Raw genomic sequence first — 144,179 nt, 5'->3', positions numbered from 1 at the left:
GGGTGAGAGTGTACCAGAAGTGAGCACTATACTGTGTACCGCTGTGCTCAGATTAGAAAATGCCTGCCAGCACACACATACACCGTTATCATCGAGTGCTTATAGAAAGGAAATTAATGATTTAGAGACTGGTTGTTTTTCTCTTTTACCTGCACTAATGTCACAGAAAATGAAAACAAAACAGGCTGACAGGGTCAGGAACTCACCACAGCAGGATTAAGGCACCAAAAGCTGAGTGTGTGCACAAGAGTCTTGGTGCGAGCCGTCTGGCGGCGGTTGCGACGTGGCCGGGCAAAAAAGCCCTGGGCATCAGGCACATCCTCCTGGGTAATCCAAACATAAGTCTGCTGCAGAGCTACTCGATAGTCATCTGCAAACCTGTACATATAAATATACACAGATTTAGAATTCACCTTCACAAACAATATTTGGCACAGCTGCCAGCTATTCTAGTTCATGTTCAAGTTCTATAAACTTGTGAAACAGTTGAAAAGATCACAGTGAAAACCGTAAGAACAAAAAAAAAACCCAACAATTACAGCACACAACAAAACCTTTTTAAACATGATAGAAATGCTAGGATCAACAATGCCTCTTTGATTAGCTATTTATACAACTAAAATAAATAAACAATGTAATTAGAAATTGCTCAGTGCTAATGGCAGGTAAATTAATTAAAGTGAACAAGATTTGACTTTCGAAAATAAAAATTATTTGCATTAAATAAACTGTAGATAATATTACAAATTAAATTAAATAGTTAATGAGCTTAAAATGTCAAAATAGTGTTATAACAAAAATTCAGGTGTACTGGTTATGTAAATTTAAATAATGTGGACAAGTTGAGAAAAATATCTGCCCTCCTGATTTTCTCAGTGACAAGCACCTTAATGAAATGTTTCCTTTGAATTATTAACCTTTAAAATCTTTTTGCTGTGTCACGTTAGCATGTAAAACCACCTGTAAAAACCTTAAACAGCTGGAAAAAGACACGTTTGTTAATGACCTGCAGTTTTGGTGGAACAGGAATCCCAACACCATAAAAAGGCTCTTGAGCACAATCTGGGTCTTAGAGCTGATGGTAGGAACCTGTACCATGCTCTCTCTTCCATTCACCAACCCAACCCGCTCCTCTTTCTCCAACACTGCCTCAAAGTGCTTCTGCTCAGCAAGCAAACACACACAATTATAAATATTCTTCTCTGCTCAGGGAAAAATAAGGGAACAAAAAACATTAGAATTGAGAATGTTGAAGGTGGACTGTAAGCAACACTTTTGGAACAAGATACCTGAAGCACTGGAAATGTGGCAGCTGTTATGCCAAGACCATGGAAGATGTCCAGGACTTCTTTCCCAGTCCACACCTTATAAGCAGTCTCATAATCTCTGTCTTGCAAAATACCGGAACTTTCTTGTATCCAGCTGCACACACACACAACCCCATTTATCAGATAAATTTGATACCAGCTGTGGTTTCACAGTCTTGTCCATTATGTCTTTGATTATTAGGCATTAATTTGACATGTCCAGATCTTAACTGGCTATCCTAATTTGTCCTGCAATTAACATCCTGTCTCATGAGATGATACACAAGAACTTGTCAATAGAAAGCAAGTTGTCTCTGCTTAGTAATCGATAAAAGATTGATAAATTAATTTCTACATGATGCAATCTCCCCATTATGCACAATCATTTCTTTCCGATATCATTAAGCTCTATTTACCTCTTCTTATCAAGTTACATTCTGTACAAACCAATAGCCACATGGGAGTTAGCAAAGAGATCATATTTAGATCGTTCTACAGCCTGTAAAAAAAAAAAAAAAGAAGGAAAGTGTACTTGAGCAGGCTGCAGCAAATGGCCAGAAGAGCCTCATGGTGATTCCGACGGATGTTGTGTGTCACCATGTTCTCAAGATCATCACGTGCCTCCTGCAGCTGATTCTGGTTTAGAGTGAAGCTGGCAGACTCACGGGCACAATCCTCAATGTTATGAGCCTCATCCAACACCACAATTTGCCCCTTTAGATTAATGTCCATCTGTGGAAAAGATAGGCGCAATCAAAGACTTCATTAAGTGATGTAAAATGGTACATGATTGATAAGTTAAACATCAGATTTTCAAATAAAATGGTACCAACATTTATCAAGACTAACGACATGATTTATAATTTCATGAAAACTATTATATCTTAATGCAAATATTATCAGATAACTTTGTAATACTAAGATATGTATATACAGTAGCTAAATGCACATTATGGTTATTTTATGCATTCCTATTAATTTGTCAATTTATTTTTTTTAATAAACGGTCTAACTGGGAAAGAAACTCACACTGTCCCGGATAAGAGGGTCCAGCAAGTAGTTGTACGGGCAAAAAACAATGCAAGCATCCTGCATAAGCTCCCGAGCTGCATAGTAGGCACAAGAACGCAGCTTGCTGCCCAGACTGACAAGTTCTTCTATGTCCCAGGCCTGGTGCAGCCCATGCACCCACTGCAAAGTATTCTGTTCTCGCATCTTATGAACATTGTGGTAGAATCGGCATAGTTGCCCCTGTAAAAAAACAAAACCCAAACTGAATAATTAAAAAAATATCTAACTTCGAATTAATAAATACTTAGACTCACTTTTCACTGAAAACCTTAATAAAATAGACCTTACTCAAATAAAATGAAAGGTCAATATTCATCTCGAACATTAGACAGTGTCTTCAGTATGCCATTAAATCAGCTGTAGAGCAATTCATCGTTTTCATTTATAACAATAGCAGCACTGTTACTGCTAAAAGACACATATCTGTTTCATAATTAGAGCAGGTGTCTTTCTGCAGGACTATTAAATGGGGCTTCTGTTCCATGTGCTGGGACTCACTGGAGCCTGCAATGGACTGATGAGAGGCAGAGGCTGACATCAATTTCAACTGTATTATGGTCAGGGTGATTATCTATTAGAGAGAGCATGGGATTAACACTGCCAGGACAGGGCCATTTCACTGCAACTGTCATTTGCTTTATGATGGTGATGAAAGTAAGATGTGTGACCTTATGGCAAATGCCTCAGATGAGGATAAAAGAAAGGTATGGGGGTTTCAACCCTGACTGGAAATAAGATTGGAGTCAGTGCTAGTGGCTTATACACTTCTATGCATAGTTATTATCCATGTCATGGACCTTGCACGTGTGGAACAAGGTCGGGAGCTAAGCAATAGGTGCATATAACCCAAGATACATGGTGTCGAGGAGGATGATATAGTCTCTTGTTAAAACAGACCGCATATGAAGCAGCTGACAAGTGTGCATTAACAAAAAGCTTTGTATGAGTGATTAGGGGCATTATCACCCACAACTGGTCCCCACAGCTCCTGTGACAAGGATTTCACTCAAAGAGCATTCAAGAGTAGGTTTATGTTACAGTGGCTATAATCTGAAGACAACTAATCATCTTCCCATTACAACAACGTCAAAGTGAAAAGGAGCCTCACCAAACTAGTGAACACTGACTATCCAGCCTGAAGGCCATGACAAAAAGCAGGGAGCAATTGTTTCCTTTGCAAGGTAGAACTGAGGTCAGAATGAGTTCAGAAGGTTCTATTTGGGTGTCCTTTGGTATAATAACTCATTTAATGGTGACCGCAATCAGAGAGCCTGATCTTTAGATATTATACCTCCACAATCAGCCAGAATAGCTTCAAGGGGCCTTGGCATAGAGTTTACAAACCTCTCTTACTATAATAGGATGATTAATGCCATTTAAAAAAAAATATTCCCTGATTAGGTGTTTTGATTATGCTGGTGGAGAACACAATCCAAAATATCCTTTAAATTAGGACATCACAATTTCATCATAGGATAGTATGACAGAAATGAACTTTTCCAATTTCCACCATCTTTATTATGTATGTGTATATCATAGGAATGCAAAACTACTTTTTCTACTACTCACTTTAGCTGGAATACCTATTTTACTATACCATAAATTATAGTTCGGACTTAACAAGAGCGTGTGAACCTGAAGAGCTGAAGAAACTCTGTCAATGAAGCCTTTCATCTCTTTGAGGGCTCATGTGGTGACACGTGAATAAAGATGGTTTGTTGAAAACTGTGGTGATGTCAGACACTATGACCTGGGCATTGGGTAACTCACATTCTTGCCATCAAGCAGCTCCTTGCACCGTTCGTTCCGATTGGCGTGAGGTACTACTTCAGGGTGGACACAGGTATGGTCTCGGCTGGATAGTATGGTCATGGGCACAGTAGAGTACAGTGTCCGCTTCAGCTCTCGTGCAATTTGGGTGATCTGTTTGTGTGTGCGTGTGCCAAAGAAGATTTTGGGCACAGCTTTTTTCCCATTGTTATCCTTGTCTTTGTCTTTTTTGCCTGCCTTCTGCCCTTCTGTGATGCTTGCACAAGCACACAGGGAACATGGTACAGGAGACTATAGAGAAAAAGGAAAACAAATCAACCTCAAGTACAGTAATTACAAAAAATTCTAGCACAATCCTCATCATGTCAGCCAACTAGATAAATATTAAAACGGCAAACAGGACTAATGCTCCTGTTTGCATGCTTCCTATTATGCCCACAATTTACTCATCTTATAAAGGCCAATTTCAGCACGATAATGTTGGAACATCTAAAACTGGTGCCTGTGACACTAGACTGAGCTTAGTGAGCGGTATCTGAAACATTCAATTTAAACAAAATGCACATTTTGAAACCTAAAATTTCAGCTGTTTTATGCTGAAAAGACAGGATACTAGGGAAACAAGACTTTGGAGTTTTATTACCATAGTTCAATATCACACAATCATATTCACCAGTTCAAGCTTACATTTTTTGTATATACAACCAGATTAAGGTTAAGGCAATTTTGAATCAGTGGCTCATGAGTTTATTCTCCAGCAACACCAAGCTGTCACTGTGGGGCCCTTGAGCAAGACCCTTAACTCTCAACTGCTCAGTTGTATAAATGAAGTAATTGTAAGTCACTCTGGATAAGGGTGTCTACCAAATGCTGTAAATGTGGTTCTAGTCTAAATATACAACTGCAGATCACTTCTGATATTCACCATGTGATATTTTTGAGAGGTTGAAAAAAGTATTTAAAAGTATTAATATACAAATTACTATTTACTGTACACACTATACAATAAATTCTTATATCATATAATATCTGTGTATTTTATTTTATTAGGTTGCAAATGAATAATTAAAACATGAACCCGTTGCCATTGTTCTAAGCTCTAAAAGTAATAGAATAAAATAAAAGTGCAGGTTATAACTTAATACTGAGCAAGGTTTCTTTGAATCCCTGCTCCAGTGGAGGATTCAAGCTTTGGTTATTCACAGGGCCTCTAAAACCGTGTTTGCTATTAAATATTACAATACACAGCATGAAGAGGATATAGTGGGATAAAGCCTAGCTCCACTACAAGAACCGAATAAAAAAAAGCCTGGATGCAGATAAGGTTACAGAGGAGTTGGAGGAGTTTCACACCAGCGCTCCACTTGTCTTAGTTCCTTGGATCAGCTTACTTGCCGCTGCCACATTCAATAGCCCAGTCCAAGTACCCTGCCTCCTGTGCTGTATAATTACTTATTCTTCGAATGATAGAGGGAGGGCTGCTTGTGAATGGTAGGCCTTGTGAGCGGCAGCGCAGGAAACAGCTGACACAAGAGTATCCGTTTCACGAACCCTGCCCCAGTTTCGGCCCCTCTCGCCACCGGGCAGCAAAGAAACACCCCTGGTATGCAGATAACAGGCTCCGTTGGCTGGACCTGCCGCCGTGGACACATTCAAGCTGCATTCTTTCACCATGAGGGCCCTGATATCATCTCCAAGTTCTCCCTCGGCTCAATCCAGTCCTCGCTAACAAACATAGCCCGGCCTTGTGCGGGAGCGTCAACCTTAGCATGTTGTCTCAGCTGGGGTCACCTGGGGCAAGGTGAACAGAACAGCTCACTGCTCAACAGCAAAAAGCAGATAAGCAGAGAATTTGAAGAGGGTTTCTTTTCAGACACAGTGAGAGAATGTACATTCCAGCCCCAGAAATTCAAGAAAGTCTGTAATAAAGACATTTTTGCTCAAGAAATTGCATCCGTTAATAAAGTGATAATAAAGTGAATGCATTACAACACAAATAAATAACATTATCTAAACACATATTTGTTCAGACTAATCCAGAATGTAAACTACAGGCTTCACAGAGTCCCAATATAACTCCAAAAGCTTGTTTTTCCTTAAGAAAAGCCTTCAAGGATTATAAAGGATTCTAATGAAACAGACTTAAAGAAAGGTGTTTGGGCAGAGAAATAAAAATGACAATGGGCTTGTTCAGCCAAACAGTACATTCACTGTGTTTTTCTAGAGAGGTGCAAGGCGAGCCCTGTGTCCTGTTTGAGCTCTATGTTTGAGATCCTGAGGCAGATTGTCCTCACCCCACAATGACTCTGTGATGGAATGTACAGGCCAGCATTTCAACAGGTGAGCTTTGAGAGCTTGACACTCATGCCCCCCCTTCTTCAAAATCTCCCTCAGTAAGGCACATTGAAAAGAAAAGACAGAGTGAGAAAAACAGCCTTCATAAAAAAGTCTTCACGGGTCTTCACTCCACCATCACGGCTGCCCCTAGAGCCCTAAGCACCCGCCCCCAGCCAGCCAATCTCTAGAGACACAAAGCACCTGTTTATCCCTTGAGCGCAGTAACCAGCAGGTGAACCCCATTCAATATTTATCCCAGGCTTTCACAGTTCACTGCCAAGCAAGGCAAACCTCTTAATTAAACTGGAGCTTGCTTCAAAGGGCCTATTGAAGATGTCACTCAGCACTGGCAGGGGCTACGCACGGTGTCAGATGAGGAATGGAAACCCAAAGCAAACCCCACCCCCTTTAACCTATCCACCCACCCACCACGGCAAGGTCTCCGCCTTCTGTAACAGTCCACCAATCTCTTAAAAAGTCTAACAAAAGTTACTTAGTTCCTTACACAAAAAACTGTACAACACACACACACACACACACACACACACACACACACACACACACAGGTTCTCCTATGTCATGGACAAACACCAACACAGATTCTTATAATGGTATGGCATCACATTTTCTAAGGTGCTATTTAAGGTGCTATTTACAGTTTTCATTTTATATTAGCCAGACACTTAGTGAACACTATTCATTTATTTAACTAATCAGGCACTTCGGTTGCAGCAGCGCATTGCATAAAATCTGATTCAAGGCAGACACGGATATAAATACATGGCAGCAGGTTCAGCTAATGCTCACATCAACCATCTCAATGGTTTAATTGTTGGTGCTGGGCAGGTTGGTTTGGGTTTTTCTATAAATGCTGATATCTGGATATATTTACACAAAACACTCTCTAGACTTTACTCAAAACTATGCAGTTCTACAGAAATTGCCTGCTTCAGTTAAGTCAAAATGAACTAGAATCACAATAGAATGTTTCTGACATGTAAAACCCATGGCATGAAGAACTGAGACTGTTTTAAGCACCAAGGGAAGTCCTTAGTAGTCAGTATTAGTATGTAATAGAGTGATTTCAATGTGTTTCAACATGTCAAGCAACTTCTTTCAGCTTCTCCCATCAGAGGTCACCACAGCAGATCATCCGTCTCCATACACCACTGTCGACTACGTCTGCCTCTTTCAAACCAACTACCTGCATGGCTTCCTTCCCCACATCCATAAACCTCCTCCTTAGCCTTCCTCTTTCCTCCTTCCTGGTGGTTCCATCCTCAGCGCATTCTCCTACCAATATACTACATGTCCTCATCTGCACATGTCCAAACCATCTCAATAGCATGTCAAGCATACCCACACTAAAAAAGAAATGCTTCTGAAAATAAGAAAGGTTGAGACACCTAACTATTATATCTCATTACTCACTACAGTTATAACTTGATGACCACTCAGCTAGGTGAGCTATTTCTGACTAGTATTGACCAATGATGCATAGCATGCTCATATAGTATACATACAAAAAGTTAATTCACCTGTCCCAGGTATTAAAAATTAGAAGAATTAAATATACTCCAGTTTTATGGTTAACACACCACTTCCAACTCACACAAATAATGTGTGATTAGCCACACTTTGGAACTGAATCAGTTAGCAAGATGAGCCACTGAGTATTTACTTTGTTTAACCAATTATAAATGTATCTGGTCAAAACTAAACACATAAAAATGGCACAAGTTAAAATGGCAGAAAATATGAAGTTGCAAAACCAGTAGACAAAAACTAGGTGTGTGTTACACTGGGTTACTCATATGCATAACAAAATATTTTCAGGTTTTGACATATAATGTTGATGTACATCAATGTAGATACCAAACTGTTATTTAATTAATTAAGCCTACTTAAATGTTCTGTAGAGTATTATTGACTTAAGAAATATTGTAATACATAATCTATTTATTGTATTTAATATAATTAATTTAATTAACTTTTTTTTTACTTACAAAACCAATTAGTCCTACAATTTTTTGATGTAAAAAAATATTTTAAATAATTCTTCTTTAGAAATCTGTGGAAATGTGGGACCAAAGACCAAAACATAAATAACGAATTTGGCCTGAATTGTTACTTATAAGAAATCTGTCTCCAAAAGACCCACATATATTTAAAAATACAAAAAATGCTGAATATATTGTCATCAGGTTCTGTATAACGAGCAATCATATGTTTGCATGTGATGAGATTTTAAGCTTTTTAGCTTTCAATGAACTCAATGAATTCTGCCGTCATGTAAAATTCTCTGCTGCCACCCAGTGGTCAAATATCAATCTCCAAGAACAAAATCCATGGTGGAGCGTTGTGCAATGTCCAGTTCCTTCCTGCATGACTCCATGAGTAAAGACTTAAATGAATATTGGTTCGATCATAATGTAAATCATAACATAAAATTTGTTCTAAACTATAGTAAATAAATAAAATAAAAAAGTGCTGAATCATGAAAATGTGCTAAGTGAAATAAAAATGAATATATTATGTTAATAAATATTAAGGAAAATAAGACATGCATTCTAACTGAAAAGAAAAAAAAAAAACACGCTCTCGTACAATACTATCGGTATGGATCTTGACGATCCAGCATTTCACTATCGGTGCCGATTAATAATTGATTAACTAGTTGACCTCTTATTATCATCAAGACTTAATGCGCACCTCAGTTCTGTGAACATTGTGTAAAAGATAAAAATCATACGGAAAGGAGATAAATATGATGGAAAGGCATGCACTGATCAGTTCTTGTTCATTGACAATAATCAAGCCTGCATTCTGCAAGATCCTGTTTTTAAGTGAAAATAAACGTCCCAAAAATGATAGGGAAATGATTAGTTATATGCCAAAACCTGTTGATAGCTTGGGGCTGAGAATTATTTTAACACCAATACTTTGCAATGAATGAGCTCAGTTCTTATTATACAGTATCTCACAAAAATGAGTTCACCCCTCACATTTCAGCAAACATTTTATTGTTTCTTCTAGAGGGACAATACTATAGAAATGAAAGTTGGATATATTTTAGTGTAATCAATGTGCAGCCTGTATAGCAGTACAGATTTACTGTCCTCTGAAAATAACTCAACATACAGCCATTATTTTTACAATAAACTGCAACAAAAGTGAGTACACCCTAAGTGAACATGTCAAAACTGTGTCCAAAGTGTCAATATTCTGTGTGAGCACCACTGTTATGTAACACTGCCTTCATCCTACTGGACAAGGAATTCACCAGAGCTGCAAAGGTTGTTGCTGAGATCCTCTTCCACTCCTCAGTAATGACATCATGGAGCTGCTAGATGTTAGACACATGGTGTTTATCCACCTTCCACTTGTGGATGCCCCACAGGTGCTTAACAGGGTCCAGATCTTAGGAGACATACTTGGCCACTCCTTCACCTTCACCTTTAACTTCAGCAAGGCAGTTGTCATCTTGGTGGTGTGTTTGGGGTCGTTATGTTGTAAATCTGCCGCTTGTCTCAGTTACTGAAGGGGAGGGCGTCATGTTCTGCTTTAGAATGTCACAGTTCATGTTGGAATACATGTTTCTCTCAATGAACCACAGCTTCTCAGTACCAGCAGCACTCATGCAGCCCCAGATCATGATGCTACCACCACCATGCTTAACTGTAGGCAAGACACAATTTTCTTGTTGCTCCTCCTTTACACATGCTGGACACCATCTGAGCCAAACAAGTTTATCTTAGTATCATCAGACCAGAGGACATGGTTCCAGTAATTCATGTTTTTGAAAAGGTTGTCTACAGCAATCTGTTTATGGGCTTTCTTGTGAGCCAGCTTCAGAAGAGGCTTCCTTCTGGAACAACATCAATGCAAACTAACTTGTTGCAGTGTGGTGTATGGTCTGAGCACTGAAGAGCTGACCATCCCTTCTGCACCTCTAAAGCAATGCTGGCAGCACTCATGTCTTTTTTGAAGCAGCTTTTGCACCTGACGAAAAGCACGAGGACTCAACTTCTTGGATGGACCCTTGCGAGGCCTGTTCTGAGTGGAACCCGTCTTGGAAAACCTCTGTATGACCCTGTTCACTGTAAAGTACCTCAGTTTAAGGCTGTTACTGATCCTCTTATAGCATAGGCCATGTTTGTGGAAAGCAACAATCTAATTTTCAAATCCTCAGAGTTTCTTTGCCATGAGGTGCCATGTTGAACATCCAGTGGTCAGAATGAGAGAATTGTACTCAAAGCACCAAATATTAGCTGCTCTAATACAAGATACACACATTTGTATGGTCCTGTCAAGCCAGTTATTTTGACAATAATGGCTGTATGTTGAGTTATTTTCAGAGGACTTCTGTACATGATGCACATTGCCTAAAATATATCCAAATTCTATTTCTATAGTGTTGTCCCTTGGGAACATATTCTAAAATTGTTGCTGAAATGTGAGGGGTGTACTCAATTTTGTGAGATACTGTACAAATAGTGTTTTATGATCAGTGTATCCAGTCTGAACTTAGATGTTTAAAGCAACAAAAAACAACGTGTTGCACTGACAGGCAACAGCTAATGCTTCAGACACTATTAAAGTAAGTATTGTACTTGGAATTAAAGTTGAAATATCCTTTGTCTATACTCACACAGCATTCAGCAGGTGACTGACTGGCTTCTGGTTTGGCTTGACTGCCTAATTCCACAGTGAGGTTCTGAGGCCCATGATCAGCCCTTTCCATTTCCTCATCATCATCATCATCATCATCTTCAAACACCACACCTTTTTCAAAACATCTTCGCTTCCTGCTCTGCTAAACACCAAATGATCAACAAATTGCAGGTCCGTTTATGTAATCATTTAATGCTCAGAATGAACAGTCTTTACAAGCTGGTCCTCAGTGTTCAGAACTGATATTTAGTTTATGGATTACAGATTAAGGTGTAATCTACAACAGTTCAAGATGAAAAGGCCTGAGTTTATCACCAACATGAAAAAAAATGTATTCTAACAGTGAGTGTGTTTGCAGAAAAAAAAAAAATCTAAATATTTACAGTCCTACCTTCTGATCAGTAGCAGGTGCCCGAAGGCGCTTCTTATCAGGCTTAAAATCTTCATCAACTGGTTCTGCTGTTGTAACGATGGAAGCCTGAAACTTCTCAGAAAGCTTAGATGACAGAGTGGGTCTCTTGGCTTGGCTTCCCTCTGCTGTTAGTGAGAAGAAAACTCATGAAATCAATCATCTCTACACCACAGACTGGGGGTTTCAAATCACGCTAACCTCTCGGAGGTGTGATGGCTTGGACATCAGTATCTTCTCCAGTAAGGTCAATCACAGGTTTGGACATTGTTGTGTTGAAAGAAGTGGATGAGTAGTGAGCTCTACTGTGACATGCACACTGACATGGGGTGGTAACATGTGGCTTTTTTACATCACATGAAGGGCTTTCTTCCTCCTGGTCAGACTTAGCTTAGAGGAATAGAACAGATAGGAGAATATAAACTTCTGGAATAATCTTCACAATATCAGTGAAGATAGGAGTATGTTGTCTATCACAGATTTACAATATTTCACCATATCACTGCCATCGTGTTTTTTGTAATAACACATCATACAGTTGCAGACACGACATGCAGTAATAATTACAAATATTGACTTCATAGTGCAAAACTGCATATTTTGGTGATTTTTGCAATAAATGACTGTTTAGTGGACATTTAAGTAAGGTTTTGCATATTCATTGAAATCTAAAAATCAGACTGAAATGTAATGTGCTTTAATTATTAAATATAATCCAGTCTGTTATTGCACTAATATTATAAACAACTGTTACAGTAAGAACATTTCAGCAACTATTAACTGTTGATTGCAGTGAACTGAACATTCATTTATTCATTTTTCTTAACAAGAATATTCATTCTAGTCAGGGTCAGAGCTTATCCTGTAGAAATGAACATAAATATTCCCACCTACTAGAAATTTAGTGTTGTGAATCTGCCTACCCACATGCTTCTCAGGTGCCGAATGCAAATTGCAAAAGCAGAACCAAACTGGGTACCAAGGGGCTACAAAATTGCAATGCTAACAGTTTAGATTGCCCACATTTTTTTGGGAACAAATAGCACATATTGTGCAGCAATAATTCATACCATACTGCGCCTGCTGCCATGCCAATGCTGAGCAGAGCAGTGCCAGGCTCTTCCCACTGCCTGTAGGGCTTTCCAATAAGCAGTGCTGCCCATGGTTCAAGCCACGAACAATCTGAGGAAGACAGTTTTAGAGTTCTTTGACCAAAAGATGGAACACCACCCAGATAAACACACAGTACATTCAGCTGTTTAATACGTCAGGAAACTTACAGAGTTCATCATGGCAAGTTGAGAGGGATATGCTTTGCAGGGGAAGTGTATCTTCACTCCTCCTATGGTGTACTCTACTGTATCTGCAGCCATGCTGAGTGTGTACATGCGTAGCTGTTGAAGGACACTAAAAATTAAATAGTATGGTGGTACGCACTCACCTCCAACCCCCCTTCTTCCCCCATGAGATCCCTGCATATATACAAAAAAATGTGTGGCTACAATTTAGTTTATACAATTGAATTTAGTAATACAATGGAACGAGAAACTCTGCTGCTTCCACACATACATAAGACGTGATTTTATTCTGTGTGCTTAAATGTACAAAATCTCACAAAAACCACAGGTATGTGTGTGTGAGATAAAATAAATAAATAAACAAAAACAGTAACCATCTCCAATCTATAAGGAGTAATAACTAGATCAAAAACACAATTCAGTGTAAATCGTAGTTACTCAGGAGGATGTTGTGTCTGTGCACATACCAGTGACATGCAGCAACTGAATATGTTTAAAATGACTCAGTTTGCATGCTGCTACTCACAGAGAGAGGCTTTATAATTAAAATAAATTATTAGTGTATATATATATATATATATATATATATATATATATATATATATATATATGTGTGTGTGTGTGTGTGTGTGTGTGTGTGTGTGTACAAAATTCTATAGAATGTCTTTGGATGCGCTATATAAAAAATTTGCATTCACTTGAACTTGTAAACTCAAATCTGTTCCAGCATGGCAATGCCCCAATGCATAAAGCAAACTCCTTAAAGATGTGGTTTACATGGTTTGGAGAGGAAGATCTTGAGTGGCCTGCTAAAGAGCTCTGATCTTATTTCAACACTGAACACATTTGAGATGAATTGGAACGCTGACTGCACCCCAAGCCTCCTCACTTACATCACCTGCCTTTACTTAATACCCCTGTGGCTGATGAACACAAATATCCATAAGCACACTAAAAAATTTATCAGAACATCTTCCCAAAAAAGTGGAGGGAATTATAAGAGCAAAATGGGACTAAATGTGGAATGCGCTGCACAAAAAGCACATATACTTATGACCAGGTGTCCAAATCCCTGTATAATATAAATAGCAGCATCCCAAAAAACCGACTGTTCCCTCTGTAGGTGCACTACACCAGGAAATAATTGATTACAGCTTTGCCCTATAGGGGGCACTTCATGTATAATTAGCGAGTCATTCCGGACTGAACCACTGGAAGAGGTAAAAGTTATCAGTTGATCCGAGCACGAGCAGATTCAATAACGCTTTCAGTTTTTCAAACCGATATGCTAACAGAATTATCTAAATTAGCAACCCAAATATCTCAAATTCAGCGTTTCAGAGGACAAACACTGTCATCTTTTAACTTCGTACCTACTGTAAAACACAGCGCATCACAGATTAGAGTGCGAGCTGACTGCAGACTGTAAACACATCCAAACAGAAAATAAAATTCCCGCCACGCGAAATTCCGGTTCCGGTTTACGACCAATGTCTGTTCTACAAATCATATCATCTACTGCTTTTGGTGCGGGATGCAGTAACAGTTAGTGAAACGGAGTGAATTCAGCAACGTCAGTGTTTCCGGATGTGGGCAAACTAAGTCCCTTCAATAAGAGCTCCACTTTTCAAAATAAAACTCTAGTTTTAGGTTTGTGATAATTGCTTAATAATGACAAGTTTCCTTAACGTTTTGGGGGGTTGAGTTCATTCTTTCAAAATATAATTTGGATACTATTTAAAAAAAGAACTGGTAAACATGAATGTGCATTGGGATAGTATTTACTTTTAGAAAAAAAAAAAAAAGCTTCAAAGATTTCATGGTGTGGCTCATGGAGCACAGGCCTGACCACTCACACAGATCCTATGTATTGGTTCTGTGTTCTGTTCTACCTCAAAACCCAGACTTGTGTAGAATAAAGTAGTTCCTTTAGTCTTGCTTTTGAACTCTTAGTAACCTCCCTGATAAGTTTTTTCTTCATCCACTCAATAACTTTGGAGGATCATCCTGACCATTACAATGTCGCTTTGCCTTATTTTTTGCACTTATTGTTTTGACAGTGCTCCATGGTACATTCATTACTTTCTTTAATATTCCTCTCCTGATTGCTAAATGTAAACAATTAAGCCTTACAGTTTATTCGGCAACGCTTTGTGGACCATGGCTCTTAATAGAATGCAACCCCAAACAGTTAAGCAACTACTACAGCAACAGCTGATTTTATCTGGATTTAAACACAATCACTTTAATTGATGACAGATGTATACCATTTAAATACAGGGCTAATTTTAAATGTGACAGGTTAACTCTGAGGACAGTTAGAGCACCCATTATGAAAGGGTGTTGTATGTTTTTATTTTAAAATGTTCCCAATTATTAAAGACTTCTAGTTTTTTTGTGTGTTGGAAGATTACATTTAGGGGAAGTGGGGGAAATGGTGGCTCAGTTGCATCATTTGAAGAACAAATACAGAAAATGTTAAAAACTGTATAAAAAAAATAAGAAAGAGAAGATATTTGAAAGAAAGATAAGGGGAAAAAGAATAAAGAACACAACAGCAGTATGTGCTGGCCACAATAAAAAAAATAAATCAAAGAAAAAATAAACCTGGCTTATACCACTATGGCAAAATAGCTCAAATTTTAATAAGTATAAACTACATTAAAGCACAAGGGTTAATGTAACAGATGCAACAGAGAGAGCAATACACAATATCGTTGCAAATTAGACACATCACACACAAATACATCAATCAAATCATTCAATTAGAGTTTATCTGCTTAATTTAAGTTAAGAAAATGATCCAATCTTACTTACTTTAATTAAAGTGAGCTCTGTGCTTCATGGAGTTTTATTAAACCTCAAACGCACCTTTTATTTTCATGGACTAAACAAACTTAAGGCAGTCAAAAGAAGAGAAAACAATAATAAGAAAAAAAAAACAATTAAGTATATCATGTCATTTCTATTAGAAGTGTTAACTGATTAATCCTTTATTGTATTTTTTATTTTTTTTGTTTGTTGATTATTTTAATACTCCACAATTAGAATGATAAAACCTCACAAAGCTTGTATGGGAGCTACACTGTCCCAATTTCCTCTTAAGATTACGTTACATGATAAAAGTATGACTATTGTTAAGAAGATGACGCTAGCTAAAAGCCAGTGGCTATTGTTAGTTGTGTAGCCAACACTAGAGCTACTAGAGTATGATAATAGTTCCCTACCTGGTAAAAACTATGTTAGCTAGCAAATAATGACAGTTAGCTTGCTAATAAGACTAATGCTAGAGATTTAGTTATATCTTGAACATATCATCTGTGCTAAGGATCTTATTCTGTTAAATAAGATTATTGGTGGTCACTTTGGAAACCTTGTACTACTTGTATATACCTCAAGACTTTGGGTGGCAAGTCAACACATTTTAATTTAGTTTATCAAGTTTTTTTTTTACCTGGTTAAACATAGCAGCACCTTAAGGTGCACATGAAAGTCTCACAGACAGGTGAAAAAACTTCCAAATAAACCCAACAAAACAAACATTAAACAGGAAATGAGATGCTGGGTGATGCTATTTAAAAGCTTCAACTTTCATGTGTATATATTTCTTGCTTCTTGAAAGTGTGCCTTTCTTTTTTCTGTAAACCAAAGTGTACAAAAGTACATAGACTATTGAAGTGCTTAAAGTAAATTGTTCTGTGGAATATTTACAGGTCATTGGTGAGGAGAAATATCTTCCTGGTTCTTCTGTTGAATTGTTCACACGATCCTTCCACTGCGACTAATGGAAGACGGCAGGAATTCTTCAAAATAACGTGTCATAACGAGCCCCAAAGAACATACAAGGCAAAAAAATGTGTTGAGCATAAACACTAGAGAGAAGGTGACAAGCGACAAAGAAATTTGGGGCATTTTTTTAACAGATCCTCCATTATTTTACACAACCCTTAAAAAAAAATTGGAACATGACAGGTTTGTCACAATATGTCCAATAAAAATCAGTACACTATATTGCATTGTCATGCCTGCTTTAGTCGTAAAATCAATTTGTTATATTTTTACCCTCTAACTTTTGAGTCTGAATCCTCAGTAGCTCATAAGTAGTGAATTCAAGTTTGTGACAGTCCAACACAAGTATGTAAAAAAAAAAACACGTACAAGATGAATGTTAGCAAACACAAATAGTAGCATTTCCATGCTCCTGTAATAGACCTTGTACTTTGTTGCTTTTGATTTTTGCTCTCATGTCTTAGAGATAGACGCTCGCTGTACCTCTGACAAGAATGCACTAGGAAGCGTGGCTATGGGAAAGACTACGGCATGCCCTCTTTCCTGCTGGGATGGAAAGATCCTCCAAGATCCGTTTGCCAGTGGGCACTATGTCACTATTCTTGCCACTCATCAAGCTTCTATCAAAGTCACTATTTACACATTCAAAATGTAATGGTTAACAAAGATGATGTAGCCACACCCTCATAACAAAAACTTGCTTACTTCTTCTGTTTAATGTAATTCATATGAAGACATAGGGCATATGATATAAACCTCAGCAACTGAATTTTACAAGACCTACATTTTTAAAATTTTAAAGATTTAAAAAGAGAAATAAAAATTCTACCTGGGGAATGCCAGGGTCTGAACCCACACCCTTGTGTGGTTCTGCTGATTGGTAAATCAACACCTTACCCACAGAGCTATCTCGTTTGCCTTGTGCAGTCAGTCAATGTGCCTAATAAACCAACATGGCTTCTTTTCCTATATTTCAACATCATGTAACTCATATTAAAAGTAGGCCAAACAAGTCTTTTAAAAAAGACGAAGAATTAAAACAGTATTTGAAACAGGTCTATTTAATAAACAAATAGATGTCACAATGTAGACAATATATTAGATTTTAAAATAGAAGTAAAAATTCTACCATGGCAATGCCAGGGTTTTAACCCACAACCTTGCGGGGATCTGCTAATTGGTAAAATAACACCTAACCCACTGAGCTATCTCTTGCTCCTTGTGCAAGCAATCAATAAGCCTAATAAACCAACATAGCTTATTTGCCTATATTTCAACATCATGTAACTCATTAAAAGTAGGCCAAACAAGTCTTTTAAAAAAGACTAAGAAATAAAACAATATTTTAAACAAGTATCTTTAAATAACAAATAGATTTACAGTTTAATGTCCCAAAGTAGACAAAATATTAGATTTTAAAAGAGAAATAAAAATTCTACCATGGCAATTGCAGGGTTTGAACCCACAACCTTGTGGGGATCTGCTAATGAGTAAACCAACACCTTACCCACTGAGCTATCTCTTGGCCCTTGTGCAAGCAGTCAATAGGCCTAATAAACCAACATGGCTTCTTTTCCTATATTTCAACATCATGTAACTCATATTAAAAGTAGGCCAAACAAGTCTTTTAAAGAAGACAACGAAATAAAACAATATTTTAAACAGGTCTCTTTAATTAACAAATAGATTCACAGTTTAATGTCACAAAGTAGACAATATATTAGATTTAAAAAAAGAAATAAAAATTCTACCATGGCAATGCGAGGGATTGAACCCACAACCTTGTGGGGATCTGCTAATTGGTAAACCAACACCTGACCCACTGAGCTATCTCTTGCCTCTTCTGCAAGCTGTCAATAGGCCTAATAAACCAACATGGCTTCTTTTCCTACATTTTAACATCATGTAACTCATATTAAAAGTAGGCCAAACAAGTCTTTTAAAGAAGACAGCGAAATAAAACAATATTTTAAACAGGTCTCTTTAATTAACAAATAGATTTACAGTTTAATGTCACAAAGTAGACAATATATTAGATTTTAAAAGAGAAATAAAAATTCTACCATGGCAATGCCAGGGTTTAAACCCACAACCTTGTGGGGATCTCTTTAATTAGTAAATCAACAACTTACCCACTGAGCTATCTCTTGCCCCTTGTGCAAGCTGTCAATAGGCCTAATAAACCAACATGGCTTCTTTTCCAATCTTTCAACATCATGTAACTCATATTAAAAGTAGGCCAAACAAGTCTTTTAAAGAAGACAACGAAATAAAACAGGTCTCTTTAATTAACAAATAGATTTACAGTTTAATGTCACAAAGTAGACAATATATTAGATTTTAAAAGAGAAATAAAAACTGTACCATGGCAATTGCAGGGTTTGAACCCACAACCTTGTGGGGTTCTGCTAATTTGTAAACCAACACCTTACCCACTGAGCTATCTCTTGCCCCTTGTGCAAGCAGTCAATAGGCCTAATAAACCAACATGGCTTCTTTTCCTATATTTCAACATCATGTAACTCATATTAAAAGTAGGCCAAACAAGTCTTTTGAAGAAGATAGCGACATAAAACAATATTTTAACAGGTCTCTTTAATTAACAAATAGATTTACAGGTTAATGTCACAAAGGAGACAATATATTAGATTTTAAAAGTGAAATAAAATTTCAACCATGGCAATGCCAGGGCTTGAACCCACAAGCTTGTGGGGATCTGCTAATTGGTAAACAAACACCTTACCCACTGAGCTATCTCTTGCACCTTGTGCAAGCAGTCAATAGGCCTAATAAACCAACATGGCTTCTTTTCCTATATTTCAACATCATGTAACTCATATTAAAAGTAGGCCAAACAAGTCTTTTAAAGAAGACAACGAAATAAAACAGGTCTTTTTAATTAACAAATAGATTTACAGTTTAATGTCACAAAGTAGACAATATATTAGATTTTAAAAGTGAAATAAAAATTCAACCATGGGAATTGCAGGGTTTGAACCAACAACCTTGTGGGGCTCTGCTAATTGGTAAACCAACACCTTACCCACTGAGCTATCTCTTGCCCCTTGTGCAAGCAGTCAATAGGCCTAATAAACCAACATGGCTTCTTTTCCTATATTTCAACATCATGTAACTCATATTAAAAGTAGGCCAAACAAGTCTTTTAAAGAAGACAACGAAATAAAACAATATTTTAAACAGGTCTCGTTAATTAACAAATAGATTTACAGTTTAATGTCACAAAGTAGACAATATATTAGATTTTAAAAGTGAAATAAAAATTCAACCATGGTAATGCCAGGGTTTGAACCCACAACCTTGTGGGGATCTGCTAATTAGTAAACCAACACCTTACCCACTGAGCTATCTCTTGCCCTTGTGCAAGCAGTCAATAGGCCTAATAAACCAACATGGCTTCTTTTCCCATATTTCAACATCATGTAACACATTAAAAGTAGGCCAAACAAGTCTTTTAAAGAAGACAATGAAATAAAACAATATTTTAAACAGGTCTCTTTAATTAACAAATAGATTTACAGTTTAATGTCACAAAGTAGACAATAAGATTTTAAAAGTGAAATATAAATTCAACCATGGCAATGCCAGGGCTTGAACCCACAACCTTGCGGGGATCTGCTAATTGGTAAACCAACACCTTACCCACTGAGCTATCTCCTGCCCCTTGTGCAAGCAGTCAATACGCCTAATAAACCAACAAGGCTTCTATTCCTATATTTCAACATCATGTAACTCATATTAAAAGTAGGCCAAACAAGTATTTTAAAGAAGACAGCGAAATAAAACAATATTTTAAACAGGTCTTTTTAATTAACAAATAGATTTACAGTTTAATGTCACAAAGTAGACAATATATTAGATTTTAAAAGAGAAATAAAAATTCAACCATGGCAATGCCAGGGTTTGAACCACAACCTTGTGGGGATCTGCTAATTGGTAAACCAACACCTTACCCACTGAGCTATCTCTTGCCCCTTCTGCAAGCAGTCAATAGGCCTAATAAACCAACATGGGTTCTTTTCCAATATTTCAACATCATGTAACTCATATTAAAAGTAGGCCAAACAAGTCTTTTAAAGAAGACAACGAAATAAAACAATATTTTAAGCAGGTCTCTTTAATTAACAAATAGATTTACAGTTTAATGTCACAAAGTAGACAATATATTAGATTTTAAAAGAGAAATAAAAATTTTACCATGGCAATTGCAGGGTTTGAACCCACAACCTTGTGGGGATCTGCTAATTGGTAAACCAACACCTTACCCACTGAGCTATCTCTTGCCCCTTGTGCAAGCAGTCAATAGGCCTAATAAACCAACATGGCTTCTTTTCCTATATTTCAACATCATGTAACTCATATTAAAAGTAGGCCAAACAAGTCTTTTAAAGAAGAAAACAAAATAAAACAATATTTTAAACAGGTCTCTTTAATTAACAAATAGATTTACAGTTTAATGTCACAAAGTAGACAATATATTAGATTTTAAAAGAGAAATAAAAATTCTACCATGGCAATTGCAGGGTTTGAACCAACAACCTTGTGGGGCTCTGCTAATTGGTAAACCAACATCTTACCCACTGAGCTATCTCTTGCCCTTGTGCAAGCAGTCAATAGGCCTAATAAACCAACATGGCTTCTTTTCCCATATTTCAACATCATGTAACTCATATTAAAAGTAGGCCAAACAAGTCTTTTAAAGAAGACAACGAAATAAAACAATATTTTAAACAGGTCTCTTTAATTAACAAATAGATTTACAGTTTAATGTCACAAAGTAAACAATATATTAGATTTTAAAAGTGAAATAAAAATTCAACCATGGCAATGCAAGGGGTTGAACCCACAACCTTGTGGGGATCTGCTTATTGGTAAACCAACACCTTAACCACTGAGCTATCTTTCGCCCCTTGTGCAAGCAGTCAATAGGCCTAATAAACCAACATGGCTTCTTTTCCTATATTTCAACATCATGTAACTCATATTAAAAGTAGGCCAAACAAGTTTTTCAAAGAAGACAACAAAATAAAATAGGTCTCCTCAATTAACAGATAGATTTACAGTTTAATGTCACAAACTAGACAATATATTAGATTTTAAAAGAAAAATAATAATTCTACCATGGCAATTGCATGGTTTGAACCCACAACCTTGCAGGGCTTTGCTAATTGGTAAACCAACACCTTACCAACAGAGCTATCTCTTGCCCCTAGTGCAAGCAGTCAATAGGCCTAATAAAACAACATGGCTTCTTTTCCTATATTTCAACATCATGTAACTCATATTAAAAGTAGGCCAAACAAGTCTTTTAAAGAAGACAACGAAATAAAACAATATTTTAAACAGGTCTTCTTAATAAACAAATAGATTTACAGTTTAATGTCACAAAGTAGACAATATATTAGATTTTAAAAGAGAAATAAAAATTCTACCATGGCAATGCCAGGGTTTGAACCCACAACCTTGTGGGGATCTGCTAATTGGTAAACCAACACCTTACCCACTGAGCTATCTCTTGCCCCTTGTGCAAGCAGTCAATAGCCTAATAAACCAACATGGCTTCTATTCCTATATTTCAACATCATGTAACTCATATTAAAAGTAGGCCAAACAAGTCTTTTAAAGAAGACAACGAAATAAAACAATATTTTAAACAGGTCTCTTTAATTAACAAATAGATTTACAGTTTAATGTCACAAAGTAGACAATATATTAGATTTTAAAAGAGAAATAAAAATTCAACCATGGCAATGCCAGGGCTTGAACCCACAACCTTGTGGGGATCTGCTAATTGGTAAACCAACACCTTACCCACTGAGCTATCTCTTGCCTTGTGCAAGCAGTCAATAGGCCTAATAAACCAACATGGCTTCTTTTCCTATATTTCAACATCATGTAACTCATATTAAAAGTAGGCCAAACAAGTCTTTTAAAGAAGACAACGAAATAAAACAATATTTTAAACAGGTCTCTTTAATTAACAAATAGATTTACAGTTTAATGTCACAAAGTAGACAATATATTAGATTTTAAAAGAGAAATAAAAATTCTACCATGGCAATTGCAGGGTTTGAACCCACAACCTTGTGGGGATCTGCTAATTGGTAAACCAACACCTTACCCACTGAGCTATCTCTTGCCTTTGTGCAAGCAGTCAATAGGCCTAATAAACCAACATGGCTTCTTTTCCTATATTTCAACATCATGTAACTCATATTAAAAGTAGGCCAAACAAGTCTTTTAAAGAAGACAGCGAAATAAAACAATATTTTAAACAGGTCTCTTTAATTAACAAATAGATTTACAGTTTAATGTCACAAAGTAGACAATATATTAGATTTTAAAAGTGAAATAAAAATTCAACCATGGCAATGCCAGGGCTTGAACCCACAACCTTGTGGGGATCTGCTAATTGGTAAACCAACACCTTACCCACTGAGCTATCTCTTGCACCTTGTGCAAGCAGTCAATAGGCCTAATAAACCAACATGGCTTCTTTTCCTATATTTCAACATCATGTAACTCATATTAAAAGTAGGCCAAACAAGTCTTTTAAAGAAGACAGCGAAGTAAAACAATATTTTAAACAGGTCTTTTTAATTAACAAATAGATTTACAGTTCAATGTCACAAAGTAGACAATATATTAGATTTTAAAAGTGAAATAAAAATTAAACCATGGCAATTGCAGGGTTTGAACCCACAGCCTTGTCGGGCTCTGCTAATTGGTAAACCAACAACTTACCCACTGAGCTATCTCTTGCCCCTTGTGCAAGCAGTCAATAGGCCTAATAAACCAACATGGCTTCTTTTCCTATATTTCAACATCATGTAACTCATTAAAAGTAGGCCAAACAAGTCTTTTAAAGAAGACAACAAAATAAAACAGGTCTTTTTAATTAACAAATAGATTTACAGTTTAATGTCACAAAGTAGACAATATATTAGATTTTAAAAGTGAAATAAAAATTCAACCATGGTAATGCCAGGGTTTGAACCCACAACCTTGTGGGGATCTGCTAATTGGGAAACCAACACCTTACCCACTGAGCTATCTCTTGCCCCTTGTGCAAGCAGTCAATAGGCCTAATAAACCAACATGGCTTCTTTTCCTATATTTCAACATCATGTAACTCAAAATAAAAGTAGGCCAAACAAGTCTTTTAAAGAAGACAGCGAAATAAAACAATATTTTAAACAGGTCTCTTTAATTAACAAATAGATTTACAGTTTAATGTCACAAAGTAGACAATATATTAGATTTTAAAAGTGAAATAAAAATTCAACCATGGCAATGCCAGGGCTTGAACCCACAACCTTGTGGGGATCTGCTAATTGGTAAACCAACACCTTACCCACTGAGCTATCTCTTGCCCTTGTGCAAGCAGTCAATAGGCCTAATAAACCAACATGGCTTCTTTTCCTATATTTCAACATCATGTAACTCATATTAAAAGTAGGCCAAACAAGTCTTTTAAAGAAGACAACGAAATAAAACAATATTTTAAACAGGTCTCTTTAATTAACAAATAGATTTACAGTTTAATGTCACAAAGTAGACAATATATTAGATTTTAAAAGTGAAATAAAAATTCTACCATGGCAATGCAGGGTTTGAACCCACAACCTTGTGGGGCTCTGCTAATTGGTAAACCAACACCTTACCCACTGAGCTATCTCTTGCCCCTTGTGCAAGCAGTCAATAGGCCTAATAAACCAACATGGCTTCTTTTCCTATATTTCAACATCATGTAACTCATATTAAAAGTAGGCCAAACAAGTCTTTTAAAGAAGACAAGAAATAAAACAATATTTTAAACAGGTCTCTTTAATTAACAAATAGATTTACAGTTTAATGTCACAAAGTAGACAATATATTAGATTTTAAAAGAGAAATAAAAATTTTACCATGGCAATGCCAGGGTTCGAACCCACAACCTTGTGGGGGTCTGCTAATTGCTAAACCAATACCTTACCCACTGAGCTATCTCTTGCCCTTGTGCAAGCAGTCAATAGGCCTAATAAACCAACATGGCTTCTTTTCCTATATTTCAACATCATGTAACTCAAATTAAAAGTAGGCCAAACAAGTCTTTTAAAGAAGACAAGAAATAAAACAATATTTTAAACAGGTCTCTTTAATTAACAAATAGATTTACAGTTTAATGTCACAAAGTAGACAATATATTAGATTTTAAAAGAGAAATAAAAATTTTACCATAGCAAATGCAGGGTTTGAACCCACAACCTTGTGGGGATCTGCTAATTGGTAAACCAACAGCTTACCCATTGAGCTATCTCTTGCCCTGTGTGCAAGCAGTCAATAGGCCTAATAAACCAACATGGCTTCTTTTCCCATATTTCAACATCATGTAACTCATATTAAAAGTAGGCCAAACAAGTCTTTTAAAGAAGACAAGAAATAAAACAATATTTTAAACAGGTCTCTTTAATTAACAAATAGATTTACAGTTTAATGTCACAAAGTAGACAATATATTAGATTTTAAAAGAGAAATAATAATTCTACCATGGCAATTTCAGGGTTTGAACCCACAACCTTGTGGGGATCTGCCAATTGGTAAACCAACACCTTACCCACTGAGCTATCTCTTGCCCCTTGTGCAAGCAGTCAATAGGCCTAATAAACCAACATGGCTTCTTTTCCTATATTTCAACATCATGTAACTCATATTAAAAGTAGGCCAAACAAGTCTTTTAAAGAAGACAAAATAAAACAATAAAACAGGTCTCTTTAATTAACAAATAGATTTACAGTTTAATGTCACAAAGTAGACAATATATTAGATTTTAAAAGAAAATAAAAATTCTACCATGGCAATGCAGGGTTTGAACCCACAACCTTGTGGGGATCTGCTAATTGGTAAACCAACACCTTACCCACTGAGCTATCTCTTGCCCCTTGTGCAAGCAGTCAATAGGCCTAATAAACCAACATGGCTTCTTTTCCTATATTTCAACATCATGTAACTCATATTAAAAGTAGGCCAAACAAGTCTTTTAAAGAAGACAGAAATAAAACAATATTTTAAACAGGTCTCTTTAATTAACAAATAGATTTACAGTTTAATGTCACAAAGTAGACAATATATTAGATTTTAAAAGAAAATAAAAATTCTACCATGGCAATGCAGGGTTTGAACCCACAACCTTGTGGGGATCTGCTAATTGGTAAACCAACACCTTACCCACTGAGCTATCTCTTGCCCCTTGTGCAAGCAGTCAATAGGCCTAATAAACCAACATGGCTTCTTTTCCTATATTTCAACATCATGTAACTCATATTAAAAGTAGGCCAAACAAGTCTTTTAAAGAAGACAACGAAATAAAACAATATTTTAAACAGGTCTCTTTAATTAACAAATAGATTTACAGTTTAATGTCACAAAGTAGACAATATATTAGATTTTAAAAGTGAAATAAAAATTCAACCATGGCAATGCAGGGTTTGAACCCACAACCTTGTGGGGATCTGCTAATTGGTAAACCAACACCTTACCCACTGAGCTATCTCTTGCCCCTTGTGCAAGCAGTCAATAGGCCTAATAAACCAACATGGCTTCTTTTCCTATATTTCAACATCATGTAACTCATATTAAAAGTAAGCCAAACAAGTCTTTTAAAGAAGACAGCGAAATAAAACAATATTTTAAACAGGTCTCTTTAATTAACAAATAGATTTACAGTTTAATGTCACAAAGTAGACAATATATTAGATTTTAAAAGAGAAATAAAAATTTTACCATGGCAATTGCAGGGTTTGAACCCACAACCTTGTGGGGATCTGCTAATTGGTAAACCAACACCTTACCCACTGAGCTATCTTTTCTCCCTTTGCAAGCAGTCAATAGGCCTAATAAACCAACATGGCTTCTTTTCCTATATTTCAACATCATGTAACTCATATTAAAAGTAGGCCAAACAAGTCTTTTAAAGAAGACAGCGAAATAAAACAATATTTTAAACAGGTCTCTTTAATTAACAAATAGATTTAAATTTTAATGTCACAAAGTAGACAATATATTAGATTTTAAAGAGAAATAAAAATTTTACCATGGCAATTGCAGGGTTTGAACCCAAAACCTTGTGGGGATCTGCTAATTGGCAAACCAACACCTTACCCACTGAGCTATCTCTTGCCCCTTCTGCAAGCAGTCAATAGGCCTAATAAACCAACATGGCTTCTTTTCCTATATTTCAACATCATGTAACTCATATTAAAAGTGAGCCAAACAAGTCTTTTAAAGAAGACAGCGAAATAAAACAGGTCTCTTTAATTAACAAATAGATTTAAATTTTAATGTCACAAAGTAGACAATATATTAGATTTTAAAAGAGAAATAAATATTCTACCATGGCAATTGCAGGGTTTGAACCCACAACCTTGTGGGGATCTGCTAATTGGTAAACCAACACCTTACCCACTGAGCTATCTCTTGCCCCTTCTGCAAGCAGTCAATAGGCCTAATAAACCAACATGGCTTCTTTTCCTATATTTCAACATCATGTAACTCATATTAAAAGTAGGCCAAACAAGTCTTTTAAAGAAGACAATGAAATAAAACAATATTTTAAACAGGTCTCTTTAATTAACAAATAGATTTACAGTTTAATGTCACAAAGTAGACAATATATTAGATTTTAAAAGTGAAATAAAAATTCAACCATGGCAATGCAGGGTTTGAACCCACAACCTTGTGGGGATCTGCTAATTGGCAAACCAACACCTTACCCACTGAGCTATCTCTTGCCCCTTCTGCAAGCAGTCAATAGGCCTAATAAACCAACATGGCTTCTTTTCCTATATTTCAACATCATGTAACTCATATTAAAAGTAGGCCAAACAAGTCTTTTAAAGAAGACAGAAATAAAACAATATTTTAAACAGGTCTCTTTAATTAACAAATAGATTTAAATTTTAATGTCACAAAGTAGACAATATATTAGATTTTAAAAGAGAAATAAATATTCTACCATGGCAATTGCAGGGTTTGAACCCACAACCTTGTGGGGATCTGCTAATTGGTAAACCAACACCTTACCCACTGAGCTATCTCTTGCCCCTTGTGCAAGCAGTCAATAGGCCTAATAAACCAACATGGCTTCTTTTCCTATATTTCAACATCATGTAACTCATATTAAAAGTAGGCCAAACAAGTCTTTTAAAGAAGACAATGAAATAAAACAATATTTTAAACAGGTCTCTTTAATTAACAAATAGATTTACAGTTTAATGTCACAAAGTAGACAATATATTAGATTTTAAAAGTGAAATAAAAATTCAACCATGGCAATGCCAGGGCTTGATTCCACAACCTTGTGGGGATCTGCTAATTGGTAAACCAACACCTTACCCACTGAGCTATCTCTTGCCACTTGTGAAAGCAGTCAATAGGCCTAATAAACCAACATGGCTTCTTTTCCTATATTTCAACATCATGTAACTCATATTAAAAGTAGGCCAAACAAGTCTTTTAAAGAAGACAACGAAATAAAACAGGTCTTTTTAATTAACACATAGATTTACAGTTTAATGTCACAAAGTAGACAATATATTAGATTTTAAAAGTGAAATAAAAATTCAACCATGACAATGCCAGGGCTTGAACCCACAACCTTGTGGGGATCTGCTAATTGGTAAACCAACACCTTACCCACTGAGCTACCTCTTGCCCCTTCTGCAAGCAGTCAATAGGCCTAATAAACCAACATGGCTTCTTTTCCTATATTTCAACACCATGTAACTCATATTAAAAGTAGGCCAAACAAGTCTTTTAAAGAAGACAGCGAAATAAAACAATATTTTAAACAGGTCTCTTTAATTAACAAATAGATTTAAAGTTTAATGTCACAAAGTAGACAATATATTAGATTTTAAAAGAGAAATAAATATTCTACCATGGCAATTGCAGGGTCTGAACCCACAACCTTGTGGGGCTCTGCTAATTGGTAAACTAACATATTACCCACTGAGCTATCTCTTGCCCTGTGTGCAAGCAGTCAATAGGCCTAATAAACCAACATGGCTTCTATTCCTATATTTCAACAAAATGTAACTTATATTAAAAGTAGGCCAAACAAGTCTTTTAAAGAAGACAGCGAAATAAAACAATATTTTAAACAGGTCTCTTTAATTAACAAATAGATTTACAGTTTAATGTCACAAAGTAGACAATATATTAGATTTTAAAAGAGAAATAAAAATTCTACCATGGCAATTGAAGGGTTTGAACCCACAACCTTGTGGGGATCTGCTAATCAGCAAACCAACACCTTACCCACTGAGCTATCTCTTGCCCCTGCTGCAAGCAGTCAATAGGCCTAATAAACCAACATGGCTTCTTTTCCTATATTTCAACATCATGTAACTCATATTAAAAGTAGGCCAAACAAGTCTTTTAAAGAAGACAATGAAATAAAACAATATTTTAAACAGGTCTCTTTAATTAACAAATAGATTTACAGTTTAATGTCACAAAGTAGACAATATATTAGATTTTAAAAGTGAAATAAAAATTCAACCATGGCAATGCCAGGGCTTGATTCCACAACCTTGTGGGGATCTGCTAATTGGTAAACCAACACCTTACCCACTGAGCTATCTCTTGCCCCTTGTGCAAGCAGTCAATAGGCCTAATAAACCAACATGGCTTCTTTTCCTATATTTCAACATCATGTAACTCATATTAAAAGTAGGCCAAACAAGTCTTTTAAAGAAGACAACGAAATAAAACAGGCCTTTTAATTAACAAATAGATTTACAGTTTAATGTCACAAAGTAGACAATATATTAGATTTTAAAAGTGAAATAAAAATTCAACCATGGCAATGCCAGGGCTTGAACCCACAACCTTGTGGGGATCTGCCAATTGGTAAACCAACACCTTACCCACTGAGCTATCTCTTGCCCCTTGTGCAAGCAGTCAATAGGCCTAATAAACCAACATGGCTTCTTTTCCTATATTTCAACATCATGTAACTCATATTAAAAGTAGGCCAAACAAGTCTTTTAAAGAAGACAACGAAATAAAACAGGTCTTTTTAATTAACACATAGATTTACAGTTTAATGTCACAAAGTAGACAATATATTAGATTTTAAAAGTGAAATAAAAATTCAACCATGGCAATGCCAGGGCTTGAACCCACAACCTTGTGGGGATCTGCCAATTGGTAAAACAACACCTTACCCACTGAGCTATCTCTTGCCCCTTGTCCAAGCAGTCAATAGGCCTAATAAACTAACATGGCTTCTTTTCCAATATTTCAACATCATGTAACTCATATTAAAAGTAGGCCAAACAAGTCTTTTAAAGAAGACAATGAAATAAAACAATATTTTAAACAGGTCTCTTTAATTAACAAATAGATTCACAGTTTAATGTCACAAAGTAGACAATATATTAGATTTTAAAAGAGAAATAAATATTCTACCATGGCAACGCCAGGGTTTGAAACCACTACCTTGTGGGGATCTGCCAATTGGTAAACCAACACCTTACCCACTGAGCTATCTCTTGCCCCTTGTGCAAGCAGTCAATAGGCCTAATAAACCAACATGGCTTCTTTTCCAATATTTCAACATCATGTAACTCATATTAAAAGTAGGCCAAACAAGTCTTTTAAAGAAGACAATGAAATAAAACAATATTTTAAACAGGTCTCTTTAATTAACAAATAGATTTACAGTTTAATGTCACAAAGTAGACAATATATTAGATTTTAAAAGAGAAATAAATATTCTACCATGGCAACGCCAGGGTTTGAAACCACTACCTTGTGGGGATCTGCTAATTGGTAAACCAACGCCTTAACCACTGAGCTATCTCTTGCCCCTTGTGCAAGCAGTCAATAGGCCTAATAAACCAACATGGCTTCTTTTCCTATATTTCAACATCATGTAACTCATATTAAAAGTAGGCCAAACAAGTCTTTTAAAGAAGACAACGAAATAAAACAGGTCTCTTTAATTAACAAATAGATTTACAGTTTAATGTCACAAAGTCGACAATATATATAAAACAATATTTGAAACAGGTCTCTTTAATTAACAAATAGATTTACAGTTTAATGTCACAAAGTAGACAATATATTAGATTTTAAAAGAGAAATAAAAATTTTACCATGGCAATGCCAGGGTTTGAACCTACAACCTTGTGGGGCTCTGCTAATTGGTAAACTAACATCTTACCCACTGAGCTATCTCTTGCCCCTTGTGCAAGCAGTCAATAGGCCTAATAAACCAACATGGCTTCTATTCCTATATTTCAACAAAATGTAACTCATATTAAAAGTAGGCCAAACAAGTCTTTTAAAGAAGACAGCGAAATAAAACAATATTTTAAACAGGTCTCTTTAATTATTAAATAGATTTACAGTTTAATGTCACAAAGTAGACAATATATTAGATTTTAAAAGAGAAATAAAAATTCAACCATGGCAATGCCAGGGCTTGAACCCACAACCTTGTGGGGATCTGCTAATTGGTAAACCAACACCTTACTCACTGAGCTATCTCTTGCCCCTAGTGCAAGCAGTCAATAGGCCTAATAAACCAACATGGCTTCTTTTCCTATATTTCAACATCATGTAACTCATATTAAAAGTAGGCCAAACAAGTCTTTTAAAGAAGACAACGAAATAAAACAGGTCTCTTTAATTAACAAATAGATTTACAGTTTAATGTCACAAAGTCGACAATATATATAAAACAATATTTGAAACAGGTCTCTTTAATTAACAAATAGATTTACAGTTTAATGTCACAAAGTAGACAATATATTAGATTTTAAAAGAGAAATAAAAATTACACCATGGCAATGCCAGGGCTTGAACCCACAACCTTGTGGGGATCTGCTAATTGGTAAACCAACACCTTACCCACTGAGCTATCTCTTGCCCCTTGTGCAAGCAGTCAATAGCCTAATAAACCAACATGGCTTCTTTTCCTATATTTCAACATCATGTAACTCATATTAAAAGTAGGCCAAACAAGTCTTTTAAAGAAGACAGCGAAATAAAACAATATTTTAAACAGGTCTCTTTAATTAACAAATAGATTTACAGTTTAATGTCACAAAGTAGACAATATATTAGATTTTAAAAGAGAAATAAAAATTCTACCATGGCAATGCCAGGGTTTGAACCCACAACCTTGTGGGGATCTGCTAATTGGTAAACCAACACCTTACCCACTGAGCTATCTCTTGCCCCTTGTGCAAGCAGTCAATAGGCCTAATAAACCAACATGGCTTCTTTTCCTATATTTCAACATCATGTAACTCATATTAAAAGTAGGCCAAACAAGTCTTTTAAAGAAGAAAATGAAATAAAACAATATTTTAAACAGGTCTCTTTAATTAACAAATAGATTTACAGTTTAATGTCACAAAGTAGACAATATATTAGATTTTAAAAGAAATAAAAATTCAACCATGGCAATGCCAGGGCTTGAACCACAACCTTGTGGGGATCTGCTAATTGTAAACCAACACCTTACCCACTGAGCTATCTCTTGCCCCTTGTGCAAGCAGTCAATAGGCCTAATAAACCAACATGGCTTCTTTTCCTATACTTCAACATCATGTAACTCATAAGTAGGCCAAACAAGTCTTTCAAAAAAGACAAATAAATAAAACAATCTTTTAAACAGGTCTCTTTAATTAACAAATAGATTTACAGATTAATGTTACAAAGTAGACAATATATTAGATTTTAAAAGTGAAATAAAAATTCTACCATGGCAATTGCAGGGTTTGAACCCACAACCTTGTGGGGCTCTGCTAATTGGTAAACCAACACCTTACCCACTGAGCTATCTCTTGCCCCTTGTGCAAGCAGTCAATAGGCCTAATAAACCAACATGGCTTCTTTTCCTATATTTCAACATCATGTAACTCATATTAAAAGTAGGCCAAACAAGTCTTTTAAAGAAGACAGCGAAATAAAACAATATTTTAAACAGGTCTCTTTAATTAACAAATAGATTTACAGTTTAATGTCACAAAGTAGACAATATATTAGATTTTAAAAGAGAAATAAAAATTTTACCATGGCAATTGCAGGGTTTGAACCCACAACCTTGTGGGGATCTGCTAATTGGTAAACCAACACCTTACCCACTGAGCTATCTCTTGCCCCTTGTGCAAGCAGTCAATAGGCCTAATAAACCAACATGGCTTCTTTTCCTATATTTCAACATCATGTAACTCATATTAAAAGTAGGCCAAACAAGTCTTTTAAAGAAGACAGAAATAAAACAATATTTTAAACAGGTCTCTTTAATTAACAAATAGATTTACAGTTTAATGTCACAAAGTAGACAATATATTAGATTTTAAAAGAGAAATAAAAATTCAACCATGGCAATGCCAGGGCTTGAACCCACAACCTTGTGGGGATCTGCTAATTGGTAAACCAACACCTTACTCACTGAGCTATCTCTTGCCCCTTCTGCAAGCAGTCAATAGGCCTAATAAACCAACATGGCTTCTTTTCCTATATTTCAACATCATGTAACTCATATTAAAAGTAGGCCAAACAAGTCTTTTAAAGAAGACAATGAAATCAAACAATATTTTAAACAGGTCTCTTTAATTAACAAATAGATTTACAGTTTAATGTCACAAAGTAGACAATATATTAGATTTTAAAAGTGAAATAAAAATTCAACCATGGCAATGCCAGGGCTTGAACCCACAACCTTGTGGGGATCTGCTAATTGGTAAACCAACACCTTACCCACTGAGCTATCTCTTGCCCCTTGTGCAAGCAGTCAATAGGCCTAATAAACCAACATGGCTTCTTTTCCTATATTTCAACATCATGTAACTCAAATTAAAAGTAGGCCAAACAAGTCTTTTAAAGAAGACAGAAATAAAACAATATTTTAAACAGGTCTCTTTAATTAACAAATAGATTTATAGTTTAATTTTACAAAGTAGACAATATATTAGATTTTAAAAGTGAAATAAAATTCTACCTTGGCAATTGCAGGGTTTGAACCCACAACCTTGTGGGGATCTGCTAATTGGTAAACCAACACCTTACCCACTGAGCTATCTCTTGCCCCTTGTGCAAGCAGTCAATAGGCCTAATAAACCAACATGGCTTCTTTTCCTATATTTCAACATCATGTAACTCATATTAAAAGTAGGCCAAACAAGTCTTTTAAAGAAGACAGCGAAATAAAACAATATTTTAAACAGGTCTCTTTAATTAACAAATAGATTTACAGTTTAATGTCACAAAGTAGACAATATATTAGATTTTAAAAGAGAAATAAAAATTCAACCATGGCAATGCCAGGGCTTGAACCCACAACCTTGTGGGGATCTGCTAATTGGTAAACCAACACCTTACCCACTGAGCTATCTCTTGCCCCTTGTGCAAGCAGTCAATAGGCCTAATAAACCAACATGGCTTCTTTTCCTATATTTCAACATCATGTAACTCATATTAAAAGTAGGCCAAACAAGTCTTTTAAAGAAGACAGCGAAATAAAACAATATTTTAAACAGGTCTCTTTAATTAACAAATAGATTTACAGTTTAATGTCACAAAGTAGACAATATATTAGATTTTAAAAGAGAAATAAAAATTTTACCATGGCAATGCCAGGGTTTGAACCCACAACCTTGTGGGGCTCTGCTAACTGGTAAACCAACACCTTACCCACTGAGCTATCTCTTGCCCCTTGTACAAGCAGTCAATAGGCCTGATAAACCAACATGGCTTCTTTTCCCATATTTCAACATCATGTAACTCATTTTAAAAGTAGGCCAAACAAGTCTTTAAAAAGACAAAGAAATAAAACAATATTTTAAACAGGTCTCTTTAATTACCAAATCAATTTACAGTTTAATGTCACAAAGTAGACAATATATCAGATTTTAAAAGAGAAATAAGAATTCTACCTTGGCAATTGCAGGGTTTGAAGCCACAACCTTGTTGGGATCTGCTAATTGGCAAGCCAACAGCTTACCCACTGAGCTATCTCTTGCCCCTTGTGCAAGCAGTCAATAGGCCTAATAAACCATCATGGCTTCTTTTCCTATATTTCAACATCATGTAACTCATTAAAAGTAGGCCAAACACGTCTTTTAAAAAGACAAAGAAATAAAACAATATTTTAAACAGGTCTCTTTAATTAAGAAATAGATTTACAGTTTAATGTCACAACGCACCACCCTCACATACTTCTCTGACACACCTGACTTCCTCATACAATACCACAACTCCTCTCTTGGCACTCTGTCGTACGCTTTCTCTAAATCCACAAATACACAATGCAACTCCTTTTGACCTTCTCTATACTTCTCCATCAACATCCTCAAAGCAAATAAGGCATCTGTGGTGCTCTTCCTCAGCATGAAACCATACTGTTGCCCACAGATGGTCACCTCTTCTCTCAGCCTGGCTTCCACTACTCTTTCCCATAACTTCATGGTGTGACTGATCAACCTAATTCCCCTGTAGTTATTGCAGTTCTGCAGATCTCCCTTATGATTAAAGATCGGTACCAGTACACTCCTTCTCCATTCTTCAGGCATCCTCCCACCTTCCAGAATCTTGTTAAACAATCTGGTTAAAAACTCCACTGCCATCCCTCCTAAACATCTCCACGCTTCTACAGGTATGTCATCTGGTCCAACCGACTTTCCACTCTTCATTCTCTTAATCGCTGCTCTCACTTCCTCCTTACTAATCCTATCTACATCCTGCTTCACCAACTCCACATCATCCAACCTTCTCTCTCTCTCTGATTTTCTTCATTCATCAGCTGCTCAAAATACTCCCTCCACCTTCTCAACACACTTTCCTCACTAGTCAACACATTTCCTCTCCATCCTTTATTGCTCTAACTTGCAGTACATCCTTCCCAGCTCGGTCCTCTGCCTGGCCAATCGGTATAAATCCTTTTCTCCTTCCTTAGTGTCCAACCTCTCATACAGCTCCTCATATGCCTTTTCCTTGGCTTTCGCCACATCCTCTTTACCTGCTGCCACATCTTCTTGTACTCCTGCCTTTTTTCATCACTCTGTCTATCCCACTTCTGTTTTGCCAACCTCTTTCTCCTTATGCTCTCCTGCACTTCCTCATTCCACCACCACATCTCCTTGTCTTCCTTTCTATTTCCAGATGTCACACCAAGTACTTTTCTAGCTGCCTCCCTCATCACTCCTGCAGTAGTTTCCCAATCACCCAACACCTCTTCACCACCACCGAGCCCCTGTCTGACCTCTTCCCTGAACCTCAAACTACACTCTTCCTCCTTCAGTTTCCACCATCTTATTCTTCTTTCAGTTCTCACTCTCCTCCTCTTCTTCTTCGCCTCCAAAACCATCCTACAGACCACCATCCGATGCTGTCTAGCTACACTGTCCCCTGCCAACACCTTACAGTCTCCAATCTCCTTCAGGTTGCATCTCCTCCATAGAACATAGTCCACCTGTGTGCACCTTCCTCCACTCTTATACATCACCCTATGATTCTCCTTCTTCTTAAAATAAGTGTTCACCACTGCCATTTCCATCCTTTTAGCAAAATCTACCACCATCTGCCCTTCCACATTCCTCTCCTTAAAACCATACCTACCCATCACCTCCTCATCACCTCTGTTCCTTCACCTACTTGCCCATTAAAGTCTGCCCCAATCACCAATCGTTCTTTCCTAGGTACACCATCTACCACGTCATCTAATTCACTCCAGAATCTTTTCTTCTCCTCCATCTCACAGCCAACTTGTGGAGCATAGGCACTGATGACATTTATCATCATCCCTTCAACTTCCAGCTTCACATTCATCACCCTATCAGAAACTCTCTTCACCTCCACTACACTCTTACTGTACTCTTCCTTCAGAATCACCCCTACACCATTTTTCTTTCCATCCACACCATGATAGAACAGTTTGAACCCACCTCCAATGTTCCTGGCCTTACTCCCTTTCCCTTTGGTCTCCTGAACACACAACATATCTACCTTTCTCCTCTCCATCATATCAGATATCTCTCATCCTTTACCCGTCATAGTACCAACATTTAAAGTACCAACCCGAACCTCCACTCTCCTACACTGCTCCTTTCCCTGCCATCTCTGTAGACATCTTCCTCCTCTCCTTCTCCTCCTTCGGCCAACAGTAGCCCAATTTCCACCGGTACCCTGACGGCTAACGATACAGTGAGGAAAATAAGTATTTGAACACCCTGCTATTTTGCAAGTTCTCCCACTTAGAAATCATAAAGGGGTCTGAAATTGTTATTGTATGTGCACTTTCTCAGGTGTTCAAATACTTATTTGTAGCTGTATCATACAAATAAATAGTTTAAAAATCCTATATTGTGATTTCTGGATTTTTTTTTTTTTTAGATTATGTCTCTCAAAGTGGACATGCACCTACGATGACAATTTCAGACCCCTTCATGATTTCTAAGTGGGAGAACTTGCAAAATAGCAGGGTGTTCAAATAGAAAGAGAGAGAGAGAGAGAGGCACACAATTGTATAGAATGTCTTTGGATGCACTATAATAAAATTTTGCATTCACTTGAACTTGTAAACTCAAACCTGTTCCAGCATGGCAATGCCCCAATGCATAAAGCAAACTCCTTGAAGATATAGTTTACATGGTTTGGAGAGGAAGATCTTGAGTGGCCTGCTAAAGAGCTCTGATTTTATTTCTACTGAACACATTTGAGATTAATTGGAATGCTAACTGCACCTCAAGCCTCCTCACCCTACATCAGTATCTGCCTTTACTTAATACCCCTGTGGCTGATGAACACAAATATCCATAAGCACACTCAAAAATTTAGCAGAACATCTTCCAAAAGACTGGAGGGAATTATAAGAGCGAAATGGGACTAAATGTGAAATGCGCTGCACAAAAAGCACATATACTTATGACCAGGTGTCCAAATCCCTGTATAATATAAATAGCAGCATCCCAAAAGGCTGACTGTTCCCTCTGTAGGTGCACTACACCAGGAATTAACTGATTACAGCTTTGCCCTATAGGGGGCACTTCATGTATAATTAGCGAGTCATTCCGGACTGAACCACTGGAAGAGGTAACAGTTATCAGTTGATACGAGCATGAGCGGATTCAATAATGCTTTCATTTTGTTCAAACCGATATGCTAACAGAATTAGCTAAATTAGTCAAGTCAAGTCAAGTTTATTTCTATAGCGCTTTTCACAACAGACATTGTCTCAAAGCAGCTTTACAGAAATCAACAGTCAAGGTGAATGGTGTGCATTTATCCCTGATGAGCAGCCATGAAAACTGTAGCAAGGAAAAACTCCCTTAAATGTTATGAGGAAGAAACCTTGAGAGGAACCAGACTCAAAAGGGGAACCCATCCTCATTTGGGTGACATCAAGAGTGTGATTATAAATTTTTTAACAATACAGAACACTGGAGAGTGAGAACAAACATGAGCACTGGAGTGTGTGATTATAAGTAATGTTTTTTCTACAGTCTTATACAGTCATTATGGTTATAAAACTAGGAGTTACTGAGCAACTCATAAAATAGCTCAACATTTGTGATCATCACAAATCCAACACCAGCTTCTCCATGACAGAGCCTTTAACACTCCAGGGGGTCCAATGTCAAAACTCCACACATGAAGTGGGATCCAATTGGCACTGGTACATCTCTAGATGGTTCAGGATGTTTGCTACTTCTTTAAAGGTCCATAATCTTCATGTGGTGGGACGTGACTGGAGCTGGCCAAACCTCAGGATGCCTCGGGATAGGGAGAGAAAGAGAACCAGTAGAGGGAATTAGCGTAGCTGCTGTTCATTATATTAAAAGCACAAGTTGATAATGTGCATGTGATCAGATGTTCTGGAGCACAGGTTTATGATATGTGACATATGTTATGTGTAGGCTTTGCTAAAAATATAAGTTTTTAATTGGCACTTAAACTGGGAGAGTGTGTCTGAGCCCCGAACACTGTCAGGAATACTATTCCACAGTTTAGGAGCTAAATGTGAGAATGATCTACCGCCTTTAGTGGACTTTGCTATTCTAAGAACTACCAGAAGTCCAGAGTTAAAAGACTGGATTAGCAACCCAAATATCTAAAATTCAGAGTTCCAGAGGACAACATATAACACTGACAGCAGCCATCTTTTACCTTCATACCTACTGTAAAACACAACACATCACGGATTAGCGTGCGAGCTGACTGCAGACCGTAAACACATCCAAACAGAAAATGTAATTCCCGCCACGCATCATTCAGGTTCCGGTTTACGACCAATGTCTGTTTTACAAATCATATTCTCTACTGCTTTTGGTGCGAGATGCAGTAACAGTTAGTGAAACGGTGTGAATTCAGCAACGTCAGTGTTTCCGGATCTGGGTGAAACAAAGTCCCTTTAATAAGAGCTCCACTTTCCAAAAGAAAACTTTATTCTTAGGTTTAGGATAATTGCTTAATGGTGAGGGGTTTCTTTAATGTCTTGGGGTTAATTTCATTTTTTTAAAAAAATGATTTGGATACTATTTAGTAAAAGAACTGGTAAATGTGAATGTGCATTTGGGATAGTATTTACTTTTAGAGATAATATTTAAGATAAGAAAAAGCTCTGAGGAAAACTCTGTGGAAATTCATATGGGTGGTGGTGGTTGGAGGTTCTATAACAGTTTTTTTGTTTGTTTGTTTGTTTTTTACAGAAATGTAAAATTTCAGTGTTGTTTTATGCTCAGAGAACATCATATTTTCCAGAACATTTACAAAGTTTTATGTTACACTTTTTTTTCTAATCTTCAATCTATCAAATATCTTATATAAATATTTAATTTAGTTTAATTTAGACATCAAGCTTTTGTGAATATCTATTAACTTCACACATATCGACTTTGGAATTTTATCTTCTTTGCGAAAACACTTGAAGTTCCTTCAAATTATAAGAGGATCTCCTGAGTACAGGCCTTTAAGGAATTCTGTAGTTTTTAGATGGGATTTAGGTCTGGGCTCTGGCTGGGGGATTCCTGCATCTTTGTTGATTTGATGTGTGATTATGTTTTCCTCTACATTTTAAATTTTTGACAGAACACTGAAGGTCTTGTTATGGTGTTCCTTGGATGAGGCTCTGGCTTTGCACCAAACACATTGTTTAAAATTATGGCCAAAAAGTTCAACCTTTGTCTCGTCAGACCATAAGACATTTTCCCACTTGGTATGGGGTGACTAAATAAATCTTGTGTCATAATTCAGAAGGGCTTGCATATGCATATTGCATACTTCATTCTGAAAGGGTTTGCAGACTTATGCAATCAGGGTGTTGTATGTTTTTATTTTAAAATGTTCCCAATGATTAAATACTTCTATTTTTCTCTGGATTTTTGTGTGTTGGACGATTACATTAAGGGGAAGTGGGGGAAATGGTTGCTGAGGCTCTGAGTTACTGATCCAAAGGTGCCGTAGCATCCTAAGCTGCCTCTCTTGGGCTCTTGAGCAAGGCCCTTAACTTTATGTGCTCCAGGGGCACTGTATCATTCCTGACCCTGCACTCTGACTCTGGATTCTAATGTCATTGGGATATGCGAAGAAAGAATTTGAATGTGTTGTAATGTGACAAAAAAAACTATTAATGCCTTTTACCCTTTACATTAAAGATGTAACAAGTCTGACATTTATGTTGTTATTCCTGTCTTTATATTCTAAAATCCTGCAATCTCAAGGGTGTGTAAACTTTTTATATCCACTTTAGATAGACAGACAGGTATAGATAGACATATATATATAATATATATATATTATAATATAATATAAAGATTAGATTTGTCTACCTACCTACCTATTTACCTAAGTAGGTTCTCACCCAAGATTCTACAGTGCAAGACCCTGATCATGTGGTGAAGTCTTCCTGTACCCTTAGCAGAGAAACAGCCCCAAAAGGGAAAATTCCTCTTCCATGTTTGACAGTGAGGATGGTGTTCTTGGGGTTATATTCAGCGTTTCTCTCCCTCTAAACACAGTAAGTTGAGTTGATGCCAAAGAGCTCAATTTCGGTCTCATCTGATTACATTACATTCTCCCAAGCCTTCTCTGAATCATTCAGGTATTCGTTGGGAAACTTTAGACGGGCCTGTTTATGTGCATGATGGAGCAGGGAGACTTTAGTGTGTTACCAATGGTTTTCTTGGTGACTGTGGTCCCAGCTTCCTTGAGATCATTAACATGCTCCTTCCATGTAATTCTGGGCTAATCCGTCATCTTTCTCAGAATCATCCTTACACTATGAGGTGAGCATGGAGCTCCAGAGCAAGGGCTATTTACTTATCTTGTATTTCTTCCATTTTCAAATGATCATGCCAACAGTGGTCTTTCTTGCCAAGCTTCTTATTGATGGTCTTTATAGCCGATTACAGCCTTGTGCAGATATACAATCTTGTCCCTGACGTCTTTTAACAGCTCTTTGGTCTTTCCTATAGTGGTGGAGAAGTTTGAATGGAAGAGGTTGATTCTGTGATGGATATCTTTCATACACGTCACAAGTTGATATTAGCAGTTCTTTCTTAAAAGATCAAGACTAATTTGGGTCTGTGGAAAAACTTATTTCACTCAAACAATACAAATTAATTTGAATCTCTTTGTTAAAATAAACCTACCATAAAAATTCTGTACTGTTTATGTCTTTGTAAGGGGGAAACTCACAAAATCAGCAGGGGATCAAATAATTATTTCCCCACTGTATCTACCTATTGATAGATCGATAGATAAACAGGCAGATAGACACAGTTTTGTTATGTAGCACATTACTGCATTACACATAACTCTATCCAGTGCATACTTCAAGCTGATTAGGCAAAAGCAGCGATGTTTTTGTAGTAACCCGGTTAGCAGTGAAAAGCCTCTCACAGATTAGCATCATGATACAGTACTCCAATGCCAATATGATCAGACTCACAGGGCCAGTTATATTAACCTAACCAAATCCCCTGCAGATGTCCACACTAACCTTTACAGGTGACCTCAGTAATTATTCCTGAATCAGACTTGCAAATCACTCTAAAATGAGATGTATTGTAGCTGTTTGAGTGAATTAAGCAATATTTGAGTAGTGGCCATGCTTCCTGGAAACTTTAAGATTTTTTGATGTTCACTGATGTTCAGACCAATTTTGAATTAAATAATTCACATGAGTAGGTTTTGCATATATTAAATATATGATCAAATTGTTATAAATTGTAGTCAGCGCTGTCACATTTGTTAAATGGTCAGTAGATTCACAGTAGATAGTAGATGCTTCTTTTCACACACATAAATAGACTCATTATGACAAGCTTGATGGCGATAGCTCTCTTAATAGTGGTAGCATATTTTGATAATTGGTGAACTTCATACTTTACTAAAGCAACACCAAATTTTTTAAGATACTACAAAAATCACAGACTCACACAGACTCACGACTGTGTAGCAATGCACAGCTCGAACCACATCATCAAGTTCGCTGATGACACGACCGTGGTGGGTCTAATCAGCAAGAACGACGAGTCAGCATATAGAGAAGAGGTGCAACGGCTAACTGCCTGGTGTGGAGCAAACAACCTGTCTCTGAACGTGGACAAAACGAAAGAGATGGTTGTGGACTTCAGGAGAGCACAGAGCGACCAATCTCCACTGATTATTGATGGATCCTCAGTGGAGATTGTCAAGAGCACCAAATTCCTTGGTGTTCATCTGGCAGACAACCTCACCTGGTCACTTAACACCAGCTCCATCACCAAGAAAGCCCAGCAGCGTCTCTACTTTCTGAGAAGGCTGAGGAAAACCCACCTCCCTCCCCCCATCCTGTCCATGTTCTACAGAGGGACCATTGAGAGCATCCTGAGCAGCTGCATCACTGCCTGGTTTGGGAACTGCACCGTCTCGGACCGCAAGTCCCTACAGAGGATAGTGAGGACAGCTGAGAAGATCATCGGAATCTCTCTCCACTCTATCATGGACATTTACACTACACGATGCATCCGCAAAGCACACAGCATTGTGGACGATCACACACACCCCTCACACACACTTTTTACACTCCTACCATCAGGAAAACGGTTCCGAAGCATTCGGGCCGCCACAACAAGACTAGTTTTTTTATTTTGTATAGGTTTTTTTTTACAGTTTTCTTGTACAGTACTGTATAATCAAGTATACAGTAGGTTTACTGGTCGGCGCTATATAGGGTTTTATGTCTTGTCCTGTGTCATCTGTCTGCACTGTCTGTCTGCACTGTTTGCACCAGGTTGCACTCGATGCACTTTATGTAGCCTGTGTTGTAGCTCTATGTTGTTTTGTTTGTTGTTGTTTAGTGTAGCACCAGGGTTCTGGAGAAACGTTGTCTCATTTTTACTGTGTACTGTGTACCACTGTGTATAGTAGAAATGACAATAAAAGCCTCTTGACTTGACTTGTGAAATCTTAGGATTACTTAATCATTAAAAATATCCACTTACAGAGTAGTATTGAGAGTCAAAATTGCTGCTTGATTGGACTTGCTCGTGAATAACAATTATATGAACAAAACCTTGGCCCAGTGTTTAAAGACAATCTTCAGAATATTTTCCTGCATAATAGGCTTTTCAATGTTCATGTGAATCCATGCAATCAATCATGAATTGTATCTCTTCAAGTCAGTTAGGCTTTCCATGGCTAGAATTTATTTAAGTGGCCATATTGTTTTTTTTTTTTTTATCATTTTAAAAAAGTATTTGTTATGCACATTTGCATACTGCCAAAATGTACAAGGCCTGCATATTGTGCCACCATTGGGTCATCAGAAAAAAGGGGAGGGGTTGTATGGAAGTTGAAGAACAAATACAGAAAATGTTGAAAGAGCTTTGATGCTTGGTGCTATAAGAAAGAGAGGATACTTTAAAGAAATATAAGGGAAAAAAAGAATTAAAAAACAACAGCAGTATGTGCTGGCCACAATAAAAAAAGAATTCTGGGAAAATGTTATATGAAAAGCATAAACCTGGCTTATAACACTATGGCAAAATAGCTCAATTTTTAATAAGTATAAACTACATTAAAGCACAAGGGTTAATGTAACAGATGCAATAGAGAGAGCAATACACAATATAATTGCAAATTAGAGACATCACACACATATACATCAATCAAATCATTCAATCAGAGTTTATCTGAATAAATTTCTGTTCCAAATGATCCAATCTTACTTACTTAATTTAAAGTGACCTCTGTGCTTCATGGAGTTTTATTAAACCCCAAATGCACCTTTTATTTTCATGGCATAAACAAACTTAAGGCAGTCAAAGAAGAGAAAACAATAATAATATTAATAAAACATTTTAAAAACAATGAAGTATGTCATCATTTTTATTAGAAGTGTTTATGAATCTTTCATTGTAATAAATGAGACTAAGAGCTAGACTACGACTAAGAGCTATTTTTTTTTTTACCCAAGTTTCTAGAATATTTTAATACTTTACAATTAGAATGATAAAACCTCACATAGCTTGAATGGGAACTACGCTGTCCCAATTTCCTCTTAAGATTACGTTACATGATAAAAGTATGACTATTGTTAAGAAGATGACGCTAGCTAAAAGCCAGTGGCTATTGTTAGTTGTGTAGCCAACACTAGAGCTACTAGAGTATGATAATAGTTCCCTACCTGGTACAAACTATGTTAGCTAGCAGATAATGACAGTTAGCTTGCTAATGAGACTAATGCTAGAGATTTAGTTATATCTTGAACATATCATCTGTGCTAAGGATCTTATTCTGTTAATTAAGATTATTGCTGGTCACTTTGGAAACCTTGTACTACTTGTATATACCTCAAGACTTTGGGTGGCAAGTCAACACATTTTAATTTAGTTTATCAAGTTTTTTATTTACCTGGTTAAACATAGCAGCACCTTAAGTTGCACATGAAAGTCTCACAGATAGGGGAAAAAACAACTTTAAAAATAAACCCAACAAAACAAACATTAAACAGGAAATGAGATGCTGGGTAATGCTATGTGTTTAAAAGCTTCAACTTTGATGTGTATATATTTCTTGCTTCTTGAAAGTGTGCCTTCCTTTGTTCTGTAAACCAAAGTGTATAAAAATACATAGACTATTGAATAGCTCAAAGTAAATTGTCACTCATTAAAATTGTTCTTTGGAATATGTACAGGTCATCGGCGAGGAGAAATATCTTCCCGGAAGATATGTGTTCTTCTGTTGAATTGTTCACACGATCCTTCCACTGCGACGAATGGAAGACGGCAGGAATTCTTCAACATAAAGTGTCTGAGCCCCAAGGAACATACAAGGCAAAAAAATGTGTAAGATTGAGCATAAACACTAGAGAGAAGGTGACAAGCAACACAGAAATTTGGGGCATTTTTTTAACAGATCCTCCATTATTTTACACAACCCTTAAAAAAAATTGGAACATGACAGGTTTGTCACAATATGTCCAATGAAAATCAGTACACTATATTTCATAGTCATGCCTGCTTTAGTCGTAAAATCAATTTGTTACATTTTTACCCTCTAACTTTTGAGTCTGGATCCTCAGTAGCTTATAAGTAGTGAACCCGAGTTTGTGACCGTCCAACACAAGTATGTCAAAAAAACCCACGTACAAGACGAATGTTAGCAAACACATACAGTAGCATTTCCATGCTCCTGTAATAGACCTTGTACTTTGTTGGACTGCTTTTGATTTTTGCTCCCACGTCTTAGAGACGGACGCTCGCTGTACCTCCGACGAGTAGTGCACGAGGAAGCGTGGCTGTGGGGAAGACTACGGCGTGCCCTCTTTCCTGCCGGGATGGAAAGATCCTCCAACATCCGTTTGCCAGTGTGCACTATGTCACTATTCTTGCCACTCATCAACCTTCTATCGCTGAGGTCTTTGCTTGGAAAGTCAGACTTTGTTATTTCAGAGCCGCTCGTCCCACCATCAGTATTTTGATGTTGGTCCAAGGATTTCAGTTCACAGCCAGAAAAAGACACATCTGCCCCCTTCAAAAAACAAATGCATTTCAAAGATGTAATTTAGACTTTAAATACATGGTGTGCCTAATATCAAGTGACTCGACCACAAGGACTACTGAAAGTGTTCCAGAAGTGATACAAACCTGGATGTGTGGTGTGCTGGATGGAGACTCTGTAGTAGAGCATGACTTTGCTCCTTGTAGATTGTACACAACTTCATATGGAGGCAAAGGTTCAGAAAATGCCCCCTTTGGCTCCAGACAAATGACTATAGCGCTCGTGTTGTCAGCACGAAGCAGGCGCTGACTCCATCTTTGAAGGGCCTGGTTTACCAGCTCCTGAGCACTGCAAACATTTTGCCTTGTCCTGTGGCATTTAGTCTGTGGAGTACAAAGACTTGAAAACAATCCTTTTTTAAAAAAAAAACAACAGATTTAACACAAATAAATCATATTCTGCTAATAAATAATCTCACCTTGGCCCTATCAGTCTCCTCACACATGGATACTGCTTCTTGTGGTGAAACCATGTTCCAAAGGCCATCGCTGCCCAGGATGATGTAGCGGTGCCGTTTTAGGTCAAGTTTAATAACAGCAGTGTCGGGCTCGGGCGAAACTACAAACTCTCCACTGTAGAAGTCATAACTCCATAGATCACCTGGAAAAACATACATGGCCTGGTTCAGTGTTTCGAAATGTTTACAAAAGCTTTTCATCTTTTTTTTCCAGCTTCAAGCTTTTTTTTTTTTAATCATGATAGAAGGAGAACCAGGGGATCCAGTTATTTAGTAATATTTAACTCACCTAAAGCTCGAGCTACTGCAAGGAAAGGAATCTGATCAATGACCGTGCTCCTTCTGACTGGTCCATTGTGAGTGAGCCTGGGTCTTTTCCATACCACTCGATTCACCCCAGATTTTTTAATCACGCTGAAACAGTTAAGAAAAAAGGTCAACAAAAAATGTTTTTACAGCAACATTTATAGCCTTCTTATTTCCCCCCACATATTTCTTACAATAAACTATTTATATCAGCAAAGCAAAAGAGTGCAGGTGTGTGTGTGTGTGTGTGTGTGTGTGTGTGTGTGTGTGTGTGTGTGTGAGAGACTCACCTCCCTCCCAGTCCCTCAATTCTTTTCCTCTCTTTGGGTAGCTCAGGTTTGTGATCTTGTGTGATTTCTTCTGCTCGAAGAACCTCATCATTGGGACTGTCCTGCACTCCCAAAACCACAGCCGAGTCTCCAACATGAGCCACATACACACGATCACGGCGAATTACAACGACACTTGCGGTTGTTCCAGATGTGCTAGGAAGGCCAGTTGCGGTCCTCGGCCACTCTGCTGCAGGAAGCATACGGCACAACCAATTCAGCATTATTCAATAAAAAAAATGTAAATGACTAAATCCGTACATTGATCTGTGCATCCTTTCCTACATTGTTAATTTCTCTGGGTGATATCTGTAATTAAAATCTCTTTTCTATAATAATCTTCTAACATCCTGGTAGCTATAAATGAAAATTTGCCATTAGTTGGTTTATTTTCTCATGATTGTTCAAGTAAAAAAGGAAGTCATTATTTATACATTCAAAATGTAATGGTTTACAATGATGATGTAGCCACACCCTTATACCAAAAACTTGCTTACTTCTTCTGTTTAATGGACTTCCAATGAAGACATAAGGCACATGATGATATAAACCTCAGCAACTGAATTTTACAAGACATTACATTGTGACATTCAAATCTTAATTTTTTGTAAGTAATTTATTGTCGATTTGACAAATAGATCCTCTGTGATATGCTCCTAATATTGACATAGAAATAAGAAACGGTGCACTTTGTTCAGATTTTAAATTGATCAGGTTTGCACCTTTTTTCGTTTGACTTTGCTCAGTCATCATTCTTGCCCTCTCTACAAAGCAATCGCACATCACATTGAGTAATAAATGATTAAATGCTTCTAAATGTGTCATTAGGCGATATGTTTAAAACACTTGAGATCCAGTGTGTTGTGATTTATGTAGGAACTAGATCTTCATAGGTAGCATTAAATCAAACCAGATTCGTTCGATAAGTTCAATGTAGTAAGCTGTTATATCCTGAAATAACCCAAAATCATACATTATATCCTTATAGATTTTACTTTTAAGATTTGTTTATTAAATATGCCTAAATGTTTTTTTTAATAATAGTTCATACCTAGTATTTAATTCATTGGTTCTCGCATCTTTCCAGCTTTGTGTACAGAAGGTCTGCGAGTTTATCATAAAATGTTAAGTGTACCTGATAAATGTACAGTTGAACGATGTTGCATCATAGCTAATTGTAATATCATCCATAGTTAGTTTATTATTTAAAAAAATGGACTGACAGCCTTATTTCCTAAAAACATACCCTGAAATGTTGTTATTATACTATAATAAAGCACATAGTTAAAATCGTGATGTCTGTACTAAACTGATTTCTGTTTAACATTATGAATGCTGTTGCCTGGGCTACTGTTTTCAACAGAACTAAAATGTATTTGAATTTCTGCTGTGTGCATGCTGAAAGTTTAAAGTTTTGTATGTATATCATGCATTATATCAGTGTCGTTCATCAGTACAAGCTCTAAAGAAAAGGTTGATTTTTTTTATGCACACTGTAAATGAATAATCTATTCATATATGGATCATATAGGTTCAGCTGTGAAATTTACAAATTTTATACTTAATGATTCCATGTTAATTCTACACTGTTGGGTGTTTTAAGACACTTTAACTGTATTCTTATTTCAAGATGTTATGTTAAAAGTCTCTGGATCTTTTTTTTCTTGTATTCATGTGTCATATGTAAAAATCATTAATGCTGATAGCCATTGCTACTAAACTACAAAGATCAGGATGAGTGCTGTCGAATTAGTGACTTAATACCATTTACTTTCTACATTTAAAAAGAAAGAGGGCAAGACAGAGAAAGAAAAAGAGAGACGCTGACTCATCACTAGTGTGTGAAGCCTGACCAAATTGTGCATGTGCAAGCTAAAGTAATCTGATGTCGTTTGTCCCACCTGTGCTTTCCTTTCTTCTTCATTTTACATTCTCTCCTTAGTTATATTTACAGGTAATAAAAGCGAGTTGTTCCGCCTCTCCCTGTTTCCCTTGTGACTTTTCCACTCTAATTATAATCATTGTTTCAGTTGGTATGACTCTATTTTGTAAACACATAAACGGTCTGATTGTGGTACCATGAACAAAGAGGACACATTTCTCCAAGAAGTTATAATCTATTATAAAACCCTTCTATTTCAAGCATCATGTTACCTGTTTTCATATGCAAACAACCAAGACTTTTAAATAAATATGCAAAGTAGCCCATTTCTGAGCTTGAAGTGTCGACTGATTGATCACATGGGATCTGATACACTAGCATAAAAATAAAATAAAAAAACACACTTCTTTATCCTCTTTTTAATTGAACTCACTAACAGTATCATGTTCCTACATTCCTCACTGACTGTCTAATGAAAAATGATTAGAGTTGACTAAGTTACTCACTGACTTAAGTCTGAAATTATAAAACAAACAACTTTCTGCTTTTCATTTTGGTTCAAGGTTCCTAACATTATCCACAAAACCATTGGATTACATACTGACAGTAATGGAAATTGACTAGAGGTCCTTACTATTCTGTGCAGGAAAAGCCAAAGGAAATGCCTTAAACTTAAGAATTCCTACTTGGGAACCAAGGAGACTTCCATACTCAAGAGTTCAACAAATGACATGAAATGAACATGGCTGCCTACAGCATGAACAGTAAACAAAGTGGCAATTCTTACCATTAAATGAGTTGCACAATTATATGCTATAGATCAATAGACTTAGATATATTTTCACCTGTTAAATCAATTTTATTGATTACACAAATCAATGTTTTGAAGAGGTAAACATACATCAGTCAGATGTCTAGCTATCTGAACAAAAGGCAAACATGGAGACTGTGTTTTTTCTTCTCACTTTAAAAACTTCTAAATAAAAGGACTGATGCGGCAGCACTTTAGTCCTGTAATCTGGCAAGACTTCTAACCTCCTCATCTGTACATTCTGATCAAACAGCCCATGTTCCAAAGCTTCAATCGTCCTGTTAATCCCATCCTCTACAGCACTGCACGCATCATTTCAGAGATCCCTGACTGGTCAAGCCAAATTTCTGCCATGACTCTGAACAACTGCATAACACAGCTGTACTGTATTCTTGGAGTCCAGCATTGTCTCTACATCGGATTTCTCATTAGGACCACATGGGAAGTTGGTGGGAAAATGATGAGTGAGCAAAAAACACTCTCTTGTTTTCGGCAGCTGTTATTATATTTGACTATGCAAAAGATTTCACGGAAATAAGGATCAATGAATAAATGAAGAGGACTAAACATCTCCCTTGCAGTTTATCATTGAGACAATTAAGGAGTTTCAGGGTGGAGGTTTTTTCATGAAGCTGAATCAGAAAGAGATTAATTGCCAGCTATGCACATACAAGAAATTGGCTTTGGTGACAGATGCTTGCAGTACACAGAGAAATCAACTAATAAAAAATATACATATATGTGAAAATAATGTGCAAATGTATATACAAATAAACAAAATAAGACAATTTGTAATTGGGGATTGTACAGGTGTGCTAAAAAAAAGGAATAGAATAGAATATGATGTATGGATGCACTCAGATTTTATTTGTATTGAATACTATAGTATACAAATACAATTTCTTTATTGAATTTCTTGAATGGAAAGAGTGCAAAACTGTTCATAGCAAATCTGAATTGAAGGCGTTGTGTGTAAAATATTAAAGGGAATCACATTGTGATTCTATCGTAAAGCTGTGGTCGTGCTGATGGATGCTCACAACAAAAAAGAACACGGGCTCACTTACGCAGTTTCTTCCACATGGCATGGTGGCAGGCGATGAATCCCTTCCGTATGGCTGCGCAAACCTCTTCGTCGTCTGTGGACCAGAAACCTCTTTGTTTTTTAATCAGATCCCAGAGATGTGTCTGGGCGTAGCGCGCCGCGTCGGGGCCGCCGTGCCCGTCGAACACAGCGTAGAAAGCCACGGCCCGCGAGGGACGGTCGCCGTCAGCCTCCGCGCTCTGGGCCGACGAAGAGGCAGCGGCGCCGCAACTCGCCGGCGAGATCCGCGAGCCCTCGGGCCGTTCCGCGGGCGCGGTTCCGAGCGGGACGCGCGCGCTCTCCACTTCCGTCTCGGCGGCGGCGTTCAGCTCGTCCTCGCTCGGCTCATCATCCTGCTTAATCTGGACGAAATCCTCCATGTACTTTCTGCCTCCTTGATCCAAATAAACGCTCGATCGACACGAAAACACGTTCTCCATGATAGACCGCACAGCACACAAACACACACGCGTACACCACAGACGATTTTACAGTGAAAACGGCGCAAAGCTCGACTCGGCTCTTTGTTTATTTTCGACCTTTGTAGGCATGCTCGGAAAACTGTGACATCATGGACGGGGGTCGTTTTTTTTTTTTTTTATCCGGAAGTGCGAGAAAATAAAAGTCCCAACCGACAATGTCGCAGTTTGTACACTAAAATGAGCAGGGTGGTCACGCACATAACTAAACACAATAATGTGCATATCATATTATATCACTATTTTACATTTTATAGAATTCGTTTACTAATTATGTATAAAATGAAAATGTAAGTCCAGCTCACCATCATGCAGAATCAGTCTGAGCTTCATTTATGGACTCGGGGGTGGGGGGGACACTGAAACCATCGCTGAAATTTGGCACAGTGGAATTGATCATTTAAAATATGCATAAGTCAATAATATTAAAATCACAAATAAAAATATTTTTATTCTTTCTGTGCGCCCCAGTACCGAATGATCCATGAAATATGAATAATTAAATATTTAATTTAAGACATATTCGTCTTGTTTTACAACCACAATAGATCCCAAGTATTTTGTATTAATTGACTTTTATTTTGATATGTCCAGTTGCTCTATGGGACGTTTGGTTCGTTGTCAGGAAGTAGATGCTGTGTTCACCGGAAGTAATTGGTGGAGACTCTTTTGACAGTTTCTTTAGCTGTAAAAGCCAGACTCTCTCCTATTCACGTTTGGCGGCTTATTGTAATCGCTCAGGTAAAATAATATAACATGTTATTATTTCGGGTTTTAAGCTGAGGTTCAGTTGGTTGTTCGCTGCTCAGCTGACTGCTACTCATAGCATTGCTAATTAGCCGTTATGCTAGCAGTGGGTTAGGGCTCGTGTTGAAGTAGTGTGAGTGATTAGGAAAGGGTTTCAGCGCCACAGCGGTCCATTGTTTTCAAAAGCGTGAACCTTTAAACATAAATATATATAGAATATCATAATATTCACGATATCGGAGTAGCTCTAGAAGGTTTTTCTGAAGAGAGAAGACACAAACGCACGTTGCTCCAGTACAGGCCTTAATCTCCTCTTTACTCGTCACTGGAGTCTCAGTACAGGTTCATTTTTTAACTGAATTGAAAAGATGTTGGTCTGTGCAGTAGTGTGTAGTATATGTTTTCAAATGCCATGCATTTTCTTATATATGTGTGTGTGTGTGTGTGTGTGTGTGTGTGTGTGTGTTTGTGTTTGGTTTGGTGGATTCTTTAGATCCCTGCTCTGAAAGCTTGAAACTCCTGCAGTGTTTTTGTGTAAGGACAGGCTTCCAGCCATGGTAAGCTTTTGCTTGGTAAATTATTTAACATGAAGCACATTTAGTAAATGCAGGTGCAGATATACAGTATCTCAGAAAAGTGAGTACACCCCTAACATACTTTTCAGAAATGTCCCCACTGTGGGATGAATAAAGGTTTATCTTATCTTGTATCAGCAACCATTTTATTATTCAATGGACAATACTATAAATGAAACTTGGGTATATTGAGTAGTCAATCTGCAGCTTGTATAGCAGTACAGAGCTGCACAGGTTGTTGCTGAGATCCTCTTCCACTCCTCAATAATGACATCACAGTGCTGCTGGATGTTACACATGGTGCTTCGGAATGTCACAGTTCATGTTGGAATCCATGTTTCCCTCAATGAACCACAGTTCCCCAGTATCAGCAGCACTCATGCAGCCCCAGATCATGATGCTACCACCACCATGCTTGACTGTAGACAAGACACAGTTTTCACACCGGGGCGTCGCCACACATGCTGGACTCCATCTGAGCCAAACAAGTTTATCTTAGTTTCATCAGGCCACAGGACATGGTTCCAGTAATTCATGCTCTTGAGCTGTCTTCTTGTGAGCCAGCTTCAGAAAAGTCAAGTCAAGTTTATTTGTATAGCGCTTTTCACAACAGACATTGTCTCAAAGCAGCTTTACACAAATCAACAGTGAAGGTGAATGGTGTGAATTTGTCCCTGATGAGCAAGCCGTGGCGACTGTGGCAAGGAAAAACTCCCTTAGATGTTATGAGGAAGAAACCTTGAGAGGAACCAGACTCAAAAGGGGAACCCATCCTCATCTGGGTGACATCAAGAGTTTGATCATAAATCTTTCAACAGTACAGAACACTGGAGAGTGAGAACTAACATGATTACTGGAGTATAAGATTATAAGTGATGTTCTTTCTGCAGTCTTAAACAGTCTATATGGTTAGTAGCTCTGAGTTTTATGAGCTCAGCATTTGTGATCACCACAGATCCAGCATCAGCTTCTCCATGCCAGAGCCTTTAAACACTCCAGGAGGTCCAATGTCAAAACTCCACACATGATGTGGGATCCAAATGGCACTGGTACGTCTCTAGATGGTTCGGGATGTTTGTGAGTTCGGCATCTACTTCTTCAAGGTCCGTAATCATCACGAGGTGGGATGTGACTGGAGCTGGCCAAACCTCAGGGTGTCTCGGGATGGGGAGAGAAAGAGAAGCAGTGGAGAGGAATTAGCGTAGCTGCTGTTCATGATATTAACAGCACAAGTTGATAATGTGCATGTGATCAGATGTTCTGATTTTGGAACCTGTTTTGGAAAACCTCTGTATGACTTTGACCACTGTACAGTTACTTGGTTGCAGAGTTTTACTAATCTTCTTATAGCCTAGGCAACAATTCTAATTCTCAAATCCTCAAAGAGTCTTTGCCATGAGGAACATCCAGTGGTCAGTATGAAAAATTAGTTTGGTCTTGTCAAGGCAGCTATTTCAACAATAATGGCTGAATGTTGAGTTATTTTCAGAGGACAGTAAATCTGTACTGCTGTACAGGCTGCACATTGACTACAATAAAATATATCCAACTTTTATTTCTATAGTATTGTCCCTTTAGAAGAAATACTAATCTGGTTGCTGAAATGTGAGGGGTGTACAAATCTTTGTGAGATACTGTATGTACAAAAACAGGCTGAAAAGTTTTCCGGTTTGTTTCATTACCACCATATCTAGAATGTGTCAATGTAAAAGACAATCAGAGCATGCTTAGAATAAATACAGGTGGAATACACAAAGTAAAAAGTAAGCATTTCATGCAAACTTAAATTAAATTAAAAGCAGATTTTAGGCTCCCGGTGTCCATGGAAGATTGTCTTTAAATAGGACTTGCCACACCATGTTTTTAAGCAGTCACATTTCTGATATGTCTGCTTCTACAAGACATTTCCATGCAGACTTAAACTCTATATATCTTACAGATATTTTGACTCGGTCTCTGTAGAAGCAGGGATTATAGCTAAGAAGCTAGCACTAGAAAAATCGTATTAGATAAAATAAATAAATAAAAAGATTCTGTGAAATGAACTACTGAAGATGTTTGTAAATAAAAATGGCTCAATAATTTTTTGTTTTAGTCTACCACAGCAGATCTGAAGACAAAGGAGGAGAAAGATGCAGAGCTGGACAGACGTATTGAAGCTCTGCGGAAGAAAAATGAGGCTTTAATGAAAAGACATCAGGTATTAGACATTACACAGGCATTCCCTATACTTGCTATTTGTTTTACTGCTTGTGCTTGCCAGGTATGTGGTTTGATGAGTTGTAACTTTTTATGAAAATAACATGGCCTGTTGTTTGGAATTTTTGTCTGCTCCAGAGTGATTGGTCTTCTTGTCAAAGATGGAAGAAAAAGGCTTATTAGAATAGAGAGAAAGGAATCTGCGTCCACTTCTCAATACACCTCGTTTTCATTTGTGGACTCTCCTGTACAGTTCACCGCACAGATGAATGTCCATGTCCATGAGTCCTTTTAACATGACAGATTTTTTTAAGCACAATTAAAAATAGTGATTTGCCTGATTTTGGCTTCTTTTTAAGCCAAAAAACAACTTAATTGTTTGACCCCAAAAATGTTTATTTGTTTTTGTTTTATCATCATATCTGATTATAGAACTCGGCTCCTGTCAAAGTTTCAATAATTTAATTTGAGGTTTGTGATTGCGTGCCATCCAAACAGCCTCATTTAAACTGGAGTTTCCTGTTAGTAGATCTTGTATGAGCATGTTTAAAGATAAAGACTTTCTACTGTCCTTTATGATGAAAGATTTTTAGAATATGAGTAATGGTAAACTTTTGTCTTGTTTATTCCTCCTGCCATCAGGAAATACAAGAGGACAAAAAGAAGGCTGAACAGGAGGGCATCGCGGTGACAACCCACCGCAAACCTCGCGCTCATGAGCCTGATTCAGAGAGGCGGAAGATTGAAAAGGAGAACCTGACTGTGACAGTCGACTTGTCTAAACCCAGCGGGGTAAGACCGTCTATGCATCTGGGCACAACAAGTGCTGACTGTCTATAGAGAAGCTTGGTCTTGCCAAGAAAGTAATGCACATTTTAGTAATCCAACAGATGAGTTAGGAGTTTGATGTTGTATTCCTGGCCATGAGTTTTGAGATTCTGGCTGTTTTCAGGGCAGGCTAATACTTTTGCAATGTATACTGTATATCTATTGTATATTTCTGTATATAAAGTATACCTCAGTGAATGATTCAGGTCAATGTTACATCATATTCATCTGTGTTTAATTGCTATATTTCACTCAGTGTCCTACAGAAGAGTGTAACATTAATTCTGACCAGAATCACTGTACCTTTTTTCACAGCTCTTGAGATTTTAATTTCCCACCTGGGGTCTGCCAAGGAAGATTGTAGTGCATTTTAATCAATGCCTGTAGAGATACTCTGGTACACAGATGGCCTGTGCAGTGGTGATTAGACCTCCTGCTGTGGCCTGTGAAGGTCAGACGTCTCTGAATGGACTGTGACATATGATGGAACTTAATGAATGTAGATGTGGAATTGCACAGAAAGGAGCATGTCTTAAATGTAAAGTCTGTCCTCATGTGCAAGTTCACGTAAAGTAGCTAATTGTTATTTAATAAAAAAAATTTATGTGAGTAACATTCAGCTTTAAATTAAAATGGAGTGTATTTTTTTGCTAGTACCGTAATTTTTAAGCGCACCCATATATAAGCCGCACCCACTGAATTTGACAAAGATTTTTATTTTGAACTACATTAAAACTAATGAACTTTACACAGGCTTTAACATAAGACAGTGTCTGTTACATGGCTTTTATCTAAACAGTAGCCTACCAAGAAAGTCATTGTTCACTGTCTTCCTCCTTCCTTTCACAACTATTTCTCTCGGGAGTTTATCTTTTGGCATCGTTGTGCGTTTAAAAATCACCATCGGTGAAGCTTTTTTCCCGATGCCGTGCAGCTCAGAACACAGGTGAAGTGCTTTTTTTCATGCTCTTTTGTTTTCAGCGTGACGAATGATTTGCATTTCCTGTAGACAGTCCGAGTGAGCGGCAGGTCAAACATCAGAGGAACCTCATCCATATTCATGATGTGGTGCGGCCCGATTCAGTGGGAGCGCATCTGATTTAATATAAAGAGTTTCATTGGTTCACCTGAACCCTTTCGCCAATTTCATTGATCTAATGTTATGGGGCTCAGTTTTTTGGCTGGAAGTTAGTAAAACCTGGAAAAACCCAGGAAAAATCCATGAATTAGCCGCTTCATTGTTTAAGCCGCGGGGTTCTAAGAGTGGGGAAAAAGTAGCGGCTTATAGTCCGGAAAATATGGTAGTTGAAAAAAACACTTGTTAATGAAAATACATTTGTTTTACTCAAGTTTTGTAAAAATAAATTATAGGCAGCAGCTATCGATTATTCTACTGATTATTTTATCGATTAATTGGATAAGAAGTACATTTTCTTCATTAAAGTACAATGCTAAATATCTTTAAAAAATAAGACCGGTCTCTTAAAATAAACAAGTAATTTATTTCCTTTTTAGTAAAAATTCACATTTTATTGCTGAAATTGCATACATCAATATCTGTAAAAACTAAACCCATTTAGTGCATTTCATTGCCACGTTACATCAAAATGCTATTATAAATATATAAATACAATATATAAATAAATTTCAAATTACTTAAAAAAAATAAATAAGGTAACTACTACGATCTAAAATGAAGAAAATGTGAAAAATAAATATATAATACAAATATAACTATTTTAGTTTAAGTACACTTTTATACATAAATACCTCGAATTAGTTTTTATACTTGTAATTAGAAAAAAAATTAAATGTGTAAAATCTAATTAATCAAAGAAAAAAAAATCATCCTATTAATCGATTATCAAAATAATCGTTAGTTGCAGCTCTATTCTGCATATAATTATGTTTGTGACAAATAAAAATCTTGAATCTTGAGACAGGAAGGTTACTTGGAACAAGAGTCCATACACACAAAATAATAATAAAACCTAAACACTACATTCAAAAACGCACTGTACAGTGTTTTAGTTTAAAATGATCCCAAGCTTTGGAAACTTTTGTTGTTTTCTTTGGCCTGAATCTTCTTTCAGTACTATCCAATACATTGAGAGTTGATTTTATGAGAGCGTTTACATTTTTCGCGGCGTAAACGGAGGCTTTCTACTTTTTTATTATTGTTAATTCCCATTTATGATCTTTTTATTAAAATGGTTGTACCTGTCTTTTTTTTTTCCCAAACTAAAAGCAGCTACATTTGCATTTTGTTTTTCATGGAACAAATAATCTTTATAATGATATGTTAGTTTCAAGGGTGTCCAGATGTTCAGTCAGGACTACTAGCATTTCCAGTAAGGACAGATTATTGGTATGAGGCGAGGGTAGATTTGCACATAAGAGCACATAAACTTACAAGAGGGATGTAGTTCTACAAGAGTGAATTATAATCCCCAGGTCTGATTTCTGATTTCTTCTCACATTTATAGGAAAGTCGAGTGGTGAATGATAGGCAGCCAGCACCACATCATGGTGAGTGTGAAACAGAAGAGGGGTTTGCTGGCCGGCCCTCGCACAGGACAGGATCTGGGCGGCTGAGCAGAGGTGGTCAGCGTGGAGGTGTTTACCGTTCTGAGAGGAGAGAACCTCGGGAAGAGGAAGGAATGGGAGGAGGAGGAGGAGGAGGAAGAGAGAACCTTTTCCACAGTGAACGCTCCCGAGGGCGACGAGGTGGAAGAGGGGGAAGAGGAAGCATGCAGCAGCAGCAGCAACAGCAGCAGGTTGGCCCTGGTTCAGACAGAAAGTCTAAGGTGAATGTTTTTTTTGTTTGTTTGTTTTTTTTTGTTCTGACACTGGATGGCCTGTTTTAAATACATCTTTTATATAACACATGACTTGTGATCTATTAAAACAAAACAAAATTGCCTTATTCTAAAAAATGTAAGCTATATAAGTTTGCTTTTGCTCAGGAATGGGAAGAGAAGAGACGGCAGAACATTGAGAAGATGAACGAGGAGATGGAGAAGATCGCTGAGTATGAGCGAGGTCAAAGGGTGTGTAGTTTAAAGTGCTTGCTCCTACATTATGATAAAATATGGGTGAAAGTATACATGGTTGAAAATTTGCATCTGTTTGTTCAGGCTGATGGTGAAAAGAACCCTATTCGGAATTTTCTGGATGATCCACGGCGCAGCGGACCAATTCATGAGGCGGATCGTAAAGATGGGAGCCGCAGACACGTCCGCAACTGGGGTGGACTAGATTTTGAAAATGTTAAAACTGGAGCTGAGGCTGAGAAAGAGTGGACGGTTAGGAATTCAGTCCATTTACAGCACAAATTGATAGATTTTGTTATCTGGTGCTTTTCAGAACAAATTTCAATAAATCACTATAACACACTTTATAAAGTAGTGTGACACACTCATTTGCATTGTATCATAGAATCGGAGGCCTGGCGGGAAATGTTCAGTGGATATGACTTTGTCGATGACCGGCAGAGAACGGTCTGAATATCTGCGCTGGAAAAAAGAGCGTGCACAGATAGATGAAGAGAGGTTGGCTCGTCATCGTAACGCCACTGGTCAATGGAGACGAGAGTGGGATGCCCAGAAAACAGACACAATGTAAGAAAATACAGCTGCATACTAACAGTTTTAATTCTAGGGTTATATTGCATTTTTTTATACAAATAATGATACATGCAAGTAATCTTTAATAATCTAATGCAATTGAGAGAATTTTGTTTATACTAAGACCGTGTTTAGCGGACATGAAGCTATTGACAGGGAGATGATGGCAAAATGAGTGATCGTGCAATGCCTTCACAGGTTCACCGAGGACCCAGCTGTGGCTGAAGAGGGCATGCCAGAAACAAGCAGCAGGAGAGGCAAGTCTCTCACTTTTTCATACACCCCCAAACATATGCTGCTAACATTTCAAGTACAAAACAAATTGTCAAAACAGGAAGCTGCTTAAAGATTTTCTGTATACTTGGACAGTCCTCTTTCCCTCATTCTTGTAGCTGTTTGGTGACATACTATGATGTGTTCTTTCAGCAGATAGGGGGCGTAATGCCCGTACACAACAGCGCAGTGGGGCTTCAGGTCAGCTTGTGGCATGGGACATGTCTGTGTATGGCGTGTGTCTCTTTTACCCCGATCACAATAGTTTCCCCTGTTTATCATAATATAGGATTTTTGGTAATGGCTCTTTTGTTTTTGTTTTTTTCTCCTCCAGCATATGCACCGTTTTGCTAATACTCTGCTTTATTATATCACTTAACCTCATGTGAAGTCAAGGCCACATTTGCATGTTTTTATTTTTCTTCATTGTTTTACCCTCACCCACTCTGAACTCTGTGTGGAATGTGGAAACAATGATCATGATGACTGCAGGGTCCATCTGTTACTATCAGCTAGTCTGTGCTTTTCTCTGCTTGTTTGCAGTGTAATTGCTTTCAGGATCTTCTTCTACGTCATCTCTTCCTTAAGATATTAATTTAACTTTCTTTTCTTGCAGATGATAACAGAAAACCCCCCAAGGCACCAATGTTGGGCGATTTCTTGGGGCAGGGTAAACTCAGAGAGCCTGGCCGTGAAGGTAGAGGAAAAGGGAAAGGTCGGGGTCAAGGCAAGAGTTACAGGTAGATGCTGCCTTCTTTCCAATTATGAGAGCAATCACTTACTTTTAATTGGACCACCTGCATTGCAAGCTTTAATTGCTTCTGTAATTGGGGAAATGTGAATGTCTGTAAATCATAGGACATGCAATACACACGTACAAGTAGTAAAGTTAATAACTGGTTTCCAGCAGGTACCGTATTTTCCGGACTATAAGCCGCTACTTTTTTCCCACGTTTTGAACCCCGCGGCTTAAACAACGAAGCGGCTAAATTATGGATTTTTCCTGGGTTTTTCCCGGTTTCACAAACTTCAAGCCAAAAAACTGAACCCCATAACATTAGACCAATGAAATTTCCAAACGGAAACGAAAAAACACACCTCACCTGTGTTCTGAGCTGCACGGCATCGGGAGAAAAACTTCCACCAGTGTTGATTTTTAAACGCACGACGATGCCAAATGATAAACTTCCGAGAGAAATACAGTAGTTGTAAAAGGAAGGAGGAAGACAGTGAACAATGACTTTCTTGGTCGGCTACTGTTTAGATACAAGCCGTTGTAACGCGTTGAGTCTGGGTGAAGGGAGAGCTCACTAACTCCAGTTGCAAATGAAATCATATAAGCACAGACAGGTTTCCAAAACTCGTGCTTTTTTTTTTTCTTGGCAACAGCGTTATGGGTTAGTCAAAAAAACTTAGAAATGAGCATCAGAAAATAATGAGCACATAATCCTCAGTCTCACACGCACACATACGCAGTAATTCCGGAAGAATGCAGTGATGTGCTGTTCCCGAAATGCCACTCTGCTCTTAAAGGAGCCACAACATATTTTACCGTTACACCGTGTAACAGACACTGTCTTTCGGTAAAGCCTGTGTAAAGTTCATTAGTTTCAGTGTAGAAAGGCTTATACACAAGGTGCGGCTTATTTATGTTAAAAAAAATATATTTGTAAAATTTATACAAGGGTGGGCTTTATAGTCCGGAAATTACGGTAATTCAACACAGATAACAAATCTGTGCCACTACATTGTTTATTATGTTGCATATTATACCACCAGCGAGCTGCCACTGCTGGGCCCTTAAACAAGGCCCTTAACCCTCCCCTTCTTAGTTGTAAGATGCTCTGGATTAGGGAGTCTCCAAATGCTGTAAATGTATTATAAATTAAGAACTAAAAGTGTGCCATTTTTAGGAAGATAATATAAACTAGGATCACCTTTCACAGATGGTATTTTAATTATTTATACAGTTTTGTTTTTATCTTTCTTCTCCATATAAGTGTAGCCATGCCATTTGTGCCCCGCATTAATAAATGGCACTACAAGTTTAAATGATGAGTCTAAAAAGATAAAGAATGTCATGTGACCTAAAACGTCTGCTACTTTTATAGCAATTGTTAATCAGGTACATATTTAATGAGTCAACTTAACTATATTTTCTCTGCCTAATCTCTATTTAAAACATTTTCAACAATATGAAACTAATTTTAGTGTACAATTGACTACACGTCAATGTTTTTTTTCTAAAGCATGCATGATAACCGGTGGGAAGCAGAAAAAGAGGAGGAAAAAGGAAAAAAGGAAGAACAGGAAAATGAGAAGACAAAGGAAGAGGATAAACTCAAAACTCCAGTGGAAAAGGTGAGCTCTTCCTGCTCTCATTGGTTTGTAATTTCATTGATTCATACTTGTAAGATGCAGGTGATTTTAGAGAGTTAAATTAACCATAATCAATTTCCTGGTTATTGTCCTGCTAGAAGCAAATTGCTGTTGCTGTAGAGAAATTAGCTGACGAAGAAGAAGATGCAGAGTGGGAGGATGCTAGTGATGGAGATGATGATGAAGAGGAGGTGGTTGAATGCGAGGATAAAGAAGATAAACCCATTGGAAAAAAACATATCTCCCCTCCACCATCTAGTCCCAGTATTAAGGAACAAAGGACACCCAGACCCAAAGTGCACATCCCTCTACTCCGCAGGAGTCACTCAGTACCCCGGAGGGCACAAAGCCTATCAGCCCTTTTTCTCCTCTGGACGGCCACCAGCCTGTGTCAGACTGGGGAGAAGAGATGGAGATGCTCTCCCCTAAAAGCAGCTTGGGTGAGAGTCCTTTAAGGCCCAGCAGTAACGAAAGCAGTCCAGCTCAGAACAAGAGCCAAGAGGAGGAGGTGCACACCAACAATGACATGAACCCACCCAAGCAGTCTGACAAACAGTGCATTGCTGGTAGGCACACATCACTGCAGTTTGTATGTTGGAAGATCGAGGCTATGGTTACAGTCTCACCATGCTTTATGATTACCTTAAACTTTATAAAAACTCCAATCATCATCGGATTCATTTTAAACGTTCTAATAAGACAAATCCCAGTGGAATGACTGAGTTAGTACTGAATACAGACATGGCCTGTGTTATTGCCTCTCAGATTTTATGGGCCAATTAGGCAATGGCACACTAATTTACAAACACAAATATGGTTAATCATGGGGCAGTTCCAATTTGCACATTTATAATAATATTTAGTTTTCAGTATTTGCAAACCATTCGTCTTGAATGACTTTTTATATGTACATTCAGTAATATGGCTGCCATTAAATTATACATTTTACATTATTATTGACCGCTATTATTTATTCAGTTGTTGTAAAAAGAAAAATTCAGCCAGTGACAATAATCAAGTATTCAAGAAAAGCAGTAAATAGAGAGGGGTGGAAATTACATTTCAGTTAGTATGAGGTAAGGAGCTTGTGTCTATGTTGGCTTAAAATAGGGTATCTTCAAAAATGGCATAGTTGGTGATTACAAAATGAAAACTTTCTTTTGCTTGTTTTTACTTAATAATACTTTTTTCTGTTAATTATTTCCAAGGTGGTGGATTAAGAATTTAAGAAGTTTATAAATCACTTAAAAGTAATTTTTCTTTTAGTAGCAAATTCAGTTGCCCCTGCAGTCCAGGAAGAATCATCACACCAGGCTACTTCTGAATTTGGCAGCAATAATACCACAGAGGCTGTGGAGGATTCAAACACACAGGAGGGTAAATGCAGATAAAAATAAACATTTTCTTTAACTATTCTCAATGAGTGCCAAAAAGTCACATGATTTATTTATTTGCTAAGCATCTGTAATCTTTTCTATCAGAGAAGACAGCAGTTCCTGATGTAGAGCTGGATTTAAAACAGTCTGCAAGTGAAAGTGCAGCTCCAGATGAGTCCACGGATCAGCCATGCTCAGGTGCCGTTCTTATTACAGACTTTGAAACAGTGGCTTTCCGCAAGAACTCCCTTACTTCAGCTGACATCTGAGCATGCGCCAACGCCCTGCCCTGCTGCACTCTTTCTCCCCTTCTGTCACAACCTGTCTCTTAACTCACCCCTCTGTCTATTCCTCTGTCCATCTGTCTTGTGAGATGGCATCTGCTGCTATGCTTGTCTCTCTTGACAAATGCGAATGTCTCCCTTTTGCTCCTCTAGTTGTGACAGTCCACCCCTGCACTGGGACTTTGTGTTCTTGTCTACAGCTTCACACTGGCTGTCAGTCTCATCAAGAGCACTGCTAACATCTCCACTCACTGCTTCCTGGGCCTTTTTTTTTTTGTCCATTGCAACTCTGTTTTCCTCTGGATGGACATTTGCTTTGCTTATTTAAATTGCATTTCTTCATCTGCTTAAAATGAGTGATCAGTGATGTCAGGTCATTTGAAAGATGTCAATTTAGAAATATCTGATTCCATCTTGCTGCATTTCATTTGATTGCATGGTGCCATTAACGCATGATAGGATAAAGAATGGCTGAATTGGTTGCTGTGCCAGAGATGCTTGGTTGTCAGGCAGAATGTATTTTAGACAATTCAATTTCTTTCCAGACATCTACCGGCAATTGTATCTTGAATAAACAGAGCAAAATCTGTTTTCACTTGTTAAATTTTTGTTCACATCCGTGGATTAAAGTCCAGATGCCTGCTGAGCTAAAAACGTGCTACAAAAACAGTGTTTGCATAAAATTCATAATTTTTACATAAGTCTCTGCTACATAAAATAAATCCATGACATGAATTTTTCTATATATTGTATATAATCATTAGGGTCAGGCAGGTAAAAGTGTTTTAGAGGTTTTTATTTTGTAGATGTAGAAATTGTAAAATAATAATAAATGTTATGCTTCTTTTCATTATATTGAAATGAAATAAGTAATTCAGTCTGTTGAAGAGAATGTGTAGCCCTGATTGTTTCCTCTGTTTCATCATAATTATATCAATCTTCTTCTTAAAACAGCCTGCATCATACCATGTCAGACATAGTGTAATTTAAAATTTAAATTCAATCCATGCTATAGTTATATATTTAAAGCAAGGCACTAGTGAAATACATTTTCTTGACAGCCAACAATAGTCATGTAGGCTGTTGCCATTGTGTCAACATACCGATCAGTGTAATACATTTTTATATTTCCCCCAGATCCAATTACTGACGTGCATTAAGCCTGTTTAAAAGGGGAAGGAAATTGCAGGAAACCTCTAATTATTGCTAAAAAGCCTTTATGTGGAAATTGAGATATTGGATTCTCAGGCAGATGGGTGGTAATGGAAACCCTGAAGACAGAATATCTCGTCGTTTGTCTTTGATGCATTTTACATGACGCAGCCACTTAATGGTTTTATTATGGAGTCATAGTGTTAGTGTTCATTATGTTGTGAATAACTGGATATCCAGTTATTTTTGAAGTAAAGGAATAATTGTGTTAAATAATTTATAGTACTTCAAGCAGATAAGCCTCTAGGGGTTAGAACCAAGAGTGCACACTTGTAACAATTAATCTCAATGCTGTTGTAAAAGACACTGTATTCCAAAAAACAAAACCCATGAAGCCCATTTATTTAAAGCGTTTTTATAAGGCTGGATTGTGTAAGTTTAAGGTTTGTAGCCTCATGAAGGGTTTTATTAGGTTCTACATGTAACATTTTAAAGGGTTAATCAAGTTTGTAATTGTTCCTAAAGGTTAACCAAGTCACTAAGTAACCTTTCCCTAAATGTGCAAGTGAAGTTTGAATGTTTAGCCTCTTTAAGCACCATGATGACTTTATTGCCTTGCTTTGTTTTCTGTTTCTAGAGTAAACTGCAGTATTTACAAGACTTGTGATCTTGTGAAAGAATGGTAAAAGGTGGTGAGAAGACATGAAGCCTAATGGATATCCACTGCCTGAAATGATAGAAGATGCCATGCCCTATGATGACTTATCCACATCTCCAAACAACTCATTGTGTGGTTTTCTTTGTGTTCTCTCAGCACACAGTACTGAGTACTACTTGCATTTCAAAATCTAGGACTGGAATTTACGAGACTCCTTTATTTGACACTGTAAACATCATGAAGCTCATTATATTGCAAGGCAAATAAATTAAAGTAAGTTAGGAGCAGGAGCTGGTTTACATAACATATGGTAAGAGTTCACATCTCAAACTAGTTCCAAGATGCTACTTTCGCTTCACGCTGCTTTTAGTCTTTGACGGTGTCGATCAAATGCATGCTGTAATTGTGCATGATACCTATGCAAACAAAATGGAAAGGGGCATTATAATTATCAAAGGTCTTTCTAAAGATCTGGATTTTCTTTATTTTTTATTTTTTTATTTTTTTTTGGTCATGGTTTAGATTGTAATTTGCCTGCAAATAAGGTGCTAGATATATTTGCATTTATAATTTGTGTCTCCAACCGTATGTGTGTGTGTATAACGACCAAAGATGTTTCTTACATGTTTTGTAGATGACTTTAGGTCTGATAAACAAAATAATGGACATTTGAGGCAACAAAGAATGTGTATTTCAGTAGAACTAATCATGGTTTGGATTTCTTGCTTTTAATCTTATTTTTGTTTTTATGCTCTCCAGTTTAGTTTTGTTTAGGATTTTTCATGATGTAAAAACAGACAGTTCAGGTCATTGAGGCTGCTTTAGAAGCACGAGTTTCTACCTTCAAGCAAATTTAGTAGAAGTATATGGATTGTAATAAGTTTTTAGAAAATGGTGTACATTCCAATGCTCCTTGTCATCTTTCAATGTTTGCACTTAGAAACCTTATCTTTAACATTTTAAAACAAAAAAAAGGATAAAGAAAATGTGATAATTGAAGAGCAGCAAAATCATGAAATTTGTAATTGTATTGCATCTATCTGCAAATGAACTCCCCTCGTGTTTACTTTTTTAATTAGATCTAGGTTTGCCTATGTTGGTGTTTGAGCAGTGCACATGTGGTAGTGTTCTCCCCAGTGAAACACTATTTTCTCAATCATTATTTTAAGATTATGTATTAATGCTTTTGCCTTTGTTATTTTTCATTTAAATGATACAGTCTGATATTTACGTTGAAGGTTTTTTTTGGTTTTTTTGGGTTTTAAATAAATGTATATCTGTCCTTAAATGCTTTGCTCTACATGAATGGTTCCTTTGAACTGCTTTAATTTTTAATTTTAATTTATTTAAATATAAAATATTGTGCTTTGTATGTAAATGCTCCCAACTGAACATTCATTTATCCAAACCACTTATTCAGCATTGTTCTTATTAACACGAATATGCTCTAAATGAAGATAAATCTAGAGATTTATTCTTTCTAGATTTCACACTTCTGGATTTCACCTTTCTAGATTTATTCTGTCGTGTTTTTCCCTGTTTTGTATCTCTCTGCCTTTCTATCTAGAAATATTTTAGTTTTCTAGATTTATTCTTTCTAGATTCCACCTTTCTAGATTTATTCTGTCGTGTTTTTCCTTAGATTTTATCTTCCTGCATCGGTCTGTCTATCTGTCTATCTAGATTCTAGATATATCCATCGATCTATCTATATACTAGATAACACCACCATGCAGTATGATTTAAGTTCCAGGTTAGAGAAGTTATTTGGGAACAAAGTATTGGTCAAAGTAAAAAATCTATCTATCTATCTATCTATCTATCTATCTATCTATCTATCTATCTATCTATCTATCTATCTATCTATCTATCTATCTATCTATCTATCTATTAATCAAAGTATATCCATCTAGATAATAACACCATACAATATGATATAAGTTCCAGGTTAGAGAAGTTATTTGGGAACAAAGTATTGGCGTCAAAACCATACCCCTGTTTAACGAGAATGATATATCCTGAGCAAGCTCGGACCAGATTGGGTGTAGGCCAATTCCCGTTAAAAACAAATACATATCAATAGCTTTCTTTTAGATTGCAATTTGGGGAAAGAGACAAATGCATATAAATCTTCCAGGGAGGTCAAATATCACTCAGATTTGATAAGAAGTGTTCTTGTAGGTCACCATTAATGCCTTTATTGCATCTAGTTACAATAGGGAATAATTTGCAGGTGTTTTGCTAGACCACCAGCTAATAAACTGCTACTAACAACGCTATTTATCGTGTATAGAGACGAAGTGCCCAAAATCCTAAACCTAAGATTGGAGCCGGGAGCACAAACCCCGCCCCAAACCCCGCCCACATACGGGAGGCATTGCGCGTGTTTTTCTCTGGCCGGGACGCGCACTTGAGTGATGCTGTGGAAAGCTGGAGCTGAACTGTCCCATAGCAAGTACGGAGAATTCTGAGCAAGCTACCCCTGTTTAACACTTCTCAGATCTAACTTTACATTTCTGGAAGAAGGGGAACGGATTTTATCTGTTATCCTACAATGAAGGGAACCAGAAAAGGTGCTCCAAGAAGGAATGCGTCCAGGCGACCGAGTTATCCGGCTGATCAGTTGATCAATCAGGGCAAGTCAAGCACCAAGGTCTGGATTAAGGTTGCAATGGGGATCGCTTACTTCCTCTGCGTTTCTGTCGCTGCCTTCTTCTTAGCGATTTACTACGTTTTCTTCTGGACTCCAGACGCGTCAAACTCCACCAACGTTCAGGAGCTGAATAGAAGAGTGGACTGTGGAGGAAACCAAACAGCCACTGGGAAATAGCAACGCAGATGAAGAAGATTTAACACGCACCAAACTTCTATCGCTGCATTCAGTTTTTCTGACGTCTGAACTGTCACTGAAAATCACTGTAGACATTTTTTTTCTCTACCTGCCTGGATTTTCAACATCAGTTGTTATTACTGTTCAACTGGGCAATAGGATTATGTAACATATATATATATATATATATATATATATATATATATATATATATATATATATATATATATACATCGTAAAATCTATGCATTTACTCTTGATCTTTTTTGTTTGTCTGTTTATCCCTAGTACGAAGGACTACAGCCTATATTTTGAGAAATAAATAGACATGCTATTGTCTATTATATACCTGTAAACTGTTAGATGTATAAATAGTGAGAAATCAAATTAGATAAATAATCATGATCCATTCAAATATGGCTTTCATCATGTACAAACATAAGTAATTATTGTTATTATTATTATTTGTTCCTGGAAATTTTAAATGTTGAAACAGTTTTTGACATAACTTTGAGGGTGTGATATTTTCTTCTGATTCGCTTCGATTGCAATCCCTATACCTGATGTTTCACTGATTGTTTTTCATGCCACATGCCCTAAGTTTTTTTTCCCCCCAATCTTTCTTATTTACTGCTGCCAATCCGGCCTTTACTTAATAAAATAACAATTTTGATCACTAACTAATACACTTGTTCACATTAGAATTATTTTGTTTCTTCATTGATCTTCATTCATTATAACCTTTTAATCTTATTCAGGATCACAGCGGGTTAAAAAAGCTACACACACATCCACACATGCTTTCACAGCTAGGGCTAATATAGTTTATTCAAGCTGCATGGTTTTGCACAGTAGGAGAAAACTCAGGATCAGGATTGAAACAAGGAACTGGATCCATTAAGCGGCAGTGCCACCCTATGCGACAGGGGTGTAAGTAGTATTTAATACATTTCATGCACATTAATTTGAAAACGTTATATGTAAATATTGCCTAGTTGTATGTTTAATGTAATAGGACAAAATAGAAAATGAAATAATTTAGTGTAAGTTTAGTGCAAAATACCTTCCTACACCATACATATATGTATGTACTGTATGTGTGTATGTACGCTTCTCTGCTCTGGTACTTGTCTTGGCCTTCTTGTAATGTAATTACCTTAATGCCACCTTTTATTCATGTTTATCCAAGTTTTATTGGTCACATGGTGTTTAATGGTGTTTAGTCAGTACTTCACAAACAGGCTTAAAGGTCTGCACAGATATAATCTTGACCAAGAACGTAAACAAGTTTCTCTTAATGCCTCCAATATCGAGTGTGTCTGTAAAACACCAAGGATTTATTCAATAGTTTTAAAATCTGATCTACTTTCTGCATCAATTGCTTGTAAACAGTTTCATCAGCTTGGTGAATGTAGAGTAACTATATGGGAGATATTAACATTTAATATGAGACAAAAATTCTTTATACAGGTAATACAAACAAATAGTCTGTAAACGGCCTTAATGTGGGCTCCTATAATTTCTGTAAGAAATGGTATTTATCTTGCTCACTGAGATAGTAGTTCTACATTTATAAACCATGTAATGTTTGTGGATGTTCATTTGTTTCTATATTAATTGATAAATGTAAGCATTTTATTTAAAAGCTTGATTGTTAATTTCTGGTTTTATAAATGCTGCAGTTTATTTAATGAATAAACGCTGCAGTTAATTTAATCATCACATAAAAATATGTAATAATGCTTATTTCTTATGAATTAAAAATGCAATCCTTTTGCTGTTTTCTGCTCCCTGGATGGGAGAATTGTTTGTATTCGTCACTCTGAAAGCATTCACTTCTGCATTATGTTAGAGAATTGCATACCATGTGCATACGGTTGCTCTTATGTTTATTTGATACTGTTTGGAGGTCACCTTTTTCTTTACGAGATCACTGACAGGATTGTCCTCTTTTGTCACACAGCCTCTTATTTTCAGTGCATCTGTCACTTTGGGTTTTAAGCCGGTGGTGGACTGCTTGGCCCAGGAGACACACTGTGTACACACTGCGCCTATTCACTGAGTCAATAATTCAATTTCCCTGCAAGTTGTCAGGACATATTTGTTCTCACTGTTCATGTTTTTTTTCCCTCCCTGTCCGTGATACACTTTCCAGAAGGACAGTACACAGAGCAGGGTATGTGTGGAGGAGAATGCTCCTGATGGGAAACCAAACTAAATGAATATAAACACAACATCAAATACTACCAAAACAAAAAAATCTACATTAGACCACTTGCATTTGTTTTAGGAGACTCATATAAAGAAAAAAAAAAAGTCCACTCCCAGGATTCAATGTAAAACTCTACATGACATGTTACAGTGCATCCAGAAAGTTTTCAAGTTTCATTTTTTGTTATGATACAGCCCTATTCATTATTTTTCTAAACATTTTACAAATAATACCCCCTAATGACAACATGAAAAAAGTTTGTTTGACATTATTGCAAATGTATAAAAAAAAAAATGATGGGCATAATTTTTTTTACAGCTTTTGCTCAATACTTTGTTGAAGCACCTTTGGCTCCAATTACAGCCTTAATTCTTTTTGATTGTGATGCTACAAGCTTGGCACACCTATTTTTAGATAGTTTCTCCCATTCTTCTTTGCGGAACCTCTTAAGCTCCATCCGGTTGGATGGGGAGCGTCAGTGCAAAGCATTCAGGTCAAAGAGTTCAATCTTTCATCAGACCAGAGAATTTTGTTTCCCATGGTTTGAGAGTCCTTCAGGTGCCTTTTGGCAAACTCCAGGCAAGTAGTTATGTGCTTTTTACTAAGGAGTGGCTTCCATCTTCTGCAGAAATGGTTGTTCTTCTTGAAGTTTCACCACTCTCCACAGAGAAACGCTGGAGCTCTTTCAGAGTTCCCACCGAGTTTTTGGCTACCTCCCTGACTAAGGCCCTTCTCCCACGATCGGGTCCTGGTGGTTCCAAACTTCTTCTATTTACGGATGATGCAGCCCCACTCTCATTGGGACCTTCAATCCTGCAGATCTGGGCCTCGATACAATCTTCTCTCGGCGGTCTACAGACAATTCCTTTGGCTTCATGGCTTGGTTTGTGGTCTGACATTCACTGTTAACTGTGGGACCTTAAAAAGACTTGTGTGTGCCTTTTCAAATCATGTCCAGTCAACAGAATTTACCACATTGGACTCCAGTCAAGTTGTAGAAACATCTCAAGGATGATCAGTGGAAACAGGATGCACCTGAGCTTAATTTTGAGTGTCATGGCAAAAGCTTTGAATACTTATGTACTACTTTTTATTATTATTTATATATATATATATATATATATATATATATATATATATATATATATATACAGTGGAACCTCGGATTACGAACGCCCCGGCATACGTATAATTCAGGTTACGAATCGCAGTTCATCAAAATTTTTGCCCCTGGTTACGAACAATATATCGGGATACGAACGTCGCTCACCAAAAAATCGCAGGCAAGTTGGTTGTTTTGCTCTATCCACGCAGCTCGTCACATCAGTTAGCATCCTGTGTCCCTAGCGAGAGCATCGTGTTACTTATCCGCTTGAAGTTTTCCCGGCGGCAGCGTAACAACTCGTTAGTTGATGCTCGTGGAATGATGAGATGGACAACATTAGCCGATGCATAACCACTTTACTTGTTTTTATGAAGATAGATTAGCAGGGTTACAGTCTTTTCCGAAGTACAATACCCATAATGAATTTCACTCTGGACTTCAATACCAACTGATAGTAGCCTTAAAGAAACAGCTCTCATTTTCCCTCTAATGCAACAATTGTCTCAGCGTTTGTGTTAATAACACTGTCTTTAATATTCTATAATATAATATATAATAATATATAAATAATATAATATAATAAGATTCTCCTTCCAAACAATAACTCTCCCTCCTCCCCCTTCTACGAACATCGTCTCCTGCAGCGAGTCTTCTCAAAGGGAAAGTACCCGGTAAAGATGTTTTCCTCTTTTGTATGTTTTTATGTGGTATGATTTTAATATAACATGTTAAAAGTAAATAATATTAGTGAATATTGGCTTTATTTTTATTTAAGTAATATTTTTGGTTGTCCAGAACGAATTCCCGAAGTTTCTGTTCATTATTATGGGGAAATTTGTATCGATACGAACTTTTCAGGTTCTGAATAAAGTACCGAACTAATTAAATTCGTAACCGAGGTTCCACTGTATATATATATATATATATATATATATATATATATATATATATATATATATATATATTTGCAAAGATTTTAAACAAACCTCTTTCATGTTATCATTATGGTTTATTGTTTGCTGAGTTTTGAGGAAAATAATTAATTTAATCCATCTTGGAATAATGCTGTAACATAACAAAATGTGGAAAAAGTGAAGCGCTGTGAATACTTTCTGGATGCACTTTAGATGCTACATGCTACATAAATTGAGGCCACACTATTTATTTATTTAACACAGTAAAATTGAATCCCAAATTAAATCCCCAGTGCTTTAATTTCTTGTACAGACATGAATACAATTCATTCAATCTCAAACAACAGCAAAATTTGTTCCTTTTTATCCAGAAAACTACTTTAAATATCATCAGTTGGTATGAATTCAAGGTATATCCGCTTTTACATTTGATCATTTGCACAATAATAATAATTACTATTTACAAGGTAAAGCCTATCACAAGGGTCAGGTGAAGTGCTGACATGGCAATTTCAAGGATCAAAATATATAAAACATAAAACATAATAAGCCAACACAATACACAAGTATTTAACTAGAAAAAAAGTACAATATATGTAGATGTATAATATTCCAAATCAATACAATATCAATTTAGTGGAACAAAGACAAAGTTAGATTTACAGTGTGCTAAAGAACTCTGTAAAATGACAGTATATGTAATAAACAAACACTGCTGGGCTGATAAACAAACAAATAAAAAAAAAACAACTAAGCTTTAGTCTGAAACAGAAAAAACACAGTCCATAAATGAGCAAGAAATACTGTAGCTCCCAAACAAAGCCCAGAACAATAGGTTACTGTTCGTAACCCAGGTTCTCTTAAACATCAAGTGGAGAGATTCACCTATGGAAATAGCATCCGTACCTGACCTCTGCAGAAGCATCCAATTGCACCAAGTCTGGCTTGACAGACAGGAGCGCGTGCTCAATGGCAGGTAAGGGAATGCCCCTTACCCGAGTGCATGCAGCACCTGCACGTGCTACCTCTCCTCAGTGAGCATATTCTCTTCTAGTGCAGCAAACGGGGCAAACTTGGTCAAGCTCTCCACTCGATGTTTCAGAGAACCGGGATTACGAACAGTAACCTATTGTATCTTGTGTTCGAGATCCACCTATGGGAGATATAAACGCCCCATTTGCCCAATACACTCACAGCGAGGCCCTGCAAGCCAAAGGACAACCCTCAAGGTGGTGCTTGGCACGTCACAGAGTAGCAGACCTCAAACACTGCGAGGGTGAAAAACCCAGCCATGAAAAACATGACGTGGTAACATGCACGCTAAAAACCTGATGACACCCAACATACAGAAAAGAACATGTTGATATACATGTGATTGGACCAATCTGGGTGTCAGGAAAGGGTACAGACTATCATGCTTGAAAACATGCATAATTGGGCTGGGCAGTCATTGTTAAAAGGAGTGCAGGCCTAGTAGCACAAGGCTACGAAGAGCCCACACTTAAGACTGCATGAGCCACCAAAGTCTGGGTAACATCAAGCGGTAGGACTTGACAAAGGTATGTGGAGTGGACCGCTGCACTCCCTTAGATTCATATGCCAAGGAGATAGCTTCCACAAGCCAATGAGAGAGGTGTTGCTTAGAGATGGGATTCCCCGTGTTCGAGGGGGCCCAAGAGACAAAGAGCTGGTCACTCCTTCTAAAATAATTTGTCCTGTCGATGTAACCCCGCAGGGCATGCACAGGGCATAAGCCTCTTGTCCTCCGCAGAGGAAAAAGGAGGAGGGTGAAAAGCAGAGAGCTCGGTCACACCACCAGTGAAAGCTGGGGAGCATTTAGGCATGATGGCCGGGTTAGGTCTTAGCAAAAGCTTATCTCCATTTAATGAGAATTTGGGGAATGAGGAATGAACCGAGAGTCCATGCAAATCACTGACACATTTGGCAGAAGCCAATGCCAGAAGCAGAGCCTTCTTTGAGGACATGAGTTTAAGGGAGATATCCCCTATGGGCTCAAAAGGCCGTTGGGCCTGCACCTCCAGCACCATGGAGAGGTCCCATTCTGGGACTACACTTCTGGTGACCGGAAAGGAGTGGCGAGCACCCTTCATAAATCTACGGATAAGGGGGTGTTGCTCCACCATAGTGACGCCAAACCCAGCATGACACGCAGCGATAGCCGGCAAATAGACCTTAATCGTAGAAAAGGTTCTACCACGATCGATATGCATGAAACCCAATATATCAGCGACTGAGCACAGATATGAAACGAGCTGGTGCCTCTTGCACCACTCCTTGAACACACGCCACTTGCAACCATAGAGGAAGCGTGGAAAAAGAAAAGGTGCGAGCGTGGGTGGCTCGCGAAAGATAACCTGGCTAAGGACGAGCATGTCCGGCGGAGGCTGATCAGAAGATGTGTCCTCCTGAAGACAAATAGTGCGGTCCAGGAACCAGGAAGCTGTGAGGTAGGATTACAGAAGTCGTGAGGAGGGAATGTTAACTGAGGAAAGGTAGGTCCCTTACCTACCATTGGGCACGCACTCCTGTCTGTCAAGCCAGCCTTGGTGCAATTGGATGCTTCTGCAGAGGTGAGGTACGGATGCCCTTCCCATAGGTGGATCTCGAACACGAGCTGATGAAAGAGAACTAAATAATGACTAATCTTTTAAGGAAAAAACAACCTAGAATAGATTTTTTTTGGAAAATGTTTTGTGTTAATTTACAATGTTCCGTAAGACAGTTAAATAAGCATCATGATTTAAATGTTCATTGTAGCAAATTTAAACCAGTAAATAATGGCTGATCAGTGAATTGCTGTTAAGACCATTAAAAACTCAATATTGTTGAACGTTTAAAATTTTTGCTCATTTTACAAATTTAAAGGGTTATTTAATAAGCTATAATAAAGTTTTGTTGACAGTAAACTCATGTTTCAAGGACATAATTTTACAGTCTGCCCAGTAGTATTTTACAAGTTTTTATTTTGATATGTGTGTAGCTCTATGCTACACTTACAAAACTTACAATGTGTAACCGCTAGATGGCGGTGTCTTACTTCCACCACTAACCTTATCCACAATCCAAGAAGAAGAATGTTGTTGTCATGGCGGCGTTTTAAACTACAGCTTTGTCTCTATGGGCGTTTAATTGTGTTGTATTTATAAATAATTATTGATCGTAATGATCAATCAATTGGGAGAACAGGGAGACCAAATGAGATTTTATGATTGTCACAAATTCTCGATTTGGTTTTGTTTTCTAGTTGCTTATTGGCTGTCTAGTAAGTTGTGTTGTAGGTTGTAGGTTTTATCTATATTTGTGACTTCCGTGTCGATGGCTACAGATGATCAGAGCGGATCCCCAATGAGAGCAGTTGGGGACATAAAGAACTACGTGGAGAATGGAGCCTGGGTCAAAAAACAGCGGATCCCTGGACCTCAGACGCAGGTAATGCGGAAGTGATCACGATGTTTAAAAGCGGAGTATTAAGTCACTAGTCATCAGTTGTGGATGAAGTGCGTTATTCATTTACTTGATTGAATAAACCAAGTACACATACATCCTAAAGATATATAAATAAGTACACATACCTCCTTAAAGGTATATAAATAAGTACACATACCGCTTAAATATATATAAATGCCTCCTAAAAATATTAATCCAGTTTAACCAGAAGTATTTAATTCAATAGAGTTGTATGCATATAACAGTGGACATTGTCATGAAGCAGGATTACAGAATACATAAATAGATTATAATTATTATAAATTAATTTTTTTAAGTTTAGTACCTCTTCCTTTATCCCTTATAAGTTTATCCCTAATGAGCAAGCCAGTGACGGCAGCAAGGAAAAAAATCCCTGAGATGATATTAGGAAGAAACGTTCAGTGAAATGAGAAGAAAACCCATCCTCATCTGGGTGGCATATAATGTCCATTCATTCAAGTACTCCTTTTACATTTCTACTTCAGTAAAAATACAAGTGAGAAGTAAATATAATGCTTTAAAAATGTATTTAAGTATCAAAAGTAAAAAAAAATAAAAACCTAAGAGCTATATTATAATTATCTCTGGAATCCTGAGAATGCTCCATTCACCATATTAATGAGTTTTTTTATTGTTCTGTTGTTTCTATTGTTTTCTATTATAAACTGTGGGATTATGGTTTATGTGGTTAGAGATGTGGTCTCGCAAGAGGTTATCATTTAATGCAATTTATGTATTAATTCCAAAATAGCAAAGTAGCGAAGAACAGCACAGTCTTCTAAAATGTAGTCTAGTGACAATACAATATTATGCAATCAAATATAGTGAAGTAATTGTTTTACAAAATGAAAATACAAAATGTACTTCAGTACAATAACAAAGTTACAATACAATGCTAATGTTCATCATTGGGTGTAGTACTGACTCATGGTTTCTGTTATGGTACAGTGAAACACTTTATTGCACCTGCTCAGTCTCCCCTCTGTTTTTCTACTTAGCTGTTTATAGAGCAGACTCATTTTACAGATAATTGTTTGCACTGGTTTTAGCAGGTAGTGCCTTACCTCACAACTCCATTCTCCACAAGGATCCCTATTTTCATTCCTATTTCTTCTCTCACATTCTGCCCTCTTTCTCACAGCTTTTGTTTAATCTCGCTATGCCAACCAATGTCCTGAACCGAACAACTCGAGTAGGTCCTCCAGGTCCTATTGTGATCGAGAAGCTTATGGCTCATCAGGAAAAGCAGGATGCTGCTGAGAGCTGTAGTAGCTCCCTACGCCTTTCTGTTCTCTCTGAAGATCAACTTCAGACTGCAGTGAGACTAGCCCAAAAAGACTTGCGCAGAAAACGACAAGAATCCAAAAATAGTCTGTTACACAAGACAAGATCTCCAAGTCTAGATAAGAATAAAAATGATGATCATCAGGTACCAGTACTTTCATAAATGGGAATTTATCTTTGGTGTAAGCATATACAATACAATAAGAATTAACAATTGTTTAATTTACATTAATCCTGTTGTTTGTTTTCCAAATCTAGAATGAGCTTTCCCCTAAATCTAGGCATAGAACAGGAAGTCCAAAGAGGCAGACAAAACGGTGCACACAGGTACTTGTATATACTCCTCAAAAGCTTTTTCAAAGCTCTATGGCTGAACATGGACAGTCTCCTCCAACCAGGGACCCTGGACCAAAAGCCATCAGCAGTGAGCCACATCTTAGCAAAGAGATCTATAAACTACAGAAAGAGCTGGAGACCTATGTGAAAAGAATAGAGCAGCTTGTAAATAAAGGTAATGCTGGTTATATCTCTTAATTAATTTAATTACATATTGTCTGTGTGGATCAAAGCAGAGGTCATGAATGTGCTGTCCTGTACAGGACAAATAGTGGAGAGTGTGGAGCCAGACGAGAAGCGCAGGATTGAGATCCGCCAGCAGGAGCAGGCTGCTCGCTCTGCACGGATTATTTACGTTTTACAGCAGCAGGTCAGTACATTGTTGATCTATAAGTAATTTTTTCCACTGGTTTTATTTAAATCACTCAGCACATGCTAAAATTGTGTGGCTATTCACTAGAAATAGTGGAGTAACAATAGTGTCTATGTTATCATGATATTTTTATTTATGCCTTTACTTCCATTGTTTCTGCTTGAAATACATTCTTGACATTAAAACACTCGTTTATTGATTTTTTTGCCTTTACATGCACATGGCATTAAAAATCCACAGTCAGTAAATCATTCAAAGTCCTTGAATAACAAGAATTTGTTGTTTGGTGAATAACTTGATTAACTGGCAATATAGACTTGTAATATTAATATTAATGATATATATATCTAGGTGAAAGAAATTCAGCAGGATTTAGAGAAGTTGCATTCCCAGAGTGTGAGGCCTACTAATAAGGTAAGAGATTTGAAACATTAAAGATGTTTTAAGAATTAAAAACCAGCTGGGACTAACTTGGTTTATTTGTTCTTTTTTTTCAGAGCAGGGCAGTAAACAGGTTGGCAGCGGCTCATCGAGGGGCAGTTCGAGCCATGCAGGGGTTTATTCAGCAGCTGTCAGACCCTGCTGAGAGCAGAGTACCTGTCCAATGTAAAGAGCTTGGCCAGCTCATACGCCAGCTCTCACTGTGCTCTGCCAAGTTGGACGTGGGCCAGGGCTCAGCTGTACCAGAAACCACACTGGACATCCTGCAGAAGTTAGAAGTAATGACAGACTTTAAGTAAACCGTATTTTCCGGACTATAAGCCGCTACTTTTTTCCCCACGTTTTGAACCCTGCGGCTTAAACAACAAAGCGGCTAATTTATGAATTTTTCCTGGGTTTTTCCCGGTTACACACTTCAGGCCAAAAAACTGAACCCCATAACATTAGACCAATGAAATTTCCGAACGGAAACGAAAAAACGCACCTCACCTGTGTTCTGAGCTGCACGGCTTTGGGAGAAAAAACTTCCATCGGGTGATTTTTAAACGCACGACGATGTAAAAAGATAAACCCCCGAGAACAATAGTTGTGAAAGGAAGGAGGAAGACAGTGAATAATGACTTTCTTGGTCGGCTACTGTTTAGATACAAGTCGTTGTAACACGTTGAGTCAGGGCTAAGGGAGAGCTCGCTAACTCCAGTTGCAACAGAAATCATATAAGCACAGACAGGTTTCAAAACTCGTGCTTTTTTTTTTTTCTTGGCATCAGCGTTACGGGTTAGTCAAAGAAACTTAGAAATGAGCATCAGAAAATAATAAGGATATAATCCTCGGTCTCCACACATGCAGTAATAGCGGAAAAATGCGGCGGCAGGCTATTCCCAAAACATATTTCACCCGTTACACCGTGTGTTACGTGTCTTTCGTTAAAGCCTGTGTAAAGTACATTAGTGTAGACACCAGCGGCTTATACACAGGTGCGGCTTATTTATGTTAAATATAAAAATATTTGGAAAATTCAGTGGGTGCGGCTTATATATGGGTGCGCTTTATAGTCCGGAAATTACGGTAGTTATTTTCTTTCATGATTCCTCTTTTAGGTAGTCTGATATTTCAAATATGAGTGCATGGAATAGAGCAATATTAAACTCTTTAAAATATCTAGCAATATCTATACATATTACAATTACTCTTACGATTCTTATGCAGATGCTGGAGTTGGTACTGCGTAAGCAGTATAGTCTGCAAGATCAACATGCACTGAGTATCTCTCCCGTAAGAGAGAGGACTTCCAGGGTCAGTGGACGCAGCACTTCCCATTCACGATTTCCCAAAGCCCAGACAGCCAAAGCCGCTCGCCGACCAAAGAAATCATCAGCTCCTAAAAAGAGTAAGTTGTCATCTTTTTAAAGAAAAGAGTTTTTCATAATGTAGAATGACTAATGTAGACTTAATCAATCAAAAAACAGAGTTTGTTAAAAACATTTAGATTATAATAGAACATATTAACAAAGTAGCCACGGGTCGCGGATAGAACGATACACCAAAAAGCTTATAGGGAATTGTTTTTATGAAGTTTTATTTAAAAACGACATTTATTATTAAAAAGAAATATTAATTATAAAATGAAGTAAAATGGTGATACAGTACAGTACTGTATACATAAAATAGCAATTTTGGGGTGTTGTCAGTTTATCGTGTTCTTTTTTCGTTTATTGCGGGCGGTTTTGGAACGTAACCACGGCGATAAAGGGGGCATTACTGTAATATATTGGTGATGAAAGGGAAACAGACATGCCAGAGAACTATTCAAATCACAATGTCAATATAAACTACGAGAATAGGCAACTAATATTCAAGGATAATTTTTGTATAATTATTTTGGACCTGGTCCCCCTCAAATTCAATAAAACTTTGGTTGTGTGAATTTATCTATCATGAAGTGACTAATAATTCAAAATGCTCATTTGGTTTTGCACTGACCTGAATATAAACAAATAGCATATTTATTAAGATGAGATAACGCACACTATTTTGTTAATTTGAATGATAAAATCACATCACAACGAACATACAGTAGAAATTGTGAAGGACTTTTATAAGTACTGTAGTTTTTACTCTGATTGTTTAGACAGAAGAACAGCAGACCAGCCTTTAAAAGCAGGACAATTATTGGATCAAGAGCGCAAGGAGGTTCTGAAGGTTGGGATCCAGAACTTGTTGTGCATGCAGGAATTGAGAGAGGCAAAGAATGGGAGCATGCCAAAAACAGACATCCCTAAATCATCTAGTGGTGCAGCCCATCAAGACAAGAGCAAGGTGAGGCATGGGCTCATCACAAAATATGGTTCAGTGAGTTTTTACATCTTTAATGCTTGTATTCTAATCTGACAGGGGAAAAAAAAAGCAGGAGAAGCAATTTAATAATCATTACAATCACTACTAATAACTATTGATTATAAAAATAACTAATAGTGTATTAGGTAATAATAAATTAGCTATTAACCATATTTTGGATATGTAACATACAGCTTTATGCTTTAACTGGATATGTTTATGACAAAGACTTATATCTTAATTCCTACAGCCATGTAGTCATGTTCGGGATGCTGGCTTCCAGCAGCCCACTGTTTCATCCAAGCTCAGAGAAAGCCAGTTACCACAGAGAGCGGTATCAGTGCCATGGATCCCAACATCTCCTCATTCTCCTGGGAAACACCGGTCAGTCACTAACACACCCATGTAAAAGCACACACTTTCTCCACCTCACTGTGTATAATTATGAACTTTGCAAGGTGTGTGAGTAAATTTTATGAATGAATGTACAATGAATGAAACATTGTTATTAGGAGTTTTTTTTAGATAAACAAACCTATTGAGGAAAAGTTGCTGAAATGTTGCCTTATTCTTTTGGGGAAACAGGGAGTGCATTAAAGTGCATTAAAGAAATGTGAAAACATCTTCAGTATGGTTAGAATCTCATTGACAGTTTAGATCTTATGTGGTTTGAAATATATAGCCATTTTTTGTAGTATAATTTTCTTGGTCATCAACTTTCTTACTCAATATAGTAACAAATATGTTTACGATGAATAGAAGTCAAGAATTCAATTTTTTAAGTTGATTTTCTACGTTTCTATCTTTTATCATTTAAATAAATATATTATTGCATAATATCAGTTACTTTATTTGTCTTTATTGTATTGAAGGATTCAATTGGGGTTTTAGAGCTGATTAGTAGATTATATAGCATTAGTAGAAATGATTGCAGGACAAGAAGAAATATAATTGATCTTAAATTGAAATTCATGAATGTCCAATAAACATTTGTTCTTAAATCTTTTGTTTCTGCTTGTACTTGTGCCTATTTATTAACTAGTTCTTCATTTTATTCAGCATATATATATATATATATATATATATATATATATATATATATATATATATATATATTTATTTATTAAAACGCAAAATTATATATTTGTTTTAGCAGAGCTGTGTCCAGCAGACCAGAGCCGAGATGTCTCTTCTCCCCAATGAAAGACTCATCACTGCCCTCAGGTGTACAAGGAAAAAGCCAAAGCAGGGAAAAGACCAGCAGTGAAGACATCAGAAATGCCCAGAATGAGGCCCTCAGGTCAGACACAACTTTAGTCTACATACAGCATAGCTTTATAATTGCAGGAACTTTTACAGAAACTCTTGAGTAACAAGTGTATAGCCTATGATGAGCATGTGGCAGTTTCTGTTCTTTGCATTGTATTAAGTTCTTCTTTTTACACTTTGTGGATTTGCAACTGGAATATTCCTTAAACCTCTGGGCTGTGTACCAGTTTTCCAAAATATTAATCTCTGATTTTAAGAGAATTTGCTCATTGGGTTTTGATGAAACTATCACCACCTGTCCCTTTTCCACTGTGAAAATTATCTTATTATTTCCTTCTGCTGTCTTTAACTGTACATACATATCAGTTAATTTCAAGTGTAGTTTACAGCCAAAGGTTAAATAACAAATCAGTCATTTCCGTAGATCTCTCCTGGAATTATTCTTTTGTCCTGGGCTGTGACTAATATCATTTTTATATAATTGTGAAAAGTCACTTGATCCATGCATGTGTTGTCTTGGAGAGCTTTTGTGATGTATTTCATGTTTTTTGCTTATGAATGAAGAATGTCTGAATTTATTAGTGTCTGTATATGCAATGTAGGCAAGCCTGGCCGGATGCAATAACAGAAAACAGAGAGAGAGAACTAAATCATCTCACTAAAGAGGACATGGGAGCTGTTCAAATAGTCAGGTACAGAAGGCCTCATGTTTATGCTATGTGTAAATGTTTAGGTGTTTTGGCTTGACCTACTTTAGTTTATTTGTGTAATAGGGCTGTGGCAGGTTCCCCAACACTAAGGACAAAGGGAGCTATGCACGCAACTAGAGATACACTCCAACCTCTGCTGGATTGTGTGCAGGTAATTATTGAAAAAAAAAAATCACAATAACCATGGTCTAAAATCTATTGAGAACCCTTTTAGAAGAGTAGAGGTTAGCAAAGGGGACTGAATCTGGAATGGTACAGATAAAAACAGATATGGGTGTGAAGATCAGGTACAATACAATACATACAATGCATACTATTGGTCATATGATGTAACTTTATAATGACTAATTATTATAATTAAGTATATAATTACTTTTTTGTACCACTTTCATGCTGTGCTTATGTGTTTCTCTGTGCTTAGACTGCAGTGGGTACCGATATAGAGGCCACAGCTGGTGCCATGCAGGGGGTGAGCTGGGAGCATGACGCACTACTGCAGAACCCTGTTTTAGAGAATATGCTACTGCGCATGGAGGAGATAGAGGTCACCAATTTGTTCTTTCTTATCCCTAACACATGAATATTAATAATTTAATATATGAATATGTCTGGGCAAAGTTAGGGTAAAGCATTATTGTATTTGTTAAAATGTTCTGTTGACTTAGAGTTGATTTTATAACAATTACCACATAAACGTATTGGTCAAATTGCTGCCTGAATATATATTGTGTTCATATTTGCATCCTAATTTAGAAAGATGAGGAGGAAGTGCGGCGCCGTTTTGCTATGATTTCTTACTCTGACCCTCTTCTTTGGGATATAGACACAGGTAAATATGAAAGATAAATAATTTGGTGTTTTAGAGATTTACAGTTAAAAAAAAAGCACAAACCTAAAGATACAAAAAGGAGTGTTTTGCCTAAGTAATATCTGCTCAATCTGTATATTTGTGTTCCGGATGTGTATTTTAAACTGTACATAAAACTTTGTTTACGTTTTACTGTAGTCTGTAAAACTTCTGATGACTTCAATTATGCACAATATGGCTTTTCTTAAACATCATCAGGTTACTTAACCAATTGCAAACCTTGCAGATCTTTGCATATTTGACAAACATTGTGCATTCTTTGTGTAAATGGCATGTTAAATACTAGTAAATAAGTAGTAAATAATTATTAATTAAATATTATACATTTTTTTACTATATCCTAGTTTATTATGTTTAATTATCAGTGAGTATGTTCTCTGTTTGTTGTTGCATTGTGGGATGATTAAGTAAGAAACAAATAAACAACCTTCAACCTTGAGTTTACTGTTTTTAATTAATTTGGTAGTATTGTCCAGCAGGTGGCACCACCTTGTTGACACAATTGTTGCTCTTATGTTTTTGCTTTAGGAACCAATAGAAAGCATAATAAATCCAGACCTGCATCTCCACAACCTATTAGACTGACCAAACCAGCTCAGAGATGCACCAGTATAGGAGACATTGTCTTAAAGAAGCCAGTGGAGACAGGGTAAGTATCTGTGAATGGTCTGACATAATACACCATAAGGGTTCTAAGTGCTCAAGTGGGCACACATGCTCTCTTTCTCTCCATTTGATTAATACAATATAGCTATGATAGATGTTTTATCTTTGAATTCTTTCCCCATCTGTCTGTATGTTAAATATTTGAATGAAGGATAATGTATTCAAAAGGGGATTAGTGATTAAATGGTTGTGTCCTTTAATTGAGTTTATGACACACACCATTAAATCCATCATAGAAATAAATCTATTAGATCAACCTCTGCATTATAACGCTAACAGGCAACATCCTTTGAGCTTTGTAGCCATCAGCAAAGCAAATAAATGGTGTGTTAGCAGGTTTTGTTTGTGCACTCTATGATGCTTTGTGAAGGAAAAAAACAAAATGAAGGCTCTAACATAACCAATGTCAGCCAAGAGAGAAAACGCTTGAGACTTGCTAAAGACACTGGGGGTCTAAGCAAAAAAGTTAAACCCACACGTCTGTGTTTTTGAACTTCCTATTCTCCCATACTATAACCTTGCATCCTTAAATTTTGAAGGTTATTGGTCTTATTTCGGTAGTACGGTAGTTCGGTAGTTAGATGTGATAATGTCTCTTGCGTTTTGCTCTGTGTGAAGGGATATGAATTCTGGACCTTCTGGGTCTCGATGAGCATCCTATACACAGCCAATGGGCTTCTCTGATTGGCCTGGCCTACTCAGTTCTTCTTTTTCCCCACACAAAAATAGCAAGCAGGTTCATCAATAATCCAGAAATTCAATTTCACATCTGCAATAATGCCAGTGTGACAGGCAATTAAATGCGACTGACCATTTTTCTCATTTCCCATTCTCTTGTATTGAAAGACGATCTCAAAACATCTCAAGTGTCTTTATTTTGTGGTTAACAAAAAAATATACCACTCATCAATGTGCAATATGCTATAAAGTAAATAGAAGAACAGAGAGGTAAAAAAACCAGTGGGCCTGTTTAGGTGTGGGACATTTTGCTGGAATGGTCTTTAGAGAGTAGCAAATCCTAGTGAGGTCAAAGTTATTCTGACATATTTTTCATGAGGAAATGTCTCCATCATAATATGTTTGATATGATTTTTATTATTACCATGATCTCTTCCAGGATGGTCATGCTTTTGTTATATGCAGGAAGGCTATCTAAATTAAATATGTAGGAGTAGATAAACGTGATAGCTGCTGTTATTACACAAATACATCATACACTAGTATCATTTATTATTATTTTGTCCCAAATCCCTTTGGAGTGTGGCTCTAGGAATTTGGCTATTCAACCTTTTGAGAATTAATCAGGTCAGGCGTTGAGTGATCAAGATATTAATTTATCCTATAGATTTAAGGTCGGTGCTCTGTGTACATGAGTCTTTCCACTCCCACCATCACTTTGTACACAGGGATACTGTCATTCTGAAACAGATTCAAACCCCTTGGTTCAGTGAAGGAAACTTTAATTATGCAACATAAATAGACATATTTAACAATGCTTTGCTTTCAGCTTTTGTGGCAACAGTTTGGGCAAAGCCAACATTATAGCACAACCAATATATTATAGCCCATCAGTTTGTTATTATAGGGAGTTTGCTTTGAAGTATAAAAGTGTGAGAAACTATGGCAGATATTGTATTTTGGTGGATGCAATGGCAGCTCAGCTGAAGTAGCTAATCTGGTTCAGCTCTGGTGTTTAATGACATCTGACAGCTAGTCTGTGTCAGCTTCTTTAAGGTATTATGCATCATTGTGAGGCTCGAAAATAGCTGAGTGGGATTGGATAGTGATGTGTGAGTCACCATGGAATGCCTGCTATCACACCGTGTTAGTCATGACGGAATTCACTATGCCACGGTGCAAGCGGGCAGGTGTGGAATTCAGATAACGGTTCCACACCACGATGACAAAGTGATATGTTCCATTAAAGCAAAAAAAAGATAATAAATAATATTTTTGCACTGTTTTGACAATGTGAAGTTTATTGTAAATGAGTCTTAATCTAATTAATCATTTGCACTAACATATGCCTGAAATTTGAGCTCCCCAGAGCAATAAATTATAAATGTTTTACTTGACTAGTCTATGCAACCTTTCCAGGAAAGCTGCTCCACCATTGATAGTCCTGAAATTTTTGTTTTATAAGGTTGGAAAAAGGTTCAAAGCAAGGTTTGGCCTGATTTCTTTAGTTATTATTTATTAATTCGTGTGAGGAAAAAAAGAAAAAAGATTACTTTTTAAGGGAACAGGCTTTCTTCAGGGCACAGGCTTGTCTTTACAAACTGTAGTGTATTTCATTTAACTTTTATAGAGTGTTTGCTTTGAAATCTGTTTAAGAGCTTGATAAACTTTGGCAGACATTACACCAGCCTTCTACTGATGAATTCTGAGCCCATAGAGAAACAATTTCAACCAGACACATTAATCAGAACTTTTCTATGACAACTAAAGACCAATCGATCATCAGCATTATTTTTAGCCCTATCGGTACGTTTAAGCTCGGCTTGCATAGTGCCAAAGCAACAAGGGCAAGCAAATCCAGCAGGGATATTTAAACACATCTTGGCTCACAAAGAAATAGAAATTGCAACAATGTAGTATTCTTAACTGATTGGCTCATCCATTGGAAACGCTTTTTTAGTGGAGAATTATGCAAAATTCTCTGACCAGGTAAAACACTTCTAGTTATTTTCTTGAAGCAAAGTGTACATATTTAGAGTATGAATAAGTGAGCTGGTGGTGCATGTTGGGAAGAGGAATTGAATGACTCCAGAGAGAAGCAGAGACTGATATTTAATTATTGTGTCTACAAGCTCATTTGAGCAGATCAGTGGAGATCCTACAGCACTGCTGTGGCATGGTGTAAGATTTTTATGCAATGCTGTGTTTGCTGCCTTATTTTGAATATGATTCCCTCAGACTAGGTCAGTCTCCCTCACATTGTGTGCTCAGTAAAAGTAGGTTATTATCTTGCTTCTGGTCATGACTCAGTTAAAAATAACTTTTCACAGTCATTACTTTTTTAAAAACATACCCTCAACTACTGTCATCTTCAAACCCAGTGGCTAGTGAGAACCCGAAATGGTTTCTGGCATGCCTTTTTGTGTGTTCAGATTTAGTAAACAAGGCCTTTTGTTGGATATTTTCCTGAGCTCAGCTGTGACTCTCTGCTGTTCATGTTAGCTACCCTGTATACATTTAGTGCTCTCATCTGCTGCACTGCCAAATATCATATCCATACAATTTTTTAACAAAAAGCCACACCAATCTGTCTTGTACAGCAAATAAAAGAATGCTAAGTTTACTTATTACTTTTACATTTATGTCATTTAGCAGAAGCCCTTGTCCAGAGCAATGTACAAAAGTGCTTTCAGTCTTTATCAATGAAAAAATCTTCACTGGTACACTGGATTCGAAACTTACCGTATTTTTCGGGCTATAAGCCGCTACTTTTTCCCCACGTTTTGAACCCCGCGGCTTAAACAACGAAGCAGCTAATTTATGAATTTTTTACATTTTTAACATTAGACCAATGAAATTTCCTAACGGAAACAAAAAAACGCACCTCACCTGTGTTCTGAGCTGCACGGCATCGGGAGAAAAAACTTTTTTCTTAAACGCTCGACAATGCTAAAAGATAAACTCCCAAGAGAAATAGTTGTGAAAGGAAGGAGGAAGACAGTGAACAATGACTTTCTTGGTAAGCTACTGTTTAGATACAAGCCGTTGTAACGCGTTGAGCCTGGGTGAAGGGAGAGCTCACTAACTCCAGTTGCAACAGAAATCATATAAGCACAGACAGGTTTCCAAAACTTGTGCTTTTTTATTATTCTTGGCAACTTTCTTTTTTTCTGACAGTGTACTTTTCACAGTGCAAGCTGGAATAGCTTCAGGTAGCTATTAGTTCCAGCAATTATTGATTAATTTGGATAATGAAAGTGCTTCAGCTTCTATATGACTAATTTGGGCACACTGGGAACTGTTAACTAGGTTTACCTAGAAGGGGCTTAACATGCATCTTACTTCATGTGATCAGCATGAATGGTCACTCACTGTGAGCCTTTCAACAGAGCTCTCAGCTTGTAGCTCATGCCTGTGCATACATTCCTACATAAATAGTTGATTGTAGCTATAATGTAGAAACAAATTATGAAATGTGTTAAATAACAAGTATCTTGTGTGCATCTTCAGTATAGGGTCAGAAAGCTCCTTGCTGGATGAGGAACCTCCTGATGTTTTTGCCAGTGGTCTAAACACATTCCAAGCACAAAGGAAAGGTGGGATTCAGTTGAATGTTCCCTGCAGCATTCAGAAGAACGTCCAGAAGTACCAGGGGGAATATGATTCCTACCTGCGCCGGGTTTCCCATGCAGCAGTAGGCAGTTTTAAACCCTGGACTGTCGCTGAAAGGTAGGAAACTAACATATAGAACATATGTGTGTGTGATTTTATATATATATATATATATATATATATATATATATATATATATATATATATATATATATATATATATATAAACATGAACATGATGAATAGGACATGTGGCTTTGCATGTTTACGCAACGAAGATATAGATTGGGAACATTACACAAAGAACATATAATATTTATATTTCATAAAACACAAAGAAAACACATACATACAGTGCGTTTACCTTTTCAAAAGTAATTTAAAATTGATCTTTATGTTTTTCATTATCACTATTATCATATCATTAAAATAATCGATGGCTGCAGACCTAATATACATACATATGTATATAAAAATATAAATAAAGCATAAAATATTATATGTAAAATATATTGCTGTTTCCCCAGTGTTATAATTAATAAATCTTTAATTACAGCCTAGGAAAAAAGCTCTGCTTTATATAGTGCTTAGTTGCACTATATTCAGACTGTTGTGTATGATCTCTGTGCATAAATGTCTTTGTAATTGTGTATATCCAGTACACCCCCCACAATATTAGCATTGCAAACCGAATTTTTGAAATGATGATCAGAAAGCCCTTCATTTGAACTCCCAAATACACGATTAAAGTGAACACAGATGCGCTTAGAAGATTCCCACTACACTACAGATAAGGCTTTTCATTTTTACTAGTATTTCAAAAGATATTCAACTAGTCATCAGTTTTTTAGATCAAGTGAATATTCAGGGCATCACTGTTTTAGTATTAGTGCAGAATGGTGCTGATAAACAGCAGCAAACAGTGCATCACTGTACTTGAATAAACAGACATATACAGGCAACAAATCTCAATTTAAATTGTTTTAAACTGCAGTCATTGAAAGTGCATAATTATAATGTATTGCATGTATAAGGACATTAATTCTTAACTCTTTTTTCACTTTATTCTTTTTATTCACTTTTCTTTTTTCCACTTTGGTGGATACAATGGTAGCTCAGCTGAAGTATGGTAGTTAATCTGGGAGGTTTCTCCTGCTATGTTCAGCTCTGTATTTAATTGCATCTGAAAGCTCATCTGGATTAGACTCTTATAAGGTGGTATGCACCATGGTGAGGTTTGAAAATAGCTGAGTGGGATGTAATGTGCAAGTCGTGGTATAGAATGTCTTCTATCGCACCGTGTAAGTCACGATGGAATTCACTATGCCACAGTGCAAGCAGGTGTGGAATTCAGATAACAGTCCCACACCACCTTGACAAAGTGATATGTTCTTATTGAAGCAAAGAATATGTACAAAAATAAACTTTTTATTTTTCTGCACTGTTTTTGACAATGTGAAGTTTATTGTAACATCTGCCTGACTAATCTTTAGCTCCCCAGAGCAGTGAATTATAAATGTTTTACTTGACTAGTCTACGCAGCCTCTCGAGGAATGATGAGTCACCATTGATAGTCCTGCAATTTTGGTTTCAGTAAGAATCTGTAGTTTGCATTTGTGCTTGTCTGGAATAAACAAAAAATCCTCAGGATCTCAGAATATAAAATGAAGGGAATATGTCAGGTTTCAGATTTTAGATTAACCAATAATATTGACTGGTGAACAAAACAAAAGTCCTCTGACGTGGAATAAAGTACCAGAACAAACTATAGCCTGCGTAAAGAGAAGAAAGCTAGTGTTTATTTTGTTCTGTCTGTTTTCTCTCAGTTTGGCTGAGGAGCTGATAATGGAGGCCCTGGCTGATGTGGCAGCCGAATTCCAGGATGTTTGTGAAGAGTATGCAGAGGCCATCTTCACCTCAGAGTTTCTTCAGCCAACTCAGCCTCCTTTTGCATCTGTTTCGTAGCAGGGTAACCAATAGAATTATTTTTTTATTTTTTTATTTACCTCAGGAATAGTATTTTTTTAGCATTAAGATAATGAATGTGAATCATGCTTGACCCTCACAATACTCTATTCTACTTCTTACACTTTTATTGAATTTAAAATTAGCATACATTTCCTTTTCCCTAACCCGGTCTATACCAGAATACTCATGCCCATATGAATCAATGGCCAGGCTCAAGGACACTGGGCCTTTGTTCATGTTTTTTCCTCCATGTCTGTCCCTACTGAACTTTAGATGTTTTATTGTTATGTGATGTTCATGCTGTTCTTAAGTGGTATATGAGAAAAGTGCATTAAATTCATATATTGCACAAGGGAGCCAAAGTAGGTGATAGACAACATGCTTGAAATTGATGACACATACAGTAATTGAAGCTATGAGCCATTGTTTTATTGAATGTGTGTATAAGTGTGTGGTCTATAAAATGTAAGAAAGTTTCGTTTTAAAAACTTTCTCACTGGTGTTATATAGACAACTGGGTTATTCCAAAATGGCTTCTTTTTCAAAGTTTAAATACATAATACTTTATTTATACATGAAATAATGTATACTACTAATATAACTGAAATAAACCATTTTTACCAGAGTGATTTAGCAATTAGGATTATCTGTTCTTTATTTTGTTTAATTTGCAGTAAAATTATTCAACTAAAAGATTCACTCAATAGGATGTGTTTCTTGGTAGCTGTTTTGCAAGAACCACTATGGCAACTACACTAAAAAAAGGTTTGTCTTGTTGAACTTTCTGTCTGATAATAATAGTCTTACTCTCTTAAGGAATATTTGGGAATGTATTGTGACCTGTTTACAGAAATTGCAAAAGATTTACCTGGTCCTAATATTTTAGCTTCTATCAGTGTTCATTTAAAGGTTCAGAGTGAATTTGAATGCTGATGTGCCATGTGGCCTTGGGTTTAATGAGTAAGAAGTTTATTTTGTGTTCAAATGATAAAGTATGTAAAATATCACAGCATCTTTTTTTACTGATAAAGAAATTTTGGGTTTCAGAATTAAAACCTTGAAACAGTTTTTATATGGACACAGTCATAAATGCAGGTTTAGTTATTCATTGCTTCTATGAATGTAACACATTGGTCATGAAATATTCATTATAAACAGTAGATTCCTCAAACAGAAATTAAAAGGGAAATATAGCTGTTACTTCTGCACAAGAGCACTGAATTTATATTCATAGTTTTATTAAATACACAGTAGTTATTAAATATTTAATTACATTAGCAGTTTGTTATTTGCTATGTTGAATGCACAACAGCTGTCATGTTGTAATATGACTTAATAACTGCATGAATACCGAGTAAATGGTAGATGTTACATTAAACTCAAGTAATTGCACTGAAAATCACATCAGCTTGGTCTAGTAATTGTCCACAATTACCTTTTCTTTCCCCCAATGTCATAGTCCCCTAATGATATTTCACTGATCGATGCTTAGATTTTACCACAATCTGCTAAGAACTTTTCAGCAATGTATATGATAAACAGTCAAAATAATTTGAATAGATATGCAAAGTAGAAGCCTACAGTCTAAAAAACAAAGCTTTACACAGATGGTATCCTTCAGGACATTTATTAATTTAACTATAGCTGACAAAGAAGAAAATATTTAAATACTTACCGAAAAGTGGCCTTAAGCCATTGGCACATAATTTTCCAAAAAAAAAAACAATAAAGCTTGTCGGTTCTCAGTTTGTAGACCTTCCTGTGGTAGAAATCGTAACTGAAAAGCTTTACTCTTGACTGTGACCTCTGACACTAGTGACACATACCATAAATGAACAAAAAAATAAAAAATTAAATAAATAAATGTAGTCAAATTACCAAAAACTTCATCATATGGATGTTGTGAATGTTTAAAATGTGTTTGTTAAAAAATATCACTGTTTTCTGTTTTAATATAAGGTTTACATTGAGTGTCTGCTGTACAACCCTAACTCTGTAAAAAAGTTTAGAAACAATAACATTCTAAAAGATAGTACTACTTTCAAAGCTGTCATGCAATCGACCTAAAGAATTCAATAGTATATTAGCTCTATTGAGCCTTTAACCAGGATGAAGTAGTTATGAAGAATGAATGTGGTATAACTAAGTGTAAAGGATGGCCTGATACAGTTAACACTAGTTGTTTATTGAGATTTCTCAGTCCTTTTTCTAACAATATTAGCACCTTTGTCATTACTGGTCCAGACTTATTTTATAAAGTTCTAGTTCATGGCATTGGCTAAACTATTGTTTTCCTAAAAATCCGATATTAAAATGTAAATTCTCCTTTAAAAAAAAAAAGTCAAAAAGCTCACACACCTGTTCAATGACTCTACAATGTCATATATTATTTGAAGCTGTCACTGTCTTTGTGCCGATTTCTATTTATGCCCAACCCATTTGTTACCATAGAGTTAATCACATGTTGGTTTAGGTTTTGCCCTAAAGGGTAATTCTAGTAGATCTCACAATGCTTATAATGCTTTCACTTTGTCAGACTTGTTGGAAATGCTATTCTTTGTAGTTCCTACCTTGGAGTGATTAAAAACAGCCTTTTCCTGAAAATAAGCTCATCTACTACCACCAGTCACACATGTGAACAGATTTTCTAGTAGTTTATAAAGATCCGGAAGCATTTCTCCACCTCCTGAAAGGTAAGCTATACATTATATTTGAGATCCTCATGTTACTAACTTCTTTCTTTCGTTTAAAATTATGAATAGTACCATACAAACGCAGAGACAATCTAATTTATAGTTCAATAGAGTTCAATGCCTGACAGAGCTCTTAGTCCCTATAAGCAATACATCCCTATGCTAATCTAATGAGAAAGTTGCTTCTTTCATTTGTTTCCTAATTTTTTTTTTCAAGTTTTTCAGATTTGGCCAATACAAATTCACCTTTCTGCTTTTCTCTACTTATTATTTTAATTTGCATTTCTTGCAGTTTCAAACAAAAATGTGATATTAAGTATTAAATTGTAAAAGATGATTTTTATTAGTGTTTTTTCTCTTCTTCTGTTATATGGGATGGCAGGCTAAAGTTACCACGTCAACTTTTTCCCCATGGGGCCCAGTTTGGGCAACTCTGCCATACAACTACTGTATTTGGTAATATAAACAAACAAATACATTCATAAAATATTACCTTAACCTAAATTATACTGCACAAATAAAAAATATATATATTTTATATATTATTATTTAAATGAACATTTTCCAAACATATCAAAAGGTCAATTATTTAAGGTGAAAACCACAACATTGCTTTCTTATCTCTTAGTCAATGTACTAATAAATCAGGAGGTGATTTGTGTGGGTTTTATACAACTAGGTATAATTAGTAAAGAATGTTTTTGCATATCTGAACATATCTTGTCACTGGTGTACTCTATTTTGTTCTTCCAGGAAGCAGCATGTCCTTTTTGGAATGTTTACTATACATACATTTCCAGGTAAAGGATGTGTATTAAAGGTAGAAAAATTTACAGTTAAGCAACAATAAAAATAAAAATATCGACCCAAAAACATATTTACAGCATTAAAAACCACAATTAATTTAATCCACCTAACACAATTCAAAACATTCTCTTTTTGTAAACTTTACTTTCCTAACTCTTGTCGCCCCAGAGCAGCTCATACAGGTAAATTGTTTCAAACTGATCTCACAGGACTTTTGCTGTGTTTTGCTATAACACAATTTGTTTTTCAAGGAGTAACATTGAACACATACAGACAAGGCGAGCCTCCGCTTTGTGTGTGTGTGTGTGTGTGTGTGTGTGTGTTGAAGCAAACATCAGGCTGTATACACACACTGGGAGGGTCTTTGTGAAGTCTCAACACGTAGGCCTACTAAAACAAGTGCATGCGTGTATGTGCGTGCGAATGTGTGTAATTCAACAGAAGCCACATTTAACCCTTTAGGACTCCTTACAGACAAAACAACAAGTTGGGCATCCTGAAGCTGCCTTCTTTCTGCACTGAAACTGAAGGCGGTGAAACAAACAAACAAACAAACACACACACACACACACACACACACACACACACACTGTCGCTAAGGAATGGCTAATCAGGCGAAAGGCAAAGGTGAGTGAAATCGGATTGAATTTTGTAGAAGAAACGGTCAGTATCTGAAGGTTGACAGACGGTGATACTGCTACGTCACTGGCGGAATGCGCGCGCTCAATGCACTGAAACTACAAAGAGTTTCACATTTATTTATTTATTTATTTATTTATTTATCTATCTATCACAAATGCCAAGAAACGAGCTGATTTTACACGGATGAATGAACAAGCGAACTTCACAGCTATTTGGTTAAATAGGTATAAACTTTACAAGAATCGATATAAATGTATAAATTAGAAGTATTGCGAGTGTCTTAAGAATTGGTGTGCAAATAAAAAAGTGGTGCACACGCGTGTGTACAATCACAGTCTCTTGTATTAATTCTCACATCCATTCTCGTTTTACGCATTCCTTTCCTATGTATCCTATTATCATATTTATACTGGTGATCGGATATCCTACAGCATTGCAGCAACAAAAGACAGTTGCCCACTGCTGCTGATTTATGCGCGCACGTGCTGATTAGATGGCGAGATGCACCCTTGCCGTGTTATCTGTTTGGCTGTGCAACGTGGGTTTTGCATGTGTTGCATTACACTGGAGACACTTCGATTAGGGATGGGACACTGCAGTCACAACAGAGCAGTATGGACATTTAGTCATAGAGAGTTCAGAATGTATATTATTTATTGACTTCTTGTGCAAACCAAAACCTTTTAAAATTGGTTGGTTATGACTGAAAGACATTAATGATGTATTAATCTAGAGAAGCCCAATGTATCATTATGCAGAAAAAGACTATAACTGAGTATGGCATTGGCAGTCCCTTCTCTTCGTAAGATTTTTTATTCAAACTCCAATAAAATGTCATTAGTATAAAGTATTAGCAAAAAACATTAACATCCAAATAGTGAATAATTTTTGCATTGTATGCTCACTAGCTTGTTTCTTGTCATCAATGTTTTTGTTTTTCTGTTATCTCACTGAACTTTCTTGTTACTTCCCAGCACTGACAATCCACACAGTTGGACAATGAAGTGAATTTTATTTAGTAAAATTATAATTTCCCAGAGACCTTGTAGTAGGGTTAATGTCAAAGGAGGCCACCTATGGCAACCCTGTAGATACAACAATCTTCTTCTACTTCTTCTTCTTCTTCTTCTTCTTCTTCTTCTTCTTTTTCGTCTTCTCCCACTAGGGTTCACCACAGCGGATCATCCGTCTGAAATAGAAAACACTCTGTTAGATCAACAAAGTCAAAATTAAATTAAGTACTGCTGTTATATTATTTAGTGTTGAGTAGGCTACAGTGTATTATGTTGACCTTTAAGAACACCCCATGATTTGTGTCTTGGATTCTAATGCACATAGTTACTCTTAACTGATATGCTGCATTTGTACAATGGTTTATCTATAAATGAATAAACCGCAAGTAGCCATTTAATTTCGTTATCAGCACTTTCCTCATATCTCTTTATACCTCTGGGTATGTAGAAATTATTCCATTTAACATGGAAATGTGGTGTCCATTAAAATATATCAGACAGTGAGAAAGTTAAATGGGGGCAAGGTTCTTGTTATTCATTTTTTGAAGGTAGTAATATGATTCTCAAACACTGAATCAGGTCTGTCGTTTCTCTGTCAGTAATGCTTTTGCCCTAATGCACTGATGTATCAGCCTTAGATAAAAGAATGTGTTGCCTTGGACATGTGGGTAAGTGCACATCAATATGAGTTAGAAATTTTGTTTTCTAATTTTGGCTGTTACCTATGATTTTTACTCAGATTGATTTTGCAATTTACTGATCCCCTTGCCTTTAAAAACGTCTAATGATAAGACAGTAAAATTGCTTAAACAGTTAAAATACCACTCAGATTTTTTAAAACACCACAGCAATAGTTTTATTTAAGGTCTTTGATTAGCAATTATTAAACATCTCCACTAGAGATCAGTATGCCACAAATGCATTCCAAATATATTTTTCATTTCACTATTTTATTAACATTGATTTTTTTTTTAAACTACTATGCTTTAGACTCCCTTTATCCTAAATGCTTGACAGTTTCCTTCTGTTTAACACAAAAAGCAGTTAACATCTAAGTATATAAGAGATTATATATTGAATAACATTAATCTAAATATTATACAGGCAAGTCTTTATATATGTGAACATTTCCAGTTCTCAAAATATTTTTTCCAAGTCCAATTTCAATCATGACTTCTAAACCACAGTTCCTTTGCTATCAGCCCAGTACTGATACCAGGTTTTGTATTAGTGCCATATCTACTATGTACACAAATGCATTGTACATTAAATACATATGACATGATTTCACATATCTAGTGGGCTCAGAGGTTTTCTAAAAAAAAGTTTATAGGAATTTTATTACAATAATAAATGTATAGAAAAAAATGACTTACTTTGAATCACATTCATATACATACATACTTTGAGGAGAAAGATTGTACCTCACAAACCATGCTGCAACAGACAGCACAGGATTCTTGCACACTGAACATTAGTGTCATATAGTACAAGGATAAGCAGATGCAAGTGTAAAAATGTGCTTTATTTTTAAATATCTAGTAATACATCAACCATGAATGACAAAAGCAAAAAATGAGAAATACAGATCTCAAATAGTGACACTCATTAGGTGAAATGAAACAGGTGTGAGAGATCTGTGTAGCATGTGACGTAAAAAATGGCGGTGCAGTGGGTAATGGGATACCTAGTTCAATGCCATAATACCAACAATAGGTGCAAATAATTATCAATTAAGATCTAGTAAAATCTACAGTTCCAGTAAAATACCACAATATAATGAATACACAGGACGATTTAGTCTGGATTTAGTAAAGGATAAAGCTTACAGTACATTTACATTTGCGGCATTTGGCAGACGCCCTTATCCAGAGCGACTTACAACTGAGCAGGGGAGGGTTTTAGGGCTTTGCTCAAGGGCCCAGCAGTGGCAGCTTGGTGGTGGTGGGATTTGAACCTGTGATCTTCTGATCCAAAGCCCAATGCCTTAACCACTGACCTACCACCTCCCTATATATATATATATACATATATATATACTGTATATTACAGTATATATACAGAACAGTGGAAAGAGTATCTAGGTCTGATAATTATAGTGGCAATAGTAAAGATTCAATCAGCCACAGAATGGAGCCAAAATTCTACTTCTTTTTGCTGCTCCCATTAGGGGTCGCCACAGTGGATCATCTGCATCTATACTACTCTGTCCTCTACAGCTGCCTCTTTCAATGAACTACCTGCATGTCTTCCCCTTACCTTCCCTCCTCCTTGTTCTTTCTCTTTTTCTCCTTTCTGACAGCTCCATCCTCAGCATTCCTCTACCAATATACCCCATGTCCATCCTTTGCACATGACCAAACCGTCTCAATCATGCTTCACTCACCCTGTCCCCAAAACATCCTACATGTGCTGTCCCTGCAATTTTTTTTTTTCTAATTCTGTCCATCCTCGTCACGAATCTCAGCATCTTCAGATCTGCCATTTCCAGCTCCACCTTCTCTCTTTTAGTCAATGCCTCTGTCTCTAAACCATACAACATCGCAGGTCTCACCACAGTCCTATAAACTTTCTCTTTCACTCTTGCAGATACTCTTCTATCACAAATCACACCTGCCACTTTTCTCCACCCACTCCACCCTGCCTGCACTCTTTTCTTCACTTCTCTAACACACTCTCCATCACTTTGCACTGTTGACCCCAGGTACCTGAACTCCTCCACCTTCTTTACCTCTTCTCCCTGCAACTGTGCCACTCCACTGCCCTCCCTCTCATTCACACACATGTACTCTGTTTTACTCCTACTTTCTTTCATTCCCCTTCTCTCCAGAGTGTACCTCCACCTCCCCAGGCTCTTCTCAACCTGCTCCCTACTCTCACCACAAATAACAATATCATCCGCAAACATGATAGTCCATGGAGACTCCTGTGTGACCTCGCTACACTGTCCCCTGCCAACACATTACAGTCTCCAATATCTTCTCAGGTTGCATCTCCTGCATAGAATGTAGTCCACCTGTGTGCATTTTCCTCCACTTTATATGTCACACTATGCCTTCCTTCTTCTTAAAATAAGTATTTTCCACTGCCATTTCCATCCTTTTAGCAAAATTGATCACCATCTGCCCTTTCACATTCCTCTCCTTACAGCCATACCTACCCATTACCTCCTAATCATCTCTGTTTCCTTCACCATCTGCCCCAATCACCAATCTTTCATTTCTAGGTACACCTTCTACCACTTCAACTAACTCACTCCAGAATGCTGCTTTCTCCTTTATCTCACAACCCACTTGTTAAGCATAAGCACTGATGACATTTATCATCACCCCTTCAACTTCCAGCTTCCTGTTCATCACTTTATCAGAAACTCTTCCTTCAGGTTCAGAATTACCCCTACACCATTTCTCTTTCCATTCACACCATGATAGAACAGTTTAAACCCACCTCCAATGTTTCTGGCCTTACTCCCCTTCCACTTGGTCTCCTGAACACCCAACATATCTACCTTTCTACTCTCCATCTTATCAGCTAACTCTCTCCCTTTACCAGTCATAGTCACAACATAAAGTGCCCACCCTAAACTCCACTCTCCTACACTTTTCCTTTGCCTGCTCTCTCTGTAGATGTCTTTTTCCTCTCCTTCTCCTCCTTTGACCAACAGTAGCCCAATTTCCACCGGTACCCTGTTGGATAACGATACCTGTGGCAGTTGTTGGTATCCTGGGCCTGAAATTCTGTTTTGTGATCCGCATATTTGTTTTGGCCCATGTTTTACACCTGATGCCCTTCCTAACAAAACTCTCCCCATTTTTCTGGGATTGGGACCGGCACTGGCTTGGGCAACCCTAATAGTTTGGTTATTTTATTGTTACTTTTAATATTATCTCTATTTCTATGTAGAAATTGTAGCTATATACACACAGGCACACATACACTGCATGGCAAGCAGATCACTGTGCATAGGACATGCTTGAGTCAATTACACACATTTTTTTATCTGAGATGACAGAGCATTTCAAACATGACGTATGACATGACACTGATTCGAAAATATCTTTCATATGTGTTTGTGCATGGCTCATGGACAAGCTTTGCTTGTTTACACTCAAGAATGTAAAGCATTTTTTATACATTTTTATTTAAACAATAATACAAGTGATCTTAAAAATACTACAAGTTTCCACTGGACATTTTTTTTTACAAAATTAATAATAACAATAATACAAATAACAACAACAATAACAATAATAAAGATATTTAGAAAATGTTATAATATTTGGAACATTTTGATTATACATTAATTATAAAGATTTAAGTATGCTAAAACACCAAGGACATTTTGTGCATACGTGTGTGCATGTGTGTGTGTGTGTGTGTGTGTGTGTGTGTGTGTGTGTGTGTGTGTGTGTGTGTGTGTGTGTAAAATGATCAGTGAGTTTGAATTACAATGTTGAAGTGGTATCAGTGGTGGTGTATGTGTGGAACATAAAGGTAAAATTAGCAGGTATTTATTGTCAATTTTATTCTATTTTTTTTGTATTATATCAGGTTTGTTAATCATACAGTGCATTAATTTCACTGACATTTTGTTCTCTATGTCTTTATTATCTGTTCACAGTGACTTTACCCAAGCAGTTTGGCTCAGACTTGCAAACAGCGCATATCACCCAAGAGTCCATGGACAGCTCAGATGATGAGTTTTTTGATGCACAAGGTTAATGTCACTTATGTTCTTGTGGTGTCCAGAATTGATTTTTTAACCATGCCTTTTGTATTTCCTGCTCTTAGACATATGAGAAAATTTGCTGGCTGTATTTTAATGATAGCCCTATGTGAAAGATAGTCAGTGCCAGTCAGAGCACTTGTGGTGAAGATGCACAGTGGCTGGTAGTGTCAGTGATGCATTGAGCAGCTTTTACCACCTTTCACAGGGCTTTTCTTTAACATACTTTGGAGCTTGAGATATGCTTAAAGCTGGAGATATGCGCTACCTCAATCCCCTTTATGTAAATAGGGGAGTGTCTGCAGCTGTTTGATTTTCCGAAGCCCATAATGTGCTTACAAACTGAGGTCTGTTGATGAGAACATCCAAAATCTATGTGCATAAGGAGGTGCAGATACCCAGGTCACTGAACGTATTGTTGGATTAGTATAGTCAAAGGAGCACTGCAGGTAATCTAGTTAGTAATGCTTTACATAAAGATCCTGTCTGTTCACATTGTGTTTTTGCAATTGTTTTGAAATCTTCCATATATGAACAGTTACACGACACTCCTGCTGCACTACTCCACTATCTAATCTGAACCAGCATCTGTGTTTTAGGGTTGTAGTGATAACTGAAATGAAAGTATTCTTTAGTAAAGCAGAGCAATTACTCTGTAGATTTAATATAAACCCAGAACTACGTTTTAGGTGATATGTAATGTTATGTATTCCATCCTGCACAGATCCAAATCTGGATGATACGATAGCTATTGCTAGAAAACATCGGTGAGATTCAGAAGCATCAGCTGACTCTCATAAACAGACTGGTTGTTTCCTGTTATAAAGTTATATACAAGCTAGTATGTGGCCAATAAAGGCAGATTTACTAAAAGAGTAATGTAGGTTTATAATAAACAAGTCATTCATCCTCTGCAACCATTTTTGGTTAGAGTTGTGGTAGTTTTGGTTAAGTGTTTACAGCCTTTTTTGAGGTTCCTAGGGAAGCCACACAGTTTGGTAAAAATACATGAATTTAACAATGATACTAGGGATAAAAATACCTATTGAACATTTCTACATTTTATATTGTTAAAATCTGAAATTGAAGTAGAATTTCTAGTTTGTTTACCATTTGATTTACACAATATGTAAAAGTTTGTGTAAAATATGTTCGAAGGTGCAGCATATTTGTTTTGTGCAACACAAACATTAAACAAAAAACAATTGGCAGTTTTCACCTGGCTGGGTCAATGCCTGGTAGAACCATTATTAGATACAATTACAGCTGCATATCTTTCTGTCCTAATTGTTACTCATTTGTAATGTGCAGACGCATTGTCAAAACTATTAAATGTGGAAACATTCAAGAGGTCAGAATATTTATGCATGCTGTTGTAAAATTATTTTAGTGTAAAAATATATTAGCCTGTTGTGTGACCAATCTTGACTGCCATCACCTGCCTTAATCCATGGGTGTTTCTACATGTTATCCATTGTAAGTAACGAATCAAGGGTTAAAATGTGTGGTCAGTATTTTAATATAGTAATAATTAGAAAACAAATTACGGTACTTACATTTTTTAGGAATGATATAGATATGGACAGGAGTTACACAAATTATTGGAAACTTGCAGCTTACACTACTGACATGATGACATTGCTTTGTCATTTTTAAGTTTTTTCTGTGTCTGGTTGTCATGAAAACTTTAGCTTTTTCAACTAACATTGCTGACATTTTGACAAGACATTCATGTTAGATAGGTATTTTATTTTTTTCACACTTACATGAGTAATGAAAGAAGTTTTGATGGAGTTTCCCTAAGCATATTTGCAATTAATTATCAGCTCAGACACATGATTTAAATCTATTATGAAATGGTTCTGCAGGCAGATTGCTTCCTCCATTTACGCTGCTACTTCAGGCATTTGTTACGCTGTCATTACTAATTTATCAGCACAATATTATGCTACATAGGAGCATTCAAATTTATCAACATGATTTCTTATATTGATTATGTGGCAACTGCTGCAACTCAGAGTGTTGGGTCTTTTATACCACTTTAAACCATCATGAATTAGTCTAATGTATTTAGAAAAGCCTTTGGTGATTTCAATAGGATTAAAGGGCACTGTTAAATGTCTATATCATTCTGTTAAAGAAATTTCCCCACTGTGGGACGAATAAAGGTATATCTTATTCATTAGTAATGCCAGTGTCCTGACCATTATTTATGGGCGGTGCATGTGTGTTGTTTGTTTTGGATTGTCTAATGTCATCAACCTTGTCATAGGCAGATGACAAACACACAGCAGATGCTGGGAGTAAGAACTTGATTAGTGTTCTCAAAAAAATAAAAATTTTATTGTAGATTAGTCAGATCAAACGGTTGTCCCTCAAATGTGACCAGGTTCCCTTTTATGTGTACAGAAGAATATTAATGAAATTAATATTACAATAAAGTTAAATCTGTTAATGTACGAAATGATATGTTATATGTTGAATCTGATTTATTTTATCTAACACCAGTTCCAATTACAAGGTTTATATTGATATAAATATTAATATAAATATTAGTATAAATATAGAATATAGAATAATATTAGTTTATATATTATAAGGTAGTTCCATCATTTTTGAGGGTATCAACTGTTCACTGATTGAAATTCAAGTGTTGAACTGTTCACAGTGGTTGTAGTCTTAAGCCATTGTAATAAACTGTTTATATTAATCACCGACCAAATCCATATTCATGGTTCTTGAGTTTAACCCTTCAGAGTAACCAGTAACCTTAGACTGTTTATGTGGAACCATCCTCAGCTGCAGGGAGTGGTCTCCAATCGAAAATAACCTCCATCTAGAGGTAGAGCATCAGTGTGAATGAGGCTGAAAACAGAATCACTACTACTGGAGAGAGAGAGAGAGAGAGAGAGAGTAGATGAGGTGACAGGGAGAGAGATACATGTATTATTAGGTATCCTTGTTGTTACATAATAGTTAAGGACGCTGCCTTATTCATAGAGTGCAAGTAAGGACTAGACTAGCTATGACTCTGTTATTATTTTCTCTTTATATACTAACAATTTTTGTACCAGAAATAACAAACCCATATTTTTGTATATTTAAAAAAATATTAGCAGACCTTTGTCATTCAGAGACTACATTACCTACTACTGTAATCATGATGAATTAAGGGTGCTGATCATGACTTCTTGATTTTGTCATTCATAATTAAAGAAGTGAGGCTTTTAGCTAATGACATGCAGATGATATAGTTTGCAGTGCTTTCTGCATCAGGCTTTGAGAGCCTGCCTCGTATTGCACATTAAAAAGAGAGGTTTTATCTTCCTTTCCTTTTTTTTTTGTTTGTTTGGTTTTATTATAGAAGGCCTTGCTTTTTATTCCTTTGTGGGACAATAAAATGCTCTCGCTCTGGCTTTCATCTGTTGAAAAGTTTGTTGGTTTTATTTTCTTTTTCTTTCCTTTAGGTACATGGCCAGCTACATTTTTACATTTCACATTATACAAAATCTCTCTCTCTCTCTCTCTCTCTCTCTCTCTCTCTCTCTCTCTCTCTCTCTCCCTCCCTCTGATGGTGGTGAAGGTGATGTTCAGTGTACTGAAACAGGTAAAGTTTTTTTCTAAACATTGAGGGTATGATGGAGAGTACCAGTCAAGCAGCAATAGAAACTTGATTTATATCAACGTCAAAAATCTCTACCAAAATGCAGAGACTATGTAAAATGTTACGTTTGTAATATACGTTCTAGTTAAGTTTTGAATAACACTATTTACTGGATGGCTAGTAATACTCCATACATTCTTACGCTGATTATGATAATAAAAATGAGCAGTGAAATGGCTCCCACACATACATTTTATTTGCTATAGTTTCTTGTTTTGTTTTATATTATTCTTATTATGTTTATGCAATTAAATAAATATTCTTATCACATGGTATAAATCACTTCAACAGAAAATAGAAAAGAAAAATAGCTATTGCACAGGGGAATCAGTGTTGGAATGGGTGTTCGGTTTTGGTCATCAGGCTTAATTGCATGTGACAGAGCAATAACTAAGCTATTGCTTCAGATTCTGCTCATTCTTAGACTCTAAAAAATCTTAACACAAATCAGTTTCTTCATGGCTTATTTCATTGTGCTATGACATTTAACATGTAAATACAAGCCTGGAAATACTGGTTGATGAGGCAAGTCTCAAATGTTTTTCACAGCAGAAGTAAAGTAATTTTTATGAAAATGAATGATTCAACAAGCAGAGTACATTAAGAAGACAGAAATTGAGTGGTTCTGTATATGTTTGTGAAAACTTCAAAATATGCTCATATCACATACATTTGCACACATAATAATTTCCTCACTTATATGTTTTGTCTCATTTGCTTAATTAGGTTCTCTTTGTGTACTTTTAGGACTTGTTTAAAAATCTAATGTTTCATATTTATGCAAAAATATAGAAAATTCTAAAGGGGTCTCAAAGCATGTTAAGCATGAACGATGATGAACGCCTATATATAACTGTCTGATTAACAACCAACTGTCAGGATATCTTTGCTTATGTGAGCAAACTTAGAGCTTTCAGTGGAGCTGAACACGGAAAAAGGAAATTGGTTTGTAAACGTTTGTTGTCCTAATTTTACTGCACTGATTAGGATCTCTCATGCAAGAATGTGGTTACTGTACTGAATGTGTGCTGATTGTTAGTACTTTGGTGAAGAGATGAGGTACACCTAACGCTAACCAGGACACCCATATTTTCTCAGTGTTATGTAGGCTTTCCTTTCATATTTTTGTAGTTTTGTGACTGGAGTTGCACAAGAATTTGATTAGAAAAGCAAGCTGTTGTTTTAGTTCAGTTTGCTGTTTAAGATGATGTGCAAATCTGAATAAATGAACAGTTTTCTATTATTTTGACCCTTCACATTTCCAGATGTTAACTACCTTGTCCAGGAATTTTGGAAAGCAGTAGGAGCTTCCTCTGTTTTCAGACATTTTCACAGGTTTTATCTGCTCTACCCATAATCTGAGGGCTGTAACGGACTGGCTTTTGGCCTTGTTGGTTTCACACACACACACACACACACACACACACACACACACACACACACACACACACACACAGCTCATTTGTATTCTCCCCTACACCTTCTCTCAAGCCTCTTTTCTCATAAGCAGCAGACATAATCTCCTTGACATGCTAATTCTCATTTAATTGCATTTTTTTCTAATTTCTTTTGCCTCTTTCACCATTTTAAATGCATAATGCCTCCAAAGGCAACAAGACAAAATAGAGTGACTCAGTCAGACATCGGGAAACTGAGCATGCCAGCAGAGGAAGGCTGCATTTTCCCCTAGCTCTCTATCTGATTGTGTATCAGGAAATATTTTTTACACCCAAGTGAACTGTGATGTAATGGAAAGCAAATAGACATAGAGATACTGAACCTTACATTAAATCTTGTATGTCTGAATAAAAGGAATATTGATAAGCCATGTTGGGTGGTGTGGATATAGTCAGTAGAAATAAGTGTATTTGCACAGGTTTTTGTTCTTTAGAACAGTGATAGCAGTCGTGTTTATATTTAATGAGAATGTGAAGGTGCTCTTCACACAAACAAAAGCTGTGTTATGACGCACTGCTGGCAACCAGATGATCCCTAGTCTAAAGTCATCAACCTTGCAGCAAGACTGTTAAGGCATGTCTACTCACACACCCAAGGATCTGCATCAATCACTTATCCCCCACTTTTCTTTCTGGCTCTTTCATTCAAACTCTCTTTCTCATTTTTTTTGTATACATAAATAATGCTTATGCCTCTGGCATATTTTGGATATGTGTCTGTACCTGTATCTGTATGCTTCTTTCAAGCATGGTCTAATCTGACACATATGGTTTTTCTAACCATGCTTGTCCATGGTTGTGCTATATGGTTGTGGTAGTGTTTTTACATGAAAAGAAATAAATCCTTAAGTTTCACCTTATCAGTGCATAGATGTGCTAGCTTTGAACAAATCAGAGTCTCATGGACTGTGTAAAAACACACAAACAAATCAAAAACAGTCTGACAGCCTTTTATGTAAGCAATATTGCCTAAGCAACAGAGCGGTTATATGGAAATATTGGCATGACTCTGAACGCTGTGATACAGAATAAATAATTGATAAAAATGCATTTTAATGTGTATTTTAATGTTACTGTGAGTTAGCGGTTCATTAATTATCAAATGGAACAGAGAGGATATCTGTGAAATTGGTACACACATTGACGTCACAGCAAGCCATGTAGTTATGCAGAGTTGTTACTTTTGTGTGCTTGCATATCCCAGTGCTCTAATGGTGACGGACAAACCTGGACAGGTTCAATTTCGTACTGGATTTAGAAGCAATCACTTTTTTTTCTTGCATGAATCAACCATTTTTACTGCAACTGCTGAGGGTCATACTACTCAAATGATGCAATATAATATAATACAATTTGATATGTAATTAATTTATATGTTGCCCATTTAGCTTAGAAATAAATTAAAATTGACCTAAAATTGAAAGTCAATTTCTTATTCACTCTATATTTTATATCAGTAAAGGCTGTAATCATATCAAGGCTTATTTAAATTGATTGTAATTAGAAACTCTGCATTGACATGCCAGGTATTTTTGCTAGATAATTGTATCTCTCACACTTGATTCTTTGCAGTGGTAAGAAAAATCATATGAGATGCAGTCCTATCTCATTTTGCAAATGAGGAAACTAATTTGCTTGCTTATTTGTTTTGTGTATCATGTTTAATTGTTGGCAATCTGCATAAATGAGTGTAATCTTTTTCTTGTTAAATCAGGGCAGTTGACATACACATGATTTTCACCTTCTCCCTCTGGGTTGTTTCTTGTTTTTCTTTATCTTGAGTGTTTATTGTGATGGACTTAAATAGCTGGTAGCATTAGACGTACATGGCAAAAACCACATCATGCTATGTCCTCACCTCACCGCTAATTATGTATGAGAGCTTTTATTACCTTTGCCTGTGTGAGATCACCATGAACTCTGGAGAATTTTCACATATTAATGTTTATTGCATTATTTAGTGCATGAAAATAGAGCCTCACACAGTACTTTCCCTTTTATTTCTCTTGCTGTCTCACTTGTGTTTCTGGCTTTTTTTTTGTCTGTTTGCTGGTGGTTTTGGGAGCTAAAAGTGGATAGTGAGATTTGAGACAATGCCTGGAAGCTTGTTAAATACATAAAAAGGAAATCCACAGAAAAAGGTTTTCATAAGATTTAAAGATTACTTGTGGGATTCTATTAGGTTGATATACTGTATGTCAGATACGGGTATAATGGGCAGCAATTTTTTAGTACTTACATTTAAATTTAATACATTCAGGCTTAAAGCATATACACAGAAACGCATGCAGTATATTAAGAAAAAGAAGCAGCTTGACATCTGGCATTTGTCAGTCTTAAGTGCTTCTAAGTTGGGCTGAATGACATTTGCTTATTGTACAGAGTACTAAGAGCTAAACAGCTTCACTCTTAGGGTCATGAATGGAGTGTGCAGCTGGTTTCCTTGCAACAGAGACCCTTCACAGCAGTCAAGCCTGCTTTTTGAAGTTTAGAGCTTTCATTCAGCACAATCACGCCTCAGAAAGACGTCTATTTGGAAAGAAAAGCATTATCTATTTAAAGGGCAACCACAATCTCTGTCTTACTTTCATATTATCAGACAACCTTGGGTTATCATGACATCTGCAAGTATAACACTTGCCTATCTTACCTAGCACTGAACAGCTTTGTTTAATTGACAGCACAGATGGATTACTGTCTGTTTTCTGATTGTTTGCATGAATCTTTTTGCTGTTTCTTAATAATGCGCAGAATGTAATTTCAATTTGAAGCAGTGCTGCAGGTGTATGAATTGCAGAATGAGTCATAATGAATTCTCATTCTCATGAATAAGCACATACTGGATTTTTAACATTCCTGCACAGTAGTCTACTCTGATTGCTAGTCTGCAGAAGCAGGTCTGTGTTTTGCCTGTGCAGCACTTTCTAGCTGACTTTCATATCAATGAATAAAGGTTATATTGTTTACTTTTAAAGTTTGGAATATGGGCTGCTTTCTGGACTTGATAATAAGTTGATAATAAACCTTAAGCATTCTTTTCCCTCCTTCACACGCAGTAATGCTAGCTTTTCAGAATGTAAATTTTGAAATTAATATGGTATCTAGGTTTAGCCTTGTAAAAGAATCCCAGAAAGTGAATGAGACTTGTTGCGAGAACGATGTTAGCACCTTAAATGTAAATTGCCATGAAAAACAGCCACAGAGACTGAGAAAGTGAGAAATCCAGCAGTGTCGGAATGAGTAAAACTATAGCTTAACAGACACAGTGGGCAAAGTGAAGTGTTCTGGCCTTGACCTGTAGCACATTGAAAGCAGTATAGATGGAAAAACAGCTTGTGCTGTCATGCTGGGTTCAGCTGGGTTTCTGTAATGCTGAGAATGGTGAGAAAATTGTGAGAGCTGATACTAACAGTTAAATGTTACTTGAGCTGACTTTTTTAAATGATAATAATATAGCATCATCTAATATAGTTATTTATAATCTGCAGTGCAGCACAAATTGCATAGTCATTTTAATATAAAAATAAAAAGCCAAACAGTTCATTTCAGTTACACCATGATCCCACAGCACTCCTTAAAAATGATAATCTATGTCAGATATTACTGCCCTTATTTACTCATTTTATTAATGGCAGCCATTCCTTGTAGTAGCAGATTTAAACAATACCACAGTTATCGATTTATGTCTGAAATTGTAGCAGTGAATTTGAATGAGTCATTTCAATCTACATTCTGATCATCCCATATCAGACACTACACTCTTGAGTGCTGTTATTGACCTTCTTTTGTCTTAGATTGATGGACCTTTAAAATTCTTCTGCCTTTTTATCTGAATACTTCATTTATTGCATGACTTTGCACATATCTCACCTGTTGGCATTACAGGTTTAGCCCCTTTTTCTTTACCTTATTTTACTAGTGGGCAATTTTTTATTACTATAAACAAACACAAATCTTCTTCTGTTTTTGTTATTTGAGGTATAACTCAAGGCTTTGTATTCTCCCCACTACATTCCGTAGTGTATCTGCATCCTTTTGACCATATTATTCACAGTCATTGCTTTAGTTTTCACACAGCTCCATGACAACATCACATTTAACATAGTCTTGCTATTACTATTAATAACCTGTTTATATCTCAAGCACTAGATGCAAACAACTTTTGTATTTGGTGCTAAAGCTTCTAAGCATTTATAAATGCGGCTTCACTGACATGGGATTGTTTTTTATGATGTCAGAAATTGCTTGGAACTTCATCTCTTTGTCACTAATCCCAGATCAGTTCTCTCATCAAGACTGCATTATATTACATTACAATAATGCTATAATCTATCCCTTTTCTTTATCAGACTACTAAAACTATCTAGAATTTGACTGCTAGAGTATTATATTTACCAAAATGTTCCTGCCCTAAATCCTGTTTCTTACATTTTCTAGTCCCAGTTCATTTGTAAATCCTAGATTCATACTTTCATGAGTGGCAGGTGTTTCAGTATTGTAGCACCCATTGGAGCATTAGAACTCTACTTCCAGCTAAAAATATATCTCTGTTTTCGGTATTAGCAGTCTCTCTTTATTAACTAGTAACAGCTCTTATCATAACCATGTATTGTTGCAAAAGACATTTGCATGTGATCTGTTCATATTCTGAACTCTTCTTGTTATGTTATGTTATGTTATGTTATGTTTGTTTTTTATTGCATGTATTGCCTTTGTGAAGAGATCTAATTTATTTTCCTTCTCACACATTCATTTTCTGCCTGTTTTGTGACTGGCATGTCATTCAGAGAACTTGTGCCATAATGGTAACCCCAGGTGTATCCCCCAGAGTGGCAACAAAGGCCTAGAGAACAATAGGGTAAGATCATTCAGTTCAACCTGGTAAATGTACTACCTTGATGCTCTCTTCTATCACTAAAAATCTTTAATGTTTAGTTGGATTAAATGTTTGGCTTTCTCCTTAATCACCAGTTTATTGTTTAATGGCTGGTTCCCTGTTACCTTTGTTAAATTTAAGCTTTCTTGTTTTTCTTCTTTTGATCTAGACAAAGTGTAAGACCCAGATGCTTATTTTGGTGGTGCATGGGGGGAATATTCTAGACCCAGCCAGTGGTGACCTGGGAGCAAAGGTATCAGACGTGGCGAGTCTTTCCTCAGTAGTGGAGAAAGTGACACAGGCTCACTTTGAGGCTGCTATACACCACATACTAATAAAGCTTGTGTCCTGTCCTGCTGTATGTGCAGAGGCCTTTTCTCTGGTTTCCACGTGAGTCACTAACTTAACTAAGCTTTCATGTTTGAGAATTATAGCATAATACTTTAAGGTGAATTAGGTAGACACATTTCTAGTTCTCTTTATTGTGTACAAATCTGATCTGAGTTTTTTGGCACAAATTGAAATAATATTTTAAATTTATACAACTGAGTCGTTAAGGCTTAAGGGCCAGTGGTGGCAGCTTGGTAGTGGTGGGATATGAACTCATAACCTTCCAATCAGAAGTCCAGCATCTTAAACACTGAGCCTCTATAAATCCTTTGTTTTATATTTTGGCATACTACCACTTCTTTATCATTATAAATTCCCTGATTCACAGTTTCAAAGTATCTTATAATGTTAGACATTTTAAAAATCTTTATAAGTGTACATAAAGCAGTTTAAAAGACATATACATATATATTTTTTAAAAAAGAAAATTGATGTAGAGATTATTCATCTGCTTCTCTAACCCACAGTCTGTTTCCACCAGCACTACCCACTAATCATTAATTAAGCAGGCCTTAATAATATATTCTATGCAACTGTCTTGGAAATCAGGCATTTTTATCCCAGTGCTGTTTCAACAGCAGTATGATGATTTATTATTTAGTGTCATGAAACCAAGTAGCTAAATTATTTTTATCCAAAATGACTTGCGTGTTAACTCAGCAGTTATGGATTAAAGGTCTTGCTCAAGGTCTTAATATTGACACCTTGGTGTTACCAGAATTCAAACTCATTACCTGCTGAGCTGCCACTCTGCCAATTCAATTGCAGTTTTATTTTTAATGCTGTTGTTAGAAATGTGGTGTTAGAAGATTTTTAAGAGAGATTTGCATAGAGGTCCACTTCTACTTTATATACTGTAGACTTGTATTATTGTATGATTTTTATCCCACACTATGTGCAAAAAATGTAAATTTTATTATTTTTTTCTTTATATTTGCTAATTTTACTAAATTTTGCTAAAAGATTTGCTAATTTCAATAATGCTTAAAAGACAATTCTTTAACAGGCAGATCATATAAGAATTTCTGAATAATGTTTACCTACTGGTTTGTGTGTATGTGGAATTCAGGGAAAAAATGCTATGTGATATGTTTATTGAGCTCATTCTAAAGACATCTTAAAGCTTTGTATAATACACAGTAAGAGAATCCCCTGAAAGTGGTTTGGTCAGGGAATTGAGAAGCTGACGTCTGAGATATAGAACCTCAACTGGCTAGTAGTGAAAAGCCTGTGTGGTGCAGATTAGAGATGAAAAGATTCCTCAAGTAACTCGAGTAATTCGAATACAAAAAATCATCTAAGCAAATTATTAATGTTATTTATTTTGTTTAGAACATTTAACCACACATGGAGCACTGTGTTTCTTCACAGTCCGTTATTATTGACCCACGACAGTGCTAGCGGTAAACCTCTGGACAGGTAAAGACAGAAGACGCTGCAGAATGAAAAAATGGAGGAACAGAAAAAAAACAGCAAGGGGCAAGAAGAACATTCATATGGAAGCCTTTTTTGCCACATTAAAAAAGTTTGCCTAATTCCGACTTTTATTCCCGCAATTCTGACTTAAATTTTTTCAGAATTCTGACTTTATTTCTCGTAATTTATTTATTTCTCGCTCTTTAATAAAGAAAAAGTACTTCTTAAACAATTACTCAATTAATGAATGGAATAATCAGTAGAATACTCGATTACTAATATAATCGATAGCTACAGCCCTAATGCAGATGCTAGTGTGATTAATGGGGCTTTCTTTTCTTACTGGTTTACAGTGAACTTCTGGTTTATTGGCACTAGTTTCTCTTGAAACAGAGGATGGGAGAAGAATACATATGATGTGTGGTTCATGGATTCAAGCAACTGATTTCTGCTTGCTTGCTATCCAGCATCCAGGCATCAAATAGTCACAGCATAACAAAATAACTTTCATTCTTGAAATGAGTTGTCAAATCTTTCATTTACACAACGCATCCATTTCTACATTAATGAAATTCATTCTTCTGTATGCTAATCAAGGAATGAATAGGTGGATCTGTTTGTGCACAGTCAATCTGCATGCCATTATATGCCAAAACAACTCCGGTGGGGACTCTGGATACTCAGAGACTGATTTAATATTCTACTGAAATCTGTCAGCCTGTTGGAGAATGCTGGTGGGTAGAGAATAGGCAGCATTACAGGCATTAAGGATTGTGCAAGTAAAACATGTTTGCATAGGAGAAAAATGCAGAAATAAATGCACAGATAAATAGAGTAATTAAAGTGAAATTAAACCTGAATGTAATTGTTAATTGTAATTGAAAAGGAAGAATGAATTAATACAATAATTCCTTCCTTTGTAGAAAAAACACTCTTCTATTCTTTTTCAACATTAGTTGCAAGTGCATGGTCAATAAATATTTAGAGACAATTCAAAGTTACAATCTGTGTAATGCATGCTTATCAGTATGCTGGATTTGGACTGGATGCAGTGGGAGGGTAATGGACCTATGGTCTGGGTAATGTGGTAAGAATGGTTGGGAAATGACAAGGATGAATTCAGAGATTTTTAAATTTCTGCTAGCAATCAAACTCAATGTATATAACCTCAAACCATCAGAAGGTAAATTTAGTTTTTTCTATTCGTATGTTTTACTGCTTTGCATCTTTTACCATAGCCCAAGTATCAGTCTCAGATGTTTTGTCACTAAAAGAATAATCCATGGCTCTCAGAACATATCTTTTTAGGAGTTTCAGAGTCTTCCAAAAAAAAGTTATTTCTTTGTCCCAATTTTCAGATCTAAACAAAAGTTTTTAACAAGTGGCTGTCTTAGATATTGTCTTATCCTGCATGTTAAACAGATTCCATATTTCAGGGAACGCGGACCTTCTTATTTTAATTGATGAACTGTACCATACTGCTGTAATAAATATAGTTAGTAAGACTACATAAGCTTTGAACATGTGAAATGAGTCAAAATCTAAACCATTGTGTATGGAATGGTTTATTCTACTAATGTGCACGTATTATTCTTTATTCTATATTGCTTTCTCAGTTTTAAAATCATTTCCAGTTTAACTGTTTTGGTTGGATACTTTTAAATACCTGTGTAAAACTGGATAATCCTAATAAGCATAGTATCTTTAATCAGGAACCTGGCAATCATTATTTCACACAAAGGCAGAGTCATCAGATGGAGGCTGTAGGATATTGACTGTTTTTCAAGGCTGCATTTTGTCTGCTGTTAGGCTGAGTATGCTCTAATTAGAGGATTATCGGGTTTACCTGTTATAAACTTACTGGTAGCAGTGGGATGACGTCTTATCAACAATAAAGAGTAAAAAAGAAATACAACACAGTATGACACCCTAGTGGGAAGAGAGGACACTAAAGGCAAGCTTTGGAGAGTGGACTGGTGGCTCATCCAGAGCCCTACACAGCTCTACACTGTCAACTCCAAAAGTAACACAAACATACTTTTCTGTTCTGGTGTCTCTCAGCTTGATTCGGCTTGGCTTTGCTTGGCCTCAGTCGGCATTCTTTTTACTTGGCATCTTTCTCCTCAGTAGATTTTTGATCATGAAAAGGTGTAAATGATTGAATGTCTTCTTACTTGAGTATTCTGAGACATGGCAGACTTTCTGTAGTCTAGCTTTGAAGCTTTTGTTTTTAAAAGCAACGGATGTGTTACATCCACATCTCCAAGTGTGAGTCATGAAAGCAGTGCATGAGAAATGCACAGAGAAAGCAAATGAAACCCAGAAGCGTGGCTACCTTATTAAAGCATATGCTCAGTCAGGGTTTCTGCATTTTTTTCTAATAATGTTACCTTTATTTGCATAAGTGGTAGAACAGTATATATTTGTTCTTTTGCACTGTTATCTAGAGTACTGAAATGAAGAAAGAGTTATCCACATTTGCTATTGTGTGAACAGGTAGCAGCTTTTAAAAATAGATGTCTTTGTCATATTAATGAAATGAAGCTCCACTGGTAATTTTCATCATCTCATCTTTTTCAGCAAAGTTAAACAGTGCTAGGGTGTTAGTAAGAGCACCAACAGTAACGGCACCATCAATTATTAATTAATTACTAATAGAACAAATTATTGATTATAAGAGGAGGACTAAGAGATCTGGAGGTGTTCTATGCAACCTGCTGCTGGTGTAGTAAGAGTCATATAGTGTAATTAGTAGTATAATTCATTCGTTTTTTTGACTTGATATAATAATGGCTATGGTCTTGCCAGGACACTTTGTGTAAACATGACAGGAGCAAGTGTGGACACAAAGACACACAGCTCAGGTCATGCTCTCTGGGGGTGAGCTGCATGCTGGGAGCATAGACAGGGACTTGAAGCACCATCTGTGTTTGGAAGAGTGAGAAAGAAAATGAAGAATATATAGAATAGGAGGGTAAATGATTAGACAGGCAACTTACATAAATAATATATAAACAGAGATTAAAAACATTAGTTTATAGATTCAGCCCATATTTTTATGTCTTAGAAGATGTGATCCCAAATGTGACATTTTTATCTTATTGTAGTCTTTTTATTTTAAATATTTTTAATATGAAAAAAAATATTTAGCTGTAATTCTGTATTGTACATAAATAAATTGTAACTTTTTTTCAGAGAATTAATGATTCAGTAACACTTTTGTACGTCGCCCTGGTAAAGCTGCTAAATGCCGCAAATGTAAACGTAAATGTAACATATGCAGAGGAGAAGAAAATTTGACAGATGAATAGAAAAGAGAAATGCTGTTGAATTGAACATTTCTTCATCTAAGTCTAATTGCAAAACATAACACTGGAAAATTTATTTTGAAGCATGCAACACCATTTTCTATATATTACTATTTGGGCCAGTTAGGAGAGTTTGCTGAGTTGGCTGTCTTTCCTAAAGAGTAAGGGTTCAATGTTCATCTTGTTAAGGAAAGAATCAGTGGATATAAAGTTCACAGGAAACAGATAAGGGGGATTCATTGACCTTTGTGGTCTTAACTAATCTGAGACATGACCCTGTAGTATAGTCTACAGTAGAGGCTGTAGCTGAACGTTTCAGTTTTTTTTATTTCTTTTCAAGACTTATAAGGATACATTTGTATAAATCATAATAACATAAAACAGCAACCAACCTAACAATATTGATTTATATTATTTGTACCTCTTTGTTTATAAATGTAAATATAAACAGTGTTCTATTTGTCATATAAAATGTATATTGAAAAATATTTAGCACTTGTATCTACAAGTCTGTTTTAGTCCTGTCATTCCAAAAAGAATAGTTTATTAATATCTTACCATTACTGTGTTGTAACAATAAACAGGGAAAATATAATGAACACGCTTTATTTAGTCCCTGATATACATCACGGTTTGAAGAACATCCTCTTGAGCATAACCTTGCATAGCCAATCTCAATTTTAAAAGCTATCATGCTGATAAACTCCTAATCTGATTGACAGGTATAAGGTAGGCAAAGGCTTGCAGGGTGAACCTGCTTTGTACATTTTAGCTGCTTTGAGCTCAACCCCATACAGATGCTGTAGTAGGATATAACGAGAGCTGTGCATAAACAAATTCCATTAAACATAGAACTGGAGCATTGTTGTATAGAATATACAATACTCTGTATTTACATAAAGTATTATGGAGAAAAATGTTGTGTGTTTCAAACTTGGAATGAGTATTTTCAGCAAAATTACAAAAAAAATTGAGAGAGATGGATTTTTAGTTTTCTGTCCAAGAGGGATGACTGAGAGGCAGCAGATGATGTTGCTGCTGATGAAGTGTTTTGTTTACTTCCTCCCCTGATTATGCCTAAATAAAAGATTAAACAGAATTCATGGACAGCACTATATCTCAAGGCTACATTTAGACCAATTTGCTTTCTAGTGTTTCTGGATTAACAGAAACTTGTTTTCTCTGTGTTGGTTGCAGCCTGAACCCCTATAGCTATGATAAGAGCTGTGTGTCGAGCAGTGTAAACCACCTTCCACTAGCAGTACTCCCCCTTCTTGCTGTTACATCTCCACAGTACCAGGACTGTGTGACATCCGTGATCTCCCAAGCCAATGAGGTCTACCACAGCTTTTTACAGTCTCCTGATGGACAAGGCTTCACTGGTCAGGTCTGTCTGTTTATGCATCATGGCTTTGAGTGAGAAAGCATGGCATCTGTGATGCTTAAGAATAAGTCTTCTAAATCTGAGATTGGTTTGCCCCTTTTTTGAAGTAACTTGCATAGATCTTTCACCAGTATTTACAGCTTATTATGCAGAGTGGTTTGTTAAATGTTGAAAAAACTTAGTTTTCTTTACTCTGATTGGAAAAGGTTAATTATATTATTATAAAGGGTTGTGATGTCTTTAACATCATAAAATGCCTTTTATAAATTGAGACACATGCATGTTTTGTATGTTTATATGACACAAACTAGATAGAAAATAAACAAGAACTGTTCAGTGAATGACTGGAAGAATGTTTTGGTGGCAGATGATTCCAAATTTTGAATTGTTTGGCTCTAAAAGAAGAACTTATGTAAAAGTAAGAGGGGAGATGTTACCTGCCTTACACCCACAGTCAAATATGTAGGTGAAAGCTTTATTGTTTGGGGTTGTTTTGGAGCAGATAAGGTTAAAGACTTATTCTGGGTGGAAGGAATACTAATACAACTTTGCTACCATTCAATACTTCAGCACCATGCAATTCTGTCTGGACTGCGGATAAGTGGAACCAGCTTCCCCATACAACAAGGCGATGACCCCAAGCATATGTCCAACAAGGCAAAAGACCCCAAGCATATGTCCAAGCTGTGTAAGCACTATTTAGAAAGGAAACATTTGGCTGGAGTATGATCTATTATGGGATGATAGACAGAGTTCAAAACGTAACTCAGCTTTTCATGCTATAAGCAATATAGCCATATGCTTATAATATCAGTGCTCTCTAATGTGAGACATGAAGCTGGTTTTTATTAAATTTTTTTATTGTTTTAATTATATATATTAATGCAAAATTATATGTTGTGAGGTTAGCTAATGTAATGTAAATAATATCAGTAATGAAAATGTTACCCTATTTATATTAATGGGCTTTTGGTGGCTTTAAAGGCTTTGAAAGCCTGGTTGCAATGTCTAAATATGCATCAGTTCCTCAGTTGTCAATGTGACTGACTGTTTCTCTAAAACACTGAATTTTCAGTCAAACTAATAGTGGGATTAGATAGCAAATTTTACTAGAGCAGTAATGGTATCATACCTGGGTGTCATTAGTAGAGTTATGAGTCAATAATGATGAGTCATTTCAAACAACAGCAGAGAAACCTCTCTACTGTTTCTGCTTCTTAATCTGGCATGATAAATCTAATAATACACTTTTTTCAGTTTTTAAGTGAGCTTGAGTGTGGACTAGGACTTTGAATGGCAGCATGAGTAACACAACCCCTTATCCATATGAACAAAAAAAACCCTATGCACAAGTATAGATTTGGGTTGTTAAGTTAATATGTGAGCATATCTGTTGATATCTAGCATCTAATTGAGAAGCACCCGTTTTATTATTTTTTTTAAGTTGTATTTGTGTGCTTTCAGATGGTTCTGATTTTGTGTGCTATATGCTGTTTTCCAGGTATGCCTGTTGGGTGACTGTGTGGGTGGCGTGCTGTGTTTTGATGCACTTTGTTTCAGCAACAGCCCACAACATGACAGTCCTAGTTGCAAAGGGAGACACAACAGCATGGAGAGCCTAAGGGTCAGTATTTAAAGTTCAAACCACTTAAACCACATTTCTCTTTTCTAGCTATTGATTCAGTTTATTTATTTATTTATTTATTTTTTAAGTATAGCTTTACTTTCAGTATACTTTAGTCTTTGAAACTCTTAGAAGTATTTCAGCATCAGCTAAAATTTTTGGATTTATTAGTCAGTGTACTTAAGTGCTCTCCAAGACCTCGCACTATATACATACAGCATTTATTTTTTTTTGTAATAGAGACTTGTTTACTTTTTGACTGTGAAGCAACCCTATCACACAGGATAATCCTGGATTTCTGGGAGAGGACGACTGTGGCCCAATCGCATGCAAGCGCCTAAGCAAAAGCAACATTGATATTTCTTGTGCCAATGATGCATTTCACAGCAGGTATTTTCATTGTTGCAACTCCCACACCTTTCCAGAATGTCAAGTTTTTAGCATTAAGCTAAATTCCTGCTAACGCTGAACTAATATAATGTATATGCTTATATATGTAAATATATGCAAACATTTGCTTATGTATTCAAATATTCTTGTGATTGTCATGCTAGCATTTCACTTAGCTGTCTATCAGTTTAGGCTAAAAAGGTTGAAGCTGATGTGTGTTGCTGGCATTCAGCTACATTGTCTTTTTCACCAAGCCATTTATCAGTATAAATCACCTGGTCAGCCTCCTGCTGCCTTCTATAAATAGTTTCTGCCAGTATACAGAGACAGAAGGGACACAGAAAAAGGAAATTTCCTCCTCTTTTTTCAGCCCAAATTTCCCGAATGGTCTCATAGCATTGTAGCATTTTATATTGTATGGGGTATCATAGGTAAGAGTGGAGGCCAGTTTGGGTTGAATATGCTGTTAATATAGGGGTGTAACCGTAAACAAAATTCACGGTTCGGTACGTACCTCAGTAATACAGATGTGTATGTAAGTGTGTGTGTGTGTGTGTGTGTGTGTGCGTGTGTGTGTGTGTTTAACATTTAATATTTAATTAAATAGATTAGATATGATCTACTTAACTGTTCTGCTTATTTCAGCACACTTTAACAAATGTCTTTATTCTATTTAATTCTTCATTCATTCCCTTGATATGCGGAATTGTCAGGATTGTCTCTTTTTAAGAGAAATTTTTGAAGTTGGACATGAAAGGAAGCCAGAAAGACAACACTTATCGCTAACACTAGCGATATGGATTCAAGATTTAAGATTTTTTATTTGTCATAAACATAGTTATATGCAGAATACAACTTGCAGTCAAATGAAAAGCTAAAAGGAAAATCTTGAATCCTGAATTCCTAGATACTTTTACTTTGATGGGAAAAATCTGATTTAGAAAAGGAAACCTTTAGGATCCAAAAATAAAACTGGAGAAAAGTATTAATGTGTTAAATTTTTTAAATGTTACTTTCTTCTCTTCCATTAGTCAATGTTGTTATTTTGGTTCACCAAATAAAGTGTGTTTGTGTGTGTGTGTGTGTGTGTGTGTGTGTGTGTGTGTGTGTGTGTGTGTGTGTGTCTGTCTGTGTCTGTGTGTCTCTGTGTGTCTGTGTGTGTCTGTGTGTGCCATAGTATCAAGTATGTGTTGAAAACACTACAACAGGAATAGAACAAAAAAAATTAACTGACAAAGTAATTTGGACATGTCTGGAGAAGCTCCTGATATAAAATATATCTCCCTCAATCACAAGACATTTATGTGTGTAAGACTTTAAAGTGCTGTGTATTGCTTCAAAACAGCCCTAATAGTTAAATATTCACAAGTACAAGACTTTTTCCTTCACATACATAACATATGCTAGAAATCTAGGATCAGCTGATGTTCCTTATACCACAAAAGCAAATACAATTTGCCTGTGTTATAATGTACAATATGTATGGGAATATATTGTGTACATTTCAACTTATTAAACCAAATATTATAAATCATCAGGGCAGAGAAATCTCTTGTTGCAAATGTCTGTAAATGGAATATGGTCACTTGCATTACTGGGCATTGAAATACTATATTGCTGGTCACATCACAAGTTTATATTAGCATATCATAACATAACATTTATATTAACAATTATTTTGAAATGGTTCTGCATAATTTCAAATATTATATTTTGTAAATATTCTAGACATACATATATGGCAGTTGTTAATTAATACTTTCATTATATTCAGTATCATTTTATTTAAACAATCTGTATTAAGATTCAGACTTATAGATTCAGGCAAATGTGGCTCATTCATACATACATTTATGTTGTGTTTGTGTGTGTGTTGGTGTGTGTGTATAGTCAGGTCCAGAATGGCTCGGGAAAAAGCAGTACAAAGTGGAATCCAGGTCATTTTGACTTTGAGGTGTCTGATTGCTTTCTCTTAGGCTGTCCACTTGGGCTGGTGTTAGCTTTGAGACACACCGTTCTTCCTTCAGTCAAAGGTCAGTCTCACACTAACATGCTACAATCACACACAAGCAAATGTAACTTTGTTTTTGTTTGTCCTCTGTATGCACTGTTAGCTTACACATGACAGTCAGTCTAATTATTTTTACTTCCAGCAGTGTGAAATGTAGAGTTGCCACCACATTACAGTGACTAGCCTTCAATCAAAAGTTTTCACAGTAGACACAGTTTTTGTCTATACTCTATCATGTGTTCTTTTTTTGGCAGTGACTCAGATGCAACCTGCCTGCTCTCAGATCTACAACCTGTTTTACCTCTCTGACCCGTCAGCCTCCAGACTGGAGCCCCTCCTGTATTCTTGTTTTTACCAGCTGCCTCCATTCCCAGTTCCACAATATCAGCACTCTCCGCTCGATGATGGTTGCTCTACCCTCATTGGTGAGGAAAGTCTTTTACACAAATTAGGATATGGTTAAATAAACCATGCACTATTTTTGCTTGAGCAAAACTTAGATCACTTTGTATTTGCAGCACGTTAGTTACATAAAATAATGAATCTCTTTTTCTGTCCTCCTCTTTTGATCACCCTAAAACATGGCAAATTCTACAAATATGCAAAAAATGTGTCTGCCTGCTGTGTAATGCACTGCTAAAACAGAACCTGCCAAAACACAGAATACAACATAGACACTTTCCAAACACAGGTATTTCCATCTAAACAGCTTTAGAAAAGTAGCTCTCTCTGCAAGACCTGTATTTTAAATGTAATTGCAGGTGACCCCTTTTGTCTTGCTGTCTTCTCTGTTCTCCCTCAGGATCACCTGAGCACTTGCACTCCTTGCACTTTCTCTCTGTTTGTCAATCTAACAGCAATCCCCTGCACTGCTTTGTCTGTTAGCTAGTTTGAAAAGGGAACATTATACCCCAGTTTTGGGACACATATTTATTAACTAATGTTTCTGTTACTTTGGCACTGGCCTATTTATTTTTTAAACTAGGCTGCCTGATAAAGAAAACTAGCACAAATCTTGTAGACCTAAACACTAAAGCAAAGAGTGTAGAATTATAATAACATTTATAGATGATACAGTAGGTGTCACTTTCAGAAAGCAATGACATTAATAGTAATACATCTACTGCATGTGGAACTTGAGTTTAATTAAAACAGTAAACTTGCATCACAGTGGTAATGATCCAAAAGACAGATAAATGACTTTCAGCTTCAGATAAATATAATTCAAGTCAATTCAATGTTATTTGTATAGCTCTTTCAACAATGGACAATGCCCTAAAGAAGCCCTCTAATACAGAAATCTGATATATGGCAATATATGCAAAGCACACATATTGCATACATGGTCATGTTTGGATTTTACAGATATAGAAATATATGTCAGATACTTGTACATATATGCCACATATATTTTAAAATATTACAAAAATGGCCATTGATGAACTTTGATTTAAGCTTGTGTAATACATAAAATTTACTTACAATATCTGATTATTACTTTATATACTATAACTATCTTACAGTTTCTTAGTTCTATTAAATAAATAGTTAGAAACTTTACATTTTAAAACATTTATTGTTGGTTTTCAATTGCTTCCGGAGTCCAAAAAAAGCAAGCAGCGGGACATAATGCAGTACTTAAATTAAAGCAATTATTTAAAACCTGTGTGCTATCAATGAACAAAGATCAACAAATATAACCAAAACTAACAGTAAACATAATGTGACAAAACTGTAACATTGCAACATTAAACATTATATCTCAGCATTAAAATGCGTTTCACTTTATGTACACAATTTTTTTTTAAGATTAAATCAAACCAATAAATGAAGATGACTTTCATATAATATTTTAGCATATTTGTAAAGAATATTTCTAGCAAAGTAAATGAAATTTGAGATGACAAAACACACACACGGAATTTGCTTAAATATAATGCATATTTACAGTCGATCTTACAATGATTAAATGTACAAATATTTGCTAACAGATTTTATTTATTTAGAAGTCCTATAAATGTTTACATTTAGAGAACATTCAAGTTTCATTGAGTTAGCATATTAGCAAAGTAAATGTGTGTCAAGATGACAAAGATAAAAAAATAAATAAACACGTAATATGTTAAACTTGATGCACGTATATATATATATATATATATATATATATATATATATATATATTTTTTTTTTTAAGGTTAGAAAATAGTTAATTTGTTTATAACTGCTGTCACGGCAAAAATAAGATATTTATTAAATCAATTCCAATTAAATCATACAAATATTTGATGTTTACCTTGTAAAGTCTCCACATTTTTGTCAAAATCTTCCATGTCGCTGAGTCACTATTGCAGGATGTATTTGGCCGACTTCCTGCCATTAAAGTTTTGTTTTTGTTTTTTCCGCATGCGCAAACATCTTAATTTGCGCTTTACAGCTGCAAATCAAGTATAGTGTATGTAATTTGATCAGTCTGGTTTCGGATTCATTACATTCATGTTATGAAAGAGTAATTTGGAACAATAATAGTTATTTTATAGCATTTTAAATATATCTTATTTAAATTGTTTGTTTAATTTTAATTAGTGTAAAGATCTTTTTTTAGTGCATCTATGTAAATAAAATATGTTTAACTATATAAAATACATTACTAGCATATATAAATGACAAATAATCAGGTATATCAGAATATAGGGTAATGTCTTAATATTTGTAATAATTTCAGAATTAACATCAAAATTAAAAGTTCTTTCAAACTTATTTCAAATGTATTTTATACTAGAAAATCCAGTGGAAATTTAGGTTTTTTTCCAGAGCTCTGCTATTTTGCAGTTTAATGACAAGCACAAAAAGCCTAAATAATTTAATTCCCTTGCATTTACATTTATGCATTTGGCAGATCTACATCCAACAGCAGAGATGCCTAAGATAAGCACAAAACTGACCTCTTAAATGACTCTTTACGAGTGTATCAAGACCAAATTCTACATTAACATCTATGTGATACTAGTTTCACATAGTAACTAATTGCATAACTCAACAGCAGGTATCTCATATACTGTATTATGTTGTACTTTAATGTATCATAAATGGTGTTACACAATATATTAAAGTATATGCAACCTACATATGTATATAGACATTGTACATATACTTTAATTTTATATGTCTCAGGCAACCAATAAAACTACAAATATGTATATATATATATGTTCATATATATTAACTATAATTTTATATATAAGTTCATATATATTGCTATATATCAGATTTTCGTTTGAGTTCACATAAATAAATAACAAATGTATATTTTAAATATATAAATTAGTTCCTTTAAGTTTTAGTACCTCTTCTACCTGCCAGAGCTTTTGCAGCTTGTGCTGTAGAAATATCTGTGCCTTGTTAGGTCAAATATTTTCATAAAAATCTCCCCGTTTTTTCTTATAGACTATATGTATCACAGACACATCTGTTTGTCTAACGGTTTCCCTGAGTGATTATATGGCCAGTGGTGAGACAATGGAGCATCCTGCTTGTTGTGACTATATAACAGTCTTTCTGTGTTTATCTCAATCCTTGTTCTTTTTGCCTGTTTGATTTTTCTTTGTCTGTGTCATTTATTATTTGATACACAGTGTATTTAGTTTTGCAGAGAAATGGCACCCTTAGGATCAGTAGGAATCCACACTTAGGGATGTATTCTGATAAATGTCTGTGAGCTACCTGCCTTTTTCCTCTTTGTTTATTCAGCCATTGTTGATTTTGTCTATGGTATTTGGCTCACCTGTGCTCTCTGCTTTTTGCTGCTGTTCACAGATAGGAGCACTACTACCACTGGGTGCCCTTGTCAAACTGCTCTGATAAGGCCCATCCTGTTTAAAATTCACACCTGCAGCCAACTGCTTTGCTCTTTATATCTCCTCCATCTTTCATGCTGTATGAACCTCATCTCCCCAACGCTACTCTCTGGTTTGCCATAATGGAAATTCCTCCATCCCTGTCCTCTGTCACCTGCTCCAAACAACCCTTCTTGTAGCATCTGGGCTATTGCTGTCCACAAATGCACTGGGCTGGTAAATGAGAAATGGCCAAAGAGCCAATTGTTGAAAGGGCATGGGGCTAGATAGGTGGACCTCTGCCACTTTAGTCACTGTGATTGACTGCACATGCGAACACAAATGTTTAGTGACTGTAACTGAGTCTTCCCTACTGGGATACTATATGAAGAGCCTTAAAATTTTGGACCATATATGCTTCGGCTCTCTTACATATAGAAAATGAAAAGCATATAAAGTCTAACACTCAGAAAAATAAGTTTGTCTTGGATTATAAAAATTTAAAATCAAAGATTCAGCAAGATGTTGCACTTATATTGGAAGAAAGTGTATCAGAACAATTCTCTATTGTTGACTGAGTGAAAAGGCTTTATAACACCACATTCACCTATTTTTATTTAGTCGCCCTTGTGTTAATGCAAAACAAAAATTCTACAAATAAAGAAAAAAATTATCTCTATACAATTAGCACCACTGGCAATTCTATTGTTAAAAATCTGCTTATATGGTGTCAATGAGCATGCAAACTTCAAAGAGTATTTACAGTTCTGGAACAGAATTTTAAAAACAGGAATAAATAAGAATGATTAATGTAAAGGCTCTATTAAAAATGTATGTTTAAAAGGTAAGAAAATATAATACAAACAGATTATAATAATACTTGCTGTCCGCTAAGTACGTGTTTTGTTTTTTTTACAAAATACATGGAAAATTACATAGAGGATAGGAAACATGGGAACATAGAGATAACATAAATATACAAAGCATTTAGTGACTTAAAGCAACAAGACAAATACTGTTGATAAAATGGATGTGGGAGACAAAGAGAGCAATGAAATCATCCAGTGAAACTAAACACAAAGTGTAAAATATTTACATTAAACAGAATCAGCTGATAAGATGCCAAATGAGGAAGACAAAAAGACTGAACATAAAGGAGGCTGAGAAAACAAACCCAAAACAAAAATAGAAGCACATGGCTTTTGAACTTCGCAAGGCAAAATGTTGAGACTGTAACATTATGTATGTTTGCATGACATGTTGGCATAACACTGCTATAATTACATTTGTCTCTATCCAGGTTTGCCAAATTTGTAATAAGAACATTAATTGCAGATGGTTTATCTTGTCATGTCCTTTGTCAGAGTTAATGTGGAAAAATCGGTTGAACTACTGTTCTATACAAAAAATGAAAATAGAGCATTGAAGGTAAAATCAATTTTTGTTGCATATAAGCATGTAGTTTAATCAAACTATAGCAAAGGTTCCAATCTGCTGTACATAATTTATATTATATTCTAAAGCTTCAAATTTAGTCTTGATTTTTATGTTGATGTTTGAATTTGAAATCATTCACCCCAAATCAGTTAAAACAGAATAAAGGTATATAAATTAATGCTGGTAAAACAAATACATGATAAGAACAAGCCTCTGTAGTTATCCTTTTAAAAATGTGGTATGCAATTTTTTTGTTATTTCTGTTACAGTAGTTATATGTTTAATTGTCTTACTATATATCTGCTAAATAAACCAAATAGGTCTAAAACACATTTACCTGGATGTAATCCATATTAATATATGGCAACCAGTCTGGTTTGCTAATACTCAAATGATATGCCTTGACACTGTTATGTTTAGTAAACTAATGATTATGTTCTTCTGTAAATGTGCAAATGCTGTAAAGTGGAGGATATAGTGTCAAGTGAAAAATTAACCAAGTCATCGGTTGACTGCTTACATGTAAGGAACTAGCTCAAGTGTATGTAGTTTACAATGCTATACAGGGTAAACATCTAGATTAGAGCACAGCTGATAAAAGGCCATTTGTGTTGAAAATAACATTACCCACCATGATGAGTACATAAAAGGTGATGGCACTATGGAATAAGTCTAAGTCAACACAACAAACATAATTAGTTGCTGATGAGTTTTGCTTGATGTTTTGTTTGCTTCATTTTTTTAAGCAATAAACCATTTCTATGTATAACAATGTATATATGTAACTTTATATAATTTCTCCCCCATGTAAATTTACAGATTCACTTAAATTGCACTTTATGCTCTTTCAGTTGATGTGATCCATAGCCACCCTGATGTGTTTCTGGAGGAAGACCCTGCTCTATGTAGTACTGCATTCTCTGCCTCTGTGTATGAAGCAGAGAATGCAATGAAGCAGGAGGTTACTGACAGCAGCAAGCCTTCCGGCTGCATGGAGAACAAGCTAAGCTACACCATCACCAACAGTGAGTGTGCAGGCAGATGCACTCTATTAATCAATCTAATCTCCTCCACAAGCACTCAGAAATGCTGTTTTCATCTTGCCAGACATACATTTTTGAGATTAAAAGAGGATTTGGTCATTAACAGTCAAATTGCATTTGAACCACAGCAGCTGTTAGAGCTGTATTCTCTATGTTAGTTCTCTGTGTTAGAGTGGTATTCATAAATTGCCCAAACAGTAATTTTATCAGAAAAATTATGTTCAAATATTTGTTAATTCCTATGCACCAATTACCTCTCCTCTATCATATGAATACCAATCAGGTAGGGTAAAGGATAGTGCATGCTTCACCTGAGAATGTCAAGTCAGCTAATCATATCTCACATATATTAAGAAATTGATCAATGTCACTAAAGTAAGCCATCATGTCCATCGCTTAAAAAAAAGAAAATTCTGTTGAACCTTTCATGAGCTGTTTAAACAAGCTGTAATAGTGTTGCTGGGTGACTAGATACATTTCTCATTTGACAGCATGGTGGACCATCAGGTAGTGTTGGGTTTTCACAGTTCCAGTGTCTGGTGTTCCATTCCGAGCTGTCTCTCAATGTACACATCATCTCCCAAGCACATGTCTGCTAACATAAAATAGTTTCCAGGTGTGAATGAAAGGAATTAAAAACTTGAGATCCACTCCCACATTGGCCAGCATAAAGCATTTTTGCAGATGAAGGAATACATTTTGGTCAGCTGGTTACAGCATAAGCAGTCTCACAGACTATTTGATAAAAGTCATGAATTGAAACTGTTGCATAGGCAAATGGCAGCAATAATAACAAATAGCACAAAATGATGCAAAGAGATCACAAAGAGTCAGGCAAATAGGAGTTGATTAAGCTGTAGCCATAAGGCACTGACAACCTCGAACTGAGCAGAAGTAAAGGCTTCTCACAGATAAACAGTGCTTACTATACACACTCTGACAGATCCACTAAGACTGAGAGATATAAATGTCGTTTCTAAAACCAAATTGTCAATATGTAGAACTGTTTGCAGGGCTTGGTCCTTTTTATTTATATAGCATGTCAAATGATCCCATAGTTTCGTAAAGTGTGAGTGTATAGGCTTTCTAGGCGGAGTATGAAAATGTGTAGCGTAAGCTGTCATTAAATAACATGATTTTTAAAGCCATACACTGTGTGCCTGGCTCAAGTAATATTTTTTTTCTGTGTATTCAAGCTCATTGTACATAACTATTTGTGTTAACCAGGCATATTGTACTGAAAGGTTTAATAAAGGTTTAATGGTCCTATCGATTCGCCTTATGTAGAACAGCTATGTCTTCTATTTGATGACATAATCAAATGTTTTATGGTCATTATTGTACATTAAGAATGATTCTACATTTGTAAAACCACTATGTAGACCTGTTGTGTGTGTGTTGCAGTCTCCAGTAACTGGTGGGGCTCTAAACGGCTGGATTATGCTCTTTATTGTCCTGATGTATTGACCGCATTCCCCACCGTGGCTCTGCCTCAACTGTTCCATGCCTCTTACTGGGAATCTACTGATGTGGTGGCCTTTCTACTCAGACAGGTAATACATAAATCTAAGGAATTTTCTTTGTGTATAATACAGGAAATATGCTTCAATACAACAAATACAGATCAGCTTATATTTGTTTAAGGAGGCCATGTCTATCACAAGTTATTTAAATAAGATTCGTAGACCTTTGTAGCAGTGGACAATTTTACAACTGAGAAAATTATGTATACTTTTTTCTAATTCATTCAGACTTTAAATCTTACCTTTGACTGAACTGTGTTTTACAGGCTTACAGTAATGGGAAAAAAGATTATTACTGCTCCATTTCAAAACTTTACACAATGTGGCATTATATCTGCAAGTGCTATATCACATACATAGTCAATTTTATTCACTCAAAGTTCTACATTCATGACTTAATATTTAGAATTCCCTTTTTTATGATTGATGTGTCACATAATTATCAGTTGACCTACATAGGTTAGATTGATCTGAAAACAAAGCTGAGAAGCAGAGTGAATCTTTTAATGAAAATTCATGTTAATGCAAAAAAAAAAAATGTACTAAAAAAGTTAGTTTATAGTATAAAGTATTATATACATTTTTTTTTTTGTGAATTTGTCAACTGTCTGAAACAAAGCAAACATAATTTTTGTAGATATTGTATGAGGCATTCAGATAATAGAGCACTGTTGCATTGCAATAAAAAAAATACTGTAGAGCAGATGCTGAGAGACTCAATTTCCACCCTGTTACGGAAGTGTGCTCATTGTTTGCCAATGTGTGTTTGTGTGATTGACAGGTGATGCAGCATGACTGTGTGAAGGCTCACAAAGCAGCACAATTAGACCCCAACTGCTTTTCCTCTTCCAGCTCCAAAGAGAAATGGCTACGAAGACGCACACATGTTAAGTTAAGGGTGAGTGATGTACAATACACTAATTTAGAACCATATGAGCATGCATAGCTCATGGCCATAGATCATGCCCTTGTAATTTGTTAACAATAAGTAGTGTGTATGTGTTTTTATATGAGTTTCAAATTCATATTTATGTACAGATAAATGTGACGTCTCTTCTGATCATTATTTAATGGGTGAATTAATTAATGCAATTTCCTGAGTTTGAAAATGTTTAACTGCCTCATTAATGACAAATATTCTTAAATGTGCTCATTGAATCCTGTGGGCTAATGATTAATAGAGCAGCTATCAATGAGATAATGAATTCATTCAGTGCTGTCATTCTCATTAATTTGGGTTACTTTGTTCAGGCATCTTTATTTAATATTCATGCATGTACGTAATTGCTGCAAAACTGCACGGGTATACTGGAATTCTTTGTTTAATCGTCAAAGGATCGTTATAATCTATCAGTCTAATTAGTTAGAATAAAATCTATATCATAACTGTTCTCAGTTTTGATATAATTATATCTTTCACACAAGGCACAATTTTATTCTCTTTTGACAACCTAATATTTCTGCTTCATGTTTATGCAACTGAAATATAAAAAAAAAAGTGGCAGGTCTTGACCATTTCTACAGGCAGGGTCCATATAAAAAGGGCTAACAAGTCATTTTTTGTCACAAACCTAATGGTGTTGAGTTTGTGGATGTGCACATCTTTTATTTCTAAGTCATACTCTCAGCATTTATATCACTTTCAGCCTCACTACCTGGATCTCCCCGTCTCTTCCTGCTCTTCCCTCGCTCTCCACCTGACGATTCAATCCTGCTTTCTCTTCTTGCTCATTGGCTCTTTCTTCAAATGAATCATTTGGTTTTGTCTGACTTTCTGACTTTTTTTTTTTTTAATAAGTACACAAAGCACTTTCTAATCTTGGTTAGATAACAAGTTATACACATATCATAGAAATTAGATATTTTGAATAAAGTTGCTTTACATGACTGTTAGATTTACACAAGTAAAACAGCATGCTGGAAAAGTCAGTTTAGTTCTAAAATACTTTGTTCATCTTTATATTTTTTACTATCAAAGTCTCCATATTTATTATGACATTTTTATCCATTTTATGATCACAAAAGCTAATTGGCCATATGTGTAATTATTATTTGATAATTGACTCACACTGCATGCAGGGGGCTGCAGTGGAGCCAAGAATATTGTCACAGGGGCTCCGACCCTGGCATCTCTCCAAAATCCCCTATAGTATTGTACCACATATTGGATACTTCAAACTAAATGTGTGTAACAGGACAGAAATTCAAGAGAAACTGGTCATTTTTATATGCAGGCTGGGAGACATGAAAAAAACACATTCATACCTGCTGAAGTGTGTTGGCTTCTCACATTGGACTATACAACACATTTACCATGTTCAAACAATATCTTTTAGTATACGTTTCCTAAAACGCTCCAAGGTAAGCAATAACTTCAAGAACTTGCACGTGTCAGTGTTCTGGTTGCTTTAATATAACAGTCTGCCTGCCTTATCAAAGTCTGTGGGTATTAATGGTCCGCAGACCCACCATGGTTCTGGTTCAGTAAAAATGAGATTTGAGGTGAGGACTATTGATATGTAATATGAAAGTCTGAATGGAGACAAGGTACCCATTTTCTGTCTGAATATTAATACATAAGTCTAATTGCATCTCATTCCTCAGCACAAGCGTGACAAATTAAAACATAGAAAAAAATGTTTTTGTTTCATCAGAACCTTACTGCCAACCACAGAGTAAATGATGTCATTGCCACTGAGGAAGGGCCACAGACTCTGGTCGGTCGCTTTATGTATGGCCCTCTGGACATGGTCACTCTGACCAGAGAGAAGGTATTAGAGTGATGTTTCTTAGCCCAAACTCCTAAAATCACTTTTGAGGTTTGTGTATTGTTTTTTTATTTTTCAGCTTCATATCTCTGTCTTTCTGTCCCCTAGGTGGATGTGTATGTGATGACTGAACTGCACTCAGGATGTTGGGTGCACTTTGACACCAAAATCACCAACAGCAGTGGCAAAGTGTCTTACACTATCCCTGACAGCAAAAGATTTCCTGAAGGAATTTATCCTATTAGAATGGTCGTTAGGTATGTAAAGGTTAAGTATCAATTTTTTCAGAGTATACTGAAAATAATTTTTAACATCAGTTTTTAATGATTTAGCTAGTAGCTATTTCATTCATTATTTCATGCTGTATGAAATTGGGAGCATTTCTTTAAGGCTTTCTGCATATGCTTTTGGTATGAACAAATATCAATACAAATAAAGAAACTATTTATTCAAAGTGGCTGCAACATAACTATTCAATATGTTGTAATTTTTAGGATTCTCGAAACAATGTTTACAAAACATGAATGACATTTTTATGCTCAACCTTTCTTTCTCTTGCCCTTCAGGGGAGACCAGACAAGTGCAGAGGCTTTCCTGACTGTGCTGCCACAGGGAATGGAGTGTGCAGTATTTAGCATTGATGGGTCTTTTGCTGCTAGTGTCTCTATCATGGGCAGCGACCCTAAAATGCGTGCCGGTGCTGTGGATGTGGTCAGGTGAGCAATTCATGTGGGAATAAGGTAGAAGAACATAAGTAGAGCAAACAGACCACATGTGGAGCTTCTGATTTCAGTACTGACTAAATTCAGATTAGGCTGATACTATTGATCAATATTAATGTAATGAACACAAGAAGAGTGCATTTTGACGCTTTTTATATTATACTGTACTTAGATACTGGCAGGACCTGGGATATCTGATTATCTACGTCACTGGGCGTCCAGACATGCAGAAACAGAGAGTGATTTCATGGCTTTCCCAGCACAACTTCCCACAAGGGATGATTTTTTTCTCCGACGGGTTGGTGCATGACCCACTGCGGCAGAAAGCCATTTTTCTTAGGAATCTCATTCAGGAGGTAGAACGGATCTTGGCCCAAATATGGCACAATTATTTTCTTTTTCTATACAAAACAACTCTCTTTGTTGTGCTTTATATTTTGTTGGTCTGTACATTCTTAATTGACTTCATTTCATTCAATCAGTGAAATACTTTTAACTATAGTGAACAGGCTTGCCATGCTTTTGAGATAATGGTATTAGTTATGATGGTTTTGTTAGCATTCATATACCTGTTGCCTTTCTTTTCTTATGTGTCCACTGCATGTTAGACTATGGCTTATTTGAGTTATGTTTTCTAAGTGGCATAGAGTGCATTGAGGCCAAAGGCACAGTTTACCATTTCTTTGTCTTTCTCTTTTATTTTCTTACCCACCCACACACAAATACACTTACTTTATACATAATCCTATCAAGAAATTATGTGGCAGCAGTAAAATACATTGAAGAGCTTCACATAATGTTCACATCAGGCAAGTAGGATTGAATCGTTCAGGATTTTCATGTATAACTTAGATTTTCATGTCTCATTAAATTTAACAAAATGGTACAAAAAAAAACACTACAGTGTGCCACAGTTGCAAGTGGAAACATTGATGAGAGAGGTCAGAGGAGAATAGACGGACTGGTTTGAACTTACATGAAAGCTATAGTAAGTCTAATAAGTTCTCAGAAAGCACAATGCTTTAAATAGGAATTTGAGGCTACAGTGGGCACAGGCTGAGATAGCTAGCTAGCTAGCTAGCTAGCTAGCTAGATAGATAGATAGATAGATAGATAGCTGGATAGATAGCTAGATAGATAGATAGATAGATAGATAGATAGATAGATAGATAGATAGATAGATAGATAGATAGATAGATAGATAGATAGATAGATAGATAGATAGATAGATAGATAGATAGATGCATCGATGGTTGGATGGATGGATGGATGGATGGATGATGGATGGATGGGCGGGCGGGCGGACGGACAGACAGACAGACAGACACATAGATAGATTTAATTCTTCCTTTGCCTTCTATACTTTAGCAGAAATTCACTGTCTGCCTTTTTGTTCCTGTTAGTGTCACATTAAAATCAATTCAGCCTATGGCTCCATGAAGGACATCTCAGTCTACAGCATGTTGGGTCTCAGCCCCAAACAAATTTATATAGTGGGAAAACCATCCAAGAAACACCAAAACCAATGCCAGGTAAGTTAACTATGTTTTGTTTTTGTGGTTTTGTTTTGAAAATGTATACCATATGTTCTATGATATACAGTAAATGTTTCCTTTACATTCTATATGTTTCAATAGGAAAAAAATCAATACATGTCTAGATTTCATGAAAATGTCATGACAATGTCCTGTAAAAAGTGGATAGGTTACCATAGCAACTATTTTATCTACAGGCATCATTATCATTGAAACACAATTTAATTTCATTTGAAAAATAAATGAATAATATAAATCAATTTCCATGGTTTCATCCTTCTCATCATTGTTTAATTGTTTGCTTTACAATATCATTCTTATATGTTTGTAGATTGTGTAAAAAAGATTCCTTTAGGTGTATTATTGGAAATGTAGTCATTGGAATGTCATTCTAATTCTAAGTAATTGTCAGAAATAATATACTGCTTGTGGCATACTTATAGTGCTTATAATGTACAACAATGCATTTAATGTAACTGTGTGTAATCAATGTGTACTTAATCTTTTTTTCTTCTTATACTTGCTACACCCTGTGTTTCTACTCTTATATGCAGTTTCTCAGTGAAGGTTATGCCATGCACCTTTCCTCACTGCAGTTTGGCCACCAGATCCGGCTGCAGAAGACCTCATCTATGCGCATGATAATGCGTAATAGCTCTTTTGGTTCTTTTGGTCTCTCAACAAAGCCAGACTTTCCACCCAAACGCACACACCTGCGGCGTACCATGTCTGTGCAGCAGGCTGAGCTCCCTAAGACACAAATTCCTAAACCGGAGCGCTCCCAGAGCCAGCCTGAGTCTAATAAAGACCACAAGTTTGAAGGAGGAATAGGCCATAGTATGTTTGTACTGGGGGGCATGGACCAGGGTAATACCAGTCCCTGACATAGAAAAAAAAAGAAAGAGAAGGAGGGACAGGTGAAGAGAACAGTGTCCAGGTAAGCCCTTTCAATAGTGTATAAGGAGTTATTTTCTTGTCAGACAGTAAAACAACAAAAATAGTTTGTGGGCTGAATTGGGGCTTGCTAATGACTGGTCTTAATTTCAATATGATAAACATTTTTACAGACACCAGTGTATTTTAATTGTAAATTTCATGTTTATTTGGAAAAAAAGGATTCTGATTTTCCAATGAAGAGTCCTATAGCTTTAGGTTGCAGTGTAATTATTGCTCTTGAAATTTTGTTTTATCATTCTGTCATCTATAAATATATTGATTTGTTGGTATATCTCCAGCCTTTGTAGAGCTTGTGTAATTGTCCTTTCTTTAATATTTTAAAGAATTTTGTGCTTTGCTGACTTCCACTGAAACACCTAAGCGCTGATAAGTGGTCATGTATTATTTGCTAGTAATTCTTCCTTATAACCTGCAAAATAATCCAGCTCTTCCTCTTTTTTTTTTAGCATACATCACAATATACTTACTGTAAATTGAAATGGGTTTATATTTTATAACTATTTTTTTTATAGTCTTAAAATAGAAAATTACTTATTGTTGAATATCATTTAATAATAATCACAGGCTTTTTGCTATGAAGTGTGACATCATTAACAGAAGCAAATTGTGGATTAGTTGTAAATCTGAACTCTATTTAATATATTTAATTTGTTTATTTTTGTTTATTTTCATGCAAATTTAAACAAATATGTCCTCATTTTTGATAGATAACTACACCACCCTTCTCTGAGTGTCACGGTCTGTTTCATTGCAACACAGTATAACCTTTAAGCCCAGTGTGAGGGAATTGTAAAATCACGTTTAAATATGGAACATGTCGCTTTGGACTTAAATACAACTCGTTTTACTTTACACCACCTAGCATGCACATTCACACACACTTATAAATTAGTGTTTTGTGCCGTATGTGCTGTTTTTTTTTTTTTATCTGTATGTGGGAGGCAGTTTGAAACCTCAAAAATGTGAATAGTAATTTTACCTGAAATGCCTGTTGCTACACTGAATACACTGCCTTACATATGACAAGGACTTGTCCAAGCATAACTACGGCTCATTAGAGCCTGCAGGGAAAGAGCTGACATCTTCCTGTTTCACTCTGTTCAGCAGAGCTTCTTTTCATCCAGAACAGCCTCATTGGTATTCACAGACAAACTCAGGGAGAGCTATTATTAGGAACAGGTATTTTGTGGTCTGTGCTCAGTGAGCTTTCCATTCCGTAAACAGAAATATGAATGCAAATGTCCAGTAGAGCTAAATGTGCAGTCTGGTAATCTTAAAACAGATTTCTCAGGCAATCTCAAAATCTAGCAATTACTTAAAAGGAAATTATGTTTGCTTAATTGGCTAGGAGATCACAGCTTGTATTCTTCTTTACAAAGTAATGCCGATTATCTTGATTTTAACAAAACCTATTCTCAGATGGGATTTTATGCGGATATGCCCTTTAGTGTGCTATTCCTCTTTTTCTGCAGGATGATAATCATGGGTGTGGGAAGGGTGGGGGATTGTATTTCGGTCAAGCAGAGACTATAGCATGCATTGTGCATTTAGTGTTAGCCTTTTTCAGAACCTGTAATAGCAGGTAGGATAACGTTAATAGGTTTGTTGTTAACACTGCCACTGTGCAGATAGTGTTTGATTGGGCTGTTTGTTTGAGTCCATGTGTGTTTGGTAGCTTATGCCATACTACAGAAATATAACATTAAAATATTGGTGTTTAACTTGGCTATACTTGATTGTAATCTATGTTGTATACTATGGCTACTTACCTTGACGTTGAAGGGTATTTATAATGTTACATGTAAACAAGCCATAGAGCCCATTCTGTATGCTGTGCTGTAAAAGCAATTACACCTTCCTGCATGCCTGGCTGTATGCCTTCTTTTAACCTTAATACTCTGCAGACCTTGTCTCCCTCATAAGATTTTCTGCCTCCATTCTACTGTAGGTTGACCAATCTTTTACAGAGCTCATGATGATTTGACTTTGAATGATTTGACCTTTTCATCCACCTTTTAATACCACCACTGGCATTACAGAGAGAGAGGCATTTCACATATGGAGGGTGAATACCATTTTCCTAAACATCATTTGGAGCAGTTCAGAATCAATATTTGTCTAATAACATGACAAAAACATAAACATTTCTAATAAAATACAACCTACTCACCAGAGATGCATACTCATAATTTGCACTGCTCCTCAGAGGCTGTAAGCCAGTGGCACAGCTCATAATCACTGGTCTGGTTGTGGCAAACAAACCCTTTCCCAGGCTGAGACAAGCTAGCTAGCTTCAGGGTTGGCCGACCTCTCCTCACGATGTCTAGCTTTTCTTGAAAATGTATTTTTAAGTATGTCCGAGACTAAATTATTTTGTCTTGCTCCATAGGCATCGAAAAGTCTAACTCAGATGTATTAATTTGTGCAGAGCGCTACAGACGTATTTTGCTAGTCGAACTTGGCTGTAACAGTTTCCCTCTGACCAACCAATCAGAGGATGGAAAAATGCTTACGCTATTCTGAGGCAAATTTAAAATCTGAACTTTTTTAAAGAAACAGACTCTTTGCTAATAGAGACTAAGTTAAAAAAAGGCCAGCACTACTGACTTTGAAGGCCCTGGGCAGATTGACAAGGCAGCACATAGAACCCGAAATCTGATTGGACAAAAAATCTAACATCCACATACACATACTGGAAGCAGTTCAGCCAAGAGAAATTCTATGAAATAAGGAGAATAAATGAAGACAATTTCATGGAACAAATATTATAAACAATTAGGTCAGGATTCAGGATTCTGTGTTTAGGCCAGCAGAGAAGGCTTTGCTGGCCCTGACGGCCCACCACTAATATATACAGTATATATAAAACATTCTAAAAGTAGTGATAAACAGAAACAAACACACACACACACACACACACACACACACACACACACACACACACACACACAAAATCAAAAGCTATATATATCTACTATAATACATCTTGTTTTTTATTGTCTGAATGCAGGACTTACTGTTTGCTTTCCAGAAGCCTAAGCTTTTAAATAAGTAGTGTATTTTATGCAGGTTTCATAATTTTTTAATTGGTTTGCAATCATGTATTTTTACAGTTTCCATTTTAAATGCAATGCTATAAGATTTTGAGTGTTGGACTATGATGAACTGTTGCCTGAATCAACACTGTCTGTGCACTGTACTGAAAATGTGTTTCTTTGATCAGATTTGTCCTGAAGGGAATCATTTCATGCTTTTTTTTTTCAATAAAAATTACATTTTTTTCAATAAAAATGACCAATTTTTTTAAAATAGAAATGACCATGTAATCCATATAATCCTTTATTGAATTCATTATGTCAACCATTCTTTCAATCTAGAGCAAATATCTAGAGCTAGAGTGTCTGTAACAAATACTTATAACATCACCTCTCCTTGTATTCAACGAAAACATTGTAACAGCTGTAAAAGCTGCTATACACTAAAGCGCATTTAGTGTATTAGTGCAAGTAATATTTTAAATTGAATACATTTACCTTTTCAAATAAGCAGGGTTCAGAATATGAGCCTAAGCTAAGAATCCAATCTCATTTATTCGCTTAAGGCAGTAGCACAAATATAGATTCTCAATTGTTATCCCACTGAGCAAGGAGTCACATTGTTGCTAGGCTGGAGAACAAGCAGTGGCATGAAAAATGAGAGCAAGTGCCACTGTTTCTTTGTAACTGTAGTTGTGCACTTATGGGGAAAGCTGCTGCAATAGATATAACAAGTCTAAAAATACAATCAAGATCATATCAGAAAATCAGATATCTGAAAACTTCCCTTTCTAAATGATGTACAAACACTATTTTATTCAGTCAAGCTTCCCTGTAATTATTTTCCATTAGCCATAAAAGAACTGGTAGAATATTGTGTCTGATACACATCAGCAAGTGTATTCATGTTTTGCAGTTCTACAGAGAGAGGTGACATTTGTCCATTATATGAAACAATTTCACCCAATTACCTTTTTCAAGGACCTCCCTGTGGATTGACCTCTTTCATGACCTGATCTCCCACTGACTGCTCCACAGGCTTCACATGTCAGTCATAATGCAGTATGATATATTGCTGTAATGTGCCCACAGTGGTTTGGGTTTAAGAGATTCTAAAAAAGAAATTGCTAAAACATTTTGAACTACTGCTGCTGAGTCTGGGTCTTTAGAAAATATGTAGCTATTTGTTAAATCCATCATCCTGTCATAGGTTTAATGAGGGCTGAATCCTCTCAGTCTCTGTGTATTCTAGAGCTTGCAGTACCATTACAATGGCAAGCAAAGTTTCCTCCCATCTGGTCCATGATGGACCATTTTCAAGGATGATTTAATGGGTTATTTCAATCATTCCCCAGTTGCTAATGATTGCAGGTGGCTGCATGGAGTCTCTGCTTTACTCCCTGCTGTCTGTACTTTATCCCTAAGTCTTTTACATTGACAGTGGATGCATATGATAATACTTCACAAAAAGGTCTCTGTCAGTCCACACTGTACAGCTGGACATTTCTGTACTAGTGGCAAGAGAGTGAAAAACAGAGCACTTAGATTTTTGCAACTCCAGTATTCAATTATCAGTTATAAGTAGATTTATAAAATTTATTTCTGCCAATTTTGTTTTTGTTTTGAAAAAGCTATTGTTTGACATAAATATTTATTACAAATAGCTGAATAGTTCTCTTTTACTTTTTCGATTTAGCTTGACAGTTACTTCAAATTCAGTTAGTTCAAATATTAATGAATGTTAATGTTGCAAATGATGTTGGCTTTACTAGATACCAAACACATCTAATCAGCTTAATTGAACTTGGAGTTATTAGATTCAACATAATCTGTTTCCATTGGGTTTTTTCATTATAGCCTTTACTGTTTGCATCTTATAAAAAAGTTTACTAGAACCAGTATGCATCTGTACCTTCTCAACAAATGTGTGAAAATTTGTTTCCCTTATTATGTATGTGAGGCACATATGGTGCACACCCTTCAGCAAAAAAAAAAAAAATTAGGTGAGTCTTGTCCTAGATGATATTGTTGAAACAGTTATATGGGTAATGTTTTTATGTTTACTGCCCAGTAACATGTCAAGCAAGAGAATCATAGTCTTTTTCTACAGATTGCATGACCCATACTTCAGGTGCAGATTTACCTGATTTTACCTGCAAGAAGACCACATTCAGGGCATTGTTTGTTGCTACATTTTCAGCACATAAGCATGCCATATGTGGTGTTTTTTTCTTAGTGCATGACCTCTACTCAAAGATGTTTTCAAAGCCTCTCAAAAGATAAACTCTTGCAAGTGAACACATGCCTATCTTAAATGTATTGGTTCCTGGCCAACCTTATAGAGTTCATTGCAGTTTTCAGTGAAAAGTAACTTTAATGTTATGAACAAACATCCATTAGTAATAGGAAAATATTGGATAACTTTGTGAGTCAGATGCTTTTTCTCTTCAGAAGCATATTACACATAAATGTCAATTTCAACCCCTTTTACTAAGAGAAACAGTTCATCGAGCAGATGAAAATATTCCTCTATTGCAGAATTTAGTCATCTATTTATCAGAGTAAAACAGAGGAGTAGGCATGTGGGGACCAATCTAGTGGTATTCCACATGCACTAAATGCCCAAATAAAAAAGAAAATTATATTTATAGTCTCTTCAGTTTAGGCATGTCAATATGTTGAGGACTTTTGCACAGTTATGTTAACCAAATTTCTTTACACTTCTTGAGGAGATTATGCAAAATGAGGAGGGGGAACTAATTATGCTTCCTGCTGTTTTAATACTGAAAATAGATTGCGCTTCTGAAATTGTCTCAATTGGACTGTGAGAAAATTAATTTTGCCACAACGTATTGTTTGCATAATATATCCAATAACAGTGTTTTCCCATGAACTGTGAAATGCAATGTTTTAGGATGTTGCGAGGTACCCACCATTGGAGCACTGTTGCTCACAGTTTGAAAAAAACTTTTTATGTTTACTTTTATATTATGCCTTGTTTCTGTTGATTATCTGTTTGTTCCTGAAGCAGGGATTATTTGCTTGCAGAGATCTCTTCGGCTGAATTGCTTGAATGAATTTGGGCAGCTGTTAGTGCTGAAACTGCCACTGTAGTCTTGGTGAAAGCTCTCTGAGTGCTTAATGTTTTGTATGACCGATTTGAACACAGTGTAACCCAAATTTACCCAGCAGGGCCCTAACCTGCATCTACACAATACTAACCAGTATGACTAAGGAAGCTGTTATTTTTATTATGATTTCCGAAAGGTGCCCAGCATATTGCTGCTCTTTGAATCACATTGCAATAGTATCTATTATCAGCCAGGATCATGATTATATTAGCAGTCTTTTGTATTCATGCATAATATATTGATTATGCATTTATTTTAAATAAATTTAATGTTTTTTCAGGGTTACTACAAGTTTAATCTTAATCATGAATGTATATTTGAAAGTTGCTGGAAGGATAGAGTTTTAGTAACCAGTATCTTATAGCAATATTTTCAATTTAGTGTGTCAATACTGTGTGCTAGAAGAAGAAGCATCTGAAGCCCAGCTGTCCACAGACACAGAGCACATTCAAAATGGGGGTCCAGAATGCCTCTTATATTTACAGTACTGTGTATACCAGACAATCACCTTATTCAGGACAATCTTCAAGAGTAGGTGAATTGGATGGGATTACCCAGGGCCTCTGCAGCATTGAGGAAAATTGACTGCATCATCTCAAATTACAGTGAAATATATGGGTGATGTGGTGTGGGTGTTAAGATTCTGCAACCAAAGCTTTTTTCTAGTATACTTCTTCTAATACTTCTAATGTATAATGAATAAAAAAATGCATGCAATGAATTATAGTAACTATTTACAGAGATTTCAAAAGAATAAAAAATAAAAAAATATACGATATTTTTTGTCAAACCTTTGTCAAACTATTGTGTATGTGAAACTTTGTTGTTTAAAAAAGCTTTATTTTCAGTTACCTTGGCAAACAGTACGGACCTCACTTTCTGCACAGTGTATTGTCATGCTAAAACTAGGGCTTTGTAGGTCCATTGAGGGCAGAGGTGGGAAGTACAAAGTACAAATACTGATTTTTCTGGTATCAGTACTTTACTTCATTGTTTATTTTTTTTGGACAACTTTTACTTTCACTCTACATTTTTACACGATAATCTGAACTTTCTACTTCTTACATTTTCAAAACAGACCAAGTCTCAAATCAAGCACCAAAATCCACCATGATGCACACAATTAACCCTCTGGGGTTGACAAACGCGCCAACCCGTTGTGGCATTTTTTCCTCATAACGCAGAAACTAACTTAAATTATTCTTTTTTATTGTACAAATAAGAGCAATACATCGTTAGAATCTGTACAGGGTCTCCTTTTTTTTTTGCACACACTATAATAAGAACAAACCGCTGTGCTTTTGTAAAATAAATAAAACAGACAGGGGGCGCTTTCTGCTGTCTCTGTCATCTCTCTTCACAGACACATAAATAAAGCAACCTGAATCTCAGTTAATACTTGCCTTACAGACAATAAATATATGAATAAAAAGCTCAAAATGTCTACATTCAATTAAATCAAATCACAACAAATATTCTTAAAAACGTAATCCGTATGAAAGTAAGAAGTGGTAGTTTCTTGGGCATCACCTCATTAACCATCCGTGTGGAAACATAGCAAAGATTCCGTTCAGTGTCCTTATTATTTATGTAATTTAAAACACCATAATTACTTCAAAACATTTACAAGAAGTTTTTGTCTTCATGCTTTATGTTAAGTTTAGTTTCACTAATAATAAACATGCATTTGCATAAAGCATCCATACTTGTCCATGCCCATGTTGATTAGAGTATTAAAAACTTGAAATGTTTTAATTTAGGGTACATTTAGAACAAAAAAATTTGCGATTAAGTTGTGATTAATTGTGTGTTAACTCATGACAATCATGCAATTAACCTTGATTGAATATTTGAATCGATTGACAGCCTTAATATTAATTAACTGTTACTGTATATTAATTCTGGAGAAATTTGTCCTGTTTAGGGTTGTCAATTCTAGTCAACTATGTTCATGCTCATTTTTTTTAACAAACAGATTACAGTGTAGCTTCTGCACACAAAATGCAAGGTCAATAATCCAGTTTTATTCACCATTTATTTGAGCTTTTTATTGCATTTTATTTTGGCAAGTGTTTGGCACTGTTTCTTATGTGCATATTGACTGAGATTGCTTTATGAATGGTGTGCAAATTCTATCTAGCTGGCAAAGCACAAGCATAGACAAACACAGTGATGGAGTGCCCTTACTACCTAATTCTGTGGGGCACTTGTATATGGGAAATCTTATGATAGATTCATGCTAGGTGTGATCACCGCAATCCATAATAAACAGTTATGGCAATTTAAGTCCTTCAGTACTGCCAGAAAGAAAGAAAACAACAGAAATGCTTAATTTCCTGCTGTTTTTTTTCTTTTCCCATGAACGATGCAGGCAGGCCACATTCCCTCAGCCATGGCCCTAAAACAAAAATACCACCCTAAGCACTGCCAACCACTGAACATTTACATTTTCATTAGGCCTGGTTGTAAAAGTACATTTAAAATATTTTTGTGATTTATATGTAACATGTTTTTCAGGGTTGCTTTGTGCTGAGGTAAGTTGTTTGCCCATATAAAATGTGTGATAGGGGAGGTTTACTTTAAACTATTTTCCAAATTAAACACTAAAAGTTTCTGAATGTCACCCATCAAGACTCACACTGTTGTGTAAACATCTTAAATTACCAAAGAACTGCATTTACCATCAGAGGTTAAACTCATTCACAGATGTGAAATTATTCTTTGAGGTTGGCAAGATGAATTGTTATACTTGAGGAGGCAGTGAACTCGCAGAGAAAGAATGAGCTCTATGTCTATTATATTCTATCACTTCCACACAGTGCAGTGAAATGAGATTTCTGTTTTTGAGTGTTTGGGTCAGTTCTTTCCTACAGAGAGGAAGAAAAGGCAGCCTTGGGTCTTAACACTGTTCACACACTGTGCAACACATTAGCCTTCAGCTTTTGGATTAACTAACAATTATTGACTGCTGAACTATTTTAAGACACTGTGACCTTAGGCAAACCAACAGGTGAGCTTGTTGTTGTTTTCGTTTTTCACCTCTGTTTAGTTGAGGAGCCAATAATGAATGGCTGAGGTGAGAGCATAGAGTCTAGAATGTTCATGAAGAGTAAGATGAGACTTTATGTCATTCTCACCGGAAGTATCCAGATACCATTTTGTCCAGTCAATCCTTTTTTTTTGTTTTTTTACAACACTGTAAGCAGTATCTCTTAGCCGAAATAACAATATTTTTGTATTAGAATAAAATGTTTTAAATGAATAAAATGTATTTTATATGGTTTTCTGTATTTGAAGATTATTCTATAGGGATTTTTCTTTTTCCTGCTTAAAAAACAATGTGCTAACATTTCAGTTTGTTAAAGTGACATGATGTCTTTAGCGATCGTCACTTAATTGGTCTTTATGCAAAATAAATAAATAAATAAATACAACGATAGATTTTTAAAGCCAGTGCTTTCATACTGGTGTTGTTTGTTACAGCTTCACTGTTTTGAATGACACTAAGAGCTAAAATATAAATGTTTGAATTATATGGATGAAT

The 144,179-nt window shown here is 36.2% G+C and overlaps 5 protein-coding genes across 10 annotated transcripts in view; 3 read left to right on the top strand and 2 right to left on the bottom strand.

Annotated features, from left to right (window-relative positions):
• The window catches only part of brip1 (BRCA1 interacting helicase 1), a 29,814-nt gene extending 15,365 nt beyond the window's left edge, over window positions 1–14,449 (bottom strand). The window contains exons 1-13 of one of the 4 annotated variants that reach the window (XM_046862960.1): window positions 14,240–14,449; window positions 12,849–12,962; window positions 12,639–12,750; window positions 11,770–11,958; window positions 11,551–11,696; window positions 11,137–11,301; window positions 4,149–4,439; window positions 2,337–2,558; window positions 1,840–2,039; window positions 1,290–1,422; window positions 1,007–1,161; window positions 207–378; window positions 1–63 (exon numbers count right to left, since the gene is read on the bottom strand). The exon at window positions 1–63 is cut by the window's left edge and continues 78 nt beyond it. In XM_046862960.1, the coding sequence (XP_046718916.1) occupies window positions 1–63; window positions 207–378; window positions 1,007–1,161; window positions 1,290–1,422; window positions 1,840–2,039; window positions 2,337–2,558; window positions 4,149–4,439; window positions 11,137–11,301; window positions 11,551–11,696; window positions 11,770–11,958; window positions 12,639–12,750; window positions 12,849–12,956 (1,956 nt within the window). In that variant the 5' untranslated portion in view covers window positions 12,957–12,962; window positions 14,240–14,449. The remainder of the gene's footprint in view (window positions 64–206; window positions 379–1,006; window positions 1,162–1,289; window positions 1,423–1,839; window positions 2,040–2,336; window positions 2,559–4,148; window positions 4,440–11,136; window positions 11,302–11,550; window positions 11,697–11,769; window positions 11,959–12,638; window positions 12,751–12,848; window positions 12,963–14,239) is intronic. The other 3 variants (XM_046862961.1, XM_046862962.1, XM_046862963.1) reach the window with 3 other exon arrangements.
• A 30,089-nt stretch (window positions 14,450–44,538) lies between these two features.
• On the bottom strand, window positions 44,539–51,168 carry ppm1da (protein phosphatase, Mg2+/Mn2+ dependent, 1Da). The gene is made up of 7 exons (XM_046862865.1): window positions 50,566–51,168; window positions 46,767–46,995; window positions 46,460–46,584; window positions 46,132–46,313; window positions 45,800–46,036; window positions 45,421–45,683; window positions 44,539–44,963 (listed from the first exon to the last, which is right to left on the bottom strand). The coding sequence occupies exons 1-7, from the start codon at window positions 51,020–51,022 to the stop codon at window positions 44,849–44,851; spliced, it is 1,608 nt and encodes a 535-aa protein (XP_046718821.1). The 5' UTR covers window positions 51,023–51,168; the 3' UTR covers window positions 44,539–44,848.
• Window positions 51,169–51,657: 489 nt separating this feature from the next.
• ccdc9 (coiled-coil domain containing 9) lies at window positions 51,658–66,467 on the top strand. Its single transcript, XM_046862864.1, is given in 17 exon segments — window positions 51,658–51,802; window positions 52,302–52,365; window positions 54,479–54,583; window positions 55,225–55,374; window positions 57,897–58,217; window positions 58,377–58,460; window positions 58,548–58,715; window positions 58,849–59,030; window positions 59,235–59,293; window positions 59,463–59,510; window positions 59,926–60,049; window positions 61,559–61,670; window positions 61,787–61,996; window positions 61,999–62,254; window positions 62,955–63,065; window positions 63,170–63,262; window positions 65,138–66,467. Coding segments are annotated over 16 exon segments (2,031 nt in total). The 5' UTR covers window positions 51,658–51,802; window positions 52,302–52,362; the 3' UTR covers window positions 65,143–66,467.
• An 8,834-nt stretch (window positions 66,468–75,301) lies between these two features.
• On the top strand, window positions 75,302–91,613 carry kiaa0753 (KIAA0753 ortholog). 2 transcript variants are annotated; one of them, XM_046862125.1, is made up of 17 exons: window positions 75,302–75,669; window positions 76,850–77,137; window positions 77,251–77,503; window positions 77,592–77,698; window positions 78,053–78,115; window positions 78,199–78,420; window positions 79,352–79,532; window positions 80,274–80,461; window positions 80,730–80,863; window positions 81,633–81,779; window positions 82,351–82,440; window positions 82,522–82,609; window positions 82,880–83,002; window positions 83,212–83,287; window positions 83,855–83,975; window positions 88,181–88,399; window positions 90,109–91,613. In XM_046862125.1, exons 1-17 carry the CDS (start codon window positions 75,556–75,558, stop codon window positions 90,245–90,247), a joined length of 2,553 nt encoding a protein of 850 aa, XP_046718081.1. In that variant the 5' UTR covers window positions 75,302–75,555; the 3' UTR covers window positions 90,248–91,613. The 2 variants fall into 2 exon arrangements, with proteins under 2 accessions (XP_046718081.1, XP_046718082.1); XM_046862126.1 differs by having other exon boundaries at window positions 81,636–81,779; window positions 90,109–91,612.
• Window positions 91,614–92,786: 1,173 nt separating this feature from the next.
• LOC124394524 (membrane-associated phosphatidylinositol transfer protein 3-like) lies at window positions 92,787–141,880 on the top strand. Of its 2 annotated transcripts, none has more exons than XM_046862800.1 (18): window positions 92,787–92,943; window positions 100,027–100,122; window positions 110,040–110,110; window positions 110,298–110,518; window positions 116,440–116,629; window positions 118,128–118,250; window positions 118,534–118,640; window positions 120,531–120,673; window positions 120,906–121,076; window positions 126,773–126,946; window positions 128,369–128,517; window positions 129,269–129,385; window positions 131,142–131,258; window positions 131,364–131,512; window positions 131,822–131,971; window positions 132,150–132,333; window positions 133,381–133,509; window positions 134,067–141,880. In XM_046862800.1, the coding sequence occupies exons 2-18, from the start codon at window positions 100,086–100,088 to the stop codon at window positions 134,394–134,396; spliced, it is 2,562 nt and encodes an 853-aa protein (XP_046718756.1). In that variant the 5' UTR covers window positions 92,787–92,943; window positions 100,027–100,085; the 3' UTR covers window positions 134,397–141,880. The 2 variants fall into 2 exon arrangements, with proteins under 2 accessions (XP_046718756.1, XP_046718755.1); XM_046862799.1 differs by lacking the exon at window positions 92,787–92,943 and adding an exon at window positions 94,109–94,377.
• The last annotated feature ends 2,299 nt before the right edge of the window (window positions 141,881–144,179 follow it).

Source organism: Silurus meridionalis, chromosome 12, assembly GCF_014805685.1.
Source record: "Silurus meridionalis isolate SWU-2019-XX chromosome 12, ASM1480568v1, whole genome shotgun sequence".
Lineage (NCBI taxonomy): Eukaryota > Metazoa > Chordata > Actinopteri > Siluriformes > Siluridae > Silurus > Silurus meridionalis.
This window is presented reverse-complemented; position numbering and strand designations above follow the sequence as displayed.

What these genes read in the sequence shown, in the direction of transcription:
- ppm1da (XM_046862865.1), bottom strand. Translation starts at nt 51,022, where the DNA reads ATGGAGAACGTGTTTTCGTGTCGATCGAGCGTTTATTTGGATCAAGGA. An exon ending in AGGAGACTGATAGGGCCAAG is followed by an intron (nt 46,037 to 46,131) that starts GTGAGATTATTT and finishes TGTACTCCACAG; the next exon opens with ACTAAATGCCACAGGACAAG. An exon ending in TCGTGCACTACTCGTCGGAG is followed by an intron (nt 44,964 to 45,420) that starts GTACAGCGAGCG and finishes CTTGGGGCTCAG; the next exon opens with ACACTTTATGTTGAAGAATT.
- kiaa0753 (XM_046862125.1), top strand. Translation starts at nt 75,556, where the DNA reads ATGGCTACAGATGATCAGAGCGGATCCCCAATGAGAGCAGTTGGGGAC. An exon ending in TTTACGTTTTACAGCAGCAG is followed by an intron (nt 77,699 to 78,052) that starts GTCAGTACATTG and finishes ATATATATCTAG; the next exon opens with GTGAAAGAAATTCAGCAGGA. An exon ending in ACATCCTGCAGAAGTTAGAA is followed by an intron (nt 78,421 to 79,351) that starts GTAATGACAGAC and finishes ATTCTTATGCAG; the next exon opens with ATGCTGGAGTTGGTACTGCG.
- LOC124394524 (XM_046862799.1), top strand. Translation starts at nt 94,353, where the DNA reads ATGGCTAATCAGGCGAAAGGCAAAG. An exon ending in GACAAGGCTTCACTGGTCAG is followed by an intron (nt 116,630 to 118,127) that starts GTCTGTCTGTTT and finishes GCTGTTTTCCAG; the next exon opens with GTATGCCTGTTGGGTGACTG. An exon ending in TGGCCTTTCTACTCAGACAG is followed by an intron (nt 128,518 to 129,268) that starts GTAATACATAAA and finishes TGTGATTGACAG; the next exon opens with GTGATGCAGCATGACTGTGT.